The sequence below is a fragment of the Chenopodium album genome, chromosome 19, assembly GCF_948465745.1.
Source record: "Chenopodium album chromosome 19, dcCheAlbu1.1, whole genome shotgun sequence".
NCBI classification, from domain to species: Eukaryota; Viridiplantae; Streptophyta; class Magnoliopsida; order Caryophyllales; family Amaranthaceae; genus Chenopodium; species Chenopodium album.
Window position 1 is genome coordinate 9,574,443 of NC_137852.1, and position 106,110 is coordinate 9,680,552.

Genomic DNA, 106,110 nt, shown 5'->3' on the forward strand with positions numbered 1-106,110 from the left:
TCTGACCTTTACTTGGCACTGAAGTTCAGAAGATTTCGGGCAGGTTTCTTTAAAGGGATTCACAAAGGCTTTCGGAGGTGGGGTTTTCACCTCAGATACTGTACTATTAACTTCTTCCATTATCAGTCTGTTTTCCCACGGTTTTGCTGCCATCCAACGCTCTAACCAACTCCAGCTACTCTTGTCGATTTCATAACCCTTAAGGGAAGGGGTTGAAAAGGTTGTTTTAAACCCTGAGAAGGGTGATGACCTCAATTGCTGAACAAATTCAGATACATTCTATCAGTATACACAATAAATCGCGGTATATCAGCATTAGTAATGCAAGTCGAAAAGACTAGTAAACCAATACCTTTTGAGCAAGAGCATAAGCAAGTGCTCTTTCTCTTTTAAATGCTCCTTCTTGCCTCATTTGCAACTTTGTTTTCACTTCATCCAAGGTTCCTTTACTATCACACCATCCTTCCTACAAAAATTTCAAATTATGCAAATCAGAAAAGTTCAAAAAACCCAACAATTTGTTTTTATAATTAGATCAAATTTAAATTGATTTAACCTCAGCTTGTTTCAAGAGTTCAGTCTTGGTACGTCGTTCATCAATCAATTGTTGTACAGCTTGTCCTTCAATTGACATCCTTACTCGCCGAGCTCTAACTCGTGCCTGAACCCGAACCAATGCCTGCATACACCTTAGTGTCACGGCAGCCTGTTTACGGACCTGCCGCCCTCTAACTAGAGCTTGCAGCCTAACAATTCCCTTCAATGCTTTTAAGGCCCTTCTTGCCTAATAAAAAAAAAATTGGTCAAGAAATATTACAACCAAACCACTTGAAAAGTTGCATTTCATAAAATCTAACTAACCTTGCTTCATACATTTAGCATAATGTATGTTAATCAAGAATTAATTTCAAAATCAGAATTAGCAATTAAAAATCATTTCTCTTGAAACACTGTATGGTTTTAAATTTAAACACATCCAATTTGAATATGTGTTCATATTAAAATACTTAGCACAACATGAATAAATGTGTATTTAACACTATCTGTTAACCTCAACATCCCAAAATGCCACTCTTTTGAACATTTTTACTAATAGTAAAACCCACTCCATACCATGGAATAAAACTTCAATAATTTTGAATTTATTTCATATGACTATATTATTCTCATGTCAGTTCCATTGACACCTTGACTGTGTAATATTTGAAGCAGTAACGCGACAACTAAATCATAATACAACACGACATACAATAATAAATTACAATGATGAGTAAGAATTGAAATTACCAAAAAAGCACGGAAAGCAGTTTGAATACGAATAGCAGCCCATTCTTTCCTAACAACACGAAAATCTTTAGGAGGAGCTCTAACAACAGTAGCAACAGCTAGGGTTGTGCACAGGTCCAGAACCGGACCGGACCGGACCGGGACCCCTTGGACCTGAAGACCTGAATATGGAATTTTTGAGGACCGAGGACCGGACCTGAAAAAATCAGGTCCAGACCTGTCCGGACCTGAATATTCAGGTCCGGTCCGGTTTTAAGACCTGTTAGACCTGTTTGAGCAATTTTGATGTTTTTACCCTTGAAAAAATAATTAAATAACAACCTGTTAATTAAGAAGGCATATATCTTAAGTTACAAACTACAAGTCAAAGGTCTATAAGTACTACAAGTCAACAAGTCTTACTACACGTTTAGAATACATTTAACTATTTAAGTACTACTTAAAAATTACAAAAGTCCATCAATTTATAAATTACAAGAGCAACGTTACTGCTAATCTTGGTGGTTAGTGCTATAGTCTAGTACTCTGGTGAATATCTTTATGCATTTTGTAGAAATAACAAAGCTTATTATATAATCATATCTTCAGATCTACTATATTTTAATGCAAAGATGATAATTGTATGATGCTTTGTATTATTTACTTAACCAATTGAAGTATTAGCAGCAGCAAACAACAACAATACAATTCGAGCCTTAATAATTAAAAGTCCATGAATTTCTTCTCTGAATTCGCCATTAATGGGCCATTTAATAGATACTTTGTATATTTAACTTGTAAAATTGCAATGCAGAAAGTAATTGAACACAATTACACAATAGATGTCGAACAAGCAGATTTAAAAGTTTAGCAATTCAATACATACCTTTAACTCGACTTTCAGAAATCCGATGTAGAAGAGGCGGCACACGGTGAATCGGAGATGCTCAAAGTCGCCGGAAAAAATGGAGTATGTGTGACAGTGTGAGGGTGTGAGTGTGTGACTGCGTGAGAGTAGAGAAAAGTTTGAGTTTGCAAATGTTAGGGTTAGGGTAATAATGGGTAAGTCAGTAAGTGAGAAAATTCCCAAAAAATTTATAATTAAATTGCTTTTTTTAATAAAATCCGGGTTTCAGGTCCAGACCTGATTATTCCGGGTTTAGACCGGACCGGACCTGAAACCCGGAATCCACTTTTTCCTTGGACCGAAGACCGGCCCGGAATTAGCAGGTCCGGTCCGGGCTGATCCAGGTCCAGTCCGGTTCAGGTCCAAAATACGGTCTGGACCTATTTTTGCACAGCCCTAGCAACAGCAGCATTAAACGCATCGTTTCGACACGGTGAGTCCGAACCCTCTGAAGCTGTTGTCTTGTGACGACCTTTGAAACCTTTCCATGTATTCAAATCTCCTGATGGACTTCTCCATAACTTCCACTTCTTCCCTTTCCCTGATTTTTCCTAAAAATAAAAATAAAAAAATCTCAAAAATCAGAACTTTTTTCATCAAATAAATGAAAATAATCAATAAAAATCTGGGAAAATTGTAAAATTTACATGGGAATAATCATCTTTGTCTGGTTTTTTGAACCCAATAAGGGTTTTAACCCATTTTCCAGAAGCACCCATTTAGAGTAAACAGAGTAAAAAACAGGGGATTTTTTTTATGAACAGAGAAGTAGAGATTTAATGGGTGAATTTTGAGTTTGAAAAGAACCCTTTTTTGTAAATTTGAAGAGGAAGAAGAAAGTGAAGGTTTTGAAGAGAGAGAAAAACAGGAAATGCTGTAATTGAAGAGAAGTATGTGAAGGTTGTTAAAGGAAGAAAACAGAGGAGGCAGAAACAGAGCCAATGAGAATTAAATCAAATTGTAATGTAGTGCAATTACTGAGAGTGTTCAGAGGAGAGAGAAAAGGGAAGTTTGAAATCTTGGATAAAACAATGAAGAAGGAAGAAAGTGGGGTATTTGGGTTTAGTTTAGTGGGGGAATTTAGTAGGGAGTTGTGGAGTAATGTGCAGGAAATGGGTTTAGAAGAGAGAGAAATAAGTTTTAGAGAGAGAAAATTGTTTGAATTTTGAAAAATAGGTGTAACGGATACCAGGCTGCACTACCCCGCTTATTTTTTTGTAGTATCAGGTTGTTTTTGCAGTGGACTATTATACTATGGTTTTATACTATTAGAGTAACTCATTTGATACTCTACGATGTACTGTGGAAGGGTTGAATTTTGACTAATTCGGATTGAGTCTAGTCAGATAGGTAGTAGGGCTAGACGGCTAGTTGTATGTTTTTAAGATGGATTTGGATTTTTTGATTAAGGGCCTGTTCATATTTACTAAACTGAGCTGAATTGAACTGAACTGAACTGAACTGAACTGAAATGAACTGATTGGAACTGAACTGAACTGAACTGAACTGAATTGACCTGAAATGAATATTTTATGTGAGAGGAAAATTAAGAGCTGAACTGAACTGAACTGAACTGAACTGATTGGAACTGAACTGAACTGAAATTAAGTAAATATGAACAGGCCCTAAGTTATACGGGGTGATAACTTTTTAATTGATGGTGTAAATACTTGTTAATACGATAAATCTTGTTTGGTGTTTAGAGAGCCACAAGGGCGTGATCCCTTAATTATATGTCAAGGGGGGTGGTGCATTATTTGTTTTGAGTAGTAATTATTGTAATGTACTCATACTAAGCATGGTTGGCTTTATTGACTTATTGTAGTAGTACTAATTTACATTTTAGTTTGATTGTGTCTTTAAATGAATCAACAAAAGAATTTATTGAAACATAAAAGAAGTGTTTGAGCATATTTTGCTTATTGATATAATTGAAGTGTAAAGAATGTGTAGTTGTGTACCAGTGTTTTTTGATTAGAGTCAATTGGATAAGATTCATTAATAAAGGTTTGTTGAGGTCACATAATGAACTCCAACAATCCAACACAAGTTGAAATTTAAGTTCAATACTACGAAACTATCATCTAAAAATAAATCAACTTAAAACTTGGGTTGTGTAGATTTTCAAAGTAAAATATCGTGTAAATGCTTTGTACTACGTATATATTTTTGTGAACAAAAAGTAAGTTTAAATTTATTAACTGTATTTAAACATCATATCATCAAACATCAAGTACAAAGATAAATCATAAAAACCATTTGAATAAGACACATCCTTACTAAAGAACTTTTGAAAAAAAAAAAGCACAAAACTCTTGGTACACCGTACATTGTACCAAATGTAGGCTGGTGTCTAAATATACCACCATATTTTACCGAGATAATTTAAGAATGTGTTGTATTCACCTAATTTACACTCATTTATTCACTTATCAATATTATTATTAAAACTCAAAGGCAAGGAGTGTCATATCGCCATGTGTCACTTTTTTTCTTCTTATTTAGCCACGTCATCAATCAAATTGCCACATAATCAATTACATGTACATGTTAAATATGTGTCAATAAATTGTATGATAAATTAATTAATTGTATTATAGTATTGATTGTATAATAATCAATTAATCAGTTGTTACAAAAAAACAATTAAATTGATTTTCATCACCCAAAATAAGTTTTGTAACCGGTGTATTTATTTTGAGCTCAATTAAAACGATGAATAATTACAATGTATTTAAATTGCTTTGACCCACTTAATTTATAACGGTATGTATTAATGTGATTTATTTATTGAAAGTTTTCCTATCAAAGTTTAAATATTTTTCAGTTGCGAAAATGTATTATACCAACATAAAAAGAATAATTAAGTAATATCCACAATCTTCCATACCAAAAAAAAAATTAAAAAAAAAAAGAAAAGAAAGAAACCCGGGGCATCGCCCGGGTCACTTAGACTTTATTAACCGAGTTAAAGACTTATTTGATTATACCATGTACGAGTAACCAATTATACGTTCGTACTCCGTATAATTTATCTTCATACGGATACGATAAAATAGAAATCCCAAACACAAAGAGTACGTAAGGCAAAGACAGATCCTCCCACTTCTTCTCGTTGAAATAATGAAAAGGAAACGACCACTTTTGTCAGTTTCTTGAAAAAATATGAAAATCTTCAAAAAGATCACTAAAAGTCTAAAAGACACAAAAATCGACAATAAATCTATATTTTTTGGACTCTTATAATTTTTTTGTAATTAAAAAATAATTACTTTGCTTAATGTAACAGTAAAATTGGGACCGCATGCAATGTAGTGTCTCTGTCTCTTATTGACATCATCGAAATCAAGGTAAATTTATTTGTTGGAATTTTGATTTCATCATATCTCAGCCGTTGATCTCTTTTAAATATTTAAAAATCAAATCAAGTCTTTTTAAATTTATTTATTTTATTCCCTCAAAAAAAAAAACAAAGAAACATTTAGTTAATTTACCTTTTTTGAAGGAAATTTATTTAATTTACTTCGTACGTACGTAGAAGTATTTATTTAATTTTCAAAAAATAAAAGTTCAAATATTTAATTTATTCATGTATTTATTTATTTAGTACTCCCTCCGTTCCTAAATTATATTCCTCTTTCTAGCATTTATTCCTCACATAATAGAGAGAAAGAGGAATGTAATTTAGGGACGGAGAGAGTATTATTTATAAAAAGGGTATTTAAGAAAGGTATTGGGTGGTATGTAAATAAATGTGAATGTGATGTATATGCAAAGCAAAAGGCATGTGCTGACTCGCATGTTTTCTCTTTTAGAGAGAAGCTTTTAAACGTACTCTTTCATTTACTTTCATAAATTGACTGTTCTTATTATTTGCATTTGATTTAATTTTTAAATAATTACGAGTACGTAGTCAAATTTTAAACTTTGGATACTTCAAAAGTTTATTTCATCTTCTCAGGTGACATTTCTGCTTTGCATTCAATTTTTAAAATGCACGTACATACTCCTCCGCATTTTGAACTAAAGTCTACATGAACAATTGGGTGTCCGGATTGTGCCGGGTCTGTTTTTAAACTTGAGTCATGCTAAGTTATTGTATCCATACAAGTTAAAAGTCATTTTTGTATCAAATTAAGTCGGCTAGTCGGGTGTACTTTTGACACCTCTAACTTCTAAATATGTTTTACTCGATTGCGTAGTACTATAAATACATTTCATACATAATAAGGAGTGTGGAAAAATGTAGAGTGAGCATAATAAACAAGTTAAAAATAAAATAAAAATTGGTCTGTTCTGATTGACTGAACTGAACTGAATTCAACTTATTGGAGCTAAACTGGACTGAACTGAACTTATTGGAGCTAAACTAAACTGAATATTTTATGAGAGAAGGAAATTAAGATATAAAAACTAAACTGAAGTGAAAATAAGCTGAAGAGAACAGGTCCTTACTGTAAGATGTAAGTGGTTAACATGCATTGGATGCCATTGCTCCAAAATTTTATTCACTTAAAACTTTTGATTTTAACAAAGACTTTATACTTGTAGTTTACTTTTGGGATTCCTTTGGGACATTTGTCGAAATCCATTATAGTAGTTACTGGAATAATAAGGTGAATAATTTTAGTCTAGTGAAGGAAGAAAAAAGAGAACCAATAAAGGGACATATAAGTATAACTTTTAAAGAAAAAAAAAAAAAAGAAATTTTTGGGCCAAAAAGCCTAAAGCCTAGAAATACATTTGTAAGAAAAATTTCCCCAAATTCAAGCTGAAACTCATACTTTTAAAGGCTGGGCCCATGTTAACTAAGTCCAGCATATTGCTCAATATTAACTTTAATTTGCTAAAACACAATTTGTTAAAACACAAACTTTTTTGGAAGAGTCCATGCTGTCCATCCACCCATTACATAATCAATACATAACATTCCAAGAAATGATATGTCCAATAACTTATTTAATACTTTCAAAACTTATACAAGTTATACTCCGTATTAGGATATATGACTTTCAAAAGCCGAGATATTATGAATGATCATATACACGGTAACTTATGTTCGTTCTAGTGCCGTGGCGAGTAATCTATCTATTCTAGGGAGTTAGTGACCCCTAGAATGACCAAATTGCCTTCATTATCATATGTAGCACTTAATTTGTAATCTCTCTATTACTCCCTCCATCCCTTATTTACATGCTTATTTCTTAACATTTATTACTCACATACTAAAGAGAAAAAGACATGTAAATAAAGAACAGAGGGAGTACAAGCTAACACATGCAACACATAAGGGTTAGTTATCTCTCCATTTAAACTCTCACAGCTTCACTACAATGACAATTTCATATAAAATTGCAAACAACGTTATTAGGTCGATAATTATTTAAGATGAAGTCTTCATGCTATATATTGCCTCTGTATCCCTTAGAGAAATCCTGCTTAAGAACCCTGATGAATGCCCTGATGAATGCTCAAATTTGAAATATTTTAGAACCCTCACTTTGAATGGAAATTTAATAATAGTCGTTTGAGATATAACTACCATATATAATGTTTTAATGATTTTATAGTTCAAACGACCACTGTAAAGAAAAGAAGCAAACACTAGTTGAAAAACCTATGATCAAATTTGATGAAAACAAACATCAGTACATACTGTATATATGTTGAATTAAACATATGAAGAGAACCAATTGCCAAAAGGGGAAGAAGAGTAGGGTTTGTTAGTCTAAAGGATACAGATGATTATACGTAACTCCCTTGATTTAATCCTTAATTTTGATAGTCTAAGTATATCCCTTATAATTAGCTAACATACCTAGTCATATATAGTATCTAGCCATAGTTTTGGTATGTTCAATGTTTTAATCTTGTACTATATATACTCGTGTATATTCAATTATTCATCAATATATAATCAACCTTTCCAACCTACAACATGCATACAATATCGAGTTACATATAAGAAAACAATGCATAAAATTATTCACATTTTATGATATACTTCGTACTATGTAGCTATCTTACTGAGGTTGTAATGCTATTAATATTGTACTATGTACACAGTACACACCAATTAAAAGCATTGCAGAATTGCAAATTTGTGCTACTCTCTAAAGAAATCTTCAAGATTCTAGCACATCGAGGATTTGAGGGAAAATTGTGGAACAACCTAGAGTAATTGGTAAATGTTAGTGAGCTTCTAAATACATGAGAAGTATAGCTACTACCACACCGACACACCCTTCTTTTACCCCCATGCGTCACCTATAAATATAAGGCAAAGAGCATTATTTAGAATTTGGAAGTATGTAAACATTCTATGAATAGAATTTCTTCTAGTTAGTTTGTGTTATTTATTTTGAATGGTTATTAGATTTTTTTTACTCGTATCACTGTTCCTTATATTTTATTTCTTTGGCAAATACAATGAACTCACAATAATCAAGCAATTGTTACAGAGGAAAATTCTCAAAAAGTTGAAAATAAACGCAATTCATATACATTTTCAAAATTCATCAAATAATGCCAAAAATCCACAATCTCTTATGTTCGTATTAGTGAACAATTACTTAAAATAAACATTGGAAATTAAAACATGAATGTCAACCAAAAAACCAATTGAAGATTGAAAATCCAATAAGGCAAAACAGAAAATCAACAATCTTATTTCGACGAAAACATTATTTGAAATTAAATTTGTAAATATTAAACAAAATCAAATAAAAAAAAATGATATAAAAATGAGAAAAGAAAACAGTAGCCATGGTTAATATAGAGTCTGGTATATATTCTCGAGGCTTTTATGGGAATGTTATGACTTATGAGGCATTAAGATAGTTTAGGTTAATTCAATTTGTAAAATTTAAAATATAAGATAGGTTAGGTTTACTATTTATATATTTAATATTATAGTAATATAAATGTTTACTTGGTTTAGAAAAAATAAAATAAAATAAAATAAATAAAAATTATTTACCTATTGAATCATGTTTATTTTTATTTTTATTTTTTATTTTGGGCGTGAAGTTTTCTTGTATTTGTTTTATACCCACATGTACCCTTTCTCGTGCAATTAGGAAAAAAAAAAAAAACCAAAAACTTTCCTAAAAATAAAATAAAAAAACAATTTGAATTAGACTTTGTAAAAAATACTAGTATAAACCAAATAAGTCATCTTAAACTTTTTTTTTTATAAATACTATGATAATTATAAATTTTTAAAAAAATGTAAGAAAAATTAATTTAAATAATTCAAAGGTGATTTACCTTTAATAATCTTAACTTTCGAATATTATAAAATACTCCAAAAGGTAAAATAGTAAAATTTTAAAAACTTTTTTTAGAACTTTTTTATTTTATTTTTTTAATTATTCACATAATCAGTCTATTTTGAGATTACTCTACATAAAATGTAGTAATGGGGAGAGTTGAAACAATATATTTTCAAAAGTATTAGCGGTGAAATTTCAAGCTTGTCTCACATCCACGAGTCCCCTACTATAAATTTCCATAATTTGGAATCAATTAACAATATATGATTGTAATTGAATCTGAATCCTTATCTTCACCATGCTAGCTAAGGTCAATAATTCTTAACACAAGGCAGTAGAGGAAAGACCAACGTAATAGACCTGCTTAAGACTTGAGAATGAGAATAATTACTAAATAACTCTAGCTTGATTTTCAAACTAGATAGAAAATTGAGGCCATTAAACCCCATATTTTACTCCAATGCATCTATATATCCAAGTCTCTTGTAGAAGACAAACCCATAATTTACTTCAATGCATCTATATTTCCAAGTCTCTTGTAGAAGACAAACTCTAACCTTGAATCTGTCTACCTTGCTGCCCTTATAAATACAGGTACTTCTAACACTTGTAACCTACAACATAACACACAGCAAACTGATAGACACAATACCCAAACACAATGGCTTCGCGTGCCTTCAGTTTCTCTTCTTTGCTTGTGCCACTGCTTCTGGTTGCAATCTTGATCCTTTTAGGTTCTCCTGCCCAAGTTGCAGCTGAAGCGAAACTATCATCACGCAAGGCATTAACAAAACAGCCCAAAGTCCAATCCTCATTGGCTCCTACACCTACATCTTCCTGTGAGCCCCCGTCCAATACTCCTTTTCCACCAATAACACCATCCTCCTTCAATCCTTCTCCACCAGGCTTCCCTTTTACCCCAGAATCCCCTTATTCTCCTTTCCCTCCGGAATTACCTACCCCACCTCAATATCCATTCCCACCTGACTCTCCTTTCCCTCCGGAATTACCTACCCCACCTCAATATCCATTCCCACCTGACTCTCCTTTCCCTCCGGAATTTCCTTCCTCCCCTTTGAATCCATCCCCGCCAGACTCTCCTTTCCCTCCAGAATTTCCTTCCCCGCCTTACTCTCCTTTCCCTCCAGAATTTCCTTCCCCGCCTTACTCTCCTTTCCCTCCGGAATTTCCTTCCCCGCCTTACTCTCCTTTCCCTCCAGAATTTCCTTCACCGCCTTACTCTCCTTTCCCTCCAGAATTTCCTTCCCCGCCATACTTTCCTTTCCCTCCAGAATTTCCTTCTCCACCTTACTCTCCTTTTCCTCCGGAATTTCCGTTCCCCCCAGAGTTTCCGTTCCCCCCAGAAACTCGTTCCTCACCCCTAAACAGGGAAAAGAAGCAAACACCAGTTCAAAAAACCCAGATTAAACCTCCAGCCAAAAACGGAAACTAATATGCCTGGCCTTATATATGAAGACAACCTAAGGGGAATAGCAGGGTATACAGCATAAAGATACTACCAATTAGTAGCATACATTAATATATAGCCAACTTACTAAAGTTGGAATATACTCCAAGTATATGCTTAGTAAAGAACTCTAGAGTTTATGTAAAACCAGTCAGTGCAGATGTGTGGTGACTTCCTCCCTCTTAACTTTTGTACTGAAATTTGCACACTATATATCAAGTATATCTTTATATAGCATTGGAATTACTAAATTCTTTTTGCTTAATCACATTTACGAGTAGTTTTCTTGTTCAAGCATATGGTGTTATTGAAATTAATGCGTGTGAGGAAATTTATGGCACCAGAAACATGCTAAAAGGTATACAACTAACACAAACATGCTATAATCACTAAAACTGAAAAAGGTCAGCAATACAAAATTCTGAAAATTACATATACAGATTTGCTCATTCAGAGAATCAAGAGAGTGGCTAAAGCTTACTTAACTACATTGTGGATATGCATATGCTACAATCGTGAGAGACTTGAAATAAGCAGCAGAAAATATCACAGTAATCCCCCTTCTTAACTCAGAACTTTTGTTCTTGTTGAGCACATAACTGATGATCAGAACATGATTCTAAACAGATAAATCCATAGGTTTAGCTCTAAAAGCAGATAGTTAAAGGCCTATTTTATGATTTGTTTCTCTAATAAAATAAAATATAATATTGTGTGTGATTTGTTTCTTAACGTCAATCAATTGACTTTGGAGCTCAGCTTGCAGTAGGATTTATTCCAGTCCATCCAAAACAAGAATTTATGAAGGAATTATATAATTTACCTTTCATCAGTACTCATCTCAACCACCTAGGAAGCCTAATGAACAAGTCAATAAAAAAAAAAAAAAATCTAAGTCAAACTCAGACACCCGTTTGATGGGAATGCTGACCCTCTAAAAAAATTAAAATAATAATAAAAAAAAAAAACAGAAGCTTTGCTCTATTTGACTTATTTTATTTGAACTTATGGTATTTGAGCTTAACCAAACTTATATTCTGAACTTATTTTCCCTATAACAGAATTCAGTGCAGCAGAACTTTCTATTGGGTGTCATAACTTAAGTTGATTGTAATAAAACTTAATTTGTCTGAACTTAACTCATTTAAACTTATCTAAGTTGAACAGAACGAGGTCCGATGTAACTCTCAGTTCAGAAAAGGTCAATTTTTCTGACCAGATTAAGACAATATTTCCTATGCATCCACTCACCTAAGCTGTTCTTGAATCCTAAGCCTTCCACTAGAAATGACTTATCTAGAGTAGAGGGAGAATTTTCATCATTATATTTGTTTAGGGAAAGGATGAAAAGATGTAAGACATCACCATAATTACACAATACAAACATTTTAACTGATCTCAATAACTTCCATAGCAACAAGAGCAGTCTTAACATGATTATTGAGCAACATGATGATAGTATAATCAGGGTATACAAGAAACCTTCTATGTAGAGGCTTAGAAAGGATTTGCATACAGTCTCACAGGCTTGTATCTGTAAGCTCACTCAAAGTTGTAATGCTTATCGACAGTTTCTGAGACATCCCACGTACACTTCATACCTTTTGGGAACACCACCAAATCACCAGCTCCAAACTCAACAGCTTCACTGGAACCATCAGGATAAACCTTCACCTTTCCTTTCAACAGAAAGCAAGTCTCCTTTGCTTCATAAGTCCAAGGAAACTTACTAGGAGCACAACCCCACCTATATGATGATGAAGAAAAAACATTACATGATAACCAAAAATAGATAACTGTACATAAATCTATAAATTTAGAAGCTCCTGATACTCAAACATTCTTTATTATGTTGAGAAAATGGTAGAGTAATGTAGATTAAAGTGCTTAAAATTGACACTGATACTCAAGTAAATAATTAAGTAATCCCCTCTGTCTACAAAAAATTAGTAATACAATTTCAACTTGATTTGGCTTTATATTATATTCCTATTTTGGGCCTAGTCTGTAATTCTGTATATGTATTCTCATAGTCGATAAGTGCATTGTACACTTAATTCCTCAAAACCTAATCAATGTACATGTTTTACAATTACTTCCACAAATCCTAATAAGATTATAACCCCCTTGGCTTAGCCTACTAGCACATTTTTAATAAAACACAATCTATATGTCATTATTCTTCTTGTCTTCTTCACCTTTCTTGCATAATCCCTTTGTCCCTATATAAAAGTTTCATTTCACTACAAAATCTAGTCTTTTGTTTAAAAGGTAAAACTCATATTTTTCTACTATCTTATTTGTTTTACAAAATTCACATTTACATCAAACAAACCCTACTATCTATTTTTTTTTTTTTTTTTCCCAAATCAATCTTTAATCAACTCCAATATCTTCTTCTTCTATCCATCTTTAATCAACCAAATCTCAATATCTTCTTTTATTCACCACAACCAAACCCAATTATCTTCTTATTAATTCACCTTTAATCAAGCAAAACCTACTATCTATTTATTTTATTAACTCTACTAAATATAGGTGCGTTGAGCAAATGAGACTTGAGGGAGTATGGTTTTAGAGGAAAAAAATATGCACTCGAGACAAAACTACCAGTAGCCTGATCATTGAGGGAATGAAAGTAAATCCAAAGTCTAATCAATAACGTCTACACTAGACTCTATAAGCCATAAAGGCTTCACATGAGAGTACCATTGCTAACAAGTCATTAGCATTTGGATGACATGAAAGGATCAGTAAATGCTGAGATCATAATGTTAGCACAAAACTGAAGCCTGTATACATGATAATAGTTTCCAGAGATGCTCAATTCTACAAAACAAATCAAAAAAATAGTTGTCAAATGACACTTTGAAATCTCATAGAACTGTTACTACCTCGAAATGATGATCACTTAACCCCCATTGGAGCGCCGTTTATAATAAGACAACCAATGACACTCATATTCTAGAGCAATTTCATTTTAGTGAGCATTACCAAGATCACCAACATATATCCTAAGATTCCTAACAGACATAACTCCGGGTCCTAAGAGCACTAGATCAACAAATCTATCAATAAGCTCAATTACTCAAAAATCCCATATTCCCATGTCTATAATCATTAATCAATCATGGGTAATTATGTTATGCACAAATTGTACCATATACAAATTTCACTTGTTCAAACCCAAAATACATGTATCTCATCAAAATCACATATTCTATCCAACTTTGACATGTTTACAATTTACTACGGAGTAATATAGAGCTTAAACTATTATACAAAGTAGCTTCATTTATTTCATTCATATAGTAATAAACTTTTTTTCACTAGAATGAAATTTCCAAAAATTAATGCAAACCCATTCCACCAAAACCCTCAAAAAGTGTTTCAACATTGAACACATAAAGCTTCATAAGCAACTCATAATGACATAGCTACTCAAAGTCCCACAAAACACCAATACGTGTCCAAATGTCAAACTCGGCTATTCAATGAAATTTTTTCGGGATTACAGCCCAAAATGAAGTGTTCATACCCCACATAACAGTGCCGATTCTAAGACGACTATTAATTAACAATGAAGAGTCCAAATAACATAACAAAGGAAAATAAGTTATAATAAAATTGAAAACATTATTATAGATATAACCATTAATAGATGAAATAAAAAGAGAGATAGAGAAATATACTTAGGCCAATCACGAACACCGAGCTCAGAGAGCCTAGATTCAGGAGGGTTTCTTTCAATTTTAACACCCAATTTTTCGATTGTAGTTGACATGCTTGTGCCCTCTGTTGATGCCTTAACTATGCAAAAAGATGGGATTTTTTTGGTTTTTAATTGAAAAAATTTCGACCCACTTTTTGATTTTGATTGAAAAGTTTGAATTTGAAGAGGGTGATAATTTGGGTTGGAGAAGTTTTTGTGGGTTGAAGAAGGTAGTAACCCTATACTTGACTGTCCTGTGATTGTAAGACCAAACATTCCCATATTTTTTAAGGACTTTTACTTTTTTAGATATCCCAGTTTTTTAAGGCAACTTTAAAAATAAGTTTTATTACTCCGTAGTACGTCAGATTTTTGAGGAATCTGGTTTTTTTTAGTACACAAATATTTTTAACCATAGAATAAGAGATTCATTTGAATTAAGTAATTAACTATGTCCACTCACGTCCTATCTTGTTGTTGATGTTGTTTTTTTAAAAAACGATAGGGAGAAGGCTTTATCAGGTTGGAATTTATTACATGTCAACTCGACATGAGTTAACATACTAAATTGGGAGTATCCGCAAATATGAGTGTAATATTATTGTTATAATAATACACGCAGTATGAGTATAATTTTTTTTTTTTTTTTTAACCATATTATTGTCAGTTAAGTGCAATGGATATCTGCTAAATTTATGAATGTGATTGCTTGATTTCATTAATAACTTTGCCACACATAAAATACAAAGATTAACCCTTAATTGCCTAGGATTAGGAAACTACCAAAAGATAAAGATATCAAAAGATAGACTAGCACAAAATATGCCAACCAAAGATATTCAGATTTCCTAAATATATCCTCAATAATATCACATTAAGATGGTAAGGATATAAAATATGTTATTTTCTGTAAAAAAAAAAAAAATGTATAATATTGTTAGAGATATAATACAATCAATATATATTGGAAGTGTTTTATTATGAGAATAATATATGTGTCAATTAAGATAAGTTTTTTTGTTTTTTTGTTGTTTTTTTTTTTTTTTTTTACAAGTATGTTAAGATATGTTTATGGAAAGATTTTAGTGGTTGACATAAGATAGATTTAAATTTAGAGTTTTAATGGGGCAAGAATATAAATATTGATCATATCACATCACTGACAAATTAAAGGGAATTCAGTTGTACGTCAATCAGTTATAGATGGCTGATTGGGGTAATATACCGAGCGAAATAGCGAGTGTGATTGCAGAACATCTGGAAATAGTAGAAGACTTTGAAGCATTTGCGTTGGTTTGTTCAAGTTGGAGAAGAGGGGCGAAAGAATGCAAGTTTAAGTTTGAAGGGAAGCCATGGCTTATGCTGCCGAGGCGCAAAGAAGGTGGGCCGAAGCAACGTCAGTTTTACAGCCTCTATAACCGCAAAGTGCGCACAATCAACCTTTCTCTGTGGAACCACGACTACGATATGAGGGTGTTATCGTCGCATGGATGGTTACTGGCCAGTGCTACTTATACTGACCAGGAAAATGTGTTTATTCTCAACCCCAAGTCAGGTGCCAAAATAAACATTCCTAAGGTTACCTGCTGGATTAGTTATATATTCCAACACCAATACTATGCCTTTAAAGGCAAGGAAATTCTCAAGTTCATCCTATCAGGGAACCCATCCTCCTCTAGTGATTTCACAATCGCCTTAGTTGCGCCCGAACCCAACTTTAAGGGTCATGGGGTCATCTGTTTCTGGAGAGAAGGCTATGAAAGATGGCAGACAGTTTTAACGGACGCACGAATTGATGTAACTTTTTATAAGGGTAACTTTTATGGCGTGAGTGACCTTGAAAATATATGGTGTTATGAGTTTGACCAATCAACAGGTCGTCCTCCCCAGCGGCTTGTTGCTAAACTGAAACCTATCAACATTTTCAGCAGATACGAATGCTACTTGGTTGAATCAGAGAATCGCTTGTTGCTCGTGATTAGGGTCAGACCATTGGTTTGGGATCAATTATGCGGCCACAAAATCAAAAAAACTATGTTTTTCAAGGTGTATGAGCTCAATGTTAACAATGGAGAGACCAAATATGTTCCTGATTTGGGTGATATAGCGATTTTCGTGGGTTGGAATTCATCCTTTTCTATAAAGGCATCATCTTTTGCTCATGGAATCAAACATAACTCTATCTATTTTACTGGTGATTATCGGATACCTGGGGATGATGACGCTGGCATCTTCACTTTGGCAGATGAAAATATTCATCGCTTTGACGGCATTATTAAACCAGAATATTGCGGTGAACATGCACCATATGTGTGGCTTCAGGATCCAAGCTTATGATCTATCTCTTATACGAGCTAAAAAAAGTATTCTAATTAAGATTATCAATAATACAACTTTTCTTATTTTTGTATTTTAATGGTTTGCGTTAGTTTACATAAGATTATTATTTGAGGCTATCCCCATTAATATCCTACATTAACATTGTTTGTTAATATAGTGGCATTTTGCTCGTAAATAATAGTAAATCTCTCCCCACTCTCATGGCTTCCCCTCCTATGCATGGCCACTCAATTTTGTCTCTCCTCCCCTCCCATGGCCTTGTCGACCATTAGACCACCATCGTAAGTCTCAACCGGCCAATGGACGGATCTAGGGGCGGGCCTACCCAGGCCATGGCCCGCCCTATGCCCAGAAAATTCAGTTTATATGTTATATTATTGCCTTTTGATACATGAAATGTGCTTAGCTGAGATGGTTATTAGGCCTTTTGTATGTATAATGGTGTTGTAGGCTGTGGGTTCAAATCCCACAGCTAGCAACTATGGATTTTTTTTTTGATAGCCTTTTCTATTACTTCATACCATCTATCATGTATGGCCCGCCCTATGCATCAATCCTAGATCCGTCTTTGCCCAAACAAAAAACACCCTAATAGCACATATGTAAAGTGGGCCCATACTAACCACTTAGGGAAGGTGTGATAGTCGTCTAGTGGTACTAACGGTGGTGGTAGTGGTCGATTGGTGGTGGAAGTGGTCGATTGGTAGTGTTAGTGGTCGATTGGTGGTGGAAGTGGTCAATTGGTAGTGTTAGTGGTCGATTGGTGGTGTAGTGGACGATTAAAGTCATACGGTGGTCAAATGGTCGTGCTAGTGGATGTGCAATGGTCGGATGATGGTGTTAGTGGTGGTGCGGCAATAGAAGGTGGTGCCAGTGGGTGGTTCAATGGTGATAGAAGAGAGAGAGAGGGATTTGCTTAAGAATCTACCAAAAACCCTTGATATTAACTGATTATGTTAATATAGGATACTCTTGAATTTTCTCTTATTATTCTACAATAAGCCAACTTTATGAGAGCTTTGCATTTGAGCAATCGAAAGACATATCTGCGAGTACTCACATAATGAAGTCTTCAGCGTCTTAATCAAAAATTTCATTTCTTCAAGTGGCCGTATTAGGTTTTACAAAGTTACAAAAAACTAACTCATTACGCCCCTTCTCTAATCTCTATGGATGCAAATTGCAGACGAGGCACTATCGCAAGTGTCCGCCATAGCATAAAGAATATGATTTACTTCTTAGGTGACATAAAAGCAACCCTAGAGTAGTTGTATAAGCCGTATTGACAAATCACTGTACACTATAATATGGACAAAAGGCATATGCAGAAAGGAGTTAACACTCAATGCAGACTTAGTGATGACCTTTTCTGAAAGCTGAGAAGACTCCACCACCACCATGTTTGTCTTTCTGACCTTCAGCACTAGCAAGTAGTTGCTACCTGTTTCAAATATTGAGCAGTCAGAAACGCACAGAAGAATAAACAAACTTATTCAGGGTTAAAATGGTCAGGGGGAAATGTCATACTAGAACAAGCTAGCCATTTAGCCATCCCATGACTGATAAGATTCACTCAAACTTCAGGTCAACTCCAAGTTTGTGGCTTTAGAGTTTAGACGCATAACCCCACTTATATTCAATGCAACATCAACAACATTAAAGAAATAAAATACTGAAAGGGCCATTGCCAGTTATACCCCCCCAATATGAACAAATTAGTATAATTTCAGAGAAAACTAAAAGAACAAAACTTTTAGAGTGCGAGAAACAACTTGGAAAAGAGATGGCAAGACTGCAATTGGGAGAAAGAGATGAAAATGATATTTTCCTAAATTTTTTTGGTATTTATCTTTTATTCTGAAAACACTCATGAAGGTTAACTAATGTTCACTATATTATTAGTAAATCTGATAAATAGTTTAACTAAATGCACATAGATTTTACAGTTGGGAAGAGAAAGATAGAAAGAGAGACATACAAGAAAATCATGTCAACTGAGTGCGATACGTCTCATCCTCATGTATACGCCCATCACCATGAGATCCACAACAAACCCAACCACGGCTATGCTTCCTAATTTGGGCAGGAAAAAAAACACAATTGCATAATTAATTTGATTAGGGAATTTCCAAAAGCAGTCATTTTATTTTCTAAATAGATGACCCATAGCTCTTGGCACACATTTTAAGACAAAGGAGAGAGAGTGACTAATGAGTTTTTCTAACGCTTTGTTTTAACTTTAATCAACTCAAAAAAATTAAACTACCAACCCATTCTCCCTTTCTCTCTCCTGGCTGACTTCATCCCACCTTGGCGCGAGGTGTAGTGAGGCGGTCATCAAATCGCCTCATAGTCTTGTAGCGTGGCAAAGTTAAGGAGGCGCGCGCCTTAGCGCTTTTGCCTTGAAGCGTGAGGCGCTATGAGGCGACGCTTTTTAGATTTGAGGCGCTTTTGAAACACGTGCTACTATAACTAATTTTTTTTGAAAAAAAACCCAGGCTTTAATTAAAGAAATAGAAGAGAGAGAAAACATATCTATTTGAAAATTAAAACCCTAGCTTCCCAATTCATGTTGGGTCTCATTCGATTCTCGCTCGAAACGACCCAAGCTGTGGTGGATCTTGCCGAAAACCAGGTTAGCTTGTTGTTTTTTTTATTTTTTTCGTTTTTTGTACTGCTTCTTCGTTCTCTGTTTATTTTTTTTTTATCTTTTTATATTGTGTTTTTAAAATTTGTTTTTTTATTTAGCATACTTGTATTTATCTTCTGTGATCTGATTTTATATTCTGTTTTTTTTATTATTATTTTCTTTTTATATTTTTGGCTTTCCAGTTTATTTATTTTAGTTTTTTGGTTCCAAATTTTTTTGTTTTTCTCTGTTTATAACTTTATATTTATTTTGTTACTGATTTCTAATTAGGAACATGGATGAAGAGTCCCTTCCTTCCACCGGATCATCCGATCCCGACCCGGCTAGAAAATATGGAAAACCAGAACCTAATAATAGAGTTAATTGGCATTGTAGTTCTTGTGGTAAAGTGACTAAGGGAGGGGCACATCGTTTAAAACAACACTTAGTTGGTGGCTTTAGAAATGTCACTAAATGTCCTAAATGTCCAGAACATGTGAGGGAGGAAGTTAAGACTTTTATGATAAACAAAGCTCAAGCAAAAGTGGATAGTCAAATGATGCCAAGCATGTCCCAACTTGAAACGGATGATGTTGATGAAGAAAAGGAAGATGTTGTCACAAAACGTGAAAAAGTTGTTAAGAAACCTAGGCACAAAGGTCCTTTGGATATGTTTATCACTTCAACTCCTAAAGAAGTAATGCAAGCTAGGAAGGAAAGGAAAGGAATTTTTGGTGCTTGTGATACGGAGTTAAGGGACAAAACTTGTATGACAATTGGTAAGCAGTTTTATGATGCGAGAATTCCATTCAATGCGGCTACCTATGCTAGCTTTGGAGCAATGATTGAAGCTATTGGTCAATATGGTCCCGGATTAAAACCACCAAGTATGTATGAGCTTAGAGTTCCTATCTTGAAAAAAGAAGTGAAAGATGTTGAGATGCAAGTAGAGGAGAACAAGAAAGAGTGGGCAAGTAAAGGTTGTTCAATTTTATCTGATGGATGGCGTGATTCGGTTGTCCAAAAGGATATTATAAACTTCCTTGTCAATTCTCCTAAGAGTTCCGTGTTTATTAGATCATTGGATGTTAGTTATTGTATAAACTTCTAGATAAGATGGTGGATGAAATTGGAGAGGAAAATGTTGCTCAAGTGGTGACGGACAATGCATCCAATTATGTCAAAGCCGGTATGAATTAGTAAATAGTCTTGTCACTCTTGTGATATGTTCAATTAAATTTTACTAATTTTTTTGCTTTGTAAGTTTTTATTTAATACTTTTTTTCAAAGATACACGGAACGCGGGACGACGGCGCGTTCCGCGAACCAGGACGCGTGTCCCGAAACGCGGAACTTACTCGTTCTGGTTCGTGGTGGTTCGCGATCTGGTTCGTGTTTGATAGGGTACCCACTTATAGGCAAAGGAATCTTCTGTTTTCTTGAGTTTTTAAATTTAATTAAAGCTTCAAGTTCTATTAATGGAGGAAAATGAAAAAAGAAGTGAGTAGAAGGAAGAAGAAGGGTCCTTGACAGCTTTAAATCATTAAAATAACCCTAACCTAATTTTTAAACATAATGGTGGACCCCTCCCTTTTTATCTTTTCTTTTTACTGTATTATTTTATTACTAGCACCTTGTTTTTACTCCATGTAGTCATGTACAGCTGTAATCTTTTCTTTTTATTATTATCTTATTTTTATTGCCTAGTTTTTAGGTATGTACTGATAGTAGTGTACAGTTATATATTTTTATTAATTTTTTGGTTAATACGAAGTAGTTGATTACGAGTACTTTTCAGTTTTAGTGATTTAGTCTAATAAATTTAAAGTCTAATATTCCCTCAAAAAAAAAATAATTTAAAGTCTAATAAAAAAGAAAATTCTAATTAAAAAAAATTCGAGAACTAGAGTCATACATTCCGGGAACTCTAAAGCCTACGTTCCCCGTTCCCGTTCCCGTCCCACGTTCCAAAACGTCCCACGTACCGTGTAACATTGCTTTTTTTTTCCTTTTTGTGAATTGTAGGAAAAAAAAAACTTGAATCTAAGAGGCCTCATCTTTATTGGACTCCTTGTGGTGCTCGTTGTATTGATTTGATGTTAGAAGACATTGGCAAACTAAAGAAGTGCACATTCATCAATAGCTATATTTATAATCATACCTATCTGGTGAACTTGATGAGGAAGTTCACACAACAAAGAAATTTACATAGGCCATCAAGTACTAGATTTGCAACATCTTTCATTACACTAGCTCAATTTCATAAGCAAAAAGGCAACTTGAGAAAGATGATAATCTCTCAAGAATGGAGTGCTTCCAAGTGGCAAAAGGAAGCGGGAGGAAAGAGAATTGCAACTTATATTTTGCAAGCAAGCTTTTGGAAGAATGTGGTGTATGCTCTTAAGCTAACAAGTCCCCTTGTTAAGGTGCTTAGACTTGTTGATGGGGAGAAAAAGCCTCCGATGGGATACATTTATGAAGCCATGGATAGAGCTAAAGAGACTATAGCGAAGACTTTTGAATTAAGAGAAGAGAACTACATTAAGGTATTTGAGATCATTGATAAAAGGTGGGATAGTCAACTTCATCACCCTTTGCATGCGGCGGGTTTTTATCTAAATTCGAAACTTCATTATGATCATTATGATCATTCTGTAAATGTAAATTGTGAGGAAGTTTTGAAAGGTTTGTATGATTGTATTGAAAGGCTAATTCCAGTTGTGGAAACTCAAGATAAAATACTTGCAGAGTTGGATTAATTTAAGAATGCAACCGGTCTCTTTGGTCGTAGAATGGCAATTAGGGGAAGGAAGACCAAATTAGATTGGTGGTCAGCTTATGGTGCAACAACTCCTAATCTCCACATGTTTGCCATCAAAATTCTTAGCCTCACTTGTAGTGCAACAGGTTGTGAAAGAAACTGGGATGTTTTTCAACAGGTTTATACCTTCACTTTTATTGATTTATCTAATATGATTTTATTTTATTACATTATATAGCTTATATTATTCTATTTTTATTGCTTCATTCTAAAAAGAGGAATCGATTGGCACAAAGTCGATTAAATGACATGGTTTATGTCAAGCATAATCGAGCATTACAACGGCGATACAAGAGGAAAGACACCATTGATCTCATTGTCTTAAATGAAATTGGTGAAAGCAATGAGTGGCTACTTGGAAGAATGGAAGAAGAGGAGGAGGAGGAGAATGATTTTGTATTTGAAGGGGAGGACTTGACTTGGAGTACAATTAGTAAAGCCTCCGGAGCTAATGAACCATTCTATGCTACTAGAGGAGCATCAAAAGTTGATAAAGGAAAGAAAATTGCTAGTGGCTCCACTTCTAAACCACGTCATACAATTGTGATAGATGATGATGATAATGAGATTTATGATGATGAGATGGAAGAGGATGTAAGTGGAGATGAGGCTTATCAAGAAGAGGAGGATGTGTATGATGATTCATCGGATGAGGAGATGGATTACTAGTGTCTTAGTATGCCATATAACAAGCTTGAAGACCTACTATGTTTGCTTTTCTTTCTACTTGATTTACTTTTTATGTTGAATGTGTGATTTGCTTTTTAGTTAAAGAGTTTCATGTCATTAGCGCCTTTTAAGGGTATCTTGTAGTTCCTTTGTTAATTTATGCATTTATAATATGTTATTTTGATTATTTAAGGCTTATATCTTGGTCTAGAAGTAAGTTATAAGGTTTTGGGCACTTAAGGTGCGCCTCGTATCCAAGAGGCACGGCCTCCGCTTTGCACCTCGCGCCTAGGCTCTGGGGACCCTTTGCGCCTTGGTGCGCCTCTCGCTTTTTAAAACCAAGCATCCCACCACCACCATCCATATCAAACCTGTACTAACTACCACCGGCATAAACACCAATTCCTCCATCAACACCAACCTCCTCAATTCTCTGCCGCTGGCCCGCTGCCGGATTTCTTCATCTTCAACACCATATATCTTTCAATTTCTCTCTTACTACTCAAATCGAAACTCTTTAATCATGTGTTTTTTTCCCTCAAGCTTTCTTTCTCTCTCTAAGACAACAAAGGTGGTGGTTGAATGGTGAGATTAATTCCGGGTTATAGATCTAGTGGTTAGAAAGGAGGAAAGAGAAATTATAGTTAGGGTTTTCATTTATGGTGGTGGTTTTCAGATTAGAAGGCGGTGCTTTTTAGTGGGTATGCGATTTCGGTGAGTTAGGGTCCTAAGGACGGCAGATTTGTGCGAAGGGGTGTTATTTTTGGCGAGGATGGAAGATTTCGACGGGTTAGGGGTGGCAAATTGGTTTAGAGGGCGGCGGTTTTGGCGAGGGCAGTCGTTTGATGAGGGCGGCAGTTTTGGCGAGGGCGGCGGTTTGATGAGAGCAGCGGTTTTAACCGAGTTCAGGGTGGGGAATCGATGTGAACAGTGGTGAATTGGTGATTTTCGTTGAGGGTGCTGGATTCCGGTGGGTTGTGATTTCCAATGAGGGGTGGTGGAGGTGGCTTTAATGGAGAAGGTGGTGGCTATAATGGAGAAGGTGGTGGCTTGCTTTAATGGAGAAGTTAAGAACGTGGGGCTGTGAGTTTGTAGTTAAGGATTTGGGGTTTATTAACCTTAGGATAAGTGGGGGTAAGTATGTAAGTTTGTAGTTAAAAACCTTCCATTTATAGTATGGGTCATCTAATATGACTATTCCTTTTTAGGAATGTTAGTCATCTAAATAAAAACGGAGATTTACCAAAAGAAAAAAAAAAAAAAAGAAACGGAGGAAGTATTTATTACCTGTTTTTAATGAGCCGGCTAAGGCTAGTATGAAAAAGTCCTGGTTTTGCTTCGTATTTCATCAAATCTACCTGAAATAAATAAAACATACTATTAACAAGATCTTATTCTTTGACTGTGATTACAGCTGGAAATGTGCCCATATTTTGCAAAAGAAACTGAGAATAAAACTGGAACTTCTGAATATTAAAGATTGTAATAGCAAAATGAGAACTATCAAAGGCAGATTCCAGAAGCAGGTGGTGTATAGTTGCTATGCTGGGTTGCTTTATGTCATTTGGAGCCAGAGAAACAAAGTTGTCTGGAACAAATGTTTGATGCAGCCTGAGAAGGTAATTCAGAATCTTTGGGCTGAGCTTTTTCACAGAATCTCATATGTCATGCCAGTCAAGACCAGCAGAAGGAATCAGAAGTGGTTCAAGGAGCTGTTTAGAAGCTGATAGCTGTCCTTTGGGCTTAGTTTGTTTTGTCTGTTTTTGTGTCTCTTTTGTTGTGGTTGCTGTTGTGTTTGCTTAGGGTTCTTTTGCCCTATGGTGTATTGACTTTCTGTTCTTGATTGATTAATAAATTTTTTTTTACTTTTTTCAAAAAAAAAAAACAAGATCTTACTTCAAATCAACAATCTTAAGAGATGAAGAGATAACTTACATTGTCGAGCATAGCATTTTCATCTGGAATTTCTATTGCACCATCTAACATCAATCTTGCTGGATATTCAGGAAATTTGGGACATGGAATTGTCTCCTCGGCACCAGCAAGCCTCTGTCAAACCCAAAGTTAGTTAACCGAATAAAAAAACAAAAATTAAAAAGTTTCAGAATTTCGTCTTACCTTCAGCACCATCTGTCCACCGACACATGGTTCAAGGAGGTAAAAATGAGGCATAGAAGTAAATTTCATAGTATCAAGATTACATCCACCTCGACATATCAACCCCTGCTCTTGTTTTGTAAGTATGGAGCAAAGTTTTTCGAAAGCTATTACATGCGATGACTCTAATGGAATGACCCAGTAAGGTCTTCCAATCACCAAACTTATCAAAAACAAGCAACATAAATAATGAAACGTGTATTCAGTGACATAATTAAATTAGCGTTTTAAAAGCACATCAATTATCATCCATTCTACTATTCCCTCTGTCCATGACCTTTGCCCCATTTGATCCAAAAAGCTCTCACAAAAAAATGGGGCCATTGTGCAAAGATGGGACAGAGAGAGTATGCAAGTTGCTACTTAATAGTTAAGATATTCCTGTGTAATTTATTCATTGATAAGGCTTGCAAAATATATCTTGAGGAGCAATCAAATGTATGTGTTTAGATCATAAGCAGCTGATTACTTTCTTAATATCCACTTGTTTAGGCATGGTCATGCATGCCTTGGACATTCTAAAGCAGCACATACCAACAGATATCTGATGTTAAGCACCCAACTATGATAACTAGTCAACAACAGATAGAAGATACTTCTTACGATGTAATTTCAAGTGAGATATTATTAAACATCAACATCAAGACCCATAGATAAGGTAACTTCCATACATCAGTAATGTTAGCAAAAAAAAACACGCAACAATCGAAAATCAAAAAACAATTATTAATGCTTAAAATCCAATAAAGTTAACGATTCATAGTTTAATACTATTTGTCTATTTCAATCCTTCATGTGAGTTTTTGAACTGGTAGGCAGGAACATTTGAAGAACATACTTCTGGTACTGCCTAGATGCAAAGTACCAGAAAGTGGCAAGCCTAATTAATGCACTGCTATTTAAACTTAAAAAAGAAATAAAAATGAAAAAAGAAATTCAGTACATGGGAATTAAATGGAAAAAAATTAATATATATAGCAACTCTTTTAATCCTAAATGATAAACAATTGAAGCCACTAACCTTTATCCAAAGAAGTCAACCCATCCCTCCCAATTACATCAAATCTAACAGCACCGTCAGCTTCAGAGAGTTTTACGCAATTCCTAGACTCTTCTTCTAGTAAGGTATCTTCATCAATGGTTGTGGAGTTAAGCATTTGATGATACCCATGTGCCTACATATTGAAATCAAATTTTATTATCATCATCTATAATTTGGGGAAAAAGCATATACATGAAGCAAAATAAGAGAAGCTACTTCAACTAACTTTAGTACCTCACAAAGGTAGAATTCATTTAGTATCTGATTTGAGGAACTAAACAATCTGCAGGGTATTGAACGATTATTGCTCCTTTGAAAGAAAAAAATAGCCACCAATCCTCTATCGGCTTTCAGTTCTTCAATCCATTTTTTTGCATTTTCATTCATTGTATCTGCAGTTTATATCCATTGCTTGGATGCTTTAAATCAGCTCAAAAAATGTATATTGTTGCAACATATGTATTAATACTACTCCTTATCATTAAGAAAAGAATTACACTGTAATGAAACTGTCAATAAGAAAATTTGCCCTCAAATCTTGATCATTGAGTCATTAAATAGGCAATCCTGGTATCATAGTCCAAGGTGGATCCAGCCTAAGACGACTTGCTTTCAATAGTCTATTTCAGTACGAAAACAGACTGCCTAAACATCAAGGGCATAAACATGACATTTAGGTGCCATAAAGTACTATATCATGTGGATAACTTTCCGAAACACTTAAAGATGCTTTGGAAATTAGCTATTTTAAGTAAGACATCTAACAAGAAATTAGCTATGTTATCAGTGCTTATGCTCCCCAAGTGGGTTTAGATGCAGAAGAGAAACGACAATTTTGGGAGGACCTAGACGAGGTGGTGCAGGGTGTCCACCACTCAGAGAAGTTATATATTGGAGGGGATCTAAATGGGCACGTTGGGGCGAGCCGAGATGGCTATGAGAGTGTCCATGGAGGCTTTGGGTATGGGCAGAGGGACGCCGGTGGTGAAGCTATTATGGATTTTGCCCAATCATATGATTTAATTTTGGCTAATACTTGGTTTAAGAAGAGGGATTCACACTTGATAACTTTTCGGAATGGAGCAAATGCAACTCAAATAGACTTCCTGCTCACAAGGAGCATAGATAGACAAAGTTGCATAAACTGTAAGGTTATCCCAGGGGAGAGTGTGGTCACCCAACACCGGCTATTGGTAATGACTATTCGTCTGAAAGAGAAGGCGAAGAAAAAAGTTAGACAAGAAGAACCAAGGATAAGATGGTGGACCCTAAGGGATGCAAAAGCTAAGGTTTTTACAGAAAAGGTAATTGAAGAAGCGGATTGGGATGGAGAGGTGGATCCGGACATGACTTGGTTACGAATGAAGAACTGTTTCCTAAGAGTGGCCAAAGAGGTCTTAGGGGAAGTAAGGGGAAGAACTTCGGTACAGAGAGATACTTCGTGGTGGAATGAAGAGGTGAAAGCAGTAATTAAGCAAAAAAGGGAATGCTATCAAGCCTTAGGAAAATGTAGGAGTGATGAAACCTTTGCAGCGTATAAGGAGGCTAAGAGCAAGGCAAAGGCAGCTGTTCGCCAAGCAAAAGAAAAGGCATATCAGGAGGTTTATGAAAAGCTTGATTCCAAGGAGGGAGAAAGGATCATTTATAAGATGGCAAAGAGAAGACAAGAGGCAAGGAAGGATATTGGCATGGTGAAGTGTGTCAAAGATAAGAACCAAATGGTCCTAGTGCAAGAGGAGGGCATCAAGGACAGGTGGAAGGGGTACTTCGATGAATTATTTAATGGAAGTAATGGAGTTGTGATAGGAGATACCTCTATGAGTGATGAAGAAATCAACATGGAGTATGTGCGAAGGATTAGGAGAGTAGAGGTGGAGATTGCACTGAGGAAGATGAAACCTAAGAAGGCGGTTGGCCCTGATGGGGTACCGATAGAGGTGTGGAGGTGTTTGGGTAAGATTGGTATTGATTGGTTAACAAACCTTTTCAACAAGATATGGACGGCTACAAGGATCCCACAAGATTGGAGGAAGAGCACCTTGGTCCCGGTTTATAAAAACAAAGGAGACGCTCAAGATTGTTCTAACTATCGAGGAATTAAGCTTATGAGCCATACTATGAAGTTGTGGGAAAGGGTGATTGAACAAAGGTTGAGGGCATGCACAAGCATTTCAGATAACCAATTTGGTTTTATGCCTGGGAGATCTACTATGGAGGCAATCCATTTGATAAGACAAATGATGGAGTTTTATAGGGTAAAGAAGAAAGATCTTCATATGGTCTTTATTGATTTAGAGAAGGCATATGACAAGGTGCCAAGAGAGATACTTTGGTGGGCAATGTTGAAGAAAGGTATCCCACGAAGGTATGTAGACCTAGTTAAGGATATGTATCGGGATGTGTCAACAAATGTGAGGACATGCGGAGGGTTGACAAAAGATTTCCCTATTACAATCGGATTGCATCAAGGGTCTGCATTAAGCCCTTTTCTTTTTGCAACGGTTCTAGATGAATTAACTAGACCAATTCAAGATGAGGTTCCATGGTGTATGCTGTTCGCAGATGATATCGTTTTGGTGGATGAGACTAAGGATGGGGTTAATGTCAAGTTGGAGCAATGGAGGCAAAGGTTGGAATCTAGAGGGTTTAAGCTAAGTCGGAGTAAGACTGAATATTTGGTATGTCGTTTTGGCACTCAGAGGGGGACACGCAATGAAGTGGTGAGTTTGGATGGAAAGGATTTGACCATGAGTGAATGTTTTAAGTACCTAGGGTCGATCATCCAGAAGAATGGTGACATTGATCAAGACGTGACCCACAGGATTAAGTCAGGGTGGCTTAAATGGAGAGCGGCCACGGGAGTGTTATGCGACCGCAGCATTCCCTTAAAGTTGAAGGGAAAATTCTACAGGACTGCCATACGACCAGTGTTGCTCTATGGTACAGAATGTTGGGCTTCTAAGAAAGAGCATATTAAAAAGATGGAGGTTACGGAAATGCGCATGTTAAGGTGGATGTGTGGAAACACTTTAAGAGATAGAATCAGAAATGAGGTTATTCGCAAGAAAGTAGGTGTGGCGGGCATTGTAGATAAACTAAGGGAAAATCGTCTGCGTTGGTTTGGACATGTAAGACGGAGACCCGAGGGTGCACCGGTGCGAAGAGTGGAAGAGTGGGACCATGGAGGGATTAAACGAGGAAGAGGGAGACCAAAGATGACTTGGTTGGAAGGAGTGAGGAAGGATATGAAGTGCATGGATTTACGTGAGGATGAAGTTTTGGATCGTAAGGGATGGAGGAGAAAGATTTATGTTGATGACTACACGGAATAATCAAATTTGGTTCATGTTAGCCGACCCCACTTTTGGGATTAAGGCTTTGATTGATTGATTGATTGATTGATTGATCTAACAAGAAAAAATATACTTCCCTCAAAAATACTTTACATGGAACGCAAAAAAGCAATTATTTAACCATCTCAAATGCGAAAGAGCATCAGTCAAACCTTGAAGAAATGCATCAGACAAGTTATCACAGTTCTTAAGGATCACAGATTCCACATCATTGTCTCTGCCTTCAGCATCCTGTATAGAGCAGACAGCAGTGACTTTGAAATTAAAAGGATCACTATTCTTAAGAGAAGTTTGGAACGCTTTCATAAGAAATGCAGCAAGCGAATTTACCGGTAGAATCACTGTAGAGAACACTGTGGTATCAAGACATGCGCCAATCAGAATTAATTTGCCCTTGCTTTCTTTTCTTCTAGAAGATGCTAACATTTGATCACTAAGGATCAATGCAAGCCCATCTGCCAATTTTTCACCACAAAAACAAAAAAAAATGATTTTATTAATGCGAATGTAATTAGTGAAAATAGAGCAGAAAGGGAAATAAAGAGAGGTACAAGACCTTCTGAAAGGGTAGATGTCTTAAGAAAATGTGCTGAATAACAACAGGGCAACCCGTTGACAGCATCGTGAAATTCAACAAGGTTGAAGCTTTCGGAAGAGTATGCAGCCTTAAGCTGCATGCAAACACAAATACGTTCAGAAATTAGAAAGAAATTAGAAAAAGATTCCACAAAACTTCTATTCCTACCCTTGTCCCTTCCATCAACCATGACCAATCATACCAATCGTTCACCAATGGGCCTATCATTGATAGAATTTTACATCAGCATTGAAGAACTAAGTAGTTTTGTTGAATTTAAGCTGTCGTGTTCAGATCTATCAATTGCTGAAACTATACAGCATATGCTTCCCTGTTTCCCACCAGTCTCTCATGATCTTCTCATTCCTACACGTCCTTATAGTAACAATCCAAACGAAAAATAAGAAAATCTAACCAACTGAGAATAAACGCCATACCTAACTTAAGAGATATTATCCTCAAGGAATTAGACCAGTTAATTCTCCAAGAAAATACCACAACCAACACACATAGATACTCAAGAATAAAATCTGCAAATATCAACTGATTTTCCTTGACTTATCTATCCACACACGATGCGACACTCTCCGACCTCAACCCGAGCATGGCATATGTTTTAAGAATTCTATCGCATGTGTTCAGGAGTTTAAAGAATAAAATGTTACTTGATACCTACAAAAGATGACCTTTTTTCTTAGTTACTGATGGTGTTAGTGACCTTAGAATGCTCTATCATGTTTTTAAGACGGATATTCTATGTTTAATTGTTGATTGCTTAATACATAAGGCAACTACTTCCTTCGTTCTTACATTATTGCAACAATTGAGTTTATTTTTTAATATTATTAACCCATAGGTAATTAAAAAATTAGTGGGTAAAGTTGTACATTGAGATGCATAAAAACCGAATTGTTGCAATGCGAAAGGAATGGAAGAAGTGTTAGTTTCTAGTGGAATTAAGTCAGCTTTAATGAGTGGCCATACCTGGACCATATGAAATGGGTTTAAGAATTACTGTTGCCTCCATTATAAAGCAAATTAAGATATAATATCCACAGGATGATAAGGTAGAACATAATTAATTTGCGAAAGAAATTAGAAAAAGATTCCACAAAACTTCTATTCCTACCCTTGTCCCTTCCATCAACCATGACCAATCATACCAATCGTTCACCAATGGGCCTATCATTGATAGAATTTTACATCAGCATTGAAGAACTAAGTAGTTTTGTTGAATTTAAGCTGTCTTGTTCAGATCTATCAATTGCTGAAACTATACAGCATATGCTTCCCTGTTTCCCACCAGTCTCTCATGATCTTCTCATTCCTATACATCCTTATAGTAACAATCCAAACGAAAAATAAGAAAAACTAACCAACTGAAAATAAACGTCATACCTAACCTAAGAGATATTATCCTCAAGGAATTAGACCAGTTAACTCTCCAAGAAAATACCACAACCAACACACATAGATACTCAAGAATAAAATCTGCAAATATCAACTGATTTTCCTTGAGTTATCTATCCACATACGATGCGACACTCTCCGACCTCAACCCGATCATGGCATATGCTTTAGAATTCTATCGCATGTGTTCAGGAGTTTACAGAATAAAATGTTACTTGATACCTACAAAAGATGACCTTATTTTTAGTTACTGATGGTTTTAGTGACCTTAGTATGCTCTATCATGTTTTTTAAGACGGATATTCTATGTTTAATTGTTGATTGCTTAATACATAAGGCAACTACTTCCTTCGTTCTTACATTATTGCAACAATTGAGTTTATTTTTTATATTATTAACCCATAGGTAATTAAAAATTTAATGGGTAAAGTTGTGCATTGAGATGCATAAAAACCGAATTGTTGCAATGCGAAATGAATGGAAGAAGTGTTAGTTTCTAGTGGAATTAAGTCAGCTTTAATGAGAGGCCACACCTGGACCATATGAAATGGGTTTAAGAATTACTGTTGCCTCCATTATAAAGCAAATTAAGATATAGTATCCACAGGATGATAAGGTATAACATAATTAATTTGCGAAAGAAATTAGAAAAAGATTCCACAAAACTTCTATTCCTACCCTTGTCCCTTCCATCAACCATGACCAATCATACCAATCGTTCACCAATGGGCCTATCATTGATAGAATTTTACATCAGCATTGAAGAACTAAGTAGTTTTGTTGAATTTAAGCTGTCTTGTTCAGATCTATCAATTGCTGAAACTATACAGCATATGCTTCCCTGTTTTCCACCAATCTCTCATGATCTTCTCATTCCTATACATCCTTATAGTAACAATCCAAACGAAAGATAAGAAAAACTAACCAACTGAGAATAAACGCCATACCTAACCTAAGAGATATTATCCTCAAGGACTGAGACCAGTTAATTCTCCAAAAAAATACCACAATTAACACACATAGATACTCAAGAATAAAATCTGCAAATATCAACTGATTTTCCTTGAGTTATTTATCCACACACGATGCGACACTCTCCAACCTCAACCCGAGACATAGCTCAATGAAGTAGCAGGACACTACAGGTCTACAGCCACAAACTAAAAAATCGATCATATCACCTAACCATGAGAAGACCATCGCCTTGATTGCTCAACTAATACTTCTCAAACTCAACATAAAAAACGCTCCAAATCAAACCCTAAACCAATTCATACTTCAATTTAACAATTAAAACCCTAGCTAATTTCACTCCATCATACAAAAATCGAAACTCTGAAGCATCCATAATACAAAGATCCAAACAAATCAAATCATACAACAATTCAACAAACAAAAAATAAAATCCATAAATCAGCATGCAAATCAATCAACAGTAAAGTAAATTAAAATTCAAATTAGAAAAAATAGAAAGAAAACATGTAGACTTTAGATGAACAAGTACAGTAAGAGAAATACGTAACCTAAATCAGTTTTTTGAACAATTAATCATACAACAACAATCAAATATCATAATCTTGAATTCAATTGAACAAATAAGCAAAATCCTATCCTAAAATCAGGAAATAAATAAAGCAAAATTACCTCAGATTCGGATTGTATGTAGCAAAGAGCAATTCGATCGTTGAGAGAAGAAAACTTAAACATATTTGCGAATTGCAGTAGGCAATCCTTGATTAACTTCAAGAATTCAGGTGAAAGAGTGCGAAGATCAAGAATGAATGCCAAAAACGCCATGAGATTACTGCTTTGCTTCGATTGAAAAAAATGGAGGGAAACGAAGAGAAGAAATTGATTTTGAAAAACCTAGAAGAAAAAAATGGAGGGAAAGGAAAATGAGGAATGTAACATCTTTCATTTGAATGACTACTATATAAAGAAGGGAATTGGATGGAAATGAAATAGAAGAAATTGATTTTGAAGAAACTAGAGCCTGCAGGGGGAAACATGGTGAAAGATTTTTTTTTTTTTTTTTTTTTTTTTTTGGTAGAAATGAATATTAGAACTTGGAACACAGAAAATTGCAGTCATGGAGTAAGAGTTCACAATAGAAGAAGGATGAGTAATAAAAAAAATAAAAAAATAAAAAAATGCAGCCACGTGCCCTCCAAGGGCCCACACCTCAAAATTGTGTTTTTATTTTAATTCTACTTTATTTTTATTTTTTATTTTTGTTTAGGAAAGGCAATAAATTACATAAACTTCGAACATGTCCTGTTTAATTTATTTCAGATTTTTTATTCAGATCATATCAGAACTATTTAGATCAGATCAGACCAGGACACATATTTTATCAAATTTTTTTGAAACCATTATTATTATTATTATTATTATTATTATTATTATTATTATTATTATTATTATTATTATATTAAAGAGTTAGTAATTATTATAATAAAAATTGCATAATAGTATAAAATAAGGTTGTTAAACACTGATAATAAAATTCAGATCAGATAGATTCAAATCAAATCAAAAGTATTCAGATTAGACAGATTCAAATCAAATCAAAAGTATTTAGATCAGCCCAAAAATATTCAAATCAGACCAGACTAGATCTTACAAAATTCAGACCAGATCAGATGAAGAGAACAAGTCCGAAATGTCATAAATACATATTTACATGTTATAAAATTAACATTTGTTTTTTGAAATATTATTTATTTAGTGAACTTATTTATAATCGTACTGTAATTAAAAAGTATTCAATTTGAATTTATTATGTTTTCTCCAAAATAATTAAAGTATATCAAAAATTTTGCACGCGATATATATAGAATTAGTACACAAACATACATAGAAACATTTTCTCTTTTGAAAGAGGGAGATGAAGCAATTATATGATTTCACACCATTTTTTTTTTTTTTTGGAAAGAGTATAATTTCACACCACTAATATAAGAATAATGTCAATAATTTTTTTCTTTTTTTTTACCCTAACGTACCCGTCAAAAAAAAAAAAAAAAAAAAAAAAAAGAAAAGAGTTACTCCGTATATGATTATTATGAACATGTATGTGCTTGATTCAATGTGTTCACTACGCTTATATATCTTTTGATATCATATCATTCTTTCTCTTTTTCCTTTTCTTTTATTGTTGTCAACATATGTTCTTCGTTTACACTTGAATCTACACCGCGATTGAGGCTAGAAACACTCCTTGATATGGCAACGGAATGTTGTTCTAATATAGAATATTGTTCATCATCATCATCAATTGAAATTACTTCATCATCAACTTCATTAGGAAGCCTACATTTTTCACCAAGTATAATCCTCTTAGTCCATAATGACTCGGAATCATGCTTCGTCTTCATATGACTTAATTCGGACGCCTTGTCCTTAAAATCGGACGCCTTATCCTTAATCTTCATAGACATTCTCATGCTAAGACTTGAGGATAACTTCCTTCTTGTTGATCCTTTTAATATGTAATTTTGTAAAGATGATGGTGACTTGTCAATCTTGGAGGGTTGATTTGGCTTTTTGTTCCCTGTAGTTTCACCAAATTCTAGCTTTGTGGCTGCCGGTGGTGGTGGTAATGGCTTCGATAAACCACCATCATCATTCGTCGTGGTGGTTGTAGTATGATCAATATTATTTGTATCTTGTGATTGTGAGGGAGGTGAATCCGTTGATTCTGTTGTCATGGTTGTTGTAATTCGTACATTTTTCTTCTCTTCTTCGTGTTGAGATTTAAAACTTTTCTTGGAACACATTCCACATAAACTTGATACGGTAGCAACCATAGCTACAACCCATGTAACAAATAATGCTAACGATAATATTGGGTGAATTGATGAAATTACCACGTTTGAAGGAAATTTTCTTCCCATGCCAAATATTTCACCCTAAAATGGGTGTATTTCTTCCAAAAAAACCCTTTCAATCCCTCCTTTTTGTTCTTTTGCTAGCTTTACAATTAATTTTATTTAATATGATCAATTGACAAAGCCTGAAAAGGTAAAGAAATGGACGTATTTCTCTTACTCCATATTGTTTCAAATGAAGATGAATACATCAATTTGGTATTAGTTATTACAAGGGTGATTTAATATTTGAAATTGTGCCCCTTCTCAATTTTAAGGGGCATTGTATGATTTGAAGAAATTTGCTATAATAGAAGGTCTTTGCTTTAAGTTTCATCTGAATTTTGGATATGCTTTCATATTAGTGTAAGGATTAACAAAAATGAAAATAGATGCTTTTTTTTTTTTTTCTTTTCCTAATCTACTTTGTTTCCATGACATTGCTATAAACATGCAGATCCTTCAATATAGGAAGGATACAGGAAAAGGATAATGAGAGAGATCGCATCATTTTGACTTGACAATTTTTTATGATACTATAAATGGTAAATTCTATTATGTCAAACCGTTAAGACAGGTTACATATATTTGACCAAAGAAAATGTTAAAAGCATATAACTCTTAGTTTGACAGAAAATAAGGATATAGCATTCTTGTTGTTCCTTCTTGCTTGACAACCAACTTATCATAGAAATGAAAAACAAAAATTAAATATAAAATGATGTAAAGAAACGTTTGAATTATAGTAGCCACTTCAAAAAGGTTCATATATCTTAAAAATGAAGGACAAGTATATTTGGGTGTTTGAATTTGAAATGGATTTTGATTTTTTAAGAACATTGATTATTTTTTTTGAAACAAAAACATTGATTATTATCTTCATCTTGAGTTTTTGTTTTTGTTTTTGTTTTTTTTTTTTTTTTTTTTGACGGGAAATAGTCACTTAACATCTTGAGTTTGACTCTTTACCATGTATGTGCTCAAAATAAAATAAAATAAAATTATATTAAAATTAATTGTATTTATAGTTATAGTTTTTTTTTTTTTTTTAGTTAAGATATTTATAATTTATACAAGTATTAGTTAAGGAAAAACTTACAAGCTAAGTGAGACTTTGATATATAGATTCACCTCAATGTTAATACGAAATATTTAATGGTTCAACTTCTATTCGTAATTTTCACATATACATAGTTGAAGACATATATTGAAACCGTGTTTGATTTGAATTTACATTGTGATTATTGTTTGTACATCATGCACATTTGAGAAACAAGTTTCATATGATTACATAGTTTGGTCTTCAAAAATCACAATATGTCATTAATGTTTTTTCTATTTAAGAAATTAATTAGATGCATTCTTAAGTTGATTACCTATAAAAATCTTATTTACAAAAAATAAAATTGGGCGCCTTATAGTCTAAGATAGCAACCCAATTAACTAGGCTCGTATAAACCAAACCAATCATATTTCCATTTTTTATCAAACTAGAGTACAAAAAAAGGCTCCAAGGTCAAATCCTCGAAGATAATGACAGAACTCAATGCATATAAAATTTAATTTTAGCTCCAACGTCAATACGTCGTCTTTTATAATGGCCTAGTACTAATGATATGATAAAAGTTAATTAGACTTAAAATAAAATCCAAATGTGGAAAAGTAATTCCGTAATTCGTATTTTACTTTCCAAATCATTGCTCTTATGTCGTCATGCATGAGATGAACATATCAAGTTGGTGTTGGACCTACTCTTATCAAAAGATAATGCAAATTCTTTTTAAGTAACAAAAAGAAACACAAGGAAAGCCAAAAATTTACTTCCTCCGTTAATGATTATTTGCAACAAAGGAATATTTTATATCTCACAAATAATACCCCTTTGTTGCAAATAACCATTAACGGAGAAAGTACATTAAATTTCATTACTATTACATTTTCTTCGTCTCTAAAAGTTTGTCTTATTTTTTTTACTCTGCAATATCATTCCCTTAAATTTCTTCTATACACTCAGTGCAACACTTAATAAAGTGAATATTGCAGATAAGTGAATAAATTAACATGAATGAAGGTGATTACACACAATAGAATAAACATCTTTCTACTTTGAAAATCTCTCAATTGTCTTTTAGCACGATTTTCAATGTATTCCCTTTGATCCTTTTAATTCACTATTTTTAAGACACATATTAGATAAGTTTAAAAGAATACTTGAGTAGTATATTGAAATGATCATTTTAACAAGATTTCACGTGAACATATTCAAGATATATGTATAAATTTCATTAGAATCTTTACTATGATAAACAAAGATTTGATGCTGAAAGCCTTGACTAAATAAACAATAAACATTGTGTTTAATTAATTGACTTCATTAAATATTGTAGGCCCTTGACCAACACACATTACAAATATTTTGATGATGAAATCAAGTTGATACTTAATAACTTAAAGAAGGTTGGAATATCAATTATCAACAAACTGTGCACGCATGATAATGGGTCAGCACTTAACCAAAGAATTAAAAATGTAGGGTAGAATTAACATTTATGATAAAATAGAATAGAAATTTATGAAAGAGAAGTGGAACCATCAAATAATGATTAACACTTTAGTGTATGATATTGACCCAAATATCTCCTTACATTTATAATATGCCCTTTTGCTTCCTCAAAAGCCTACCATTTTAGGTATGAATTTGGTCCTTTATTTGTAGGGTATTCAATATTATTGGTCAGAAATTACCTTCCAACATTTTATTTTTAGGCTACAAAAGCACAATGGCATACCATGATTCATAAGTGCCCTCTTTACTTTTCTTTTATTTTGTTTAATGCATCTTCAATGCTTCATCATTGATTGAGTTTAAGACCCACAACCAAGTACTTATAATTTGATGTAGGTTTGTGTTTACATCGTTTCTATTCGTCTTTGTAGTTGGTTGCTTAAAAGTCCTTAGATTTCCCTAGCTCGAGCCTCTTGCGGATTTGGATGCCGCACAAACAATATGTTTTTTTTTTGGTGTTTAGAGAGCCACAAAGGGCGGGTGATGAAAATCGATCCCAAGATCTCTAGGAATCGGGAGGGAAGCTCTAACCACTTGAGCTATCCCTCACTCTCACAAACAATATGTGATTGATAGATGATTTATGTGCAAATTTTACGTTGGGAGAAGAATAAAAAAAACATCTCACTATCTACACCATGCGTTTAAGAGAAAGTATTGTATAAGACGGACACTCAGGTGAAATGGATAAAGGTTGTTGGACGCTTTATATAAGTTTTTAAATCACAACTTTTGAAATTTAGATAATATATAAGCTTTTGGATATAAGTGTTTCAAATTTTCAATAAAATATTGAACATAACAATTTTTGAAATTTTGTATTGGATGGGTGAACTCATGGTGAAATGGACTCATCCAATACTCTGTGTATGTTTAATAGTGTTGTCGTAAGGGCACGCTAGTGAGTTCAGTTAAGGTGGAGGACTTTTGGAGAGACAAGTCATATGCTCATGGCTACTTGTGGCAAGACCAAAGTTTGAGGCCAAGCGATCAAACAAACATTCAGAAATCACTTATAATTTACACCATGCTTTGAGTACTCTCCCTCCTACTTTGTATTAAATTAGAATTTCACGTAAGTTCACATAAGTTTAAAATTTAACTAAGTTTATACCGTATAAGTTTAGATATCTTCCGCAAAAGCTATCCTTTCTTTTCATTCATGACAATTGACTATATAATTGCACTTTAGAATTCCATCTCTAAAATACCACCATTCCTCTAGTAATGGAAACATAGAGGGCTCACATCCTCATCCCTTAGTTCCCCATCAAATAATTTCAGTCCTACAAAACAAACATGGGATTTGTCATTTTGACACACTAAAATTTTATCACTATCCCCATATTCCCATCAACTATATGGCCATTGGCCACTTTTAGTCCATTATAATAATAATTCAAAAGTAAAAGGATAATAACAAAAAGATACTATGACCTAAAAAATAATGTTAGAAATTTGGAAGGACAATAATAATTATGGCAAAGTCCTAAAAGAGTGTGTTGTAGAATGAATGAAAAGATGGAAGATTCTCAATTTCTCACCTAAATTTATAGCATTATTGATCAAGTAAATTATAAGCTTTCAATTGACAACAATGAAAACATATACATAAAGAAGACTAAGGACCCATGCAATACATTTACCTTAAACTTACCACAAAAAACCCCATATAACACTCACATTTTTCCAAGAGCTTTCAAATCTAACACCAGTAAATTTGTCTAAATCAAATTCATAAAATTTCAATGTCTCAACTCCAATAATAGTAGTGTCATATCTCACGACATTTACACAAGAATATGAGTATGTCGAAGATTTGTCACTCTTTTTATACATGTGGTAGTACAAATCATCTTTAAGGGTTGTTCCAGTCTTAGGTTAGAATCCAACCAAACATATACAAATCACAACAAACCAATCCTAATCTTGCATTTGCTTATCACCAACCAAATATGGAAATATGTATTAGTAAAGCTTATGAAATATAAATATTTGAAAGATACGGAGTACACATTAAGATGTATCTAACAAAACCCCACTTGATAATGTCATTACTTTATACTCTGTATATAATAGCCTACATATACAGTAAAAGTTCAGTCAAACCAAAAGAAAGGATCAGATTAAAAATAAAAAATCTAACTGACCAAATCAAACCTAAGGGGTGACAAGTTTCATATCATCGTTCAATTTAAGCTATAGGGGAGGTTCACATATTTTCAAACCAGCATCATTTACTACACAAGCTTACATACGCAAAAGGCTTTTTCTTTAATCAAAACTCTTCTTTGAAATATCACAAGATTGTTACTGTAGTGGTGTTACAAAGACGAATCACTAAATCGAGCTCGCATTTTAGCTCCCAGTCAAATATAACAAGATTATTATTGAGAATGAAGTTGCTTGCATTAAGATAAGCTCAACCTGTTCACTTATGCAAAACTACAACTGCAAACCTTGGAAATGAATTCTAGCTTAAGCTCATATGAAGTGCTATGACTTTTAATAAATTTTCACGACAAAAATAAGTAGTAGATGCTGACATGGCATAAAACGTATAACAAACTGAGCCTAGGTGGGAGTCGTGGGACCCAGTAAATCATAATCAATTATATTAGATATATATAAAGATGGTCCATCAAAAAAAGAGCTAGGACATGAGGATATTCAGCTAATCATGATTATCTACCCACAAAGATACTAAATTGCAATAAACATCAGTATGGAACATTAGATAATATAAGTTATGCATTGACGAACATCATATCGAGGTCCAATAGAATCAAAAAAATCTAATGAGTAGGAAAACCAAACAAGCAAACAGGGCCTTTGTTTTAAGGCACCTTTTTTTCTTTTTCTTTTTTCTCCTCAACAAACTTTAATGATGGTTCCATCTTATCTGAATCAATCTATATATTATGTGTACCTACAATAGTTGGAGGAGAATCACTGAACATTTTGCTGGCTTGGATATTCACCCAACTGCTGCATTTGCCAGCTTTCATGAGGTGCAATATGTTGATGGGACGGAGTGAATTGCTGCAAAATTGATTGAGAAAAAAAGTTAGAACTACTTGCGTTTTCTCCAACTATTATTATAATAAGTTACAGGAAAAATTAGATCACATAATGGCCAATTTATTCAGAAAAGGAAAAAAAAAAAACAAACAAAAAAACAAGAAAAATTGCCCGCAATAATCCCACCTTTGGACCGTCCGCTAAAAATAATCCCACCTTTGGATTATTTTTAAATAATCCCACCTTTACCCTCAATCCGCTCAAATTGGTCCCAAGTGACCTGCAACCGGTTGAGCAAGTTTTTTTTTTTCTTAATTAAATTTAATTTACGCGTGTCAATACGTGATTGGTCAAAAAATAAGTTTTAATTTTAATTTTTTTAAACATGATTATTGGAGTAATTAACATTAATTAAATCTTTTAATAAATGATTAAAACTTCAAACAACCACCACCATTTCCAGCCACCTCTACGCCGCCAACATCAGCCCGGAACAACCCTTCGCCGCTCCCAAATCCGGGTCGGTCGCCGCTCCTCCACCTACCCCCGTCCGTCGTCTTTAAACTGATGGTGAAGCCGATGCAATTCCCGTAACAATGGTGATGCCGAAATTGATGGTGAAGGTCGAATTTGATGTTGATGGGCAAAATTGATGCTTTGGAAGGGAAGGGGGGTCAGAATAGGACGAAGGAAGGGGAGGGGTGGAAATCGGGTTGATGATGAGGAAAGGGGATTGGGTTGAATTGAAATAGACGGGAAAGGGGATTGGGTCGAAATTGGGTTGATGATGAGGAAGAGGAGGAGAGGAGGAGGAATGGCAAAGAGGAAGCAGAAGCAGGGGTTAGTGCTGCTGTTGTTGCTGATGATGTTCAGGATGATGATGATGAGCATGATGATGTTAAGGATGATGAAGACGAAGATGAGGAGGATTTAGAGTCACTATGGGAAAGGGACATGGGAAGGGGAGGACGCCGGAAAACATGGTGAGGAAGGGGAGGACGCCAGACCGTCGGAAATGGGATGGCGGAAGACGAGTGGTTGCTGGCGCAACAACCTCCCAGTGGTGGCGGTAAGAGCTGCGGCTGGGTCTTTTTTTATTTTTTTAAAGGTTTTTTTTTTAATTTTAATTTTTTGATTTTGACCAACCACAACCCGCCACGTGTCAGGTAACTTGGTATAACAAGTTAAATGACCGGTTGGGACCATTTTTAGCGGATAGAGTATAAAGGTCGGATTATTTAAAAATAATCCAAAGGTGGGATTATTTGTAGCGGACGGCCCAAAGGTGGGATTATTCCGGGCAATTTTTCCAAAAACAAAACAAAACAAAACAAAACGTTAAGAGAAGGGCTATCCTAGTTAAAATCAAAACGACTAAAAGTATAAATAAGTTCTAAGGGCTAATAAGTTCATCTAAGCCCATATTCTCTTCACCTAAACTGTGAATTTTGTAAGGTTTGATTTGGTTTAGTTTTGTCTGTTGTCATCTACTGGTTTGCCTGAACTTTGACTTATTTGTACATTAATACATAAGAAACAATATTATCAAGTGAAGGCTTGTTAAGTTCATCTTTAATGAATATTTTCCACATATTTAATATTTATAATTTTAATAATACAGAATTACATGTATTTGGCAATAAGCTAACACAAATAGGAAGATTTGGTCTAGTATAATTTGGTTTGATTTTTATAAGAATATGTTCCTAAAAAAGGTGAAGAGAAATAGCCTAAGCCACAATCAACAACTTGATCATATTAAGAACCATTTTTGGCATTTATATTCATGCTCTGCAACAGGTTACAACAAGAAACTATTGCAGCCTTCTGCATAAATACATGATCCTCATTCTTTGACTAAAGTACATTAAGATGTTCATCATTGAATATAGTGTCTTCTCACAAAGAGCATTAAGATAAAGCATAACGCCGCTAAAACACAGGATTATTAGATCATGTAGCTTTAATTTCTTTAAGTACCATTCTGATTCGTCTTGTAGAGGTCATTTGACTAATCAGCCATACATGTCCTTTTCCACTGTTTATACAGGAAAAAACATATAAAATCACACACTTTAACTTTGCAAAGCAATCTAACCTTACTATGGGGAATTTTGAGGGGGAATATAATCTGATAATGCACACACATGCAACTTAATAAATTTCAGACAAGGAATACTAAGAAAACCAATCTTTCTGATAAAATTTCTTCATGAGGCAAGAGATATAAAAAAAGCATATAAGATTCGAAAGCAATAACCTCCATTTTCGTCAAAAGCTCTTCCGCGTTGGGGGCAGATACTACTATATCACGCGCATCTTGTTTGATAAATCCTTCTTTTACACCGTTGTCAAAAAGTTGAAGCAAACAGTCATAATAGCCATCGACATTGAGAAGACCCACCTGAAACACCAGATAACATAACAACAATGACAATATGCACTTTGACATATCATTAATTTGTAACAAATTGAGAATGAAGTTCACCGGTTTCTTGTGAATTCCGAGCTGAGCCCAGGTTATCATCTCCAACATCTCTTCCATTGTACCATACCCACCTATGAAACAATTGAAACTGTTTACACACATTGAAGTACACACATCTGTAAAGGCTTGGAATTCAAAAAAACAAAGCAGTATCCATACCAGGAAGAGCAATAAAAGCTTCAGCCTCTCTAGCCATTTCGGCTTTCCTTTCATGCATGTCTGCAACAATTCTTACTTCCCCAACAGCTTCTCCAGATATCTGATCATCTCATTCAAATTAAAAGCATAAGAACAAAGAAGCCCAAGTTTTCCTTTGATTTATATTTTCCCTTCTAGTTCATTTTGACAATCTCTAACTTGTTAAATGTTAAGCATAAATGCATAATATCTATCTTAAGTACCCAACTAACAACATATAGATATACATATCTCCAATCTATCTTAATCCCCAATTATTATAAGGAAAGACAGAGTTGACCTAAAAAAACTTCCACACATACTACTCAATTTATTTTCTTGGTCAAAACCATGCATCGAACGGGTGCTAATGACGGATTGATTAATGAATTATCAATAAAACATATCAACTTTTGCAAGAATGAAAAGCACACATACCTCAACAGGCATGAGAGCAAAAGGGATGATACTGCATTCAAGGAAAAAAATTTCAAATAAGGTAAAGAACAACCCAACTTCATATTTCATGGTAAATTGAAGAAATGGTCATAAAATTACCCCAAAACATGGCAGCCTCCACTAAACACCCTCCTGGAAATTAACCCCATTAATCCAACACTTCCACCACCATAAACCAAATCCATCTTCCTTTTCACCTACAAAACCATATATATTAAGGTAAATATTCAAATTAATTCACAGTGGCATTTTATCAAACACTACATACTCACATCAACAAAAATCATCAAATGGGTCAAATTATTTGCATAACCATAAAAATTTTACCAAATTAACAAACCCATTTCTTAAAATATATCAAATCATCAATACACAAATTCATTCTTCAAATAAGATGAAATACTCATTAACTCATCATTCAAAATCCAATTTTGAAACCATTAATGCAGATTAATAATCACTATTTTGACTAATATGATTGAACATACATTTAATATATAGCAAAAAAAATTTGAAAGAAATACAGAAAATTGAGGGGCACAAACCAGTTCATTGCCCAAATCAATGGCACCATCACTGAAAACTTGTCTATAACCAGGATTACTCCCACAAAAAACACAAACCCTTTTGAATTTACTTCCTGTATTATTATTATCTTCCATTTTCAAGGAAAAATTGTGCAATAAAAATAACAATAATAAAAATACAATTGATAGAATTTTGCAAAGTTTCAAAGCATTGAGTTATAAAAAAAATAATAGCAAAAGACAAGTGCTAAGATTTCTAGATCAACCAAAAATTAAAAAGTTGGGAAATCCCAGAAAGATAACAAAATAAGAGAGTTTGGGTTGGTCTCCAAATTTTGTTACACAAAGCTAGCTTATTTATTGTAATCAAATAAAGAAAAAGCGCTATTCAAAAAAACATAAAAATATGAATTGAGAAAAAAAAATATATAAAAAATTAAAATTAAAATTAAAATTAAAATTAAGGGTGGAAGAAAAAAGAAAAAAAGGTGTATTTTGAAGTAATGATGAGAGATTGGAAAGTAAAAGCAAAGTTTTCTTCTTTGTTAACAAAAAATATTGGAGAAGAAGAAAAGGAGGGGTCCTCTAATACTCAATAGGGGGTTTCACAAGTTAACAAATCAAAGGGCTTTGGTTTGTAGATTCTAGATTTGTTTAATAGTGGGATTGTATGTTAGCAAATGTCTAGGAACCAATTCTCCAATGAGAATTTTTTATTTTTCCGATATTAGTCTTTATCAATCTGATGTTTTCAGACGTCGTCAAGATGACCTGTAGTCAATAATTTACACTGAAATACTCTGCTAGGTTTAAATTGTATCTAAAATAATAGCTTATCAAAATTGACTCGCATTAATTTGACTCTAAATTGAAGCGTAGTTTGACCTATGTTGATTATTGGGCCTTAATCATGAATGTACTAATTAGGTTATTATAGTATCAAGGGTGTTGACTAGACCTTACTCAACCCGATTGTATTGATATATGCAAAAAATTTCTATTGGGAAAAAATTAGTTTTGGGAAATTCTCATTGGTAGCAATAAACTATTGCACATTCTCATTGGTAGCAAATTTTTTTTAAAAGTCTCTTAAATAGCATTAGTAATCTAATTATTCTCTAATGTAGCATTATTTTACTAAAACTAACATAATTAAGTTAATTGGACTAACCATGGTTATATAATATGGAATGGACTAAAATACCCCCTTTTAATTTTGTAAATGCATCCCACTGATCAATTAATAAAGGCCCATTTTCATTGAAGACTTTGCCGTTGAACACTTTCGAACGTATTACTTGCTGCTGCGTTGATGATTTTCGAGCGCTAAACAACAATCATTAATATACCAATTTCAATCCTAATCTCTCTAAGGTGCTGAATTTTGACTTTGGGAAGGTATGTCATCCTATCTGAACCCTAAATTTTCTGTTTTTTCGAATTGAAATGTATTGTTGTTATAATTGCTCTGTTTTTTTCATGGATGATTATTTGAGAAATCTGGGTTTTTATGTGCTGAAATTTTGAATCTTTCTGGTAATTTAGGGTATGTTTTATTGTTAATTGGTGTGTGGTTTGTTTTGGGTTTTTATATGTCAATTCGTGTGGTTGTAATGGAGAAATTCTTGTGTATTTTTAGGGTTGTTAGTTATGTCCAAAATAAGTTGAATGTTACGAATTTATTGAGTTAATGTTGCATGTTGAATTGAGATGTGTATTTGGTTTAATAAATGCAGAATGGGTGATGCTATTGTGTTGAAATTCAAGTTTAAAAGTGGTGATGTAGATGTTGTTTTCCAGGACATCGATAAGACAAACCTTATCGATGTGATCATAGATTATTGGGATTATGCCGTTGAACGACATATTGAAATGCCCAAATTCCCTACATTTAGATATATGCATAACAAAAATTACCACTATCTTAATAGTGATCAAGACTTAATGAAGATGTTCTATGACTTTGCTGGAAAGAATGAGATACACATATGGGTGTATGATGCTAATAGCCCAAGTCAAATTTTTAAAGATGCTAAGGCTTTAAGGACAACTAGGAATGCAAGACGGATTAAGGAACAAATGCAAGGTGTATATTCTCACTTTTCCACCATCTCAACTAGCTTAATTCGCAAGAAAAAAATTACAGAGAAGAAGAGGGAAACAAAATTCAGAGGAAGAAGAAGATGGAAGTTAGAAAAATTGGGGAAATAGGAGTTTTATATAAGAACCCTAGTTTTTGAGGGAGGGAAATTGTTTTAATTGTGTTGGAGGGAAATTATGTAACCATGGTTACTCCAATTAACTTAATTATGTTAGTTTTAGTAAAATAATGCTACATTAGAGAATAATTAGATTACTAATGCTATTTAAGAGACTTTTAAAAAAAATTTGCTACCAATGAGAATGTGCAATAGTTTGTTGCTACCAATGAGAATTTCCCATTAGTTTTTATTTAGATCTCGACCCATGATCACCTCATGTGGAAAGAAATAACTTTACTTTTATCATACCTAAATTGATTATTTTACTTGAAAGTTGATTTATTAATAGACTCAAATTTAATCTACTCAATTTGACTGTAAATAGATTAAATGACTAGTCACTCAATAAGGTGGCTTAACAAGTTTCACAACAATATTCAATTTGACATGACCCTACCAAGATTAGGCTTGATTAAGTGTTCAAGCCAATCAAATTGCAACATGAAATATAACTAAACTAGGATATAAAGAAGATAAGTACTCCCTCCGTCCCTAAATTACATTTTTCTTTGTAAATTTACACGGGAATTAAGGAGGGAAGAATAAGACAAATAACAATAATTAGATAATGCAATGGGAAGTACAAAGATAGATTAGTTATTACTCATGACAAGTCATCAATTCTTTGCAAAAAAAAAGGATCAATCACATGCTCCTATTAAAAAAATTTAACCAATCATATTCATTGTAATTTGGCACAAGGATTATGAGTGAGATTAGGTAAGGATGAGTGAGAAAGCTTCAAATATAAAATAGAAAAAGAGAGTTGATTTACTAAAAAAAACTTACCAAAAATAGAAAGGAGGAATGTAATTTTAGAATACCAAAAATAGAAAGGAGGAATGTAATTTAGGGACGGAGGGAGTATATCATTTTAGGAATGTCGATGGGATAAGACTAAGTAAATCTTGGTATTCATATACTCATAGTCATAGTGTCATACACTCATACCCATCCCCAACTTCATCTAATGTTTTCGTTTCCATCCTCATAGTGGGTCTAAAATATATCACCATCTCCTCCCAACCTCCATAACAAATATAAATTTGAAATCATCTTTGCCCCATCAGCCATCACCCACAGCCTTTTCATAAAACCACACAATACATTTAAACCTATTCATACCCCATCAGAGTAGGGATGAGACGCATTTCTTATTTGACTCGCCCCACTAACATCTTTTTAAAAATTATAAAGATACAACAAGTAGTGTTAGTTCAATTTTTAGCTCCTCCTTGTTTGAGATTTTGATACTTGTTGTGTTGACCTTGTTGCGAAGTTGTGCTTTCACAAGGAAGTACAACAATAAAAGTCAATGTGACGATGTCACAAGACTCTAAATAGTATGGAATGTAGTATGTAATTAATGTAAATAATTGTGGTCCCAAAAATAGGAAGCTAGTACAATACTCGACATGTGTAATACTCAATCTCAACAGAATCAACTTATCTTTATATTACAAATTTACAATGAATGTAGCATTTTATCGTTTTTACTTTCTAGGGTTGATTTCATTCAACTGTCGGATAAAAAGTGGAATGAGATCAAATAATGTTTTAAGATGTTGTAATATGATAATGACAACTAGTTTTACTTTTACTCTTTTAGGCCCATGCTTTCTATTTAAGTCAACTGTTAAAAATGGCTTTAGGAGTCTCAATTAGGCGGCTCGACTTGTATTCCATGGAAATTTAGGTGTCTCAAATAGGCGGCTCGACTTGTATTCCATGGAAATTTACGAACTTGTCGCAATTAAGTTTAAGATGAAACTGTCTCACACTAATTAATTACACCGAAGTTATTTGAAATCATCTCACACTAGTTAAAATTGTACCGTAGTTGTCACTATCCCAGCTTTAAGTGTTGAGACAACAAGATGATAATAAGTTAATAACACGTCCTTGGTTTGAGATGGTGGGAGCAAGTGATTGATGTTGCTAAGATAAATTGTACGTATAAAGATTAAAGCACCCAAAAACGAGAAATCAAACACTTGCTATAAAGAGACAATCTTTGAAAGAGCCATATGTTCATATCGTAAGGTATCATCCTCTAGCTATGAATCCTATGAGTAGGACTTTGTTCAATAGGACCATAACTGAATTGGTAGGAAGACTAGGAACTGTTGTGCATATGCGATATATCCAAACCTGAGCTAAAAAATAAAAAAAATAATACAGATATTCAACAAAAATGAATACGAAAATACATGTTGGGGGTGCATTGTTGAACTGGTCAAGACTAACACTAACATTCTGCAAAAAAAAAGCCATCAACAGATCCAAGAATATACAACAGTTCCTCTGTTATTCATGGCTTTTCTTTGTTGGGGAAGTTAACAAATGATGCAAAGTGTTTGTATGAATTACAGCACTAGGGTTTGGATCCCTCGTTCGGACTGAATCAGGTTGCTTGGCACTAAAGCTCTTGTCCAACCCACGTCGCACAGGACGCTTCCCTGACCATGGAAGGAAACGCACCAACCGTGTTGAGCTCACCAACATAATCACGCCTATGATTATAAGCAACCTGCAGGTGGACATAACAATATTAATGGTCTAGTTTACAGAACTTGAACCAAAGCACCAAGAAAGACATTAAAATCTTCATAAAACAATTTCCCTCAGTTCAGAAGAAACTACTTCATACGAAGTATAATTTTTCTGTCTGTCAATTTTTTCACCAATGAAGTACTATAATTTATATTCAGAAAAAACAATCTAATATTGTATCAAAATACAGGTTCTTCGAATCTTCGTGGTACTTTTGCTGGAAATAATCCAATAGACAAAGTTTGACCTTGAAAAGTGAAAGGGACAATTAATCTCATTTAACAAAATCCACAGATACCAAAAGCAGTGGAAAGATTAGATAAGAAATAAAGTTTTTATCTTGAAGATCTTTATAGGACCAGTAAAGTGATTCTGGATGCTAAATGAATATGCATCCACTGTTTATCAAGCTAATCTTGTAACCAACGAGGTCAGGAAAGATTGTGTGTTTCTAAACAACACAATGGACATATTAACTTGAGAAAATACAAGACAAACACAAGCCATTTTGCAGACAGTCATACAATATGTTAAATTTGCAAAAGGAAGTCTCATCCATAATCCATGGTAATAGCAAAACAGTTTCATCTCAATTATTTGTTTTTCTCCATATCATGAGACATTGACCGAGACTTTGCTTACAAACTTACACATAGAATTATCACCAATACTGCTATATGATAGGCCTTAGAAGGTCTGCATACATAATTGTCTTACAACTTAGCTAGTCGATAGCTTCATGCTAAAATACAATCTTGTTTTAACTTTTAAGTGAAGGTGGCTGTCAAATGCAGCAAAAATTAATTTTCAGGAAGACACTGAAATAGATGGGACAAGGATACAGCCAGATTTCAACATAGTTGCAGCAATTGCATATAATTTTTCTATGGCTAGGATCAATACTTCGTATCAAAACCCAATAAAGCCATACTTGTTACTAACATATCACATACTAATAAATCATCAGAAAGGACAATAGAATTACCATCCAAGCAACAGCAAGAGACGGGCTCCTGGAGCAGCAGGCAAGTGCTCACCCAAAGCAAACATGCCAGCGAGTACACCAGTCACAATTGATGCTACAGCAGCACACGTGGAAACAACTATAGCCCTGCCATGTTTCAAACCCCTTGTCTGTTCAAAGAAATCAAACAGTGATTTCAGGAAGAAAAGCATCAACCAAAAGCAACATAAGGAAGTCTTCACAAATTCCCCATAAAAAATTCTTAACTTAATAGAGTATAGCTATGTCTGCTACACAAAATTCAATGTAATAGATTCATGCCAAACACATGCCATACAAGCACCATGACTACTTATTGAGATTATGAGGTGCTAAAGTCTAAAGAAAACTAAATAAAGCAGGTTCTATAAATAGTGAGAATAAATGAGGAACGTAATAAGGCATTGATACAAAATGATAATGATGTACCATGGATACCGGCAGTAATTAAAGCATATAAAAAAAATCTTGAACTTTGCAGACCAAATCTCATATACAACCTTCACTTAGTTACAAAAAGAACAAAGACTACATTTTTCTGTGAGATAAGGGAAACTAGACCCAAAGACACCCAAGTAAACATTGACAAGCAATTGCTACTTTTATCTGACAGTTCAATTTGAGAAAATACCTGGTAAACAAAACCTGTGCCACTGCAGCATACACTTATAGCTATACTAAGTGGAAGAAGCATCTTGGAAAAACCTTGCTCCAAAAATATAAACCCAAGCTTAGACACAACAGCCGCCATCCTGCAGTAATCTCAGGATCAGCATTTACTAGCAGCTCTTACACCGAGAAAATTATGTAAGCAGATTTTCACTTTTTATTATGCTTGAGGACACAGCAGAACTATACATTATAGAATTGAAAACCTTAAGGCAAACTAGGTTTAAAACACAAGTGTATCAGTGGAAAAACGCACAACAGAAAAGTCAAGCTCTGAAAACAATTATGAATTTCAGAGAGATCTTAGGTATACCCAAACAGAATGCCAGACTCCAGACCGTATATTATTTCTTCAACAACTTCAGATTGCATCTACAGAAGAAATTTGCAGAGATGACAGTCAAGAAAAATGCTCCTTTCAACAGAATAAACTCTAAGGTCAAACAGGAGGGCAATGAGAATTATGAGATTAATATAAAGATACCAATTCTTGTTCTCTTCGTTGCCTTCTGTAAATACGAAGCCACCCATTCAGGATTACCTACAAGCAAAATAGTCTCAGAATATATTGAGATATTTCGTGAACACATACATAAAATGTGCATAATATTTTGACGAATAAACTCTTCGCATAGAATTATAGAGGGACCAATATTGGCTTTGACCAGCAGCTAAGATGTAGAAACATGACTACGTGAGTGATTTGCGGCCCGAGCTGTGTGAATTTAGGGACCATGAACGTGAATACATCTTAAAGCAACACTTCCTAGTGTCCAAACAGAGACAAGTAAATTCTACAGAATGTTTATAACTTTATTCTAATTAAATCAACATTTTCTGTCAATTATATGGGCAAACCACAAGTGGAGCTTTGTTGGAGTTTCTCAGTACATAATCATATTGCAATTCTTCACCAACAAACCACTTAGGTATAAAATTTATCTAGACAAAACAGATATCACTTTCTGTTTAGAACATAGCCAATCATTCCATTAAAAGCTGAAAGAGACGGCAAATTTTCATCTCAAAAGTATGACAGACTAGTTAAAATGTCTCACAGAATATTCAGCTAAGATTCCTTATGAAGTTCTAGGCCAGCCAATTAGATTCCAGACGAAGGTCTAACGGAAAAACCTCTCTGCTATCACAGCAGTGACATTAAATAGAAGTGATCACCAAAATCCTGCTTGGACAGGTGCCTCCTTAGAATGACATCAACCAATGATGTAAATAGTAAGGTATGTGTAGTATGGTTGAAAGGCTTCATAATGAATAAGATACATATAGACAGACTTTGTTAAACCTATACCCTCAACATGTTAAGAAAATTAGGTCTTTATGGAATGCATTTCAACCTTTATAAATTTCATGAACCATTGCATACTTTGAAAGTAGCCACATTAGGCACTCTACAAAGTAGACATTATTTATTTCAGTTATAAAGCTGTAAATATGTCCAGGCAATATATGTACATCAATAGGCATGGCAGTCAACATCAGCTAGTGCACAGAGCAAGGTACCTACAAACAAGATCACAACAACAAATGCTAGCCAAGGAAGGTGGAAGATAGAGATAGGAGTAGCCTTCTGCTCCTCACCTCCAGCACCAATTCCTGCACTTACCCAAAAAAAAAAAAAAAAAATAAAAAATAAAAAAAAATTAGAAAACCAATGCCAAGAAAATAACTCCATGTACAAACACCAAAAGTACCATTAAGCACGTACTCACAAGATTCCAACCGTGGAGGATAACACTACGGCATTAGTGTTGTGTATTGAATACTTTGAAACAAACTAACACACAAACTAGATTCCTAAAAGCAGATGCTAAGCCCATAATATTTCTTTCGGTCTTACTCCAACATTGTGAATGATATTCTTGATACTCATATCTTTCTCTCGAATTTTCCATCTTAGATATTGAATTACATCAATATACTTCCTCCATTTTCTATTAGCCATTTCACGTTTCCCAATGCATTACTTTGGAGAATATCTTCAATTATATATTTTAGTATAAATTTACAAGAAATAGATATTTTCAAAATATGTACCAAGACAAATCTAATTAGATCCCACATGAATATATTTTTCTTTACATATAGATCACAAAAGATTGTTATAGGAGAGTGTGTGAATAGTGTAATGATCCGGATAGTGCAATTATAAAGAAATGGAAGAAGTAACAAGAACTAGCAGGTTCTTGAGTCTTGTGAAGGGCCAATATATGGTTATATCACAAATTTCTAGCCTGTGAGGCTGTGACCCCAACATTGTGAATGACATGTTCACCCTACTTTTCATAGGCACTTGAAACTAAATGAATTGTTCCCAAATTGCATCAAAGTATTAAATGAAACAGAAACACGACTTTTTTACAATGATGGAAACAAGAATGAGACTTCTGGCAGAAAATGAGTAATATCTTTTCTTTTTTTGTCCCAAAAATTTTTAAATCCTATTGGACAACTACCAATCAATTAAACCTTGACCGAGTCCTAATTCATTTTACATGTTATAGGAATATTCAGCTAGCAGCATAAACATATTAACTAGCACCAACTAACACAATATAAAAAATAAATAAATAAATAAATAATAAAAAAAAATATATATAATAATAATAATAATAATAATAATAATAATAATAATAAGATGACGGCACGATTATTGGAGACACTTTGGTGGTGGGGCAAGTTCTGCAGTTGATTATGGAGGAAGGACCTCGTTCTGGGTTATGTCTTAACGTGGAAAAAACTGAAGTTTTCTGCCTACGGAAGACCCTCGAAGCAAGCTGGTGGGTGTCTTTCCGCCTAATATTGCTCAACCTTTGCGTGGTGTTAGGTTGCTTGGAGGTCCCGCTAGTTCCGATTCTGGTTTCAGTGGTGAGCTTGTGATGCAGAGGGTGACCAAGACCATTGCCCTTATGGATAAGGTCGCTATGCTAGATGATCCTCAGTGTGAACTGTTGTTACTTAGGGCATGTACTGGAGTTTCAAAACTCTACTTTGCATTACGTACTTGTCCTCCTAGTACTTTTGAGGTAGCTCAGCGCACTTTTGATGGAGCTCTTCGATCTTCCTTGGAGCGTATTGTTACCGCTTCGGGGCCTGGGTTTGGTGATTGGCAGTGGCGGCTTGCCACCTTACCATTTGCGTTTGGAGGGCTTGGTGTTTATTCTGCAGGTGATGTTCGTCACTATGCTTTTCTTGCTTCTCGGTTGCAGTCTGCTGGGTTGCAGACACAACTTCTTCGGCATACTGGCATTGTTGGTCTTGGACGAGCCTTTGAGGATGCGTTGTGTCTGTTTAATGGAACAGTGGAGTCTGACATTTTGAGTAATCCGAGTGAGGTAGCTGCCCCTAAACTCATGAAGAAATTGGCAGATATGTATTTCACAAAGATTACCGCTTCTGCCGAATCTGCTTATTCTTTAACTCCTCGACAATCAGCATTGTGGAAATCACAGCAGGGTGATCACACCTCTGCTTGGCTTCGGGCGGTTCCTATTTCGGGGTTGGGTCAGACGATGAACGCCAAGACTTATCGCTATGTGTTGTCCTATCGGTTGGGTGTTCCATTGTTCTCTATCTCGACATCGTGCTCTGCTTGTTCGAGGGTTTTTGCTGGAGATATTTTCGGTGATCACGCGGTGTCTTGTGCTGGTATTGTGGGTATTAAACATCGGCATAATGTTGTTCGGGATACCCTTGTTGATGTTTGCTATCATTCTGGGATTTCAGCGAGAAAAGAGGTTGACATTGGGTTGGCCGGAGGGAACGACGAGGCCCTCAGACCTGCGGATGTGTTACTTTATTCATGGGATCGTGGTCGCGATGTCTGTGTTGTGTTGATTTGACAGGGTCTTCTCCTTTGACACAGTCAGGGCTATCTGACTTTATTCCTGGGCGGGTTGTGGCTGATGCTGCTCATCGGAAGCGGGTTAAGTATGAAGCTCGATGTCAGGAGATTGGATATGGTTTCATTCCCTTCTCCTTTTCTTCGCTTGGGGAATTAGAGAAGGAGGCTATTGCGTTACTGAAGCGGATTCAGAGGTTCTCGACGACACAAGACATTGGGGCTCGTGCTGCAGCTCATATCTTCACTAGGGTAGGATTTGCTATAGCTAGAGGAGTGGGGGCCAGATTGTATCTCGACTTCCCACTAATTTATTGTAGGTTGTATGACTTTTGTTTTTGAGATATAATAATAATAATAATAATAATAATAATAATAATAATAATAATAATAATAATAATAAATTCAATTCAATTCAATTCAATTCAATTTTTTTAAAAAGTATCACCTCAATCTAACAGCTAAAACTATCAGCTAGAGGAAAGTTAGCTGCCAATAGGCAACCATCTACAAACGATTTGAATGGTACGGAAATTCAACAATTTTCATAGTGTAACAACAATATCAATATATTATAGCTTTAACCCCAATGATGATCTCTCCTCTGCTCGTTAACCATGATCACTCCCAAAATTCCCTTATATAACTCTTCATATCATTCTTAACTGATTAACTCCTTTCATCTAAGTCATCGTTTGTCCGCTCTAGGCCTCCAGCTTCTTCTAAGATGCCCAAGATCCCAACCATCTACTTGCCAACTTTTCTAACCGGCACACTTCAGGTCTCACATGCCCAAACTAGCATAATCAGTTCTTCCTTACTTTATGCTCAATATTCGCAACTCGAACTTCCTCCTAATATCTTATCTCTAATGTGCTTTAAGGTGTTATCACACATTAATTTTGCTACTCCCATCTTCCTAGTATGACACTCCGTATTTCCTAAATGCCAATCGGGCTTAACTTTGTGGCGACATCTTGGTCAATTTCTCCATTCTTCAACATAATATTGTATTCCCTCAACTAATTTATTTTCTATTCAGTTACTATTATTATAGCTACGATATTTAAGAAAAGTTTGAAAGACGCTAGTGCGTGTAGGATAAAAGTAAGAAAAAAAATGTGCAAAAAGGCAAGTGGTGTAAGAAAAAGGTGAATAAAGTCAGAGAGAATGCATGATAAGGAATAACAATTGTGTGATAAAAAGGGTAAGATAATAATGGGTGATGCCTAAAATAAAATAAAGAAAAGTAAGTAGAACCAAAAAATAAAAAAGAACAAAACACAATGGAAAGAGAGTAGAACTAGACAAAATAGAAAGAGAGTAGAACAAAAAAGAACAAGACAAAATGGAAAGTGAGTAGAACAAAAAAAAAAAACATACGGAATACATAATCATAATCATTTCATATAATTGTAAAATAATTAAACTATTTTTGTAGACTATGATTTATTTTAAATACTAACTCTGGTTGGCTTGTCCTCTTTTCCTAGCACTAAAGGCTAATAAAATAAAAACATATCATCAATCTTCTGGAAATCTACTTTATCAGCAATCAAAATATTAGAACTCATATAATCTTAAGTCAACAATTAATTGCAGTCTGTTTGTCCAATCTCAGTGGGAAGCTCATAGCAAACTGGAATATGTAGGGTAAAGGTATATTTCTCCTCCCCCCAGCCGCACCTTTCAACTAAACATAAAGAAAGGTTCGCAATAGTATGTATGCTAAGAGTACAGCAATATACTAAACACTGATCAATATGCATTCCTTACTGCTTTAAACCTTCATATAAGCACTATTCTTCTATAAAGACATAGTCTCAAGACTCCAAAGTCCAAACACTACATAACTTGATCGCTATTTAGGTTCCAAGTTCCAAGTTCCAACTTAAAAAAAGTATCAATAATTTACAAACAAAGATGTTCAGCAAAGACAACTTCTACAGACTTACATTACCTATTGTGCCAATCCCAGCCAATGCAATTCCCATCCAATCTACAACATTCATTAGCTCCTTCAAATAAAAGTGCGAGAAAATGGAGAGTATAGCAAGCCCACATCCAGACACAGGTTGGATGACTGACACCTGAAATGGTTTAAAGCAATCAGAAAATCAAGTTGGTTTGAAAGGAATATATGCCAACTCAACACAGGCAAGATAATCTAGAAAAAAATACAGACCAAGAAGTTAAAGATTATAGCTGTTGCAAGCAGTATAATGCTGCTCCTGCTATAGTATACAATTATACACTCAGCAAGCAACAATAGTCAATAGATAATAGAAAAATCTGTTACTATCAAAAGATACAGGCCCATGCTTAAAGCAGCTAACATATAGGTGCTAGATATCAAGGTGACAATCACACTTCATTGAGTGAAGTTAAATATGAAAAAATGAAGAGTAAATCTCAATCAAATCATGAATTCCAGCTAACATTTTTCTAATTGCCCTGTACAGTTAGCCCTAATCTTTTCCATCAACTAAAAGAGCACACACCAATGACAGGATAAATATAATAAGTTCTATTTCTGTCACTAGGCGTATATATTTATAAAAGCATATTTATTTATAGGACGTTAACAAGAATAATACGGAGTATATTCAAACACATGGCAACTACTATAGTTAACAACTTACTGGAGCAAGAGATAATGCCCTCAACATCAAAAGTGCACCACCAATATCCATCAGAAAGCCCGATATCCAAGCTCTATTGAATGCATATGTCCTGATCACCTACAAACATAGATGACATTAAAGAATATTTTAAAACCAAAGAATACTAAACAATGACTACAAGAACAAATTCTTAAAACCCATCAGCTAACATCAGACATGGTAAGTTGTACGAGCAACTAAGGTGCTGGTTCCAAAAATAAAAGTTTATGTTCTTTGAGGTCCAAATAAGAGGGAAAGGGAGGTTAATTAAAACCCATTCCAATATCACAGGAAACAAGGAGAAATTGCAAGCCAAATGAAGCAACAATGATAATGCAAGTCAAAGGCCAGCTACTTGAGAAACTGTGTACATCAGGTTATACATAGGAAAGGAACTTAGAATAGAAGTAAAGAATTAAGCCAACAGAAGTTAAAACAATAAGAAATATGTGTAGAGTTGGCGGTACATGAAAGAGGACGTTGGGGCATAGGGATTGTCCTTACTCCTAAGTCCTAACTCCTTAGAAACAGAATCCTACCAACAGCATTAGCTTACACACAAACATGAGAGAAATTTTATTGCCCTCCCTCCCTTCTAATTCAACTACTCCCATATACCATCAATTATTTACCATCCATTACCCCTCGATCGATTCCCTCCATTCCAAGCATGCCCTTACAAGGATCAGATCAGCAGAGTTACCCAAACTTCAAGAGACCCAATTTTGGATCAAATGTGACTCCTCCTAGCACAAATTAGTTCAATCCTTAATCACTCAAACAATCCCCATAAACTCTTCATTAATCACAGTTCATAGAGCTATCTAATACAAGACACAAACAAATCAAACAAAAACACCCAATTTTTAACAATTAACAAGTTTACAAACAATAAACTCCTCAACAAAATCCAAAAAATCACAATACAAGATTCAAAACCCATGAAAAACCAAATCAATGTGAATCTAAAAGTGCAATAAAACTCAACCCACTACAGCAAAACAATCAATCATCCAAACCCACAAAATAATTCCCACAATAACAACTAAACAATTGAAAATCCAAAAGGGTACTTAGATCATGGTACAAGAAATCAAAAACTTTAACAACAAACCGAAAAGAGAAGGATTTTGATTTTCAAACCTTGAGCTTGAAAGAAAGAGGGGGTAGAATGAGGGTGCCTTTCTTTTGGAGGACTTTGCCGATGTTGTTGCCGGCCGTTGCCGCTAACGTAAGAAGCACGGCTTCCCACATCTGGTGATTGTAGTTGGGAGGGTGTTTTCTCTCTCCTCTGAAATTTACGAGTGTTCTTGCGCAAAATTCCTGTTCATCTTCATGATGAACAACATTTGTTCATCTTGAGGTTATAATTGGAAATTCCACATGTGCGACGTGCCACATGTACATGTTTTCTCCCGCTTACTTGTACACCTTTGCCACGACACATTCCTCCAGTTAGTACTGAAATATCACCCCGTTAAATAATTCTCCACTCACGGCGTTACCCTATAACGTTAGGGTCTGGTAGTATACTGATTGTTTATGCTTATTTTGTTGGACAATGTTATTGATTTTCCCGTTGTCAATTTCATTGTATATGGGTAGCTTAATGGAGGATGTACAAATGAGTAGATTATACTCAAATCTTGATTGCAATCGCTGGTTGTTTGCTAACTCTGTGAGTCCACCGACAATCGATCATCATCTCTAGTAGTTTGGATGGTTTATGCCCTCCTCCTCGTTTCCAGAGTACCGCTCAGCCACCACCACTCACCCTCGATCAAGGCTCACCGATCATCATTTCAAGTGGTGTAAATTGTAGTAAGATGACGATGATGTTCAAAAGTTATGCCGTTTAGTACTAATAGTCACTAACAGCGTAACGTGGTTAATTAAACGGTGAAAAACAGTTACTGCCACGTGTACTATTAGTCAGCATCTCTTCCAGCTCATTCATTTAACTGCCTTGTCATTTCGTTACGTGGACTACTCCACTGTTCCACTTATTTACAAAATGCCCCTAAGATAAACATATTTCGTTCATCTTGAAGATGAATGGGGGCCGACTCGTTCTTGTTGTGTCGTGTGAAGCTCGACACTGGTTTGACAATGGACGTGTCTTACAAATTCAATGTCATTTTTGTATTGTTTGTGATTTGTGATGTTGTAATGGCGTTTTCTTGTTATTTGTTAATGGTAAAGGTACCAGCTTCAGGCTTCTTCCTTTCCTTTTTCTTTTTCTACTCTAATAAGGGCTAATCGAAGAATTCAAACCGGCCTAATTACTCAAGTTGAACGTATTGGGGGTAAATCGGAGATTTTTAAGCCGGTTGAAGAACAATTTCTTCACCCAATCCAAACTTTTTAGCGAGCATATCAGTTGCACAAATACACTCACTTGGGTGGCTAGTTGTATGGGATGATAACGGCACAAATATGGATCGAGTAAATCGGGTCGGGTCTTGACATTTGGGTACTTCTAATATTGTCCTATTACGGCATTACCCATATCGGCCTACATCGTCAACCACGTGGAGACCTGCTTACGACCACGTGGACACTCATCGCCCACTTGACAAGACAACCTCGTGGATTGACATGTGGCACCAACTTGGGGATTTTTATAAATACCAATCATATTTCACTTCTAAGATATGATTTTCTTAACCTAAACACACTTAAGCCATCTTTTTTACTCATATCATCCAATTTGCTAACTTTAGTATTAGAGTGGTTATCATCGGACAAACCCTGAGGTCAACTAATTAATCTGCATTGATTGTATAGTTAGGCGATAAACCATTACCGGCCCAAATATAGGTAACCGAAGCAGATCTGAAATAGATATCATATTGATATCGTACACTTTTGTTAGTATACAAAGCTACATTTGTAGATCAATCCAATGCTTGTTCATTGCATAGAAGCTAAGCACCCGACAGTTGATGTAATTCATTAGTGAGTTAGATGTTTCTCTTTTTTTTTTATTATTATTATTATTTTTAATTTTAACGGAAAGAGTTAGATTTTTATGGAAAAGGAATCCATAATTTTTTGGTACATAATTGTATTCTCTAAGAAAATTTTGTCACAACTTCAAGAATAGGCAAAATTGTTCAAACTCAATGTAGCTTAATACATATTGCAAGTGATTAATATACATCTAGGGAGGAACCTTCAATGTGAGCTTACTTTCTGTTCCTCAATCAATGTCTTAGACGCCTAAAGTCTAATTGCTTTATTGCATACGAGTACATTATACATGTCTTGCTATGCATTCGACTGATCCGAGGTAATAAACTTATACATTCAATTCTCTTTAAGTAAACCATCTTTGTCACGTACTCTAGCTTGATAACGCCATCATCGAATTCTCCACAGTCCGTGTACAAGCACATTTGAAGCTAAACAAATAGAGGAAGACATGTTTATGCTACACACATCAGAGATGAAAGGTGGATCAAATTAGTCGTGACCAATGATATACGAAGTATATACCATGTACTACTATCACACACTTTTACAATAAACGTACAACTTAAATTTGTTTATGAGCCTACAATGAACAGCAAATCAGAAGAAGAATATTATTGAGACACCAACAACATTCCAAACCATATTGGACACAATGTATCTAATCAATAGGTCAACTCTATAGCATGTTGCCTGTATGCTACATGACAACCATCAACATAGGCATAATTATAAGTCGTACGAACTTGTAGGTTGTAGCCTTGTAGGGGATGCCCGGTTGGAGTATAGCACGCCATCACCTCTAAATTATACAAGATGATCCGATCCATTTAACTAGTAAATTATTAGTCATTTAGTGTATAAGTATACTTTGCAAATATCTCTAACTAATGAAGGGAGATTTTGGAACAAAAACCCTTTAGATCGAGTAACCTAATAAGAATCCACTCTCAAAGACGGGGTTTTAACCTTAGCTTCCTCGTCTCTATTGGAATAGGTTTCTCCCTCACAAATGTAAGATCTGCGATCACTTCTTTGTAAGGTTGTAACACATTCATTCTTAGGGATGATATTAAATTATTGATAAACGAGAATTCCATCATCAAGTTTGTCTAACCAGCAGTTCAACAAACTTGTGCACATAATATTTGCCTGAAATAATAGGGCACTACCAAATACCTTAAAACCTAGGAAGCTATGTTAAGAAATTTCATGTATGTATTACATCATGACACATTTTCTTGCAACTCCTCTATTGCAATTAAAGATACCATATTCTATCAGCATATCTTGAATGAAAATGAAATTAGTGTACGATATTATTATAAGATGTAGCATGTCCATTTTAGGGCGAATTACTTAATTAGATATGACACCATTCCTTGAATAAGTAAAAAATGGATGGCAAGATTAAAAATTCTTCATTCTACAGTATTTTTTGTTCTATACTTCTATCATATAGTACAATAAGATTTACCAGCTCCGAGTATTGTAAACACATGTCATGATGTCAATTAGCTTAATTGATTAAAAGTCAAGACATAATCACATAAATCAAATCTCATCTACACTATATCCTCTAAAACTAATGAACATGTTAGCAAAATTATGAATTCAACTACTAAAATGGCTAATCATATGTATAATGAATATGTTTAGATTTTACATCATGATATAAGAGGAAAAAAAAACACACACACACACATACACAATTTTTTGCATTATATAGGCAAACAACAAAATACAAAAATTTAAGATTAAAATGACAAAATTAATTAACAAAATTAAAAACTTACAACAAAAACAACCCAAATCATAATTAGTCACCAAAATCCATATAACAATTTCTCCTTTAACCAAGTGAAACTCCTCTTGAATGACCCTTTGACTTTCCCTTCAACAGTATAAGCTCTATAACTTGCAACCCTTTTCTTCCTCTTAAACTCTGGATCACTAAAGCACCAAACTTTCGAATTCGAAAACGTTTTCGATTTCTTCAGCTTATTATCAAACTGATTTTCATAAACATTATGATTGTTGTTATACATATCATCATTGTTGTGGTGATCTAAACTGTAACTTCTTCGATCATTCCAAGTATTCTTACCGCCACCGTGATAAAGATCAAGCTGCAGGTTATTCGTCGTTGGCCCGTACGATGTTCGGGTTTCGAATTCAGCAGCCATAGAAATTTCTGGGTTTTTGTTGTGTGGTTGGGAAGAAGAAGAAAACAGAGCATGAAGAGAGAGAAAAGTCTTTGTGTGTGTTTTTATTTGATGATCATGTTTTATGAAAGTTGGTTAGTGGGAAAAATAAGACTTAGTAGTATAAAAAAGCTAGCTAATTCCAGCATTTATGTGTTTTATTTTATGGGTTGGAAAAGATTTTATGTGTTAGTTTTTATGCAATTATTGTTATCACAATTTTTTTGTTTTTCTTTTGTGACTTGGTCAAAGAGTGGTGAAGAATTTGTGAGGGTATTGTTGGGACTTTAGACTTTGGGTGTAACATAAGACTAGAACTAAGAAAATGTTAGGCTTGTATTTATGATGATTTAGAAAGATTTGTGGAATTTGATCTGAATTAGAGTAATTGTTCTTTGGATTTTGGTGACCGATTGTAGTTTTTGATGGCCCGCTTTATTTGGTTGTTTATATGAGTGGTTTCTTTCATGAATAGACCTGATAAAACTGACCCGACTTGAATTGACTTGTGTCGAATGAGTCGATTTATTTCTAAAGTTTAACCAAGATGAAACACTTTGAAGATGATGTGAGCTAAAGTTGACTTGACCTATGATAATTGATAAAGCCATACCAAAAATTGACCCAAATTAAGGTAGCTTAAATTGATATGTCTTTCATAACAAATTCCATTCATGTCTTTCAAAGTAGTATGAAAATTGGTAAATAACCAGAAGATTCATAAAGAAGCTATGCAAATTATATCTTTTGATTGATAATATTTTTTTAAGCGGTTGTTAGACATAATATTTGGTTGTTATTTATCTTATATTTGGATATTGATAGATATAGTTTAGTGAAAGATAATTATCTTTTGTGTTTTAGAATATTGTGTAATTTATAGTCATTGTAGCAGACTGGAAGGGTTGTATATTGTGACCTATTTTGGAGAGATTGTTGAGTTAAACTAATTGGCAGTATAGACATATGCGTAGTCTACTTCATCAAAAGATTAATAATTTGCCAAATAAACTCAAACAACCATCTAGCAATGCAAAGAGATCTAAGCATAGATCGAAATTCACATAGTTTTCCTTACATATCTAGTGCATTAGCATGAACTTCTTTTTTGAAATTCTAATATCAAGGACATTTTATATATTTAACATACGAGGAGACCCCACATTAGAGGTGATCATTGGACGGGCCGGGGCTGGTCAGGTTTTTTGTGCCCAAACTCGTCCAAAATGGGCGGGCCGTTGGCTTTTTCGAGCCGGGGAAAAAATAAGTAAAATGCTTAAATACACATTTCAAAACTCGCAAAAAAAAAAAAAAAAAAAAAAAAAAATCGGACCGAAAAAACTGCCCAAATCGGGCCGGGCTAAATTTGATCAGGTCTAATCCTCACTAACATCTTGGCTACAGCAGTTGACTAGTTCTCCCACAATAAGCCTTCACCTTACCATAAAAATGAGGAGGTTGTGTCCATTATAACATAGTAATTGAGAGGATGGGAAAAAAATCTTTATATATTAAGGTTATAGCGTTATAGTGACCTTTGACTATTTGACCCTTTCCACATATAGTTACAATCAATACAACCTTTCCCCTTTAACCATAATTTGAACCAGATATGACGTAATTGATATAATAATCAATAACTCATTCACTACGAAATTGAAGCTTGTTGTCTCTGCCAGTCTATGAGCCCTTTCTTATCCATGTTAACTCATCCCGACACAAAATCATTACATTACATTACACATAAAATTTACCTGCCACACACCTTTAGCATGCCAACAAACCCTCATACGCATCAAAGCTGGAGCCTAGAGGTGATAAACCGGCCTAAATAAGGTTCAGATTTGGGCAACCTTAGAAACACATTTATTAGTTCCAAATCCATATCTAGCCCAATAAATCACGAAATGCCTAAACTTGACAAGGCCAACACTAATTTGTAGATTTTGGCACAAGATTTTATATAAAAGACCCGTCTAAACCCAACTTAATCACCTCTACATGAAAACAGACACGATCTTTACCCCTTTCTATAAATATGAGCAATAAATTACTATTGCTTATGAACAGTACTGTAGCTTAGGAACAGAGAATTTCCATTTTTGGCCCTGCAATTAAGTTCTCTGGTGGTTTGCATTTCCCAGTTTTCCTCTCATCTTCTTATTTTGCTTTCCCTTTTTCATTCATGTTGTTTTGATTCAGTCATCTAATATCTCCTCTCCTTTTGATTCACTCTCTCTCATCTGAAATTGAATTGTACCCAAAATTAATCTTCACTGCGTCTTCTTCAATTCAATGTTTACATGTATGTTAAGCCTTTTCCAATTTAGGAATTCCCAACTCTGCAAAAAAGTTGGGCTTGCTCTAAGTTATTTAAGTACTTCATGTACCTCTCCATTCAAGTATACTCTCAATTCTTCATTAAAGTAGCTTCTGATGGTGGACTTGATCCCTCTCGTTGTTAGTTTTCTTCTCTCTGATTTTGTTAATTTTCTTAATTTGTTTGTATTTATTGCGGTTTTCATGTTTTATTGTTGTGATTTGTTGAATTTATGACGGATTTAAATGGTAGTTGGGGATGTTGAGTTTTTTGTGTGTTAATTTGTAAAGGGTAATTTCTGGGCTGGATTTTTCGTCCATTGAAGCAGCTTCTAAGATAAGATGCTTGTTTTTATAATCATCGAAATCGTTTTCGGTCTAGGGTTTAATCGTTTATGTGAATTAGGATTCTTATTGGACTTGATTTGAAACTCAAAATTCCTAGATTGTAATCTGATTTGTTTCAATAGGATCAGGATTTTGAAAATAAGATAAAGATTTTGAATTGCTATGTTCTGTGAATAACATTATTTTAATTTATTTGTACCTTGTAAATCATTATGCTTGTAATAAGAGTGGTGCTTTCGAATTTGTGTATATTATTGAGCTAATTGTTGCATTTTTCATGAATTACTGTTTATTGCTAATTTTGGTGCTCATAACTTTTTGTGACTTTTCTAGGGTGGACCATAAATGGCATATTGCTCTTAGTGTTTCTACTCTTGTTGCCTTGTTGGGAGAGCAACTTAACCCTCTCTATGCCTCTCTTCTCAAGTTCTATATAACTCTTGGAATATTTTTAAATTTACAATTCATCAAACTCACAATAGGTGATTTATTCAAAGTTATAGTTGCATAGCTTAATGATTTATAAATATATTAGTGATTTCAATTATGTTAATGATTTTTTTACGGAAGACATTGACATCGAATAATTGAGTTAAATGTAGCTAATCATCGAAGTAGGCAATTATTTATACTCAATTTTTTTTTTTATGAATTAAAACCCCCTTTAATTAAATGAGCTTTTCTTTTATCTTTCCTTTTTTTTTTCTTTTTTTTTGTCATGTTGTCTATTTCATTATAAACTTAAAGAGTGGCAAAAGTTTATTGATTAAATAGTTTAATATGATACTCCCTCCGTCCCTAAATTACATTCCTCTTTGGAAATTTACACGGGAATTAAGGAGGAATGAGTTAGACAAATAACAATGATTTGATAATGCTATGGGAAGTACAAAGATAGATTAGTTATTACTCATGACATGTCATCAATCCTTTGCAAAAAAAAAAGGACCAATCACATGCTCCTAATTGAAAATTTTTAACCAATCATATTCATTGTAATTTGGGACAAGAATTATGAGTGAGATTAGGTAAGGATGAGTGAGAAAGCATTAAATATAAAACAAAAAAGAGAGTTGATTTACTAAAAAAAACTTACCAAAAATAGAAAGGAGGAATGTAATTTTGGAATACCAAAAATAGAAAGGATGAATGTAATTTAGGGACGGAGGGAGTAATTGATACTTCCTCTGTTTTTTTTAGTTGACACCTTTCTGTTATCACGCTTACCAACGCATGTTTTTAACGGTTAATAACTTCAATTATCAACATTATAAAATTATAAAAAGTGGATTTTAATAAAATATCTATAAAGACGATTCAAACAAGATTCCACATGAATATATTTTATCATATCTATAAACCGCAAAAGCGAGTCATTGTGTGAATAGTGTAAAAGTCAAACGGTGTCAACTAAAATAAACCGGAGGAAGTATGCTGTATGTACAGTGTACCCCCCTATTGAGCTTGCCACTATACCTTAACTTTATACAATTTGAGTACAGTGACAAGCCCAATAGGAGGTTATACTCATCATATGTTTATACTATTATTAGCAAAGCATTAATAAGCATTTTGACTTTAGCGGGACTGATGTCTTCTCGACTTTGGTTTTTATTAGAAAATTTCATCAATTTTCTAATTTGTATAGAATTGGGCATTCTTTTTATTCCTTGTTTGAATTTGTTCTAGGAGCCCCATTCAAATTTGGACCATGTATTCTATCTTGAAGAATTGTCTGGTTTATTTATTTTCTGTCACCCACTTACAATTATATGAGGTCTTGAAATATATTACCATTGCAATAATGAAACTTGTTATAAGTCTTGCCTCATTTTCTTGATCCTAGCATGGTTTGCAGTTTTTACTAGGAGACCCAGCCAGCTTAGTCCTTGATCTTATTTGTAATGAGGTCAATTTATTATGCTTATAAAAAATTGAAATGTGTTTTTTAAAGCTCTTGCTGTGTGGGATCTTGAACTATCTGCTCTATCGTATCAGGTTCTTAGTTTTCATAAGTAATCATTATAATTTGATTTGGGTTTCAATTATTTCTTGCAGCTGAGAAGGATACTATGATGGGTACGTGCTCACAACGAGAGCGATTTGAATTCAGCTAAGATGCCCCTGTAGATGACAAGGAAATTGAAGGTAAGTGGATACTCTTTGGTCAGGTAGACTTCAGGGACACATTGTAGTACATGAAAGATGATGACTCTGCATCTGGGTGCAGGCACTAAGGATTGAAACTGATAGTAAAAGTTCTCTGTAGTTCATTTTAACTTTTAAATGTTATCCTCAATTTCCTTCTACTCGGTACTACATATGTGCTTCCATGCATTTGATGTGATCATGTGAAGTTAAGTAAAACTAAGATTATACTCCCTTGCTACCTTTAGTTGTTGCTGCTGATGCGGCACTGGTCAAGCATATTGGTAAAAGCCTTCGGTTCAAATATTTAGAGGTACTCTACTCTTAAAAGTTAAAACGTAATCATAATTCTGTTGCTGTTTTTGGGTGGGCAAATCTTGTGTCTGAAAGCTGAACTCTAAATTTGACGTATAGCTGCTTACCTATTGAATATTGACCCATAACTCTACTTGTGTAATAGGGATGGTCATGGACTCATGTTAGCTTTAGTCATCTAAATTAAAATGCATATTTTTGTGTTTCTTGTTCTGTTTTAGGCTTAAATTTTGCCCCATTATCTCATCTTCTCCTTCAATACTATGTTGCATAATGTGCCTCCTGCAGTACTCCTTCGATTCTGGCGAGAACATTGATCTGAATGGCCTGATAGCGGCATTGTTGCTTATGCAGTAGCTGCTGTCAAAGCTGCTCCTTGTACCATACCAGTTGCTCATACTGGATGTGTTGGGGGTCAAGTCATTTTTCCTCTTGCACACACAATTGAAAATGAAGAAGCAAGAAAAATCTCTTATAATTTTTCTTTAATCTTGATTGAATTAATTTTTTTACAGCTGATATTGATAGTATAATCTGTTTCTGTGCAACAATTTATGGAGGTTGTTCGGCTTGAAAATCTCGGTCATTATCATGAAGACATGTTTATGTCGGGAGACATTTATGCTGCAAGTAAGCATATTCTTGATTTTGTACTCTGTTGCATTGTTTGGGGCATGCGCAGAACTTGTATTCACTACAATAGATGCATCTTTCTCTGATGATGCTCCTCTCCTTCCATCTGGTTTCTGTATCATTCCAATCAAATCTTCCAAGATGATTATTTTCTTGAAGTTAAGCTACTCATTTTCAATGATGTTTGTCTTGTTTTTGCTACCTTGACCTTGGCTTAAAATTAGTTGTGATATGGCAGGATGTTTCAAGTCCAAAATGTACTCTTGACCTTACATCTTCCCTTGAGGTTGGCGCAGCTGGAAATAAATCACTTGCTGATAACAGTGGTTCTGATGTGGGAAATCCGTGATGACTATAGCTTTTCAGTTTGCTTTCGAGATTCATCTCCAAGAGAGTGTTGCTACTATGGCACGACAGTAGGTTAGGAGTTTAATATCCTAGCATCTGCGCTGTCCCCTTCACGTTTTGGTGCTTTTAATGGTTCACCTTTATCCCCTGGAACTCCTGAAGCACAGACGCTTGATCGTTGGATTTGTCAAAGCTACAGGTTTTTTATCATCTTTTATCAAACAATCCAAATCTGAGTAACATAGCTTGTGACATGCAAATCTTCAACATGTTACTGATTATAGTTCATCTACTTTGACAGATTCTATCTAGGTGTTGAGTTGCTTAAACCCGGTAACGAGGGAGGAGAATCCATTCTTAAATCTCTTTGGAGCCATTCTGATGCCATTTGGTGCTGCACTTTAAAGGTTGACCATCTAATTTATGATAAATCATGTTTATGTTTAATACTACATTTGATTTTTATTAGTTGCAACTTAGGGGTATTATTTGTGAGATACAATATATTCCAGTGTTGCAAAAAAATAAAAAACAGAGGTAGTACATCTTATGTCTTAAAATTTTTCAGTGCACGACTTGTTCTTTCTTCTCTCTATTCTGGTCTATTCTCTACCTTTTCCCCGATATTTGCATACTTTTTCTGTATTTTGACGTATAGTTGCTTACCTAATGGAAGTTACTTGTCATTTTGAAGGCAAAGATTGAGGATAAAATCCAGAATGCTCATGATGAAGCCATGCTTAGAGTCCCATAATTTGGTCCATCATATGCATTGGAAAATGGAAAAGGGAGAGAGTGAGAACGAGAACGAGAATGGAAATGAAGAGACTACATATGATGAATTTCATAATCTTAAATTTGTAATAGATTATGTTTGATTAATTTTTAACTCCGTAAGAAATTTACTATATATGTTTGATTTAATTCGAGCATTTTTCCCTTTTTGTTTTTGAATTTTATTTCTACATTTGATTAATTAATCAAAATTGACCAAATTAATCAGGTTTTTATCAAGATGCAAATTTTCTTTCTTCTTTTTTGGTGTAGACTGTGTTTTTTGTTTTGGTGGTTTCGAGAATGGTAATGGAGTTAAGAGTGATTAAAATGCTGAACAATTCATCATGTTGAGGGCAGTATGTGTTAGTTCGAGTTCTTGAATAAATGTGATCTAATGTTTGTCCGGAACTATTAGTTTAAGTTTTCGAATAGATGTGAGCTTACGCTATTGTCTGGAACTATTAGTTTGAGTTTCTGAATTGATGTGATCTAATACTATGGTGTGGAATCATTAGTTCAGGTTATTGAATTGATGTAATTTTATCCTATTATGTGGAACTATTTGTTTGAGTTATTGAATTGATGTGATTTATTTCAAGAATGAACAAAATGAAATATCAAATTAAGGTTAGCAGCACAGCCTATGATGCAAAGTATGGTTGAAAGTGTTTTCTGAAAATTATATGTAAATATACACAAGTTCATTTAATTTTTTCAGGTTTAGTAGGGGATTGTAGCTAATTGAGCACTTTGTTTGATTACTAGATTGTTGAAACTATTAATACAACTTTGTGAAACAGCCGGTATTTGATTCTCTTTGGGTGCCATTCATTAAGGCAAGCACACCTCATTTGTTGTAAGATGTCACTCTCTCTTCCTTATGTTTCATATAAAACATAAAACTGAGATTCATACAAAATGAAAAACAAGATCTTTGTATGTAAATTTTAGAACATGATCTTCGTATATGTAAATTGAAAAAATAATCTAATATTGAGATTCATTCAAAAGTAGTGTATCACATGCATATGTTGCGAATACAAATTAGATTTTTTTTCTAAAAAAACCAATACAAATTAAACTTAAACTTATCTAACTATAACGAAGATATTCAAAATTATATCAACTTCATTGTTGTTTTTTTACAAAATTTTATCATTGATAGCAATAAAGAAATTACGATAACTTAAGGTAACGCTCGCAACGCGCGCGATGCCACAACTAGTATAACAAAACACGATACAAGTGTATACACAACAAAAGTTACAAAACCCATGCCCAACTCCACCAAACTTTCATAAAACAAGTAACACAACACATCAACCCATAAACAGACAATTAAAAACCCAAGAAGCATGAAGCCCAAACCTTCCAAATTTCCAAAACCCGACCCAAAAAGAAAGCAGGCCGGGTAAAAGCCCGAATGAAAGGACAAGTATAAGCAAAAGAAAGAATAGCAAAACCCTAATATAAATAGAATTGGAACATCGGCAATTGGTTGTCGTTCCTTGTTTCAAATATAAAAGCTTCCTTTTTTCTCTCTCCTTCACTCTCTTCAGATCCTGTTAGAGTTCCTATACGGCTCTAACCCTAGTTCTTCCTTCCGCTTTTCAATCTCTTTTTCGCTCTCTTTTTTCCCCCAATTTCAAGTAAGTTTTTCTCCTCTTTTTTTTGTTTATTTCATCTTTTAATCTTTTGTTAATTGCTGCTTAATTTTTTCGCCAATTTTTGTTATAGATTTAGTTGATTTATGTGGGGTAAATTGTGTTTTTGATTTTAATGCTTGGTTTGTTCTTTATTCTGCGTTTTTTGAGGTGATTAATGAAATAATGATGTTTAATTTGTAAACAAGATTGTTAATTTGGTGTTGTAATTGTGTTATCCTATAGTTTTTGTCTTCCCTGTTGTCGTTTGTTTAGATTTGATTATGATTTTAGGTTTTTGTGTTGAAAATTTGCTAATTTGATTATTAATGTTGTTAGCTGCATTATTTTTCGTCGTAGAATGCTACATATTTTGATGTACCCGTATTTGATCTATAATTTTTAAGGGAATAAGGGTTATTTTTGGATAAAAATTTCGAATCTTCCCGGTATAATTGTAAAGAGTTTGTGACGTTGGGTATTTTGTGAATTAATGTTAGAATTAGCGGCTGTTTATTGGTGTTTTTTTTTGTCAAAGAATTTGTCTTCGCCGCGTTTGATTTTTGGGATTCAATTGTGTTGTTACTGTGTTTATGCTTCGAGCGAGTTTGCAATGCGTAATTTGTGTTTGAGGAATCTGATCGTATGTTCATGATTATTGCAGTCATGGCAGGAGTTGCACCCGAAGGTTCTCAGTATGATGCTCGTCAGTACGACAACAAAATGAGTGAATTGTATGTTGTTCTGTTTGTCTGTTATAAGTAATAAGTTTTGTGAATTTCTTGGTATATTGATTTCTATCTTTCCTATGATGATGAAGGCTTTCCGAAGAAGGAAGTGATTTCTTTACTTCATATGATGAGGTTTATGAAAGCTTTGATAAGATGGGTTTGAAAGAGAACCTTCTCAGAGGAATCTATGCTTATGGTAAATTTAAGGACTTGATTACTTTGAGTTTAAATTATATGTTTACTTTGTCCTTTGGTTAATTTGTATTGATGTCTTCTGTCAGGTTTTGAGAAACCTTCTGCGATTCAACAAAGGGGAATTGTTCCCTTCTGTAAGGGTCTTGATGTGATCCAGCAAGCCCAATCTGGTACAGGAAAGACCGCCACTTTCTGCTCTGGGATCCTAGAGCAGCTGGATTACGAATTACTGGAATGCCAAGCTCTTGTGCTTGCTCCTACTAGGGAGCTTGCTCAACAAATTGAGAAGGTTATGAGGGCCCTTGGTGACTATTTGGGCGTGAAGGTACATGCTTGTGTTGGAGGAACCAGTGTTCGTGAGGATCAAAGAATCCTTGCTGCTGGGGTACACGTGGTTGTTGGTACCCCTGGCCGTGTCTTTGACATGTTGCGAAGACAATCACTTCGTGCCAATCAAATTAAGATGTTTGTTTTGGATGAAGCTGATGAAATGCTTTCTCGTGGTTTCAAGGATCAGGTATGCACGTTCATATTAAGTCTACATTCATTTGCCTTTGTGGTTTTTGCATTTCGTTGTTGACATAAGATGGTGCTGTATTAGCCATTTTGGCTCTGTGAAAGTTGAGATGTTGGGTTAAATTATGTCTGATAACCTGTGGTTAATTTTGTGTATTTTCCTAGTTTACAGTAGTTGTTCTAGATGTGGTGCATTACTTGTATGTTGAAATAGGTGATTTATGCCCTTTACTATTGCTGAATACGGATAGTTGCTTGGCTGGTCATCACTTTTGTGTGTAAGATAACTTGGCTAGAGTTTTAGGAAGAAGTAATCTGTGTGGCATCCTCTTAGGCTAGGTTTTGTAACTTTTTCAGTTGATACACTTGAATACCTCAATACAAGTGAATGTAGCTGCTTTTTTTGTCTTTGTGAGAAAGTCATGGTCTTTTTACTATTGCTTTTGTTACTTCATGATGATGTTTCTTGATTAAATTTATAGTTCCTGCTGTAGTTAATTTGTAGGAGAAACCATTTTTGTGGATTAGTGGAACTAATTTCCTATTGTGCTACAGATTTATGACATCTTCCAGCAACTACCACCTAAGATCCAAGTGGGTGTATTTTCTGCAACTATGCCCCCAGAGGCTCTTGAGATCACCAGGAAGTTCATGAACAAACCTGTGAGGATTCTTGTGAAGCGTGATGAGCTCACTCTTGAGGGTATCAAGCAGTTTTACGTGAATGTTGACAAGGAGGACTGGAAGCTTGATACTCTTTGTGATCTGTATGAAACCTTGGCGATTACCCAGAGTGTCATCTTCGTAAACACCAGGAGGAAGGTTGACTGGTTGACCGACCAGATGAGAGCCCGTGATCACACCGTTTCAGCCACTCATGGAGACATGGACCAGAACACTAGGGACATCATCATGAGGGAGTTCCGTTCTGGTTCCTCCCGTGTCCTCATTACCACCGATCTTCTTGCTCGTGGTATTGATGTGCAGCAAGTCTCCCTTGTGATCAATTATGATTTACCAACTCAGCCAGAGAACTACCTGCACAGGATAGGACGTAGTGGACGATTTGGAAGGAAGGGTGTTGCCATCAATTTTGTTACCAGTGACGATGACAAGATGCTCTTCGACATCCAGAAATTCTACAGTGTCACAGTTGAGGAGCTTCCTGCTAACGTTGCTGATCTTATCTGATGATCCGAGGGCTGATATTTTGTTTGTGTTTTTAGGGAAGGTGTTTTCTGTCCAATTAGTAAAGATTCCATTTGGACAACGTGGTGTTTATTGGATGATAATTATTTATCGGATGACAGTTCAAAGCTATCAGTTTTATTACTATGCGTTTCAAATTTTCTTCCTTTATTTGGGAACATCACTAACCACGCTGTGGGTGTCCCAGCTTAAATTTTTGTAGGAGACAAAGTTTAATGTACTTTTGTATTTTAGGTTAAGAAGAGTTTTTTTCACCTCTGGGCTAATTTGCTGATCTTTATTTTCGCTTGTTTTTATTTTTTCTGTCATCGACTTGTGTTTCTAGTCTCGCATAGTTGCTAGTTTGCTACTATGCTGTGATTCGGGTTCTACATAGAGGCTCTTTTTGGGCTATCTTCTTTGGTTAGAAATGATGCCTAAAGAACTCATTCTTGAGTCTTCCAATTATTACAATATCCTTACAATAACTTTAGTACGAAACTTTGCATTCAAATCGATCGAAGGGGTGACTAAGGGCTAAATCGATTTCCCTCTGAAGTTAAACTAGCAAATTTCAATAACCAATTGCAATAAGAAGGAATAATTGACATAATATTGAATACCACTTTAGGTCTATATGATGTTAGATTTGGTTTGTGAACTGACGTATAGTTGTTTTTTAAGGAGATTGTGAAACGGTGAACACTTTGCCAAGGTCATCTGTTCCTATCTTTAAAATATCAATAACAGATTCCTACCCCAAATGATGGGGTGCAATTTTGTAAGGATTTGAACACTAACAACCCGTGTCATACAAATTCTTAAATGAACCTGGTTCACACTAATTTATTGTGGACCACTAATATTAGAGAAATTATAGTTGTTTTATTATTAAAAAAAAGGTCACTATAATAAAAATAAGGTCACTATGTTGAAATAAAAGTCATTTTTGTAATATATAGCTATAACATGTTAATTTTTTAATGAAATATTTTATATACTGGTGAATATGAATTATAAAGGTCACTATGTTAATATTAGGGTTATAACTTCGTATTCAAGTTCACAAATCACAATAATATTAAACGTTATACAAGTTTTAATAAAGGTTACTATGTTAAAAATAAGGTTATTATGTTAAAAATAAGGGTCACTATGTTCAATATAATCTCAGTTGCGTGTTTATAAATTTCGGGTCCATAATAATATTATTGTGGACCAGGTTCACACAAGTCTTTCTGCCTTTGTCAAACCCCACTTCTTAGTTGTGCTATCTTATGAGAGAATTCCTTGTAACTTTTTTTTTTTTTTTTTTTAATTTTTATTTTGATGGAAGTAACTGAACAAAAAGGAATTATTTAAACAAAAATAATAATAATAATACATAACCCCATTGAAACTCTAAGTGCATAGTTTAGACGAAGAACACTTTATTAAGGCTACCCACCTATCTATCTATACTATCTATTAAAAGGCGTTTCATTTAAAGGAACGGTGCCACGTGACACTTTTCAACGTAGATGAAACCATGTCACAATGCCATTTTATTATTCAAAGTGCATGCGACACATAAGCTTGCAAGTTCATTTAACAAAATAAATAAATTATGGTTTGATCTAGATTCGAACCCACGACCTCCAACAAATAAAGATTATACACTTACCATCTCAACCAACTTTTATTAGTGTTTTAAATTTCACATAATTAACATTATATATTCCTTTCAAATTAGAGGTTATCTAATTTATTTATTTTTCACAAGATTAGAATATAAATACATATGAGGTAAAAAAACCGTAACATCCGAAGCAAAGCCCGAATCATACTCAGTTGAACATAATTATCAAATTAAAAAAGTTCGATGTACAAAATAGCATTTCGGGACATCGCCCGGACACACACTAGTTGTAGATGGAAAAGAAGTCCTTTAATGTTGCATCTATAAGCTTCTTTTGTAAAAATTATTAAAGTTTTAGTATATGTTTTTTTATTTAAATAAATTGCCTTTATTATTATTATTATTATTATTATTATTTTTATTTATTTATTTTTAATTGAAATGTTTGGTCTTAACCAATGTATAACTATACTACTAATATCTTCTAGTAATAAATATTACTGTAGTAAAAATAAAATAAAAATTAATACGAGTAATTAAAAGTATACATAGAGGCGCACTTAATGAAAGACGATGAAGGTAATATGTGTAATTATTATAAAATTCTAAATATTACAATTAAAAAGGAGCAACAACAAAAAAAAAAAAAAAAAAAAAAAAAAAGTATAAAAGTCAATATTGTAGACATATCAGATGCATAGATGAGATTTTTCAAAGAACAAACTGCTTTTTTCTTCTGAATAGAAACCTAAAACGACTTGAATACAAACTAGTTAAAAGAAACTTAAAACCATTGTCGACATTATGAAATTAACTTCATTAAGAAAACTAATCTTTTTTTTTCTTTCCATAAATAATTAATTATTATTTAAAATTAATAAAACTAGGTTAGCTCCCGTGCAATGCACGGTGATCTACAATTAATATAATTATAGATTATTGATTGATAAGTATTTAATTATAAATTAGTCGAGAAATTATAAAAGTATGTGATATGTCAATTTTTTAATTGTAGCTTTTTATACACAACTAAAACAAAAGTAGGCAAAAAATCAAAGCTATTTATGTAAAATAGGTCACAAATCACTGCGAGTATGATTTTTCATTTATATTTTAGAAAGATTTGTGAAATCTTTTTATTGTAAATATTATAATTACTACTTATTAATATGGAATATGTAAATAATGTTATTTTTGTAAATAATTGATTTCCTTAATCAATAATTTTTTTTATTAAAAGAAAAATAACTAAAGACACACCAGGAGATGACATGTGTCATTGCTGGTGTGGTCTTTTAGTATATAGTTATTGAATGAATGATAGTAATAAACTACTAGTAAATAAAATCCTAAAACGACTTGAATACAAACTAGCTAAAAGAAACATAAAATCATTGCCTACATCACGAAATTAACTTAATTGAGCCGGAATTTATCCCTATTAATGGGGTGTATCAAAATGGGTATATGTCTCACCCAAACGTGGTGTCTCACCCAAACGTGGCTGCTATCTCTTCATCTTCGTCAGGTTTTGCATCAAATCAGGGGACTACAACTCGTTCTTCATCTGAAACTAATCCTACTACTCCTGAATCATATCACAATCCACATTCCACAAGGTTTATGCTGGAGAATATGAGGGCAGGTGACCCATATGTGCCATATCTTGCTGCTCGGTCTTCCTCGGGCTTTGTTGCTGCTCCATATACTGCTACTTGGGCTGCTACTTCTGCTCATGGTGGTGCTCCAACTATAGCAGCGACACAGGAGGGCTACTTTGCTGCTCCGTTACACTCCAATTCATCAGGGGCAGGGGATCCTGGCTTCATGAATGGCGCTGCTCCTCCTGGGTCTGATCATGCTGCTATTTGTTTTGACGACTCCCAGTTTCAAGGACACTCAAACCTTCCATATCAATTGGACAATTGGTGTCTCAACTTTCAGGAAACACATAACTTTGTCCTCTCTACTTGGCAAAGGAATATCTCTGGATCGCCTATGTTCATTCTCTCAAAGAATCTGGAACATGTAAAATCATTACTTAGGAATTGGTGTCTCAATAATAAGAAATTCTGGGGTGTGGATTGGAAAAATTTTACGAAAAACCTTTCTGAGGAGGGTGAGTCTCTTCAGTCGGTTACCGATGCCTCTCTCTATCTGAATAATATTGTTTCGTCAAAGGACACTATCTTGGTGCAGCTTCAGTTCTGGAGACAGCGATGTAAGAAGAATTGGATACTGAAAGGCGATTGCCCGTCTAAACTTCTGTTCTCAAAGGTCAAAAGTCGTCAGAAAAAAAATGTGATTTCCTCGTTGTTTGATGATCTGGGAGTGCTCCAACATGGTCAAGTTGATGTTCAGCATGTTGTTGTGGAGTCTCTGAAAAAAACCTTCAAGAGTGATAGTTTGCCTCCTTATGATCCGGAAATTGATATCATCCTTCGCGAATTAGATCTTCCCCGATTTAATTCTTCTCAACTCGCTAATTTGGAACGTCCGTTCTCTGCTTCTGAGATCCGAGCTGCAATGTTTTCCTTAGGAAACTGTAAGTCTCCGGGGCCGGACGGAATTACAGTCGAGTTCTTCAAAACTCACTGGGATGTTGTGGGTGCTTCGGTTGTGTCAGGTATTCAAAGTTTTTTCCAGACAGGGTACCTACTGAAAAAGTGGAATCAATCTCTCCTTGTTATGATTCCTAAGATTGGTACCCCAACAGAGATGGGTCATTTGCGACTGATTAGTCTTTGCAACACAGTGTAAAAATGCGCTTCTAAGTGCTTGGTGGGAAGGTTACGCCAGTATCTTCCTCTTCTCATCTCAGATTCTCAGCATGCCTTTGTTCAAGGACGTGTTATGACGGATAATATTTTGTTGAGCCATGAATTAATGGAGAAAATCAATTGTTCAAAATCTGGCACTAATTGGCTTGCGTCTATCAAAATTGATATGAGCAAAGCTTATGATAGAATTCACTGGAGTTTTCTTTTGCAGGTCTTAAAAGCCTATGGGTTTCCGGAACGATGGCTACAGATGATCCAACAATGCTTCGCCACGGTTTCTTATAAATCATTGATCAATGGAACAACTTCGGATCCCTTTAAACCACAATGTGGTCTTCGTCAGGGTGATCCCATTTCTCCTTATCTTTTTCTTTTCTGCATGGATATTTTCTCTCGTATGTTGCACCTAGGACAGGATATGAAGCTTTTTCAAGGAATTAAGCTTTCTAGGTCAAGCCCTACCATCTCGCATTTATTCTTCACGGATGATGCACTCATCTTTTTCCGGTCAACATCTGCTTCCTGTACCAATATCATGCACATCATTCAACGATTTATGAAGATATCTGGAGAGGAGCTAAACCTGTCTAAGTCCTTGATTAAGTTTAGCTCGAATGTTAGCGCCTCCTCTCAGGCAGGTTTCAAATCGATATTCCAAATGAAGCTTGTTCAGGTGTTTGACCATCATCTGGGGGCTCCAATTGACTTTGTGGGAAAAAAGAAAGACCACTTCCAATTCATTATCGACAAAATCATTGCAAGGAATAATTGTTTAAATACTATCCGGATGTCACAATCGCAAAAGTTAATTTTTATTAACTCTATCCTAGTAGCTATGGCCTCCCATGTACTCGCTTGCTATGAGTTACCTGTCTCGGTTACTGGGAAAATTGATTCCTTGCTAATGCGGTTCTTTTGGGCACATTCGGAAAATAAGGGTATGCACTGGGTTAATAAGGATACTATGCATCTTCCTCGTGGCTTGGGTGGCCTGGGCATCCGCTGTCTATCTTCCTTAAACAAGGCATTGCTTATGAAACAGGTGTGGAGATTTCACTCAAACCCACAGCTGCTAGTGTCTAAAGTTTTTGGTGTACGTACGACCTTTTTGTCCACCAATCCTCACACCAGCCGTTCCTTTTCTGGTCGTCATTCGTATGGCCTATGGGGGTTACTTAAAGCGGATACTCTTTTGAAACAGGGCTGCAATTTGAAGATTGGTAATGGCCTCTCCACTCTTGCAGGGTCGGCCAAGTGGGTCAATGGCTGTGTTGCGGAGTTGAAGCCTGGAATTTCTTTGTCGAGCTTTGCTGTGAAGAAAGTTAGTTTTTTTATCCATCCTCAGACAAGGATGTGGGACACTGCTAAGGTAGTTGACTGGTTTGTTCCTAAGACAGCCTCTACAATCCTCACAATGGAGGAACCTGATACGACTAAGGAAGACTTTCGGTTCTGGGCGACCACCCCTTCTGGAACCTACTCGGTGAAAACAGGTTATGCTATGCTCCAGTTGCAACTTTCTCCTGTTTCCACACCTTCTAGTACTGATTCCTTCTGGAAAGTACTGTGGTCTCTCCAATTACAACCCAAATGGAAGCTTTTTTTATGGAAACTGCTACATCACGCTCTTGCAGTTAAGGTAAAGCTCCAGCATAGAGGTGTTCTGATTTAAGATGTATTCTGTGACCTTTGTCGTTCCGAACTAGAGGACTTGCAACATATTTTTAGAATGTGCACTACTGTACGATTAGTTTGGAGGGGTGGATGCCTTGGTATCCGCTCAGAATTTAATGGAGACCTTTCCTTATCGGATTGGATCCAAGATTATATCCGACTTTTTATTAGTCTGGATGGGCCTTCTAGTACTCGCTTAGATACCTTTGTCGGTACGCTTTGGAGTTTGTGGCTATGTCGGAATTCCAGAATCTTTAGGGATTCGTCCGCATCTCGCCCGTTTGATTCACAGTTCGCAGAGGTAATGGAATCACATTCCATTTTTGTATCTTCGGATGCCTTTGCAAGTTCGCCAAATGATGTGGGGGGTGATGGTGGCTCCCCTCATCCGCCTGGTTTTTACGTTGCTCAGCTTGGAATGAATTCTCAGGGGAGCGCTCTTCTTTCCATGCAAATAGATGGGTCTTGGTTCAAAGACTCTCAACATGCCGGTATGGGATGGTGCCTGGATAATGATGACCCGTTAGATGATCGGATCATTGGTGGTAGTAACTTTGGGGTTTGTTCTTCGGCTTTACATGCGGAGACACTTTCTTGCTTGTATGGGCTCCAATGGGCTTTGGATACTGGGTTTCATTCTATCACGGTGTTTACGGACTCATGGAATCTGGTTTCCCTCCTACGGGGGGATGGCCATGGTAATATTGCTTATATTTGGCTCATTCGCAAGATTCAACGTCTAGGCTCAACTTTCCAGTTCTGTAGTATACACAAGGCTGATCGTCAGCGCGTTCATAGAGCTCATCTTATAGCAGGAGAAGCGGCGGTTAAGTTTATTAGCTTAAGTATTAATATGTAATCTGTTTGTATCCTTTGTCAAAAAAAAAAAAAAAAACTAACTTTTTTTTTCTTTCCAAAAATAATATTCTATTTCTAATATAAATCAAATAATAAAAAAATAATAATAATATAAATAGTGGGAGATATTACCCTAGGTACCCTTTCATTGGTAAACAATTGTCCTCGAATTTTCGCAAAAAAAGGCTTCAGCTTTCCCTCTCTCTCTCCTCCTCAGATCCGGTTAGAGTTTCTCCACGGCTCTAACCCTAACTTCAATCGACACTCTCAAATTTTCGATTCGTTTCACTTTCAATCTTCATCAATTTCAAGTATGCTTCTTTATTCGATTCTTAATTTTACGCTTATTTTGTTTGATTTTCACCTATTTTTCTTCAATTTTGTTGATTTAATTTAGCTGTAATTTTGGCGATTGTGTGAGATCTGTGGTTTGAGATCTGTTAATGGTTCAATTATTTTGTTGATTTGATGTTTGATGCGTTTTGAATTGTATAAATTAGCTGAATTTTGTGATTTAATGCTGTTGCTTGATGAAATTGATGATCTTTTTGGGAGGAATTTATGCTGAATTGTGATCGATTTGCTTGATTTGTTTGTTATGCTTGTTGATTGATTTCTCTGTTATCTATTGAATTGGGAATTGTTGGTAATTGTATTCATAATTTGCTGATAACATGGATTTATGGATGATTGCTGTGTTGTGGAGTTCAATTTTTCTTACCAGTATAGCTTAGCTTAGCTTAGCTTGATTATGCATCGATTTATATCTCCTGTTCTGCATCATTGCGTAGTGATTCGGAATTAGTATTGATGAGGATGCATCGCTGTTTAGTGAAGGCGTTTTTTGTTCTCAAGTATGAATCTTCTTTTATCTATGCTAAACTGGACAGTCGGACAAGATGATATATTAGATCTTTGGAAAAAAATGTCAATGGTTTTGTCAAGCCTTTATGATAAAGGATGTAGAGAAATTTAATTTAGAAACCGTCTGCCATTCTTTTAAGCTGGACATCCTGAGAAATCCGTTCATCTGTTATTTTTCTTTTGAAGATGATAACTTATTCGAGATATCTCAATTAGTACGTTCTTTTTTTCGTATGATATCTCAATTAGTACATTCTTTTTTTTCGTATGATCTTAATATCAAGGGGCTAGTATCTTGTATCTATCCCAGCTACTTAAGCGGTAATAGGACTTCATGTAAATGAGCTTTGATAATGTCAGAAATCTTTTTGTGTTTATTCTTTTTTTAGTGAGTGCTGTAATCAGTTTCCTTTTTTCAATGTGTTAATGGGCTTTGGTTGTACATTATGCAGTCATGGCTGGAGCTGCTCCTGAAGGTTCTCAGTTTGATCCTCGTCAGTATGACACCAAAATGACTGAAATGTAAGATTGTCCACCTCCCTCCTTTCTACTTGTTAATTTAGTATCAATTAACATAGTTTTAAGTTTTGTAATTTGTAACATAGGAAGAACTTTTTGATCTTTTCTTTTTCTGATCTTTTAATTTTATTATGAAGGCTCTCTGAAGAAGGAAATGATTTCTTCACTTCATATGATGAGGTTCATGATAGCTTTGATAAGATGGGTTTAAAAGAGAACCTTCTCAGAGGAATCTATGCTTATGGTAAATTTAAAGATGCAATTACTTTAAATTGAATGTGTTTACTCTGTCCCTTGGTTAATTTGTGTTGATGTCTGCTGTCAGGTTTTGAGAAACCTTCAGCGATTCAACAAAGGGGAATTGTCCCCTTCTGTAAGGGTCTTGATGTGATTCAGCAAGCCCAATCTGGTACTGGAAAGACTGCCACTTTCTGCTCTGGAATCTTGGAGCAGCTGGATTATGAATTATTGGAATGTCAAGCTCTTGTTCTTGCTCCTACTAGGGAGCTTGCTCAACAAATTGAGAAGGTTATGAGGGCTCTAGGTGACTATTTGGGTGTGAAGGTACATGCTTGTGTTGGTGGAACAAGTGTTCGCGAGGATCAAAGAATCCTTTCTGCTGGAGTACATGTGGTTGTTGGTACCCCTGGTCGTGTCTTTGACATGTTGCGTAGACAGTCCCTTCGTGCAAATAACATCAAGATGTTTGTTCTGGATGAGGCTGATGAAATGCTTTCTCGAGGTTTCAAGGACCAGGTACGCTGCACATTTTATTTGTATATTTATTTGCAATTAGGTTTTCTGCATTGCAGTATTGCACTGTTTAATCCGACTGTTTATGTTTTGTTCTGCCTATTTCTGTGTATTACGAATGTGTTTTGTAATGGTTAAATAACTATATAGGTTATTCTTCTGCTGTTTTTTCTTTTTGAGCTGCAAACAACTCCTAATGCTCTTTCCACCTCAAGCAATAGATTCTTGTCTGTTTGGCATGGGTATAGATGCTTGTCACTTCTTTTTAGGCTAAATTATGATGTTAGTTTCATAAAACACTTAAGTCTAACACTTGGACACTCACCTTTGTCTATCGCAAGTACCTTGTCTCAAAGAATCATAGAGCCTAGTGCCCCCATTTCCCAGTCTTACCTGTTGGATGGTGTGTGTTTAAAAGCTGGGTCTACTTTCAAATGTTTTTATTTTATTTTATTTTTTAATTTTTGGGTTGGTCTTTTATGATGTGATTTGTTCTCTACTTTAGTTATATATTAATTTATAGGTTTTGCTTCCTATTAGGGGGGGGGGGGGGGGGGGAGTGGTGGTTGTGAAAATTGGTGGGATATCATTCTTCTATTTGGATGCAGTCTTATGTTTTAACTATATGAACTATGCTGTATCTTTTAACATAAGTGGCAACTATGTTACATTGACACGGGTACGGGTATCCGATATTGGTACGTATCCGAGTGTCGGATACGCCATTCTCAAAAATTTAGGACACGGGGACACCGTCTTAACATTGGACTCGGGTACGGATACGGCAATAATTTTGTCCATAATATATCAAAAATTATATAGGTGGTTTTTATTGATAGATTTTTATATCTAGGTGAGTGGATTGCTAAAAAAAAGTAAACAAAATAAAAAGCCCAAGTTGTTTATTTAAAAAAAGCCCAAGTTGTTGATAGAGAAACATAGGTTTAAGGCCTTTTAAGCTTTTTACCAATTAAAACAAAACCCTAGCCGCCACCCTTAAGCACATATATTAAAAAAAAAAATGTTACTGCTAGGTAAATCAGGAGAGAGGAGGGAGAAAAAAAGTCAAAAACTTCAGAAATTAAATAAGTAAATACACGTGAAAGAAGAAAGAGAGAGAAAACTGCATTGAGAAAACTCGTAATCGTGTTCATCTTCGAAATTGTTTGAGAACCGTCTTCATCTTCTTCAAAGCTTCAACTCCTTCAATGGCCGTCGTACCCGAGAACAAAATGGAGTATCCGGAACGGATTTCATACCCGGATCGGTGTCGCGTCGTATCGACCCGGGTATGCCGGCCAAAATGCCGTGTCCAGGTAACATAGAGTGGCAATCAGAAAAGGACGAATATTAGGGTGAGGGATTGAGGGAAGTGGTTGGACTGTTTAATTACTGTGTGTTTTTTTTTTTTTTTTTTTTTTTTTTTTTTTTTTTTTTTTTCCCGGAATGTTTGCATGCTGGTGTTTTTATGCAATTTTTAAATTTATTTATTTATTGTATCTTAATTTATGTGCTCTTTTGAAAGTTGTTTCGTTGTGGGATCTTTGTGGTTATGCTTATAAATTTCTGCTGGTTGTATGGGATGCATCGAAATTTGATGTCATGTTTATAGCACTGCTATATTATGTTCTTGTTGAGTGCTATGTTGTATTCAGGCTGTTGCCTTGTTTATTGGTGCCATTTTGCATCGGAGGCAAAACTTGATAGTGTTCTGTTTGAATACATTGTTGTCCAAATACTAGCCTGGTTAGAGTGATTGGTAGAATTTATTTGTGCGGCTAGTTTGTTCCTGTTTGAAGGGCTTGATGTTTCAATAATAGTCATGTTTATATGATTTTGTTCGTGTGAATGCACAAAATTATCAGTGTGGTTTGGATGCATTCAGCTGTAGTAGTTACTCTATATTAGTTTAGATTGATATATTTCAAATAATGATCCACTAGAAAAATAATATCTACTCCCTCTGTTCCAGAATAATTGGCACAGTCAAACTTGACACATGCCAATATGACCTTTAAATATTTATAGTTACACAATAGTAAAAAATAAAAAAAGCTGATATGAAACTTAATATTAATACCTATTTAACAACATATTTTATGATATTTTTTATTCTTAATACGTCACTAAAATTTAATATATGTGAAGTTAAAAAAGTCCAATGGAGGGAGTAATATGGAAATTGGGGGAATAGTTTATGAGGAGTTTTCTATGTGTGCTTGCTACATGTGTGTGTTGTTTTTTTTCGGGGGTTCTTGCTGCCACATCTGTCCTTACCTGTGTGGGTCTGTGGGAGTGGGGTTACTCGTAAATTTGTTTATGCAGTATTTGGGACTTGGGTCTTACACTCTTATTTTTCTGAATTGCTGTGGGTTTAATGCGTGTACTATTGGTACTTATTTTTTTGTTTTTCCTCTGCAGATCTATGACATTTTCCAGCAATTACCCCCTAAGATCCAGGTGGGAGTTTTCTCTGCTACTATGCCTCCTGAGGCCCTTGAGATCACCAGAAAGTTCATGAACAAGCCTGTGAGGATTCTCGTGAAGCGAGATGAGCTCACCCTTGAGGGTATTAAGCAGTTCTATGTGAATGTTGACAAAGAAGAATGGAAACTTGACACTCTTTGTGATCTGTATGAAACCTTGGCAATTACCCAAAGTGTCATCTTTGTGAACACCAGGAGGAAGGTTGACTGGTTGACCGACCAAATGAGAGCTCGTGATCACACCGTGTCTGCCACACACGGAGACATGGACCAGAATACTAGGGATATCATTATGCGTGAATTTCGCTCTGGTTCATCCCGTGTCCTCATTACCACTGATCTTCTTGCTCGTGGTATTGATGTGCAGCAAGTCTCTTTGGTGATAAATTATGATTTGCCGACTCAACCTGAGAACTATCTTCACAGGATTGGACGAAGTGGACGTTTTGGTAGAAAGGGTGTTGCCATCAATTTTGTGACCAGTGCTGATGATAGAATGCTATTTGATATCCAGAAATTCTACAATGTGGTGATTGAGGAGCTCCCTGCCAATGTTGCGGATCTTATATGATTACGACAAGTTGTCACTTTGTTTGTGTTTTGAGGTAAGATGTTTTGTCTGTCCAGCTTACTAAAGATTTGGGCAAGTTACTGTGTGTTGTCTTTTCCTTTTTTTCTCTATTCTGGGAACATCACTAAATTGTGTTGTGGATGCCCCAGGTTAAAATTTTGTAGGAGCTTAGAGACAAGTTTAAATTATACTCTTTATCGTATTTGGCTCAAGGACCGTGTCCTCTGTTGCCCTATTGGCATATATGCTGTTCGTTCTGGCATGATTTTGGTTTTGCTTGTAACTCTGCATTTCTGCATGCCCATGAGCCAATCTGTTGGCAGATGGATTGGTTAGGCATATTCTTTGGCTAAAATTAAGAAACCTGACACCTTTTCTATGAGCCTGAAATGGTTTTAGTTATTTGTATTTGGAAGACAATCTATTTTTTGACAACACAATAATGGTACCTTGACTGTACCATTTACCTTTATTACGCCATTTACTTCCATTCTTGTTCACGTTCAGCTTAATTTAACCATCTGCTTCAAATATAACCTCCTTTCCTTGTACCATTTACTTGATTATTTTGGTGCTTCCTTTAACCCTGATTTATTGTCTTCATGTCATTTCATCATCATTACAGTGTGCATTCTTGGGCAAAGAGGAAGATGGCCTGTTGAGAGGATGTGGTGTTATAGTGAGAAGGGAAAAGGAGGGAAGGAGGGGGGGGGGGGGGGGGGGGTGGAATTTTTAGCGATAACCTCCACAATGAGGGTAATTCACCACATCATTTCATCAACCACTTCTTGTTTTAAACATGATTGCCTCTTTATTGACGAGGAAGAGTGGGGGGTAAACCCTTCAAGCGAGGGCAATAGTTCCCCACCCCATCCTCTAAGGCCCTCCCTCCCTTTCCTTTCCCTTCTGAAGTTTTCTGTATGGCCTAAATTACATAGTCTTGATTAGTTTAGAGAGTCTAATCGATGGATTACTGTGAGGAGATTCACGGAAATAGTTATTATGTATATTGGATAGTTGTACCTTTTTGTGTAATTGGTAGAATCCATGCATTCATCAATGTTAAATTTGAGAGTATGTGTGTACTTCTGCTTGTGAGATGAATAAAAATTGAGCAATGTTTCTTGTAAAGAAAAGGAATTGGCCTAGCCAAATCTTAACTTGCACTCTGTATTCGGTATCTCCATGTTGAAAATTGCCATAGCATTATCTAAGATTGTTCAAACTTGTTCGAAAAATAGGTTGAATTGATAAGATGCATAGCATTATCTAAGGTTGTTCAAACTTGTTCGAAAAATAGGTTGAATTGATAAAATTTTTGGATTGGGTATTTGTACAACTCTTTCTCGCCTTTTTCTCTAGTATAACTTCTAAAAACCTACTTTTAAATAGCCATAAATTACTAGATAGTTCGAACAAATAGTAGGTTTTGTGTTGGTAAATGATAGAGATCATGTGACATTATTACTGGCCTTCATCAAGATATAGATCTTTTTTAGATAGCTACTTTTCTTATTTTTTACTCCTTGATAGTTTAGGTCATAGTCGTGTGAGAAGACGTACTTAAATTTCTCGGTGTATCTTACTTTCTATGTAAAAAATAATTTAGATCAACTAAATAATAAATAGATTATAAAATTAGTATATTTAGTTCTCAACCTTGTGAAATGTGGATACATCAATACATCATCAATCTATTGGACACTTGATAATCCAATTTTAGTGTCTATCAGTATCAACTCGGGAACTCAATTTTAGTGTCTATCAGTATCTAGATGAAGCATAAAAACAACTCAAATCATTCTTTGGCATACAACACTCCTTTAGATTCGAAATTAATCATTTGCAAATGAATCTTGCTAATGAACGTCTCAGGGCGTTAGATAAGAATTTCAAATATTTCTTAAAGTATTATTAATTTGGAAGTATTAAAGTTTTATACTATTTGATATCAAACGATTATTAGATATATTAGTGGTCAGAGATTTGCATTGACAAACGTAAAATTTCAAATGTTGCACATATTAAAAAATAGAGGAAGTAGTAATTTACCATACATGCTCCTTAAGTCCCTTGTAACTCCCCCTTGATCCACAAAACTTCCTATGCTCTCCAAATACTCGAAATACCTCTACAATAAGGATATCGCAGTTATAAGTTTGGTAGTGCTTCCCAACCTCTACAGAGAATATGATCTTGAGATTCTTAACTATAATATTCGCTTACATTTCTCCCACCCTTTCCGCATTAGAAAAGGGTGGTCTTAACTCTCAAAGAACAACAATGCTAGAATTGAATTCTTAATATTGGATCATATTCTTTAGATTCTATGATGCAAGCGTTTAATCCGGTGAATTTGTATGGATGGGGTTGAAGACTTAAAGCTAGGCTTCAACAAAATGTGTAAACTTTGGTGTTCTTTTACTTTAGGCATGTTTTGCTTTAATCGAATAAACCATTTATTATTGTAGAATATTCTTGGTTTTTTGCTTTTGTGATTGGAAGATAGTTGTGTGAATAAATTTTGGTCGAGATTCGTATCTGATCTTTTTATTGAGAACATGTGCTTAAACTCATAGTTTGACCAACCCATTTCCACAACCTCTATCGTTCGTTCACTTATGTATGTGTAGTCTAGGTGCATCAAAAAGTATAATTTCGCCTTAAATCATACGACATTTTACTTTAGGAGGATAACATCAAATGTTCCATGGTTTAGTGATACTCTATTACTCGTAATAAATTATACGAAGTATAATAGTCATGAATATAATACAAGGATTTGGGTAAAAAGGTTGATATGGAACGAGGTGAGGTAGGTGGATATGGGGGTAATTTTAATCAATTGACAATCAATACATTATTTGTGATGGGTTTGACTTTTGATATTAAAATACTCGTACATGTTTACTAGTTTATGACCTAAAATAAGTGAAAATGTCAAATGTAGTAGGACTATAATAATTTTAATAGAAGAAACAATTTTACGAGTAACTTTAAAATTGAATGTACGGTAAATAAATATTACAAAGTAGATAGTTTTAATCACGAGGAAAGCTCCTAATGTATTTGGAAAAGAATGAAACATAATTAAGAAATTATAGGGAAAAAGAGAAAGTAATTGTATGATGTTCCTAGTTGCTTGGTATTACACTAACCCAGGTTGACTTTGTTAGAACTAGCTTTGATCATTGTAACTTTGTTAGGTCCAACTACCTTTTCTTGGGCCTGCTAATTCATAGAATGGTTATTCATTGGGCCACTTGCTCTTTATTGGTATTAAGTTATTAACCTTATTTGCTGGAAAAGAGGCAGGGAAGGGTTTTATCCTCCCTATAGGCCTAGATTTCTTCCCCATAAAACAATACTCCTCTCGTCCCTAAATTACATTCCTACTCCTAGCATTTATTCTTCATATAATAGAAAGAAGAACATTTTATTTTAACTGGCTTACCTGGTCGTAATAAGCTAGGGAATGTTTTAATTAAGAAGTACCCCCTAAAACTGAGACCGTCATGAGTTAACCGATGATTGAGACATACTTTTTAAGAAAGAATGTCCATAGTCAGGTTAGCGCTAGTTTTTCCTAAAAAAACAAATAAATAAAGCAAGCATTTTTTTTTATACACACGTGTATGACAATATGATAATAATAGTTTAAAAATTAGGGCCTGTTCACATTTATTGATCGAACTGAGGTGAGTTGAACTGAACTGATCTGATTGGAGTTGAGCTGAACTGAGTTGAACTGAACTGAACTGTTTAGAGCTGAACTGAACTAATTGGAGTTGAAATGAACTGAACTGAACTGATTGGAGCTGAACTGAAATTAAGCTGAAGTGAACAGGCCCTTACGGCCTTACATTAGACTATCTAACATTTGTTTTTCTAATAGTTTAACGGTTACAAACTTACAATCATAAACATATCTTTAATTATTCAAATAAAGAGGTTATATGCATCATATCATGTGACAAACTTTAAGAAACTGCAGATTTATGCTAGAAAAATGACAGGGAAGAACGAACTAAATACTAAAGTTGACCAACAACAATATGCAGAAAGAGAGAGAAAAGAGGGCGGTGGAATGTGGCCGTAACAGTGTACATGCAGATCTCCGAGCAATATTTCTGACTTAAAATTGAACAACTTAACAACGCAACATTAACAACATTATGCAAATGCAGGCTTATTCAATATACTACTGTTGCTGCATTGCATGTTCCCAACGTTTACAAGGCATGTGATTATGGCACATGCCACCAATTTACCCTTATCCTTCTTCCCTTTTTACACCCCTTCTTAGCACCTTCTTCTACACTACACTACTCTCATTTCTTCGGATTTAGGGTCTATTCTGTTCAACTTAATCTTACTTATTTAAGGTCAGATAAGTTCAGATAAGATACGAAAAATACGTTCTAATAGAAGTTATACAAGTATAAATTACAACTAAAATAAATTTTAATAAGGTCTAATAAGTTCAGATAAATGAAAATCAAGTGAATAGAACACACCCTTGGTTTAAAGTTGGTGTGTCACTTGGAAAAAAAATCAGATTAGAGGGAGTACGGTAATCAATAATTTAGTCAAATTTTGTACATTCACTCAGTTTATTTTTATGTAAATCTTACTTGTATATTTACAATACGAAATAATATATAATGGTTGTTTTAAGTCTCATTGGTTAGATATTATATTTGTGCTTATAAGTTATGATGTTTAATTAGGGTTGTTCTTATTAACAAAGCATGTATTATAATGTGAATGTAGATGTTTATTCGATCCACTTTGAAATAACACAAATAAGTCACCTTTAATTACTTAAAAAATATCACTCGGATTAATTTGTCAATCTTATTATTTCTATCAAAGCTCCTAATAAAGCCTTACTCTCTTTCTAGGCCAAGTAAGGGGCATGTTCATATTTAATTAATTTCAGTTCAGTTTAGTTCAGCTCCAATCAGTTCATCAGTTCAGTTCAGTTTAGTTTAGCTCCAATCAGTTCATCAGTTCAGTTCAGTTTACTTCAGCTCCAATCAGTTCAATTTAGTTCAGCTCCAATCACTTCAGTTCAGTTTAGTTTAGTTCAGCTCCAATCAGTTTAGTTCAGTTAAGTTTAGTTCAGTTCAGTTCAGATCCTAATTTCCTTCTCTCATTAAGTATTCAGTTCAGTTCAGTTTAATTCAGCTCCAATCAGTTCAATTCAGTTCAGCTCAATTCTGTAAATGTGAACAGACTCTAAGCCTTCAATGTTTAAATAGGCCCTAAGTAATTCAAATTTGAGATAAAACGGACTCCAAATGTGGCAAAATCGATCTCTTCCTTGGCCCTACCCCACTTGTTCAACTCTTCCACACTTATTTGGGGTGGAAACGATGATAACTATTCTCTATTCTCCTAAAATTGTAGAAAGCAATTGCATTTTTTCAACACTGTTCACACACTCCTCTTCAAGAAGTTAACCACATGTCCACATATCGTGATCTATATGCAATGAAAAATTTGTTCATGTGAATTGTTATTAGATTCATTTCAATATATACTTTTATAAAACTGAATTTTCATAATACTTACTTTTATACAAGTAAACTATTAATGATTAAGAGTGCACATTGAGATGTGTAAATTGTTCCCATAATATTAGGATAACGGAGAAAGTAATTTAAATGGCGACAACTCATGGTCTCATTCCCATCCCTACACCCTAAATGCCCTATCTTGTTGATGAAGATGTCGATCGTGGGGTAACAATAATAGATAGCATGAGAAATTGACCTTACTACATGCCAAAGTAGTTAGACCAAAGTAAGGCTACATCGATCTACATATCTCTAACCTAATCAAAACCTCCATAAAGCAAACATATCTCTCATATATGGTTGGTTGTCAGCCTTTAGAGTAGACCAACCCTAGCCTGCCACGTGGTGATCCACCCTGCCTACACATATGATGCCCATTTTGTTTGCCGAAAGTGGAAAAGATTGGATCACCATTTGCCAGATCAATTCCATAACCCTTTTACCTCCTTTTAGAGTAATATATCGACTACATAATTTAGGAAGGTACATGTGGTGGTCCTTTATTGGCCGGTATCAAGTTTTATTTTATTCAGAGGCGGAGCTAAATTTGATTATGACATGGTACAATAATATGAAGTGATACAAAGCTTTTTACTTCACACAATCTGCCTATTTTTAGGGCTTAGATGAGCCTTCAAAGGAGGGCATGCATAGCCTACTCAAACCCTAATTAATTAAGATTATTGGTACCAATTGTACTTTCGGTTGTTGTACAATGTGTAAAAATGTTATCAAAATTATTTTTTGCTTTATATTTCCTTTTCATCTCAAAAATTAAAAGTGAAGCCGTATCATGATGTACATTAATGACATGACATGTTAGAATCCCCTCTTATCATAATGTGCCAATAAGAGTTCTTTCAATTCAATTAGAATACCCTTATAGCTCAACCTCTTCACCACATGCTCGTGATGTACATAAACATAAAACATAGGAAAAACAGCGTGATATAAAATTACACCCGAGTACAAGATTAACACCAATAACAAAAGGAATGTGTTATATTCGATCATAGCCTCTTACAGCTCGAAACGTACCCCTTTAAGTGGTGAAGACAAAGGTGTTGGGAATCACTAAACAAGATTATAGGTGTATATATGCTTCTTCTGGAAGGGGAAAGTTTATTAATCTTAAAATAATATCCTTCCAGAAAAGGAAGGTTGCTTATGTGTCTTTCATTTAGCCCACCAATTGTCATCATTAGGGTAAAGCCTTGTATCATGGAAGATTAGCAACTTAATTAATCTCTTGGATTCTGGCATGCCTTTCTTTTTCTTTAATTAATGGCTATTGCATTTGTGCATATACTTCTTTTTAATTACCAATGTCCTAATTTATCTGATCATTGCAGTTCAATTGTTTTTTGGTTCGTTTTATATTAATAATATGCCCACAAATTTGAGATCCATACATTCACATGCATTTTATGTATCTATGTGCAAATTTGAGATCCATACATTCACATGAATTTGATGTATCTATGTGGTTAATTAGAGTGCATGCTCGATACAGTCTTTTTATTTATTTATAAGGAGAAGGACATTAGTGAACCGTTATATCTTATAGTTCCGCTAGGCTAGCTACACAAGTAAGACCCTCTTCTTTTGAGCTTCTGATCAGAACATATTTCAATAGGGTAGAGCAGATTATTAATACTTAGCAGAGTAGAACAAAGCACAACAACTCAAAAGAACAGGGCCTAACACTTTAGTGGGGGAGGGGGGATTATAGGATATAAGAGAATATCAACTTCCAAGCATATGTAGATGGTGACACTGATGAGTTTTCTATTTGTTACACTTGTTATTTGACATAAATATACGAGAGTAATCAGACAACGATAAAGCAGATAAGATTTGATTTTAGGTATTGAGTACTTTTCACCATTTCCAATATGGCAATGTGCTTTCTAATTAAATTAGTTGACATCCTATAAATGCATCGGATAAAAGTGTGAAAGAAGGACAATCACGGCCGCTAACCACGTTAATCCAGTGATTGTATTGGCAATTAATAAGGAAATTGTCAGTGATTCTACTTCATTGTACCACTGATTACTGTAATTAGTGTCTTTGATTAGTATAATACTCATAATAATTAATATAAAAGCATATATACTTTATGCTGCGTGCTTTTGCGCCGCATTAGATCTTCGCGTGGGCAACTGGGCAGGTTTATGAAAGACCTGTAAATTAAAAAAAAAGTGTGTGTTAATTCATCAATTTATATCATAAAATCAATTTATAATTTTTTTGGACCATCTTTATCTTTTATCATCCCCCACTTTCTTCAAAGGACGAAGGCCACTTAACGTGTTTGAATTTGTACCTTATATTACTAACATAACATTTGTGGAGCATTAGAGCATTTTTAAGGAAAAATAAAAAATTAAATGAAAAAGAAAATCAAGGGGATGTTTGAATGTCACCATTTTGGAAAACTTTATCTTTTTTTTTACTTAAGGCTTGTTCTGATTTACTGAACTGAGCTGAACTGAACTGATTGGAGCTAAACTGAACTGAACTGAACTTAATTGAGCTGAAACGAATTATTTATAAGAGAAGGAAATTAAGAGCTGAACTGAACTGAACTAAAATTAAGCCGAAGAGAATAGACCCTTAGTGTGAGGAAAATTAATTAACATGTTAGGTCGTATCCATCTTTAAATAAGGATCAAATAGTTCAGAAAAGGGAAAATTAGACGATAAATAAAATGATCCCTTAGGGCTTGTTATCTTACGTTGAAATTTAGTTCAGTTCAGCTCTTAATTTCCTTCTCTTATAAAATATTCAGTTCAGTTCAGTTCAGCTCAGCTCAGCTTAGTCAGTTTAGCTGAGTTCAGTCAATGAGAACAGAACCTTAGTATAAGTATTTGTAATACAGAATACTCGTACGTATAGAAGTACAGAGTAGATTTTAGCTAGCACAAATTTATTTATTTATTTTTTGATAAAGGACATTTAAATTAAAGTTAAATTTTAGTGCAAGTACTAAACAAGTATGGAGCAAATTAAAACAAAACTTATAGTTGAATTTGTTTTGTAGGAAAGGTGAGTTCAAAAGTTCAATTCATGATAGTAATTGTCATAAACTTCCGATGTATACATGCCTTTGTCTATATAGGGAGAGATAAGGAAAATTCCTCAAATGAGCTCCATAAAATTTGATCCCTAAACCTCAAAGATATGAGGTGAGAGCGATGTCACTACTCCATCACCTCAACCTCACATAAAATTTATATATATTCCCAAGTTTATAAAGAAATAAATTAATACTGACTATAATCCACATCAAATAAAAAACCGAGCATGACTTGAGGATTACGCGTTAAGAATGTAACAACCAAAAAACCATAACCTGGTTGATGACTTGTTACCCTCTAAAATTCCATGCCTCCTTATTCCGTCTCTCGAGTCTCCTAGACATTATTAGATTGTCAAAAAGAAAAAGAAAAGAGAAAAAAGGGATATCGATGAAAAAAACAAGGGAAAGGATAAAAACAAGAATCAGAGGATTCCGTTAGATATGCATGGCCTGCAATTGATAAGGGATTCGAGCTTTGACGATTTTAGAAGCACAAGATGCATTGCATTGGTTTTTTAAATTATTTAATAATTATAATAATAATAATAATAACTAAATTATAAATGATCCATAAAATGTCAGGAAATAGATCACACCACACACCCATTGCTTACACTTTTCATTATCTTTCTATTTCTATATTTTTATATATTTGTAATAAACATTAGGGATAATATAATTTATTTTACTCCATTTCAAAATTTCTTGGAAGTTAATTTTATAAAGGTCTCATAATAAAATGTATGGCTATTAGGCTATTAGCTATTGGATCACTGAATGTAGATTTACATATTATTCTCTGGTTAATCATTCTATATTATTCTAATTGATTGCTCACAAGGATATTGTTAAAAAGATAATTGAAGTTTTGTTTTATATTTGGATAGTTTTCACTTATTAAAAACAGTTGTTATAATTTTATTGTAGTTTAGCTAGCTTGTATTCTAATTGATTTCTTTGAATCTAAGGGCCTGTTCACTTCAGCTTAATTTCAGTTTAGTTCAGTAAAGCTCCAATTAGTTCAGTTCAGCTCTAATCAGTTCAGTTCAACTCCAATCAGTTCAGTTCAGTGTAGCTCCTAATTTCCTTCTCTCATAAAATATTCATTTCAGCTTAGTTCAGTTCAGTTCAGTTCAGTTAAGCTCCAAGCAGTTTAGTTCAGTTCAATTTAGCTCAGTTCAGTAAATGTGAACAAACCCTTAGGCATGACAACTGTAGCAGGGCATCTTTCTTAAGAAAAAAACTTATGCGTGTGTTTTAATTAAATTCATTATTGTATACACCCTTTTATAAATTTATATTAACTTGACCTAATCTATTAGTGGAAAAAACTTAGCTAGATATACTAGCCATAAACTGAACTTATTTAAACTTAAAGTAACTGAAATAAGCTAAAAAGATAGATCTTTAATGACACAAACTTTGGCCAAGCTACAAAAGATACCAACAACTTGACACATAAAATGCACATTAAACTAGGCCACAAGTTAAGACAATTGGCTTGCCATATGGTAGATTGGAAGTCACAAAAGAAACCTTGAAGTAGAACATGGTCCATCACTACAACCTTTGTTCCACCTTGTAGGAGTAAGCAAATAATATGCCCTAGACGACAATTCTAACTGTTTTTCCGAACTCACCCTAGCCAAAACTAATTTCCCGACCCTATATTGGTGGTGCTCTTGTAAGATTGGGATCGTGTTCTAGGGCAATGGACTAAACTCGATCATAAAAGAGTCGTTCCTCCCTCCTAAATCTCGACATAGACATAGATCGTGTTTCACATTGATGGTAAGATCCCTTTTATAAGACATGCCAGTTGGCCCAATAAATGCTATAAGAATGACCAATTGCTAAATTTAGTCAAAATTTTCAACCAGTTTCATCAAAAAATATATGTTTCGAATTATTCAGCACACACAACCAATTATTTAATCAGGTAAAAACGACAATCAACATAGTTCATAATAATCAAAGCATTCAAGTATAGAAAGCTAAGGTTAGTTAGATGAAGTAATAAAAATTGTCCATTGATAATTAGATGAGTTATCCTCCCACTACCACTTGTAGAAAGATTTAATATAAGCAAATAAAAAACTAAAAGGAGAGAGAATGCACATTTATTCGAAATGTCATGCTACCCACTACTCACTATTAACACCCTTCCTTCCAACTCCCCTCTATATAAAGACATCAACCGGCATGCCTTCTCTTCACCACAACAAACTTATTCACTGTTTCCAATCTACTCAACACTAAATTACTACTATTAGGGCAATCAATCTTTCTTCTACTAAAATGCCCTAATAATTAACCCAATTAGGGCATCCTTTCGGCGTAAAATTAAATTAAAAGAAATATATCGTTATGTTTGAATGGTAAGAGGGAGGTGACAGAAGAGAGTGAGCACACATGGTGCTTTTCTTGCATCATTTTTATGCTTGAAGCTATGCGTGCTTACTCTCTGTCTGTCTCCCCCGCCCACCGCCTCGTCTTTCTCTCTTCTTTTTTTGCTATTTACCTATTTTTGCTATGTAAATGAAAATTATTTGTGGTTTTGTTGTGATGAATGATGATATTGAATATGATTTTAGGGTTTTTTTTTAAAAAAAAAAATTTAATTTACAAATTACTTTACAGTTTTTACTGTAGAGGAGGCTGATCAGCTGGCTGCAATCCAGGTAATATTAAATTTAATTTTGATTGATTAAGGTTGTACTATTAGTTATTATATTTTGGAAATTAATTATTGGTATTAGCAATTATTTTCGTGTGATTGTGGTTGATCTAATGATTAAAGAGCAAATGGAGACGGATCAAGTGATAATTAATCAAGCGTGAAAATGGGGAAGCAAATCGAGCAGCAGATTAACGATTGCGATGTTATAGCTAGTCAAGGGTTTGGAATGGACTCAAGAACATGGACCATTAGCAACCAACTTGTATGCCGTGAGGTTTTGTTTCCCAGAAAGTGTGTAGTCTTTTAAGTTGGACTGGGAGCATGCTTTAGCTTCTAATTAATGTAATTATGACCAAATTAAGGATATTAATTATTTTAAGGGGCATAAAGAGCAACTAATGTGACCAAATTAGAAATTCAAAATTGAGGAATTATTTTTATAAATCTTATTGTTTGGGTTGATTGAGATTTTCTGTACAAGATATGTTCATGATTTCAGATTTAATTTCTAATAATTATGTAATTAGTTAGTTAATCTTTCTTCTTAATCTTACTTTCCTTTTTTTTGATGGGACTTTTTGTTCCTGTTAAATGTCTACCTTTTTTTTTTGGATGGTCAAACTTTATCTTTATCTTTAAGAAAATACAAGTATCCTCCTCATTTACAAAATTATTAAACAAATTTAAATTTAATAGAAAGATAATATAAGATATTAAGATTAACCTACTATCTCATTTACCCAAAAGAAGATACATATATATTAAAAAAAAACCCTAATAAATACGGATGAAATTAAAATGTTGGTTGTATTAGGGATGTTCAAAACCCTAGATGTAGTTGACTGATAAAAAGCTGATTAGGTATGTATGATTCGGTCAAAGAAAGAAGAGATAGATGTAAGTTAATTGTACTCATCTAGATACGATTATAACAGACAGTGCAGATCGAATTTGTTCTCTAAACAGTCAGTTTAATTATAATCATGAAAACAATTACTCCATTGCATGTACTAAATTGTTCTATATTGTGATTTACCTTTCGTTTTAGTTTCTGTAAATTCTTTACACTTTAACTTTTCACGTTTGTCTTGTAAACTTTCTTGTATTGTAAAGAGTTTAAATAAACAAAGGTAGTATGTGGATGTGAATAGCTAGATAACTTATTACATATTTTGTTCACCTTATTTTCACTTATTTGTAACATTGTAAAGAGTTAAAAAGAAACAAAGGTAATATGTGGATGTGAGTAGCTAGATAACTTACATGTTATGTTCATCTTATTTTCACTTATATTAGGTGTAATAAGTTTTGATAAGTTCAGTTCACAAAATATAACTTCCGATAAAGGTTACTCAAGTACAAATTACAACTAAAATAAGTTTTCATAAGGTCTACTAAGTTTAGATTTGTTCAAGTACAAATTACAACTAAAATATGTTTTCATAAGGTTTAGTAAGTTCAGATTTGTTCAAATAAGTACATAAAATATAAGATAAGTTTAGATAAGTGAAAATCAGGTAAATAGAATGAACACACCCTCAAAGTCTAGAAATCTAGGATATTGAATATAAGACTTGAGATTAAATTCCGTTTAATACTAGGATCATTGCCATTAATCTTTAATGTATGTAAAGATAATAGACTGATTGAAGACTTATAAACTTTCCACTTTAAATTAATTATCATATGGAACCTAAATGAGTATGTAAAGTATGTATGCATGTCCTAACTTAAAATTTTCTATTATGATCACCCATAATTAACTCCCTGGATTAAGAAGAAAGTTAAAGTGGTCCAGGAGCTAGCTATTTCACTCCTCTTTCATTAAGTGATGATTTAGGGTGTATATAGGAGATGCTTTAACATATATTAGGTTACATTATAATTAATTAAAAAGGTGTGTATCAAACTTCCAACTTCCATTACCTTAAATTATAAAGGGAAAGCTAAGTATAGCCTGTTCCTATAATCCTATATAGATTTTTGTTTTTTTACCTTTAGATTTTCAATATTTGACACATCAACAAGAATTTATTTATTTTTAATTTCAAAATTGGTAAGAGAGAAGGTAAAAGGTAATTGTAAATTGCGTGCGTTTGTTAATTCTCACATAAAAAAATTCTCATTATATATTGCCCAATTGTTGTTTATTTTTTTGGTGTTCTAGTTTTGGGTTTTGATTTCCTGAACTAGGTTATTAATCTGCTCCATTTTATAACAAGGACATCAATTTGTTTGTTAATTGGATATGAAATCAAAATCCAAATAGTAAGATAGTATTATCTCCATCCTTATATGATTGATAGGAACCAAAACAATAGTCCACTTTCAAAATTTAGTACCTTAAACTTGCAACTTGTTATAATAAGCTTAATGATAATTTCAACGAGGACTACCTAGTGACATGATGAAATTATAAAACTAAAGTTATAGAAAGATATTAAAACTACCCTCGTATCTAAGGGGCTTTTTTTTTTTTTTTTTTTTTTTTTTTTTTTTTTTTGTAAGACAATCATTGTTCAAACAAAGAACTTGTAGACTCATAAGGGTTTTTCCGTGCTAATTCTGTAACAATTACACAAAATAATCAAATATGACATATATTATTTATTACTTTTTTTTTTTGAAACAAATATTATTTATTACTTGCATATGGAGGGTTTCTACTTTTTATTTTTTTATTTTTTACTAGCAAGTAAAAGCTAGTAAAATTAATTAGTTCCATTTCAATACATAAAGTGTATGCATGCTATGGTTAGGAAAAGCTCATAAGTAAATGTAGTGAAAAACAATGTAGTGACCAATTTTCAAAGTAGTGAAGCAGCAATTAAGAAGCAGGGAATGGTAGGGACCAAATTCTTTCAAAGCACTAAAGTAGCGTTCATCAAATCTAGATGTTTTTATTGCTACTTTAATTTTATGATAAGATTATTTTTTCTTGAGAAATGATGTTTGGATAGGGTGTAGTAGTGAATACCTAATTGTTTATAGAAGATCTTGTTAGAAATTTCAAAACAAATTGAGGTTCATTAATAAGTTTACATTCTAAAGTAATAGAAGAAAGATTTTTTAAAGTAAAGATTAAGGTCTTTTAATTATAGGGTTTCAACACTAACTAGGTAGATTATGTATATAAATATTAGTTTATGTTTTTATCTTACAACTTAACGAGTTATGATGATTTACAAAAACTTTTATCGCGATTCTTTGTCACCAATAAGAAGGGGGGGACATCGATCTTTGTTTGCATTATTGATCTTTACTTTTCACCTTTATGCCTTTTTACTTCCATTCCACTATCGAAACAAAATTGTTCTCTCACTAGTGATACGAGAATGAGATTTAATTATTAAGTGGTGTCAACAAAGCAGATATGAGATACGAAGTATATAATACTACATTACTACGTACTTAAATATATAGTATCCTAAGGAAATTGAAGTTGAAAGTGACGTAATGTAAAAATATATAATTTAAAAAAAAAAACAAGAGGGAGAAGGTTAAATTAATCAATTTGTGTGTCCCTATAATTGAAGTATACATCAAGCTAGTAGAGTTTGTTAAAGATGTACAAATGATGGAATTTTAATGTTAAATAATTAAGTCATGTGAATCTTTTTGTTAACTTGTGTGAAAGTCGTTCATGATAATAAAGTATGCAAGCTTTAAAGTGTATTGGCAAGTTGATTCCTTGTGGTGTTATTGCTGGTTGCTGTTTAGAACTTAAGAACAGGGGACAGACTAGATAGTTTCACTATAGATTACTGAAACAAGAACACCATTGATGGATAGTTCATTCTCTATAAATCACTATGGTAAAGTACATACGTGCATATTATCTAACTACTTAACTTATACTTTGTATATTTCATATGACATTATAATTTTTTTAAATATCGAATTATCATTTTATACAAAAATATTATTGCATCTATAATTATACCCTACATGACAAGTTATAGAAAATGAAGGACTAATAACAATAAAAAAAATCCAAAGTAACTAGAAAATTAGCAATGTTACTTAGGGGTCTGTTCACTTTAGCTTAATTTCAGTTTAGTTTAGTTCAGTTCAGCTCCAATCAGTTCAGTTCAGTTCAGTTCAGTTCAGCTCTCAATTTCCTTCTATCATAAAATATACATTTTAGCTCCATTCAGTCCAGTTCAGTTCAGTTCAGCTACAATCAGTTCAGTTCAGTTTAGCTCAGTTCAGTTCAGTTTATGTGAATAGGCCCTAATAGTAGTAATTGCTACAATTGTATCAATTGAATGAGATTTGCTTGAAAATGCCCTTAGGTATGGCATGCAGCTTATGCTCATACCTAGTGGAAAGTGATTTATTTAAACTTTTATTTGAAAATTCTAAAAGCTATAATCATATAACTACAACTAAACTCTCTAAAATTATGTATAGAGGAACATAGAGGATTTTAGAAAATTACATAATTTTTTTTAGAATATTTATTACTCTCTCCATATCTAAAGATTGCCTCACAAAAAAATAAAAAATAAAAAATAGTAAAACTTTTAAAGATGGAAGGAGTATTTTGTATCATTTTACGATAGGATGGAGAGAGCACAAGTCTTAAGTGTATCAAATATTGATTCACATAACAATTTTCATCAAAAAATATTCAAATTAAATAATTATAATTATCAACAAATATTACTCCGGTACTATGATACTCCGTAGTAATTTCACATTAACAAATATTACTACAGTAATATATAGTTTTCAAATTACTAGGTGTACTTGGTGAACTAATAATAACGTTGTTCTTACTAAATTTATAAGTAGGACATATAGAATAGGTGGTCCAAAAATGGTTTAATTAAGTAAGAGTATATTGCATGTCAACTTGCATTAACTTATTCTCCGATGATTAATTAAGCAAAATGGTAAGAAGTGGGTATCGTAACAATGTTTTGTTTTCAATATTTTGGGATTGTTCTATGTACCATCTTAAGATTCTGTAACCTTGGTTGTCGATTTCAGATTTGCTCTTTATGTAATTGCTAATCAAAGAAAATTTGTTTATTGATCTAATTGAATCTAAAGTACCTTCTTCTTAAAAGGTTTTTAATAAGGTATCACGCTTCTAACAATATCAATTAGTTTATTAGATATAATATATCTATACTTTATATATTAAAGTAATCCTCGTAGTTATCCCCTAAGTACACGTGTCATCACCATATAAAAAATTTTCCGGCAAAATATTTTGTTACTTTTTTTATTTTTATTGTTTTTGATACTCGTATAAGTTTGTTACTACATCTAAGGAAGAAGTTGTTGCCTTATATTTAGGGAGTGAAATCCAACCATAATAATTTTAATAAAATTAAAAATATAGTGGTATCAAATAAAATGTTACATAAAATTATTAAATACTATTTAGGATATCATCAAAATGTTTTTTTTTTTTTTTTTTTTTTTGAAAATCAACCAGAATAACGTGAATAGTGAGTACTTTTTTTTTTTAATTAAGAAAAGAGTTAATTCTTCCATCTCACATTAATTGTAATGTAATGTAGACATTGAGATTAATTTTATGGTATATCACAATGTTTATTGTACTTTTTTAATGTTTTTTTTTTTTTTTTTTTTTTTTTTTTTTTTTTTTTTTTTGTAATTCTAATGATCCGTTTTATACCGTTTCTATTATTATAAAACTGTGCATAGCACGAGTTTTGAACTAGTAGTATTATATAATTGTAACTATGTACTTTAAATTATTCCATAAAAATCTAAATTTTTTTTTGAAGAAATATGGTGTTTAATATGATAATGTTTTGGTGCCAAAAAAAAAAGATTGATTATGTTTACTCTACTTGATAATTGTTTTAATATCACTCTGTATGAACTTGTTTTCAAACTCGTGTAATACACTTAAGCCCCAATTTAATTTTATTTATATCAAAACAAGGTCAAACTCTTTACAAAAATAAGTTTAGTCAAAACAAGTTTTTTAAAATTAATACATTCCAATTAAACAAAATAAATTTATTTTAAGTGGTTTTAAAATAGAAAAATTCAATCAATTTCTCATTCAAATAAAACAAATTAAGGAAATAAAATTTTCTTCAAAAACAAAAAGTAAATGAAATAAGTTTTTCAAATTAATTACGGAGTAATAGTTTAAGATAAGATACCAAGGCTGTTAACTTCACCTTACAAAAAATATTAAGTAAAAATAATTTCAGTTAAGTAAAAATAAGTTCATGCAGTTCAGTAAGATTCACTAACTTTAAAGAAGAAATATAATAAAAAATCAGTAAAAATAATTTCATTTTAGCAAAAATATTGTAAGTTTAGTAAAAATAATTTCAATTCAGCAAAAATAAGGTGAAGTGAACATAGCCCAATATCTCATAAAATTAGCTAACATTAATCTAACATTTAAGGAAACCTTCTAACCAACTATGGAGTAACATCTAACCACTAATATTTCTCACATTTTCCAATGTTATATGACATTTCCACTTACATATGATCTGTTCATTGTTCATCCGTTCCTAATTTAACACTATTATAAGTTTATAACTCATCTAAGGGCCTGTTCATATTTACTTAATTTCAGTTCAGTTCAGTTCAGTTCCAATCAGTTCAGTTCAGGTCTTAATTTCTCTCTCACATAAAACATTCATTTCAGCTCAGTTCAGTTCAGTTCAATTCCAATCAGTTCAGTTCAGTTCAGCTCCAATCAGTTCAGTTCAGTTCAGTTCAGTTCCAATCAGTTCAGTTCAGGTCTTAATTTCTCTCTCACATAAAATATTCATTTCAGCTCAATTCAGTTCAGTTCAGTTCAATTCCAATCAGTTCAGTTCAGTTCAGTTCAGCTCCAATCAGTTCAATTCAGTTCAGTTCAGCTCAGTTCAGTAAATATGAACAGGCCCTAAATGACTAATCAGCCATGTTCTTTTTATTTATTTATTTATTTATTTGGACAACCATGTTCTTATTAATCAAAGATTGACACTAGTTCTTATTAACCAAGATTTTATATTTCTTCAGAATTGTGTATCTCATTTATTAGAATAACCAACGTATATTTCCTGTCAAAAAGGGAAAATAATAAACTCGCTCGTACATTGTACCTTTTTTAATTTGACATACGGAGTAATTTTTATTTTTCAATTGTAAATCATCCTCTGTTATAGAAAAATGGAAAATTTTGAGGAATTAATTTTTTAATTGATTTAAAAAAATTCTTGCTAAAAATTGATTAATGATTATGTTGGTGTATTTTAATAGTTTAAAAAATTATCAAACAAATAAATTCCTTGATTTAGAATGGTGATTTCTTTTTTTTTTTATTTTTTAAAAAAAGTAAAGGGGGAGGGGGGGGGGGGATAAATTATTTGATTATATTACCAACTAGTTTAAGGTCCCGTGCAATGCACGGTTTTACTTAATCAAATTATGAATTACAATGTTACTATAACATTAATATATTTGTATATATAAAAAAAAATTAAAACAAATACTTGAATTTCTCTTCAAAAAAAAATTAACTTGAATTAATATCAGTATATTGTTATCAAAAGTTATTGATTATTGAACATTAAAAAAAACACTCAAATTTAATGATTATACTGTTTTATATGAGAATAAAATTTATGTTAATTATAACCCGTGCAATGTAATTATATACCCCATATTTCCCTATTTTGTTGGCATGTTTTGACCGGCATAATATTTTATAGTATATTACCGGAAAAATATTTTATACAAATTTAATTGACTTAACTTTTATGACAATTAATAATTAAGGCTTTTTAATTTTTTTTTTATATTTATGTTTATAGTTATTGAATTGTAGCGTTATTATTATAAATAAATCAAAAAATTGTAGTAAAAGCTAAAGTGTCTAATCCTGGTTGGAGCACAAAAAAAGAACTTTCAAGGAAAAAATACATTGTAGAATGATACGAAGTACGGGATTAGTACATTATTCTAATTTAATATATTACCTTATATGTTTGTTTATTATAGAAAAATACCTATTATAAAAAATTATAAAAAAATATGCATAGAATATATTACGAATATGAATGCCAAATTGAAGGTCAAATATTACATATTATATAAATTGATAGTAATGAAGATTTTGTACAAAAAGGAAAAAAAAAGGAAAGAAAAAAGTGGCGGGAAATTTTTTAATCAGAACATGACAAGTGTCATGTCAGATTCGCTTTTAGTATTATGTAATTGATTACGAATATGAATGCCAAATTGAAGGTCAAATATTACATATTATATAAATTGATATTAATGAAGATTTTGTACAAAAAGGAAAAAAAAAGGAAAGAAAAAAATGGCGGGAAAATTTTTAATCAGAACATGACAAGTGTCATGCCAGATTCGCTTTTAGTATACTGTTTAATGATTATACTGTTTTATATGAGAATAAAATTTATGTTAATTATAACCCGTGCAATGTAATTATATACCCTATATTTCCCTATTTTGTTGGCATGTTTTGACCGGCATAATATTTTATAGTATATTACCGGAAAAATATTTTATACAAATTTAATTGACTTAACTTTTATGACAAT

The 106,110-nt window shown here is 33.9% G+C and overlaps 10 protein-coding genes and 1 pseudogene across 14 annotated transcripts in view; 5 read left to right on the top strand and 6 right to left on the bottom strand.

Moving 5' to 3' along the window:
- LOC145594578 (protein IQ-DOMAIN 6-like) overlaps positions 1-3,196 on the bottom strand; it is a 3,853-nt gene extending 657 nt beyond the window's left edge. The window contains exons 1-6 of the mRNA XM_081650897.1: positions 2,821-3,196; positions 2,582-2,724; positions 1,288-1,387; positions 557-784; positions 353-466; positions 1-258 (exon numbers count right to left, since the gene is read on the bottom strand). The exon at positions 1-258 is cut by the window's left edge and continues 657 nt beyond it. Coding sequence (XP_081507023.1) covers positions 1-258; positions 353-466; positions 557-784; positions 1,288-1,387; positions 2,582-2,724; positions 2,821-2,892 — 915 coding nt within the window. The 5' untranslated portion in view covers positions 2,893-3,196. The remainder of the gene's footprint in view (positions 259-352; positions 467-556; positions 785-1,287; positions 1,388-2,581; positions 2,725-2,820) is intronic.
- Positions 3,197-12,291: 9,095 nt separating this feature from the next.
- Positions 12,292-14,999, bottom strand: LOC145595909 (uncharacterized). Its single transcript, XM_081652339.1, has 2 exons — positions 14,608-14,999; positions 12,292-12,662 (listed from the first exon to the last, which is right to left on the bottom strand). The coding sequence occupies exons 1-2, from the start codon at positions 14,907-14,909 to the stop codon at positions 12,458-12,460; spliced, it is 507 nt and encodes a 168-aa protein (XP_081508465.1). The 5' UTR covers positions 14,910-14,999; the 3' UTR covers positions 12,292-12,457.
- An 831-nt stretch (positions 15,000-15,830) lies between these two features.
- Positions 15,831-16,964, top strand: LOC145593974 (putative F-box protein At3g25750). The gene has a single exon (XM_081650328.1). The coding sequence runs from the start codon at positions 15,831-15,833 to the stop codon at positions 16,962-16,964; it is 1,134 nt and encodes a 377-aa protein (XP_081506454.1).
- Positions 16,965-18,045: 1,081 nt separating this feature from the next.
- LOC145594739 (uncharacterized) lies at positions 18,046-33,705 on the bottom strand. 3 transcript variants are annotated; one of them, XM_081651074.1, is made up of 10 exons: positions 33,270-33,705; positions 30,195-30,309; positions 29,969-30,093; positions 29,791-29,869; positions 26,520-26,677; positions 26,265-26,418; positions 25,022-25,135; positions 24,374-24,444; positions 18,946-19,040; positions 18,046-18,408 (listed from the first exon to the last, which is right to left on the bottom strand). In XM_081651074.1, exons 1-7 carry the CDS (start codon positions 33,420-33,422, stop codon positions 25,089-25,091), a joined length of 831 nt encoding a protein of 276 aa, XP_081507200.1. In that variant the 5' UTR covers positions 33,423-33,705; the 3' UTR covers positions 18,046-18,408; positions 18,946-19,040; positions 24,374-24,444; positions 25,022-25,088. The 3 variants fall into 3 exon arrangements, with proteins under 3 accessions (XP_081507200.1, XP_081507202.1, XP_081507201.1); XM_081651076.1 differs by having other exon boundaries at positions 25,205-26,418; XM_081651075.1 differs by lacking the exon at positions 18,946-19,040.
- LOC145593975 (uncharacterized) lies at positions 19,892-20,707 on the top strand. Its single transcript, XM_081650329.1, has one exon. The coding sequence runs from the start codon at positions 19,892-19,894 to the stop codon at positions 20,705-20,707; it is 816 nt and encodes a 271-aa protein (XP_081506455.1).
- On the top strand, positions 20,713-23,086 carry LOC145593976 (uncharacterized; annotated as a pseudogene).
- A 5,423-nt stretch (positions 33,706-39,128) lies between the features above and the next one.
- LOC145595911 (cytokinin riboside 5'-monophosphate phosphoribohydrolase LOG8-like) lies at positions 39,129-45,281 on the bottom strand. 3 transcript variants are annotated; one of them, XM_081652344.1, is made up of 8 exons: positions 44,751-45,281; positions 44,305-44,402; positions 44,185-44,215; positions 43,729-43,828; positions 43,570-43,640; positions 43,342-43,485; positions 40,994-41,102; positions 39,129-39,346 (listed from the first exon to the last, which is right to left on the bottom strand). In XM_081652344.1, the coding sequence occupies exons 1-7, from the start codon at positions 44,865-44,867 to the stop codon at positions 41,010-41,012; spliced, it is 654 nt and encodes a 217-aa protein (XP_081508470.1). In that variant the 5' UTR covers positions 44,868-45,281; the 3' UTR covers positions 39,129-39,346; positions 40,994-41,009. The 3 variants fall into 3 exon arrangements, with proteins under 3 accessions (XP_081508470.1, XP_081508469.1, XP_081508467.1); XM_081652343.1 differs by having other exon boundaries at positions 40,990-41,102; XM_081652341.1 differs by lacking the exon at positions 39,129-39,346 and having other exon boundaries at positions 40,789-41,102.
- A 3,694-nt stretch (positions 45,282-48,975) lies between these two features.
- LOC145595910 (putative magnesium transporter NIPA9) lies at positions 48,976-59,077 on the bottom strand. Its single transcript, XM_081652340.1, has 9 exons — positions 58,884-59,077; positions 57,720-57,818; positions 57,038-57,167; positions 52,744-52,832; positions 51,703-51,759; positions 51,532-51,590; positions 51,181-51,301; positions 50,532-50,680; positions 48,976-49,523 (listed from the first exon to the last, which is right to left on the bottom strand). The coding sequence occupies exons 1-9, from the start codon at positions 58,992-58,994 to the stop codon at positions 49,301-49,303; spliced, it is 1,038 nt and encodes a 345-aa protein (XP_081508466.1). The 5' UTR covers positions 58,995-59,077; the 3' UTR covers positions 48,976-49,300.
- Positions 59,078-62,536: 3,459 nt separating this feature from the next.
- On the bottom strand, positions 62,537-62,899 carry LOC145593977 (uncharacterized). Its single transcript, XM_081650331.1, has one exon. It carries the CDS (start codon positions 62,897-62,899, stop codon positions 62,537-62,539), a length of 363 nt encoding a protein of 120 aa, XP_081506457.1.
- Positions 62,900-71,303: 8,404 nt separating this feature from the next.
- LOC145595912 (eukaryotic initiation factor 4A-9-like) lies at positions 71,304-74,362 on the top strand. The gene is made up of 5 exons (XM_081652345.1): positions 71,304-71,454; positions 72,113-72,182; positions 72,269-72,375; positions 72,461-72,891; positions 73,446-74,362. Exons 2-5 carry the CDS (start codon positions 72,115-72,117, stop codon positions 74,079-74,081), a joined length of 1,242 nt encoding a protein of 413 aa, XP_081508471.1. The 5' UTR covers positions 71,304-71,454; positions 72,113-72,114; the 3' UTR covers positions 74,082-74,362.
- A 6,805-nt stretch (positions 74,363-81,167) lies between these two features.
- On the top strand, positions 81,168-86,444 carry LOC145595913 (eukaryotic initiation factor 4A-9). Its single transcript, XM_081652346.1, has 5 exons — positions 81,168-81,319; positions 82,325-82,394; positions 82,529-82,635; positions 82,717-83,147; positions 85,566-86,444. The coding sequence occupies exons 2-5, from the start codon at positions 82,327-82,329 to the stop codon at positions 86,199-86,201; spliced, it is 1,242 nt and encodes a 413-aa protein (XP_081508472.1). The 5' UTR covers positions 81,168-81,319; positions 82,325-82,326; the 3' UTR covers positions 86,202-86,444.
- Positions 86,445-106,110: the final 19,666 nt, after the last annotated feature.

Excerpts from the sequence above, each read along its gene's own strand:
- LOC145595909 (XM_081652339.1), bottom strand. The coding sequence starts at position 14,909 with ATGGGAATGTTTGGTCTTACAATCACAGGACAGTCAAGTATAGGGTTA. Across the intron at positions 12,663-14,607 it reads GGTGTTCGTGATTGGCCTAA|GTGGGGTTGTGCTCCTAGTA; the intron begins GTATATTTCTCT and ends ATCATCATATAG.
- LOC145593974 (XM_081650328.1), top strand. The coding sequence starts at position 15,831 with ATGGCTGATTGGGGTAATATACCGAGCGAAATAGCGAGTGTGATTGCA.
- LOC145593975 (XM_081650329.1), top strand. The coding sequence starts at position 19,892 with ATGGATGAAGAGTCCCTTCCTTCCACCGGATCATCCGATCCCGACCCG.
- LOC145594739 (XM_081651075.1), bottom strand. The coding sequence starts at position 33,422 with ATGGCGTTTTTGGCATTCATTCTTGATCTTCGCACTCTTTCACCTGAA. Across the intron at positions 30,310-33,269 it reads ACATACAATCCGAATCTGAG|CTTAAGGCTGCATACTCTTC; the intron begins GTAATTTTGCTT and ends GTTTGCATGCAG. Across the intron at positions 29,870-29,968 it reads TCTCTACAGTGATTCTACCG|GATGCTGAAGGCAGAGACAA; the intron begins GTAAATTCGCTT and ends TGCTCTATACAG.
- LOC145595911 (XM_081652344.1), bottom strand. The coding sequence starts at position 44,867 with ATGGAAGATAATAATAATACAGGAAGTAAATTCAAAAGGGTTTGTGTT. Across the intron at positions 44,216-44,304 it reads GGAGGCTGCCATGTTTTGGG|TATCATCCCTTTTGCTCTCA; the intron begins GTAATTTTATGA and ends CCTTGAATGCAG. Across the intron at positions 43,829-44,184 it reads TTGCTCTCATGCCTGTTGAG|ATATCTGGAGAAGCTGTTGG; the intron begins GTATGTGTGCTT and ends TGAGATGATCAG.
- LOC145595910 (XM_081652340.1), bottom strand. The coding sequence starts at position 58,994 with ATGTGGGAAGCCGTGCTTCTTACGTTAGCGGCAACGGCCGGCAACAAC. Across the intron at positions 51,760-52,743 it reads TTGTTGTTGTGATCTTGTTT|GTAATCCTGAATGGGTGGCT; the intron begins GTAGGTACCTTG and ends TTTTGCTTGTAG. Across the intron at positions 50,681-51,180 it reads GCACAGGTTTTGTTTACCAG|ACAAGGGGTTTGAAACATGG; the intron begins GTATTTTCTCAA and ends TTCTTTGAACAG.
- LOC145593977 (XM_081650331.1), bottom strand. The coding sequence starts at position 62,899 with ATGGCTGCTGAATTCGAAACCCGAACATCGTACGGGCCAACGACGAAT.
- LOC145595912 (XM_081652345.1), top strand. The coding sequence starts at position 72,115 with ATGGCAGGAGTTGCACCCGAAGGTTCTCAGTATGATGCTCGTCAGTAC. Across the intron at positions 72,183-72,268 it reads GACAACAAAATGAGTGAATT|GCTTTCCGAAGAAGGAAGTG; the intron begins GTATGTTGTTCT and ends ATGATGATGAAG. Across the intron at positions 72,892-73,445 it reads CTCGTGGTTTCAAGGATCAG|ATTTATGACATCTTCCAGCA; the intron begins GTATGCACGTTC and ends ATTGTGCTACAG.
- LOC145595913 (XM_081652346.1), top strand. The coding sequence starts at position 82,327 with ATGGCTGGAGCTGCTCCTGAAGGTTCTCAGTTTGATCCTCGTCAGTAT. Across the intron at positions 82,636-82,716 it reads CAGAGGAATCTATGCTTATG|GTTTTGAGAAACCTTCAGCG; the intron begins GTAAATTTAAAG and ends GTCTGCTGTCAG. Across the intron at positions 83,148-85,565 it reads CTCGAGGTTTCAAGGACCAG|ATCTATGACATTTTCCAGCA; the intron begins GTACGCTGCACA and ends TTTCCTCTGCAG.